Source organism: Scyliorhinus torazame, chromosome 16, assembly GCF_047496885.1.
Source record: "Scyliorhinus torazame isolate Kashiwa2021f chromosome 16, sScyTor2.1, whole genome shotgun sequence".
Lineage (NCBI taxonomy): Eukaryota > Metazoa > Chordata > Chondrichthyes > Carcharhiniformes > Scyliorhinidae > Scyliorhinus > Scyliorhinus torazame.
The window spans coordinates 108889642-109033820 of record NC_092722.1 but is presented as its reverse complement, the minus strand read 5'-3'; positions in this window follow the sequence as shown (position 1 = coordinate 109033820).

Genomic DNA, 144179 nt, shown 5'->3' with positions numbered 1-144179 from the left:
CTGTGATGATGCAGACTGTCTGTCTCTGGGTCTGTGAGGATGCAGACTGTCTGTCTCTGGGTCTGTGATGATGCAGACTGTCTGTCTCTGGGTCTGTGAGGATGCAGACTGTCTGTCTCTGGGTCTGTGAGGATGCAGACTGTCTGTCTCCTGGGTCTGTGATGATGCAGACTGTCTGTCTCTGGGTCTGTGAGGATGCAGACTGTCTGTCTCTGGGTCTGTGATGATGCAGACTGTCTGTCTCTGGGTCTGTGAGGATGCAGACTGTCTGTCTCCTGGGTCTGAGCGGATGCAAACTTTCTGTCTCTGGGTCTGTGAGGATGCAGACTGTCTGTGTCTGGGTGTGTGAGGATGCAGACTGTCTGTCTCCTGGGTCTGTGAGGATGCAGACTGTCTGTCTCTGGGTCTGTGAGGACACAGACTGTCTGTCTCTGGGTCTGTGAGGATGCAGACTGTCTGTCTCCTGGGTCTGTGAGGATACAGACTGTCTGTCTCTGGGTGTGGGAGGATGCAGACTGTCTGTCTCTGGGTCTATGAGGATGCAGACTGTCAGTCTCCTGGGTCTGTGAGGATGCAGACTGTCTGTCTCTGGGTCTGTGAGGATGCAGACTGTCTGTCTCTGGGTCTGTGAGGATGCAGACTGTCGGTCTCTGGGTCTGTGAGGACACAGACTGTCTGTCTCTGGGTCTGTGAGGATGCAGACTGTCTGTCTCCTGGGTCTGTGAGGATGCAGACTGTCTGTCTCCTGGGTCTGTGAGGATGCAGACTGTCTGTCTCTGGGTCTGTGAGGATGCAGACTGTCTGTCTCTGGGTCTGTGAGGATGCAGACTGTCTGTCTCCTGGGTCTGTGAGGATGCAGACTGTCTGTCTCTGGGTCTGTGAGGACACAGACTGTCTGTCTCTGGGTCTGTGAGGATGCAGACTGTCTGTCTCTGGGTCTGTGAGGATGCAGACTGTCTGTCTCTGGGTCTGTGAGGATGCAGACTGTCTGTCTCCTTGGCCTGTGAGGATGCAGACTGTCTGTCTCCTGGGTCTGTGAGGACACAGACTGCCTGTCTCCTGGGTCTGTGATGATGCAGACTGTCTGTCTCCTGGGTCTGTGAGGATGCAGACTGTCTGTCTCTGGGTCTGTGAGGATGCAGACTGTCTGTCTCCTGGGTCTGTGAGGATGCAGACTGTCTGTCTCCTGGGTCTGTGAGGATGCAGATTGTCTGTCTCCTGGGTCTGTGAGGATGCAGACTGTCTGTCTCCTGGGTCTGTGAGGACACAGACTGTCTGTCTCTGGGTCTGTGAGGATGCAGACTGTCTGTCTCCTGGGTCTGTGAGGACACAGACTGTCTGTCTCTGGGTCTGTGAGGACACAGACTGTCTGTGTCTGGGTCTGTGAGGATGCAGACTGTCTGTCTCTGGGTCTGTGAGGATACAGACTGTCTGTCTCTGGGTCTGTGAGGATGCAGACTGTCTGTCTCCTGGGTCTGTGAGGACACAGACTGTCTGTCTCTGGGTCTGTGAGGACACAGACTGTCTGTGTCTGGGTCTGTGAGGATGCAGACTGTCTGTCTCAAGGTCTGTGAGGACACAGACTGTCTGTGTCTGGGTGTGTGAGGATGCAGACTGTCTGTCTCTGGGTCTGTGAGGATGCAGACTGTCTGTCTCTGGGTCTGTGAGGACACAGACTGTCTGTGTTTCGGTCTGTCAGGATGCAGACTGTCTGTCTCTGGGTCTGTGAGGACACAGACTGTCTGTGTCTGGGTCTGTGAGGATGCAGACTGTCTGTCTCCTGGGTCTGTGAGGATGCAGACTGTCTGTCTCTGGGTCTGTGAGGATGCAGACTGTCTGTGTCTGGGTCTGTGAGGATGCAGACTGTCTGTCTCTGGGTCTGTGAGGATGCAGACTGTCTGCCTCCTGGGTCTGTGAGGATGCAGACTGTCTGTCTCTGGGTCTGTGAGGACACAGACTGTCTGCCTCTGGGTCTGTGAGGATGCAGACTGTCTGTCTCTGGGTCTGTGAGGACACAGACTGTCTGTCTCCCGGGTCTGTGAGGACACAGACTGTCTGTCTCTGGGTCTGTGAGGACACAGACTGTCTGTCTCCCGGGTCTGTGAGGATGCAGACTGTCTGTCTCTGGGTCTGTGAGGATGCAGACTGTCTGTCTCTGGGTCTGTGAGGATGCAGACTGTCTGTCTCTGGGTCTGTGAGGACACAGACTGTCTGTGTCTGGGTCTGTGAGGATGCAGACTGTCTGTCTCCTGGGTCTGTGAGGATGCAGAATGTCTGTCTCCTGGGTCTGTGAGGACGCAGACTGTCTGTCTCCTGGGTCTGTGAGGATGCAGACTGTCTGTCTCTGGGTCTGTGAGGATGCAGACTGTCTGTCTCCTGGGTCTGTGAGGACACAGACTGTCTGTCTCTGGGTCTGTGAGGATGCAGACTGTCTGTCTCCTGGGTCTGTGAGGACACAGACTGTCCGTCTCCTGGGTCTGTGAGGATGCAGACTGTCTGTCTCCTGGGTCTGTGAGGATGCAGACTGTCTGTCTCCTGGGTCTGTGAGGACACAGACTGTCTGTCTCTGGGTCTGTGAGGATGCAGACTGTCTGTCTCTGGGTCTGTGAGGATGCAGACTGTCTGTCTCCTGGGTCTGTGAGGATGCAGACTGTCTGTCTCCCGGGTCTGTGAGGATACAGACTGTCTGTCTCCTGGGTCTGTGAGGACACAGACTGTCCGTCTCCTGGGTCTGTGAGGATGCAGACTGTCTGTCTCCTGGGTCTGTGAGGATGCAGACTGTCTGTCTCCTGGGTCTGTGAGGACACAGACTGTCTGTCTCTGGGTCTGTGAGGATGCAGACTGTCTGTCTCTGGGTCTGTGAGGATGCAGACTGTCTGTCTCCTGGGTCTGTGAGGATGCAGACTGTCTGTCTCCTGGGTCTGTGAGGATGCAGACTGTCTGTCTCTGGGTCTGTGAGGATGCAGACTGTCTGTCTCCTGGGTCTGTGAGGGTGCAGACTGTCTGTCTTCCGGGTCTGTGAGGATGCAGACTGTCTGTCTCTGGGTCTGTGAGGATGCAGACTGTCTGTCTCCTGGGTCTGTGTGGATGCAGACTGTCCGTCTCCTGGGTCCGTGAGGATGCAGACTGTCCGTCTCCTGGGTCTGTGAGGATGCAGACTGTCTGTCTCCTGGGTCTGTGAGGATGCAGACTGTCTGTCTTCTGGGTCTGTGAGGATGCAGACTGTCTGTCTCCTGGGTCTGTGAGGACACAGACTGTCTGTCTCTGGGTCTGTGAGGTCGCAGACTGTCTGCCTCCTGGGTCTGTGAGGATGCAGACTGTCCGTCTCTGGGTCTGTGAGGATGCAGACTGTCTGTCTCCTGGGTCTGTGAGGATGCAGACTGTCTGTCTCTGGGTCTGTGAGGACGCAGACTGTCTGTCTCCTGGGTCTGTGAGGATGCAGCCTGTCTGTCTCTGGGTCTGTGAGGACGCAGACTGTCTGTCTCCTGGGTCTGTGAGGATGCAGACTGTCTGTCTCCTGGGTCTGTGAGGATGCAGACTGTCTGTCTCTGGGTCTGTGAGGATGCAGACTGTCTGTCTCTGGGTCTGTGAGGGCGCAGACTGTCTGTCTCCTGGGTCTGTGAGGACGCAGACTGTCTGTCTCCTGGGTCTGTGAGGACACAGACTGTCTGTCTCTTGGTCTGTGAGGATGCAGACTGTCTGTCTCCTGGGTCTGTGAGGACGCAGACTGTCTGTCTCCTGGGTCTGTGAGGATGCAGACTGTCTGTCTCCTGGGTCTGTGAGGACGCTGACTGTCTCTCTTCTGGGTCTGTGAGGACACAGACTCTCTGTCTCCTGGGTCTGTGAGGACACAGACTGTCTGTCTCTGGGTCTGTGAGGACGCAGACTGTCTGTCTCCGATGTCTGTGAGGACACAGACTGTCTGTCTCTGGGTCTGTGAGGGCGCAGACTGTCAGTCTCCGGGTCTGTGAGGACACAGACTGTCTGTCTCTGGGTCTGTGAGGATGCAGACTGTCAGTCTCTGGGTCTGTGAGGACACAGACTGTCTGTCTCTGGGTCTGTGAGGACTCAGACTGTCTGTCTCTGGGTCTGTGAGGACACAGGCTGTCTGTCTCTGGGTCTGTGAGGATGCAGACTGTCTGTCTCTGTGTCTGTGAGGATGCAGACTGTCTGTCTCTGGGTCTGTGAGGATGCAGACTGTCTGTCTCTGGGTCTGTGAGGACACAGACTGTCTGTCTCTGGGTCTGTGAGGACACAGACTGTCTGTCTCTGGGTCTGTGAGGACACAGACTGTCTGTCTCTGGGTCTGTGAGGACTCAGACTGTCTGTCTCCTGGGTCTGTGAGGATGCAGACTGTCTATCTCTGGGTCTGTGAGGACGCAGACTGTCTGCCTCTGGGTCTGTGAGGATGCAGACTGTCTGTCTCTGGGTCTGTGAGGACACAGACTGTCTGTCTCCCGGGTCTGTGAGGACACAGACTGTCTGTCTCTGGGTCTGTGAGGACACAGACTGTCTGTCTCCCGGGTCTGTGAGGATGCAGACTGTCTGTCTCTGGGTCTGTGAGGATGCAGACTGTCTGTCTCTGGGTCTGTGAGGATGCAGACTGTCTGTCTCTGGGTCTGTGAGGACGCAGACTGTCTGTCTCTGCGTCTGTGAGGACGCAGACTGTCTGTCTCCTGGGTCTGTGAGGACACAGACTGTCTGTCTCTGTGTCTGTGAGGATGCAGACTGTCTGTCTCCCGGGTCTGTGAGGATGCAGACTGTCTGTCTCTGGGTCTGTGAGGATGCAGACTGTCTGTCTCCTGGGTCTGTGATGATGCAGACTGTCTGTCTCTGGGTCTGTGAGGATGCAGACTGTCTGTCTCTGGGTCTGTGATGATGCAGACTGTCTGTCTCTGGGTCTGTGAGGATGCAGACTGTCTGTCTCTGGGTCTGTGAGGATGCAGACTGTCTGTCTCCTGGGTCTGTGATGATGCAGACTGTCTGTCTCTGGGTCTGTGAGGATGCAGACTGTCTGTCTCTGGGTCTGTGATGATGCAGACTGTCTGTCTCTGGGTCTGTGAGGATGCAGACTGTCTGTCTCCTGGGTCTGAGCGGATGCAAACTTTCTGTCTCTGGGTCTGTGAGGATGCAGACTGTCTGTGTCTGGGTGTGTGAGGATGCAGACTGTCTGTCTCCTGGGTCTGTGAGGATGCAGACTGTCTGTCTCTGGGTCTGTGAGGACACAGACTGTCTGTCTCTGGGTCTGTGAGGATGCAGACTGTCTGTCTCCTGGGTCTGTGAGGATACAGACTGTCTGTCTCTGGGTGTGGGAGGATGCAGACTGTCTGTCTCTGGGTCTATGAGGATGCAGACTGTCAGTCTCCTGGGTCTGTGAGGATGCAGACTGTCTGTCTCTGGGTCTGTGAGGATGCAGACTGTCTGTCTCTGGGTCTGTGAGGATGCAGACTGTCGGTCTCTGGGTCTGTGAGGACACAGACTGTCTGTCTCTGGGTCTGTGAGGATGCAGACTGTCTGTCTCCTGGGTCTGTGAGGATGCAGACTGTCTGTCTCCTGGGTCTGTGAGGATGCAGACTGTCTGTCTCTGGGTCTGTGAGGATGCAGACTGTCTGTCTCTGGGTCTGTGAGGATGCAGACTGTCTGTCTCCTGGGTCTGTGAGGATGCAGACTGTCTGTCTCTGGGTCTGTGAGGACACAGACTGTCTGTCTCTGGGTCTGTGAGGATGCAGACTGTCTGTCTCTGGGTCTGTGAGGATGCAGACTGTCTGTCTCTGGGTCTGTGAGGATGCAGACTGTCTGTCTCCTTGGCCTGTGAGGATGCAGACTGTCTGTCTCCTGGGTCTGTGAGGACACAGACTGCCTGTCTCCTGGGTCTGTGATGATGCAGACTGTCTGTCTCCTGGGTCTGTGAGGATGCAGACTGTCTGTCTCTGGGTCTGTGAGGATGCAGACTGTCTGTCTCCTGGGTCTGTGAGGATGCAGACTGTCTGTCTCCTGGGTCTGTGAGGATGCAGATTGTCTGTCTCCTGGGTCTGTGAGGATGCAGACTGTCTGTCTCCTGGGTCTGTGAGGACACAGACTGTCTGTCTCTGGGTCTGTGAGGATGCAGACTGTCTGTCTCCTGGGTCTGTGAGGACACAGACTGTCTGTCTCTGGGTCTGTGAGGACACAGACTGTCTGTGTCTGGGTCTGTGAGGATGCAGACTGTCTGTCTCTGGGTCTGTGAGGATACAGACTGTCTGTCTCTGGGTCTGTGAGGATGCAGACTGTCTGTCTCCTGGGTCTGTGAGGACACAGACTGTCTGTCTCTGGGTCTGTGAGGACACAGACTGTCTGTGTCTGGGTCTGTGAGGATGCAGACTGTCTGTCTCAAGGTCTGTGAGGACACAGACTGTCTGTGTCTGGGTGTGTGAGGATGCAGACTGTCTGTCTCTGGGTCTGTGAGGATGCAGACTGTCTGTCTCTGGGTCTGTGAGGACACAGACTGTCTGTGTTTCGGTCTGTCAGGATGCAGACTGTCTGTCTCTGGGTCTGTGAGGACACAGACTGTCTGTGTCTGGGTCTGTGAGGATGCAGACTGTCTGTCTCCTGGGTCTGTGAGGATGCAGACTGTCTGTCTCTGGGTCTGTGAGGATGCAGACTGTCTGTGTCTGGGTCTGTGAGGATGCAGACTGTCTGTCTCTGGGTCTGTGAGGATGCAGACTGTCTGTCTCTGGGTCTGTGAGGACACAGACTGTCTGTCTCTGCGTCTGTGAGGATGCAGACTGTCTGTCTCTGGGTCTGTGAGGATGCAGACCGTCTGTCTCTGGGTCTGTGAGGATACAGACTGTCTGTCTCCTGGGTCTGTGAGGACGCAGACTGTCTGTCTCTGGATCTGTGAGGACTCAGACTGTCCGTCTCTGGGTCTGTGAGGATGCAGACTGTCTGTCTTCTGGGTCTGTGAGGATGCAGACTGTCCGTCTCTGGGTCTGTGAGGATGCAGACTGTCTGTCTTCTGGGTCTGTGAGGACGCAGACTGTCCGTCTCTGGGTCTGTGAGGATGCAGACTGGCTGTCTCTGGGTCTGTGAGGATGCAGACTGTCTGTCTCCTGGGTCTGTGAGGACACAGACTGTCTGTCTCTGGGTCTGTGAGGACGCAGACTGTCCGTCTCTGGGTCTGTGAGGATGCAGACTGTCTGTCTCCTGGGTCTGTGAGGATGCAGACTGTCTGTCTCTGGGTCTGTGAGGACACAGACTGTCTGTCTCTGGGTCTGTGATGATGCAGACTGTCTGTCTCCTGGGTCTGTGAGGATGCAGACTGTCTGTCTCTGGGTCTGTGAGGATGCAGACTGTCTGTCTCCTGGGTCTGTGAGGACACAGACTGTCCGTCTCCTGGGTCTGTGAGGATGCAGACTGTCTGTCTCCTGGGTCTGTGAGGATGCAGACTGTCTGTCTCCTGGGTCTGTGAGGACACAGACTGTCTGTCTCTGGGTCTGTGAGGATGCAGACTGTCTGTCTCTGGGTCTGTGAGGATGCAGACTGTCTGTCTCCTGGGTCTGTGAGGATGCAGACTGTCTGTCTCCTGGGTCTGTGAGGATGCAGACTGTCTGTCTCTGGGTCTGTGAGGATGCAGACTGTCTGTCTCCTGGGTCTGTGAGGGTGCAGACTGTCTGTCTTCCGGGTCTGTGAGGATGCAGACTGTCTGTCTCTGGGTCTGTGAGGATGCAGACTGTCTGTCTCCTGGGTCTGTGTGGATGCAGACTGTCCGTCTCCTGGGTCCGTGAGGATGCAGACTGTCCGTCTCCTGGGTCTGTGAGGATGCAGACTGTCTGTCTCCTGGGTCTGTGAGGATGCAGACTGTCTGTCTTCTGGGTCTGTGAGGATGCAGACTGTCTGTCTCCTGGGTCTGTGAGGACACAGACTGTCTGTCTCTGGGTCTGTGAGGTCGCAGACTGTCTGCCTCCTGGGTCTGTGAGGATGCAGACTGTCCGTCTCTGGGTCTGTGAGGATGCAGACTGTCTGTCTCTGGGTCTGTGAGGAAGCAGACTGTCTGTCTCTGGGTCTGTGAGGATGCAGACTGTCTGTCTCCTGGGTCTGTGAGGATGCAGACTGTCTGTCTCCTGGGTCTGTGAGGATGCAGACTGTCTGTCTCTGGGTCTGTGAGGATGCAGACTGTCTGTCTCTGGGTCTGTGAGGGCGCAGACTGTCTGTCTCCTGGGTCTGTGAGGACGCAGACTGTCTGTCTCCTGGGTCTGTGAGGACACAGACTGTCTGTCTCTTGGTCTGTGAGGAAGCAGACTGTCTGTCTCCTGGGTCTGTGAGGACGCAGACTGTCTGTCTCCTGGGTCTGTGAGGATGCAGACTGTCTGTCTCCTGGGTCTGTGAGGACGCTGACTGTCTCTCTTCTGGGTCTGTGAGGACACAGACTCTCTGTCTCCTGGGTCTGTGAGGACACAGACTGTCTGTCTCTGGGTCTGTGAGGACGCAGACTGTCTGTCTCCGATGTCTGTGAGGACACAGACTGTCTGTCTCTGGGTCTGTGAGGGCGCAGACTGTCAGTCTCCGGGTCTGTGAGGACACAGACTGTCTGTCTCTGGGTCTGTGAGGATGCAGACTGTCAGTCTCTGGGTCTGTGAGGACACAGACTGTCTGTCTCTGGGTCTGTGAGGACTCAGACTGTCTGTCTCTGGGTCTGTGAGGACACAGGCTGTCTGTCTCTGGGTCTGTGAGGATGCAGACTGTCTGTCTCTGTGTCTGTGAGGATGCAGACTGTCTGTCTCTGGGTCTGTGAGGATGCAGACTGTCTGTCTCTGGGTCTGTGAGGACACAGACTGTCTGTCTCTGGGTCTGTGAGGACACAGACTGTCTGTCTCTGGGTCTGTGAGGACACAGACTGTCTGTCTCTGGGTCTGTGAGGACTCAGACTGTCTGTCTCCTGGGTCTGTGAGGATGCAGACTGTCTATCTCTGGGTCTGTGAGGACGCAGACTGTCTGCCTCTGGGTCTGTGAGGATGCAGACTGTCTGTCTCTGGGTCTGTGAGGACACAGACTGTCTGTCTCCCGGGTCTGTGAGGACACAGACTGTCTGTCTCTGGGTCTGTGAGGACACAGACTGTCTGTCTCCCGGGTCTGTGAGGATGCAGACTGTCTGTCTCTGGGTCTGTGAGGATGCAGACTGTCTGTCTCTGGGTCTGTGAGGATGCAGACTGTCTGTCTCTGGGTCTGTGAGGACGCAGACTGTCTGTCTCTGCGTCTGTGAGGACGCAGACTGTCTGTCTCCTGGGTCTGTGAGGACACAGACTGTCTGTCTCTGTGTCTGTGAGGATGCAGACTGTCTGTCTCCCGGGTCTGTGAGGATGCAGACTGTCTGTCTCTGGGTCTGTGAGGATGCAGACTGTCTGTCTCCTGGGTCTGTGATGATGCAGACTGTCTGTCTCTGGGTCTGTGAGGATGCAGACTGTCTGTCTCTGGGTCTGTGATGATGCAGACTGTCTGTCTCTGGGTCTGTGAGGATGCAGACTGTCTGTCTCTGGGTCTGTGAGGATGCAGACTGTCTGTCTCCTGGGTCTGTGATGATGCAGACTGTCTGTCTCTGGGTCTGTGAGGATGCAGACTGTCTGTCTCTGGGTCTGTGATGATGCAGACTGTCTGTCTCTGGGTCTGTGAGGATGCAGACTGTCTGTCTCCTGGGTCTGAGCGGATGCAAACTTTCTGTCTCTGGGTCTGTGAGGATGCAGACTGTCTGTGTCTGGGTGTGTGAGGATGCAGACTGTCTGTCTCCTGGGTCTGTGAGGATGCAGACTGTCTGTCTCTGGGTCTGTGAGGACACAGACTGTCTGTCTCTGGGTCTGTGAGGATGCAGACTGTCTGTCTCCTGGGTCTGTGAGGATACAGACTGTCTGTCTCTGGGTGTGGGAGGATGCAGACTGTCTGTCTCTGGGTCTATGAGGATGCAGACTGTCAGTCTCCTGGGTCTGTGAGGATGCAGACTGTCTGTCTCTGGGTCTGTGAGGATGCAGACTGTCTGTCTCTGGGTCTGTGAGGATGCAGACTGTCGGTCTCTGGGTCTGTGAGGACACAGACTGTCTGTCTCTGGGTCTGTGAGGATGCAGACTGTCTGTCTCCTGGGTCTGTGAGGATGCAGACTGTCTGTCTCCTGGGTCTGTGAGGATGCAGACTGTCTGTCTCTGGGTCTGTGAGGATGCAGACTGTCTGTCTCTGGGTCTGTGAGGATGCAGACTGTCTGTCTCCTGGGTCTGTGAGGATGCAGACTGTCTGTCTCTGGGTCTGTGAGGACACAGACTGTCTGTCTCTGGGTCTGTGAGGATGCAGACTGTCTGTCTCTGGGTCTGTGAGGATGCAGACTGTCTGTCTCTGGGTCTGTGAGGATGCAGACTGTCTGTCTCCTTGGCCTGTGAGGATGCAGACTGTCTGTCTCCTGGGTCTGTGAGGACACAGACTGCCTGTCTCCTGGGTCTGTGATGATGCAGACTGTCTGTCTCCTGGGTCTGTGAGGATGCAGACTGTCTGTCTCTGGGTCTGTGAGGATGCAGACTGTCTGTCTCCTGGGTCTGTGAGGATGCAGACTGTCTGTCTCCTGGGTCTGTGAGGATGCAGATTGTCTGTCTCCTGGGTCTGTGAGGATGCAGACTGTCTGTCTCCTGGGTCTGTGAGGACACAGACTGTCTGTCTCTGGGTCTGTGAGGATGCAGACTGTCTGTCTCCTGGGTCTGTGAGGACACAGACTGTCTGTCTCTGGGTCTGTGAGGACACAGACTGTCTGTGTCTGGGTCTGTGAGGATGCAGACTGTCTGTCTCTGGGTCTGTGAGGATACAGACTGTCTGTCTCTGGGTCTGTGAGGATGCAGACTGTCTGTCTCCTGGGTCTGTGAGGACACAGACTGTCTGTCTCTGGGTCTGTGAGGACACAGACTGTCTGTGTCTGGGTCTGTGAGGATGCAGACTGTCTGTCTCAAGGTCTGTGAGGACACAGACTGTCTGTGTCTGGGTGTGTGAGGATGCAGACTGTCTGTCTCTGGGTCTGTGAGGATGCAGACTGTCTGTCTCTGGGTCTGTGAGGACACAGACTGTCTGTGTTTCGGTCTGTCAGGATGCAGACTGTCTGTCTCTGGGTCTGTGAGGACACAGACTGTCTGTGTCTGGGTCTGTGAGGATGCAGACTGTCTGTCTCCTGGGTCTGTGAGGATGCAGACTGTCTGTCTCTGGGTCTGTGAGGATGCAGACTGTCTGTGTCTGGGTCTGTGAGGATGCAGACTGTCTGTCTCTGGGTCTGTGAGGATGCAGACTGTCAGTCTCTGGGTCTGTGAGGACACAGACTGTCTGTCTCTGCGTCTGTGAGGATGCAGACTGTCTGTCTCTGGGTCTGTGAGGATGCAGACCGTCTGTCTCTGGGTCTGTGAGGATACAGACTGTCTGTCTCCTGGGTCTGTGAGGACGCAGACTGTCTGTCTCTGGATCTGTGAGGACTCAGACTGTCCGTCTCTGGGTCTGTGAGGATGCAGACTGTCTGTCTTCTGGGTCTGTGAGGATGCAGACTGTCCGTCTCTGGGTCTGTGAGGATGCAGACTGTCTGTCTTCTGGGTCTGTGAGGACGCAGACTGTCCGTCTCTGGGTCTGTGAGGATGCAGACTGGCTGTCTCTGGGTCTGTGAGGATGCAGACTGTCTGTCTCCTGGGTCTGTGAGGACACAGACTGTCTGTCTCTGGGTCTGTGAGGACGCAGACTGTCCGTCTCTGGGTCTGTGAGGATGCAGACTGTCTGTCTCCTGGGTCTGTGAGGATGCAGACTGTCTGTCTCTGGGTCTGTGAGGACACAGACTGTCTGTCTCTGGGTCTGTGATGATGCAGACTGTCTGTCTCCTGGGTCTGTGAGGATGCAGACTGTCTGTCTCTGGGTCTGTGAGGATGCAGACTGTCTGTCTCCTGGGTCTGTGAGGATGCAGACTGTCTGTCTCCTGGGTCTGTGAGGATGCAGATTGTCTGTCTCCTGGGTCTGTGAGGATGCAGACTGTCTGTCTCCTGGGTCTGTGAGGACACAGACTGTCTGTCTCTGGGTCTGTGAGGATGCAGACTGTCTGTCTCCTGGGTCTGTGAGGACACAGACTGTCTGTCTCTGGGTCTGTGAGGACACAGACTGTCTGTGTCTGGGTCTGTGAGGATGCAGACTGTCTGTCTCTGGGTCTGTGAGGATACAGACTGTCTGTCTCTGGGTCTGTGAGGATGCAGACTGTCTGTCTCCTGGGTCTGTGAGGACACAGACTGTCTGTCTCTGGGTCTGTGAGGACACAGACTGTCTGTGTCTGGGTCTGTGAGGATGCAGACTGTCTGTCTCAAGGTCTGTGAGGACACAGACTGTCTGTGTCTGGGTGTGTGAGGATGCAGACTGTCTGTCTCTGGGTCTGTGAGGATGCAGACTGTCTGTCTCTGGGTCTGTGAGGACACAGACTGTCTGTGTTTCGGTCTGTCAGGATGCAGACTGTCTGTCTCTGGGTCTGTGAGGACACAGACTGTCTGTGTCTGGGTCTGTGAGGATGCAGACTGTCTGTCTCCTGGGTCTGTGAGGATGCAGACTGTCTGTCTCTGGGTCTGTGAGGATGCAGACTGTCTGTGTCTGGGTCTGTGAGGATGCAGACTGTCTGTCTCTGGGTCTGTGAGGATGCAGACTGTCTGTCTCTGGGTCTGTGAGGACACAGACTGTCTGTCTCTGCGTCTGTGAGGATGCAGACTGTCTGTCTCTGGGTCTGTGAGGATGCAGACTGTCTGTCTCTGGGTCTGTGAGGATGCAGACTGTCTGTCTCTGGGTCTGTGAGGATGCAGACCGTCTGTCTCTGGGTCTGTGAGGATACAGACTGTCTGTCTCCTGGGTCTGTGAGGACGCAGACTGTCTGTCTCTGGATCTGTGAGGACTCAGACTGTCCGTCTCTGGGTCTGTGAGGATGCAGACTGTCTGTCTTCTGGGTCTGTGAGGATGCAGACTGTCCGTCTCTGGGTCTGTGAGGATGCAGACTGTCTGTCTTCTGGGTCTGTGAGGACGCAGACTGTCCGTCTCTGGGTCTGTGAGGATGCAGACTGGCTGTCTCTGGGTCTGTGAGGATGCAGACTGTCTGTCTCCTGGGTCTGTGAGGACACAGACTGTCTGTCTCTGGGTCTGTGAGGACGCAGACTGTCCGTCTCTGGGTCTGTGAGGATGCAGACTGTCTGTCTCCTGGGTCTGTGAGGATGCAGACTGTCTGTCTCTGGGTCTGTGAGGACACAGACTGTCTGTCTCTGGGTCTGTGAGGATGCAGACTGTCTGTCTCTGGGTCTGTGAGGATGCAGACTGTCCGTCTCCTGGGTCTGTGAGGATGCAGACTGTCTGTCTCCTGGGTCTGTGAGGACGCAGACTGTCTGTCTCCTGGGTCTGTGAGGACGCAGACTGTCTGTCTTCTGGGTGTGTGAGGATGCAGACTGTCTGTCTCTGGGTCTGTGAGGATGCAGACTGTCTGTCTTCTGGGTCTGTGAGGATGCAGACTGTCTGTCTCCTGGGTCTGTGAGGATGCAGACTGTCTGTCTCCTGGGTCTGTGAGGACACAGACTGTCTGTCTCTGGGTCTGTGAGGATGCAGACTGTCTGTCTCTGGGTCTGTGAGGATGCAGACTGTCTGTCTCTGGGTCTGTGAGGATGCAGACTGTCTGTCTCTGGGTCTGTGAGAATGCAGACTGTCTGTCTCCTGGGTCTGTGAGGATGCAGACTGTCTGTCTCTGGGTCTGTGAGGATGCAGACTGTCTGTCTCCTGGGTCTGTGAGGATGCAGACTGTCTGTCTCTGGGTCTGTGAGGATGCAGACTGTCTGTCTCTGGGTCTGTGAGGACACAGACTGTCTGTCTCTGGGTCTGTGAGGATGCAGACTGTCTGTCTCCTGGGTCTGTGAGGATGCAGACTGTCTGTGTCTGGGTCTGTGAGGACACAGACTGTCTGTCTCTGGGTCTGTGAGGACACAGACTGTCTGTCTCTGGGTCTGTGAGGATGCAGACTGTCTGTCTCCTGGGTCTGTGAGGATGCAGACTGTCTGTCTCTGGGTCTGTGAGGATGCAGACTGTCTGTGTCTGGGTCTGTGAGGACACAGACTGTCTGTCTCTGGGTCTGTGAGGACTCAGACTGTCTGTCTCTGGGTCTGTGAGGACGCAGACTGTCTGTCTCTGGGTCTGTGAGGACGCAGACTGTCTGTCTCTGGGTCTGTGAGGATGCAGACTGTCTGTCTCTGGGTCTGTGAGGATGCAGACTGTCTGTCTTCTGGGTCTGTGAGGACGCAGACTGTCTGTCTCTGGGTCTGTGAGGATGCAGACTGTCTGTCTCTGGGTCTGTGAGGATGCAGACTGTCTGTCTCCTGGGTCTGTGAGGACACAGACTGTCTGTCTCCTGGGTCTGTGAGGATGCAGACTGTCTGTCTCTGGGTCTGTGAGGATGCAGACTGTCTGTCTCCTGGGTCTGTGAGGATGCAGACTGTCTGTCTCCGGGTCTGTGAGGACGCAGACTGTCTGTCTCTGGGTCTGTGAGGATGCAGACTGTCTGTCTCCGGTCTCCGTGAGGATGCAGACTGTCTGTCTCTGGGTCTGTGAGGATTCAGACTGTCTGTCTCTGGGTCTGTGAGGATGCAGACTGTCTGTCTCTGGGTCTGTGAGGATGCAGACTGTCTGTCTCTGGGTCTGTGAGGATGCAGACTGTCTGTCTCTGGGTCTGTGAGGATGCAGACTGTCTGTCTCTGGGTCTGTGAGGATGCAGACTGTCTGTCTGTGGGTCTGTGCGGATGCAGTCTGTCTGTCTCTGGGTCTGTGAGGATGCAGACTGTCTGTCTCCGGTGTCTGTGAGGATGCAGACTGTCTGTCTCTGTGTCTGTGAGGACACAGACTGTCTGTCTCTGGGTCTGTGAGGATGCAGACTGTCTGTCTTCTGGGTCTGTGAGGACGCAGACTGTCTGTCTCTGGGTCTGTGAGGATGCAGACTGTCTGTCTCCGGGTCTGTGAGGACGCAGACTGTCTGTCTCTGGGTCTGTGAGGATGCAGACTGTCTGTCTCTGGGTCTGTGAGGATGCAGACTGTCTGTCTCCAGGTCTGTGAGGACGCAGACTGTCTGTCTCCTGGGTCTGTGAGGATGCAGACTGTCTGTCTCTGGGTCTGTGAGGATGCAGACTGTCTGTCTCCGGGTCTGTGAGGATGCAGACTGTCTGTCTATGGGTCTGTGAGGACGCAGACTGTCTGTCTCCTGGGTCTGTGAGGATGCAGACTGTCTGTCTCCCGGGTCTGTGAGGATGGAGACTGTCTGTCTCCGGGTCTGTGAGGATGCAGACTGTCTGTCTCTGGGTCTGTGAGGACGCAGACTGTCTGTCTCCTGGGTCTGTGAGGATGCAGACTGTCTGTCTCCCGGGTCTGTGAGGATGGAGACTGTCTGTCTCTGGGTCTGTGAGGACACAGACTGTCTGTCTCTGGGTCTGTGAGGATGGAGACTGTCTGTCTCTGGGTCTGTGAGGACACAGACTGTCTGTCTCTGGGTCTGTGAGGATGCAGACTGTCTGTCTCTGGGTCTGTGAGGATGCAGACTGTCTGTCTCCGGGTCTGTGAGGATGCAGACTGTCTGTCTCCTGGGTCTGTGAGGATGCAGACTGTCTGTCTCCTGGGTCTGTGAGGACGCAGACTGTCTGTGTCTGGGTCTGTGAGGACACAGACTGTCTGTCTCTGGGTCTGTGAGGATGCAGACTGTCTGTCTCCTGGGTCTGTGAGGATGCAGACTGTTTGTCTCTGGGTCTGTGAGGATGCAGACTGTCTGTCTCCGGGTCTGTGAGGATGCAGACTGTCTGTCTCTGGGTCTGTGAGGATGCAGACTGTCTGTCTCTGGGTCTGTGAGGACACAGACTGTCTGTCTCCTGGGTCTGTGAGGACGCAGACTGTCTGTCTCTGGGTCTGTGAGGATGCAGACTGTCTGTCTCCTGGGTCTGTGAGGATGCAGAATGTCTGCCTCCTGGGTCTGTGAGGATGCAGACTGTCTGTCTCTGGGTCTGTGAGGATGCAGACTCTCTGTCTCCTGGGTCTGTGAGGACACAGACTGCCTGTCTCCTGGGTCTGTGAGGATGCAGACTGTCTGTCTCCCGGGTCTGTGAGGATGCAGACTGTCTGTCTCTGGGTCTGTGAGGACGCAGACTGTCTGTCTCTGGGTCTGTGAGGACGCAGACTGTCTGTCTCTGGGTCTGTGAGGACGCAGACTGTCTGTCTCTGGGTCTGTGAGGATGAAGACTGTCTGTCTCTGGGTCTGTGAGGATACAGACTGTCTGTCTCTGGGTCTGTGAGGACACAGACTGTCTGTCCCTGGGTCTGTGAGGACGCAGACTGTCTGTCTCTGGGTCTGTGAGGACGCAGACTGTCTGTCTCTGGGTCTGTGAGGATGCAGACTGTCTGCCTCTGGGTCTGTGAGGACACAGACTGTCTGCCTCTGGGTCTATGAGGACTCAGACTGTCTGTCTCTGGGTCTGTGAGGACTCAGACTGTCTGTCTCTGGGTCTGTGAGGACACAGACTGTCTGTCTCTGGGTCTGTGAGGACTCAGACTGTCTGTCTCTGGGTCTGTGAGGACTCAGACTGTCTGTCTCTGGGTCTATGAGGACTCAGACTGTCTGTCTCTGGGTCTGTGAGGACTCAGACTGTCTGTCTCTGGGTCTGTGAGGATGCAGACTGTCTGTCTCTGGGTCTGTGAGGACACAGACTGTCTGTCTCTGGGTATGTGAGGACGCAGACTGTCTGTCTCTGGGTCTGTGAGGACACAGACTGTCTGTCTCTGGGTCTGTGAGGATGCAGACTGTCTGTCTCTGGGTCTGTGAGGACGCAGACTGTCTGTCTCCTGGGTCTGTGAGGATGCAGACTGTCTGTCTCTGGGTCTGTGAGGATGCAGACTGTCTGTCTCCCGGGTCTGTGAGGATGCAGACTGTCTGTCTCTGGGTCTGTGAGGATGCAGACTGTCTGTCTCCTGGGTCTGTGAGGACACAGACTGTCTGTCTCTGGGTCTGTGAGGATGCAGACTGTCTGTCTCTGGGTCTGTGAGGACACAGACTGTCTGTCTCTGGGTCTGTGAGGATGCAGACTGTCTGTCTCCTGGGTCTGTGAGGATACAGACTGTCTGTCTCTGGGTGTGGGAGGATGCAGACTGTCTGTCTCTGGGTCTATGAGGATGCAGACTGTCAGTCTCCTGGGTCTGTGAGGATGCAGACTGTCTGTCTCTGGGTCTGTGAGGATGCAGACTGTCTGTCTCTGGGTCTGTGAGGATGCAGACTGTCGGTCTCTGGGTCTGTGAGGACACAGACTGTCTGTCTCTGGGTCTGTGAGGATGCAGACTGTCTGTCTCCTGGGTCTGTGAGGATGCAGACTGTCTGTCTCCTGGGTCTGTGAGGATGCAGACTGTCTGTCTCTGGGTCTGTGAGGATGCAGACTGTCTGTCTCTGGGTCTGTGAGGATGCAGACTGTCTGTCTCCTGGGTCTGTGAGGATGCAGACTGTCTGTCTCTGGGTTTGTGAGGACACAGACTGTCTGTCTCTGGGTCTGTGAGGATGCAGACTGTCTGTCTCTGGGTCTGTGAGGATGCAGACTGTCTGTCTCTGGGTCTGTGAGGATGCAGACTGTCTGTCTCCTTGGCCTGTGAGGATGCAGACTGTCTGTCTCCTGGGTCTGTGAGGACACAGACTGCCTGTCTCCTGGGTCTGTGATGATGCAGACTGTCTGTCTCCTGGGTCTGTGAGGATGCAGACTGTCTGTCTCTGGGTCTGTGAGGATGCAGACTGTCTGTCTCCTGGGTCTGTGAGGATGCAGACTGTCTGTCTCCTGGGTCTGTGAGGATGCAGACTGTCTGTCTCCTGGGTCTGTGAGGATGCAGACTGTCTGTCTCCTGGGTCTGTGAGGACACAGACTGTCTGTCTCTGGGTCTGTGAGGATGCAGACTGTCTGTCTCCTGGGTCTGTGAGGACACAGACTGTCTGTCTCTGGGTCTGTGAGGACACAGACTGTCTGTGTCTGGGTCTGTGAGGATGCAGACTGTCTGTCTCTGGGTCTGTGAGGATACAGACTGTCTGTCTCTGGGTCTGTGAGGATGCAGACTGTCTGTCTCCTGGGTCTGTGAGGACACAGACTGTCTGTCTCTGGGTCTGTGAGGACACAGACTGTCTGTGTCTGGGTCTGTGAGGATGCAGACTGTCTGTCTCAAGGTCTGTGAGGACACAGACTGTCTGTGTCTGGGTGTGTGAGGATGCAGACTGTCTGTCTCTGGGTCTGTGAGGATGCAGACTGTCTGTCTCTGGGTCTGTGAGGACACAGACTGTCTGTCTCTGGGTCTGTGAGGATGCAGACTGTCTGTGTCTCGGTCTGTCAGGATGCAGACTGTCTGTCTCTGGGTCTGTGAGGACACAGACTGTCTGTGTCTGGGTCTGTGAGGATGCAGACTGTCTGTCTCCTGGGTCTGTGAGGATGCAGACTGTCTGTCTCTGGGTCTGTGAGGATGCAGACTGTCTGTGTCTGGGTCTGTGAGGATGCAGACTGTCTGTCTCTGGGTCTGTGAGGATGCAGACTGTCTGTCTCTGGGTCTGTGAGGACACAGACTGTCTGTCTCTGCGTCTGTGAGGATGCAGACTGTCTGTCTCTGGGTCTGTGAGGATGCAGACCGTCTGTCTCTGGGTCTGTGAGGATACAGACTGTCTGTCTCCTGGGTCTGTGAGGACGCAGACTGTCTGTCTCTGGATCTGTGAGGACTCAGACTGTCCGTCTCTGGGTCTGTGAGGATGCAGACTGTCTGTCTTCTGGGTCTGTGAGGATGCAGACTGTCCGTCTCTGGGTCTGTGAGGATGCAGACTGTCTGTCTTCTGGGTCTGTGAGGACGCAGACTGTCCGTCTCTGGGTCTGTGAGGATGCAGACTGGCTGTCTCTGGGTCTGTGAGGATGCAGACTGTCTGTCTCCTGGGTCTGTGAGGACACAGACTGTCTGTCTCTGGGTCTGTGAGGACGCAGACTGTCCGTCTCTGGGTCTGTGAGGATGCAGACTGTCTGTCTCCTGGGTCTGTGAGGATGCAGACTGTCTGTCTCTGGGTCTGTGAGGACACAGACTGTCTGTCTCTGGGTCTGTGAGGATGCAGACTGTCTGTCTCTGGGTCTGTGAGGATGCAGACTGTCCGTCTCCTGGGTCTGTGAGGATGCAGACTGTCTGTCTCCTGGGTCTGTGAGGACGCAGACTGTCTGTCTCGTGGGTCTGTGAGGACGCAGACTGTCTGTCTTCTGGGTCTGTGAGGATGCAGACTGTCTGTCTCTGGGTCTGTGAGGATGCAGACTGTCTGTCTTCTGGGTCTGTGAGGATGCAGACTGTCTGTCTCCTGGGTCTGTGAGGATGCAGACTGTCTGTCTCCTGGGTCTGTGAGGACACAGACTGTCTGTCTCTGGGTCTGTGAGGATGCAGACTGTCTGTCTCTGGGTCTGTGAGGATGCAGACTGTCTGTCTCTGGGTCTGTGAGGATGCAGACTGTCTGTCTCTGGGTCTGTGAGAATGCAGACTGTCTGTCTCCTGGGTCTGTGAGGATGCAGACTGTCTGTCTCTGGGTCTGTGAGGATGCAGACTGTCTGTCTCCTGGGTCTGTGAGGATGCAGACTGTCTGTCTCTGGGTCTGTGAGGATGCAGACTGTCTGTCTCTGGGTCTGTGAGGACACAGACTGTCTGTCTCTGGGTCTGTGAGGATGCAGACTGTCTGTCTCCTGGGTCTGTGAGGATGCAGACTGTCTGTGTCTGGGTCTGTGAGGACACAGACTGTCTGTCTCTGGGTCTGTGAGGACACAGACTGTCTGTCTCTGGGTCTGTGAGGATGCAGACTGTCTGTCTCCTGGGTCTGTGAGGATGCAGACTGTCTGTCTCTGGGTCTGTGAGGATGCAGACTGTCTGTGTCTGGGTCTGTGAGGACACAGACTGTCTGTCTCTGGGTCTGTGAGGACTCAGACTGTCTGTCTCTGGGTCTGTGAGGACGCAGACTGTCTGTCTCTGGGTCTGTGAGGACGCAGACTGTCTGTCTCTGGGTCTGTGAGGATGCAGACTGTCTGTCTCTGGGTCTGTGAGGATGCAGACTGTCTGTCTTCTGGGTCTGTGAGGACGCAGACTGTCTGTCTCTGGGTCTGTGAGGATGCAGACTGTCTGTCTCTGGGTCTGTGAGGATGCAGACTGTCTGTCTCTGGGTCTGTGAGGACGCAGACTGTCTGTCTCTGGGTCTGTGAGGATGCAGACTGTCTGTCTCCGGTCTCCGTGAGGATGCAGACTGTCTGTCTCTGGGTCTGTGAGGATGCAGACTGTCTGTCTCTGGGTCTGTGAGGATGCAGACTGTCTGTCTCTGGGTCTGTGAGGATGCAGACTGTCTGTCTCTGGGTCTGTGAGGATGCAGACTGTCTGTCTCTGGGTCTGTGAGGATGCAGACTGTCTGTCTCTGGGTCTGTGAGGATGCAGACTGTCTGTCTGTGGGTCTGTGCGGATGCAGTCTGTCTGTCTCTGGGTCTGTGAGGATGCAGACTGTCTGTCTCCGGTGTCTGTGAGGATGCAGACTGTCTGTCTCTGTGTCTGTGAGGACACAGACTGTCTGTCTCTGGGTCTGTGAGGATGCAGACTGTCTGTCTTCTGGGTCTGTGAGGACGCAGACTGTCTGTCTCTGGGTCTGTGAGGATGCAGACTGTCTGTCTCCGGGTCTGTGAGGACGCAGACTGTCTGTCTCTGGGTCTGTGAGGATGCAGACTGTCTGTCTCTGGGTCTGTGAGGATGCAGACTGTCTGTCTCCAGGTCTGTGAGGACGCAGACTGTCTGTCTCCTGGGTCTGTGAGGATGCAGACTGTCTGTCTCTGGGTCTGTGAGGATGCAGACTGTCTGTCTCCGGGTCTGTGAGGATGCAGACTGTCTGTCTATGGGTCTGTGAGGACGCAGACTGTCTGTCTCCTGGGTCTGTGAGGATGCAGACTGTCTGTCTCCCGGGTCTGTGAGGATGGAGACTGTCTGTCTCCGGGTCTGTGAGGATGCAGACTGTCTGTCTCTGGGTCTGTGAGGATGCAGACTGTCTGTCTCCCGGGTCTGTGAGGATGGAGACTGTCTGTCTCTGGGTCTGTGAGGACACAGACTGTCTGTCTCTGGGTCTGTGAGGATGGAGACTGTCTGTCTCTGGGTCTGTGAGGACACAGACTGTCTGTCTCTGGGTCTGTGAGGATGCAGACTGTCTGTCTCTGGGTCTGTGAGGATGCAGACTGTCTGTCTCCGGGTCTGTGAGGATGCAGACTGTCTGTCTCCTGGGTCTGTGAGGATGCAGACTGTCTGTCTCCTGGGTCTGTGAGGACGCAGACTGTCTGTGTCTGGGTCTGTGAGGACACAGACTGTCTGTCTCTGGGTCTGTGAGGATGCAGACTGTCTGTCTCCTGGGTCTGTGAGGATGCAGACTGTTTGTCTCTGGGTCTGTGAGGATGCAGACTGTCTGTCTCCGGGTCTGTGAGGATGCAGACTGTCTGTCTCTGGGTCTGTGAGGATGCAGACTGTCTGTCTCTGGGTCTGTGAGGACACAGACTGTCTGTCTCCTGGGTCTGTGAGGACGCAGACTGTCTGTCTCTGGGTCTGTGAGGATGCAGACTGTCTGTCTCCTGGGTCTGTGAGGATGCAGAATGTCTGCCTCCTGGGTCTGTGAGGATGCAGACTGTCTGTCTCTGGGTCTGTGAGGATGCAGACTCTCTGTCTCCTGGTTCTGTGAGGACACAGACTGCCTGTCTCCTGGGTCTGTGAGGATGCAGACTGTCTGTCTCCCGGGTCTGTGAGGATGCAGACTGTCTGTCTCTGGGTCTGTGAGGACGCAGACTGTCTGTCTCTGGGTCTGTGAGGACGCAGACTGTCTGTCTCTGGGTCTGTGAGGACGCAGACTGTCTGTCTCTGGGTCTGTGAGGATGAAGACTGTCTGTCTCTGGGTCTGTGAGGATACAGACTGTCTGTCTCTGGGTCTGTGAGGACACAGACTGTCTGTCCCTGGGTCTGTGAGGACGCAGACTGTCTGTCTCTGGGTCTGTGAGGACGCAGACTGTCTGTCTCTGGGTCTGTGAGGATGCAGACTGTCTGCCTCTGGGTCTGTGAGGACACAGACTGTCTGCCTCTGGGTCTATGAGGACTCAGACTGTCTGTCTCTGGGTCTGTGAGGACTCAGACTGTCTGTCTCTGGGTCTGTGAGGACACAGACTGTCTGTCTCTGGGTCTGTGAGGACTCAGACTGTCTGTCTCTGGGTCTGTGAGGACTCAGACTGTCTGTCTCTGGGTCTATGAGGACTCAGACTGTCTGTCTCTGGGTCTGTGAGGACTCAGACTGTCTGTCTCTGGGTCTGTGAGGATGCAGACTGTCTGTCTCTGGGTCTGTGAGGACACAGACTGTCTGTCTCTGGGTCTGTGAGGACGCAGACTGTCTGTCTCTGGGTCTGTGAGGACACAGACTGTCTGTCTCTGGGTCTGTGAGGATGCAGACTGTCTGTCTCTGGGTCTGTGAGGACGCAGACTGTCTGTCTCCTGGGTCTGTGAGGATGCAGACTGTCTGTCTCTGGGTCTGTGAGGATGCAGACTGTCTGTCTCCCGGGTCTGTGAGGATGCAGACTGTCTGTCTCTGGGTCTGTGAGGATGCAGACTGTCTGTCTCCTGGGTCTGTGAGGACACAGACTGTCTGTCTCTGGGTCTGTGAGGATGCAGAATGTCTGTCTCCCGGGTCTGTGATGACGCAGACTGTCTGTCTCTGGGTCTGTGAGGATGCAGACTGTCTGTCTCTGGTTCTGTGAGGATGCAGACTGTCTGTCTCCTGGGTCTGTGAGGACGCAGACTGTCTGTCTCCTGGGTCTGTGAGGACGCAGACTGTCTGTCTCTGGGTCTGTGAGGACGCAGACTGTCTGTCTCAGGGTCTGTGAGGGTGCAGACTGTCTGTCTCTGGGTCTGTGAGGATGCAGACTGTCTGTCTCTGGGTCTGTGAGGATGCAGACTGTCTGTCTCTGGGTCTGTGAGGATGCAGACTGTCTGTCTCTGGGTCTGTGAGGATGCAGACTGTCTGTCTCTGGGTCTGTGAGGATGCAGACTGTCTGTCTCCTGGGTCTGTGAGGATGCAGACTGTCTGTCTCTGGGTCTGTGAGGACGCAGACTGTCTGTCTCCTGGGTCTGTGAGGATGCAGACTGTCTGTCTCTGGGTCTGTGAGGATACAGATTGTCTGTCTCTGGGTCTGTGAGGATGCAGACTGTCTGTCTCTGGGTCTGTGAGGATGCAAACTCAATCATTTAAAAAGAAACGTCAAGGTTTATTTGGATGTGAAGAAGCAGAACGTGTGGTCTGAAACAACAATTGCATTTTTGTGTCTTCTCATTAAATATTTGAGCTTAATGAGTTAAATTATGTTCTCTTACTTTCTATTTTGTTATATTGAGCACGTAGAATTTTGTGAGCCGCTTATAATAATATTTTGTGTAAGTTGAGAACAAGTTATTTGTGAAGATGAGTTTTTCCACAACGTACAATCACTAATAGAATCAAGCCTTAGAAAACCAGGCTAACTGAGGTGAAGCTAATCCTTGCCAAGCTGGCTTGTGGGCCAGAAGAGTGTTGGAGAAACTACAAACCTCAACAAGGAATGATTTCCACTGCAAAGAGAATGGAATTGAGGTCATAGCATAGAGTATCGAGCATACAGTGCAGAAGGAGGCCATTCGGCCCATCGAGTCTGCACCGACCCATTTAAGCCCTCACTTCCACTCTATCCCCGTAACCCAATAATCCCTCCGAACCTTTTTTTGGTCACTAAGGGCAATTTATCACGGCCAATCCACCCAACCTGCACGTCTTTGGACTGTGGGAGGAAACTGGAGCACTTGGAGGAAACCCACACAGACACGGGGAGAACGTGCAGACTCCGCACAGACAGTGACCCAGCGGGGAATTGAACCTGGGACCCTGGCGCTGTGAAGCCACAGTGCTGTCCACTGTGCTACCGTGCTGCCCACAATGGTTAGTTACACCCAAACAATCCAGGTTGATCTGCCAAATGTGCGGAGAGGTTGTGGTATTCTAACCTGTGAGCCAACGGCAGAAAGATTCCTGCTTTCCGCGATTTTAACTCCGGTTCAAGATTCCATTGCCTGGATCAGATTTTGCCAACAAAACTGGTCACTCCAATTAGTTGGATTGCTCCGAAGGTTGGATTTACTTTGAAACACACCGTGCCTAGGCACAGGGCCCTGACCATTATTTAATATATCGTTCATGGGACGTAGGCAACGCAGGCTGTGCCAGCATTTATTGCCCATCCTTAATTTCCCTTGAGGGAGCAGTTAAGAGTCAATCACATTGCTGTAGGTCTGGAGTCAGGTGTAGGCCCGACCAGGTACAGATGGCAGATTTCCTTCCCTAATGGACATTAGTGAACCAGATGGGTTTTTACAAAAATCGACAATGGTTTCATGGTCATCATTAGACTTTTAATTCCAAATTTTTATTGAATTGAAATTTCACCATCTGCAGTGGCGGGATTTGAACCTGGGTCCCCAGAGCATTACTCTGGGTCTCTGGTTTACTCGTCCAACTAGTCCTCCAGGCACTAATTGGCGCTTGATAACTCTGCATTTGCTGATGGGTTCAACATGAGCCTATGAGCAGGCAATGCAGAGTGACAACAGACTCTGATTGGTCGAGTCCCTTTAGAGCAGGAAAACAGACTGGTCTGAATGCTGAGGCGGGTGCGCGCGAGGAACGAGGGGTGATTAGGCGAGGCAGCACAGATGCAGAGGCAGAAGATCCTGTGCCTCACTTTTTGCGAGAAAAGGCGCAGCCAGCAGGTTATTGACCCAGGCCAGCCAGCAACAGTGAGGCGAGGCACCAAATCAAGCCGTACCAGCATGAGGAAATGACGAGTGAGTCAGACGGCTGCCTTGAAGACCCCAAGGCGAGTGAGGTTAGTGAGATTGTGAGAATGGGAGAATGGGAGTGGTGGGGGCGGAGACTGTGATGGGCTAAGGGGTAGGGGGTTGGAGAATGAGGGTGTGAGGGGACTGGGCGAGGAGGGTGTTGTGAGGGAGGGCTACCCTGGGTTGCAGAGGTGCAGGGAGGGAGAATGTGTGAGGGCTGTCTTGATATGCGGGGACACACATAATGATATACAGACAAGCAGCTAATGGACACAGAGAACAGGACATGGCCAATAATCAGGCAGGACACTCAGGGGTGGGATCTGACTTTAAAAGACACGAGGCACTCACACTCTGCCTCTTTCCACTGATGAACATCTGGAGAGTCAGCCAAGGGTGTCGAACTCACAGAGAACTGAGCTAACTGTGCTATCAGTTCAATAAATCTGATTGAACTAACTTCAAGGTCTGGAGTATCTTTCTGATCAAAGCTGCACCCAGCTGAGGCACTGCATCCGGGAGATGGCCTGCACACTCTCTGCCTCGAGGGAGGCACGTTTATCATTTTTAGCCAATTTGTATTGGGAATACCGATTTTTTACGTGCTCATGCACTGTACATGTTTCATTTGCTACTGGCAGGGTCATATGCTTGATTTTTAAGAGCTGCTCTCTCAGAGGATGAGAGTGAACTCCAAACACGATTGGGTCTCTGATCATGGAGTCAGCAATATCACCAAAGTTGCAGGACAGCGCCAGCAGGCGGAGGCTAGTTAAGAAGGCATTGAAAGATTCATCTTTACCTTGAAGATGTTGTTTGAATATGTAGCGCTCGAAGATTTCATTGGTGTCCACTTCACAGTGACTATCGAACTTGTCCAGGATGGTCTGAAACTTTGTCTTGTCCTGGCCTTCGTTGAAGTTAAACGAGTTGAAGAGTTTGATGGCTTGATCACCTGCTGTTGAGAGGAGAAGCGCGATCTTTCTTGCATCAGACACGCCCTCGAGGTCTGAGGCTTCGATGTACAGCAGAAGCTTTTGCTTGAATATCCGGCAGTTGGCATTGAGATTTCCGGAGGTCCTGAGCTGGTGAGGAGCCTGAATCTTCTCCATGGTGCCGGGATACATTTGCTGGTCGTCGCGGAAGGGACTGAGGTAAGCCACCTTAAATTAGTAGTCTCCTGGTATCATGTTGTGTTAGGTACACTGGTCTAACACTAGCTGCAACTGGATGCAGCTTAGATCAGAAAGATACTCCAGACCTTGAAGTTAGTTCAATCAGGTTTATTGAACGAATAGCACAGTTAGCACAGTTCTCTGTGAGTTCGACTCTCTGCTAACTTAAGTGTGGTTACTCTGTCTGACTGAACCTGACTACCTCTTAGCCACGTGGTGGAGATGTGAGATTGTAACAACACCCTTGACTGACTCTCTAGATGTTCATCAGTGGAAAGAGGCGGAGTGTGAGTGCCTCGTGTCTTTTATAGTCAGATCCCACCCCTGAGTGTCCTGCCTGCTTATTGGTCATGTCCTGTTCTCTGTGTCCATTAGCTGCTTGTCTGTATATCATTATGTGTGTGTCTGCATATCATGACACTTACCAAGCACCTGAAATTTCATAGAATTTACATAGAATTTACAGTGCAGAAGGAGGCCATTCGGCCCATCGAGTCTGCACCGGCTCTTGGAAAGAGCACCCTACCCAAGGTCAACACCTCCACCCTATCCCCATAACCCAGTAACCCCAACCAACACTAAGGGCAATTTTGGACACTAAGGGCAATTTATCATGGCCAATCCACCTAACTTGCACATCTTTGGACTGTGGGAGGAAACCGGAGCACCCGGAGGAAACCCACGCACACACGGGGAGGATGTGCAGACTCCGTACAGTGACCCAAGCCGGAATCGAACCTGGGACCCTGGAGCTGTGAAGCAATTGTGCTATCCACAAGGCTACCGTGCTGCCCCAAATACCCAGGCCGGAATGGATTCTGAGTTTAATTTATTCCTCCCTTCACACATCAGCAGTATGATGATGAATGCTGTATTTCACAATTATGTTAAACAGATTAGTGTGCTTTTATGTAAGACAGAGACCATTGTGACATACCTTTTGGAACAATGATATCTAAATGTGACATTTAAAAGGTTACCATAGGTATTAAAACAGATGCAACTTAAGTACAACCAATATCTTAAAATGGTTGTAAAATCAGTTATTTTTATATAATAATTAAGTCGGGCACCATTGAAAATTAGCACAATTGTTGTTTTAATCTTATACAGATACTTCAGAACTAAATCACAATCATAAGAAGGTCTGCATGAGTCATCTTAAGATCTTGAGAGTTGCAAACAGCTTCGAAAGGGTGAATGAATCATCAAGCAGCTGGCCTCACAATACATGAGCCTTGCTTGAAACAGATGAAAGTGTGCAGCAGGCTCATTCCCGACCCTGCTGTGAACCCCTTTTGTTTTCAGGTTCGGAAAGTGATGCTTGTTTTCAAGAACCCCGCTGATGTTAAATGCAAGGGTATCCCAAAACCTGGAAGGGTAACTTGGAACACTGGTTCTTAATGTGTATATTTTCAATTTTGTATCATTTAAGGAAAGATATGCAAACCAGTGAGGCACAGTCCAGTCTTTGTGATTGATTAACAAGGAATATTTATTAACTTAAAAAGAAATACACAAGAAAGACTAGAATACACTACAACAGTACACTTAACTACAATAATGGCTACATGCACACTGTATCTTTAATTTTAATAAACATTATTGTCACAAGTAGGCTTACATTAACACTGCAATGAAGTTATTGCGAAAAGCCTCTAGTCGCCACATTCCAGTGCCTGTTCGGGTACACAGAGGGAGAATTCAGAATGTCCAAATCACCTAACAAGCACATCTTTCGGGCCTTGTGGGAGGAAACCGGAGCACCCGGGGGAAACCCACGCAGGCACAGGGAAAAAGTGCAGATTCCGCACAGACAGTGACCAAAGCCGGGAATCGAACCTGGGATCCTGGCGCTGTGAAGCAGTAGTGCTAACCACTGTGCGACCGTGCCGCACATCTTGTGATGTTAACCCCTGTTCCCAGCTAAAAACATTCCTGAACTTTGAGAAACGTCTTTTTCCCCAAACAACATCCCATATTATATAACTCCATGAGCTAAATCCAGCAAATATTTATCACCCATAAGTTCTCTTCCAGTCTGGGAAAACCTTTCTTCAGCTTAGCATAGCATTTTTTCTCTTTGAGTTTTTAAACCAGCAACTTTTAGCACCAATATATTTTCGGGAGAGCCTGCTTTTGCCAGCTGGGTATGAGTTGCTCCTAATAATAATAACCTTTATTATTGTCACAAGTAGGGTTACATTAACACTGCAATGAAGTTACTGTGAAAATCCCCTAGTCGCCACATTCCGGCATCTATTCGTGTACACAGAGGGAGATTTCAGAATGTCCAATTCACCTAATAGCACGGCTTTCCGGACTTGTGGGAAGGAAACCGGAGCGCCGGGAGGAAACCCATGCAGTCACAGGGAGAACGTGTAGACTCCGCACAGACAGTGACCCAAGCGGGAATCGAACCTGGGACTCTGGTGCTGTGAAGCAACAGTGCTAACCACTGTGCTACCGTGCCGCCCTCTCCTACTGCATTCAGTTATCCTGCCATAAATACACTGTTTCCCTTTTTTGATGTTATCCCAGCTAGTTAACCCCATGGACCAAGCTTTTAGCATACAGATGCAAATTAGTTTTGTTTATCTCCACTTTGAACTCACCTTCTCTCCAGTTTTAAACGCCTATTTCTCTATATTATTGTTTATCCTCTAGTCACTTCGGTAAGCATTTGTTTTCTTGCTAATGCACTAATTTGCATAACAAAGAACACCTTCAAACAGATGCACCCTTATCATAAGAACATAAGAACTAGGAACAGGAGTAGGCCATCTGGCCCCTCGAGCCTGCTCCGCCATTCAATGAGATCATGGCTGATCTTTATGGACTCAGCTCCACTTTCCGGCCTGTACACCATATCCCCGAATCCCTTTATTCTTTAGAAAGGCATCTATCTTTTTCTTAAAAACGTTTAAAGAAGGAGCCTCAACTGCTTCACTGGGCAAGGAATTCCAGAGATTCACAACCGTTTGGGTGAAGAAGTTCCTCCTAAACTCGGTCCTAAATCTACTTCCCCTTATTTTGAGGCTATGCCCCCTAGTTCTGCTCCCCTTTTATCCAATTCTTTACTTTAGTTTACCGCAATATAATTTTTAATTTGATTCACTTAATTCTTGAATCTTCATTTTACTTCAGTATCTTGACCAAGTGCTTTAGCTTTACTAATTGCACGTCCAGATGAGAAGTCTAACCTGAGAGGGAAGTACTTTTGGCTTTGTAGTGAGGTTGAAACATGTGGTGAAAGCCAGAGGTTCAGGCCTGAATCGATGCTGGAGTGAAGTGGAATCGGACTCTTCCAAGGGAGTCCCACTCTGCTTCCATTTGGTGACGGGCTAGATCTCGTCTCCAGGTCCATAACTGTCGCGTACAGTGAAAAATGGAAGTACCTGGCACCACTACTGCTGGAGGAGAATGAATATGTTCTGAGATACACCAGCAACCTAACAACGTAAGCAGGCTCCATTCCACAGGCCCAGGACAGCTCCAAGGAACATGAAAAATAATGGAGCTGGAGTAGGCCTTCTGGCTCCATCATCCAATAAAAACATAGTTGATCTGACTGTGGCCTTAACTTCATTTTCCTGCTTGTCCACTCTCCTCTCTCCCCCCCCCCCCCCCCCCACCCCCCCCATAACCCTTGACTCCCTTGTAGATCAAAAAACTGTATAATACAGCTTTGAATATCTTCAATGACACAGCCTCCACTGTTCACTGGGGAAGAGAATGTCAAACACCAACATTTGGAAATTTCTGAGCATTACTTGCTTTTTCTGGAACGGCATCAGTGTGGCATCATCTCATTGTAAGGTGAAACACTACCTCCACTTGGGCACTGCTGAGAAAGAGACTTTTTTTGGTTCAAAGTTTTATGTCTTGCACTCATCAGGTCAATTTGCAAGAATACCAAATGTAAAGGGAACAATACTTTATACTGTATGCGAAGAGAGTGCTGCATGGTTGGCAAATGGACTCTGATTGGTAGAGGCGTTGCCATGGAGAATGCACCAATTGGTATGATTGACAATTAACTGCCAAACATTGTTTGAAATTTAAACCAGGCAGCTTGACTCTGATTGGTCAGAGAATCGCCCTGAAGAATGAACCAGTGAATGCCTGTCATTTATTTTGTTTAGCTAAAACAGGTGCAATTTGTGTGCACGTTCTTTCTGTCTGCAAAGAACAGGGTCCTGTCTGTTAATATACCTAGTTTCCAGTGCATCCAAATGCACCACATTGTGGGCCTGACTGACAATCTTAAATTTTTAGCAGCATAACTTTTAGCACGCTGAGAATTATTCAGCAAATGTTGTCCAGTCACGGAATCTCATCTAATGTTGGACACTGGGTTCTGAGTTTTGCAAGTACGGAGTGGTTGGGTACGGTCTGTACCTTGCCCGTAGCGGATAGCAGAAGGGGCATGCTGTCTGTTACAATTTGCCAGTCTTTGGAATGTACCGCCTGCAAAGCTAATATCACACTGGCACTGAAATTCAGACCCCACATTACTCATTTGTGTGATAGGCAAAACATATTTTTGGCTTAATAGCAGCATCCTGTTAGTGGTGAATTCCACTCGTGTTACTACTGCACTGTAGCAGCATGAAACAGCTAGCTTCTCCTGTTGCACATTTATTTCAGCTACTTTGCCCTTCCAGGGTAAGCTGAGGTAAACTGGGCACTTTTCAGGGCCAAAGGCGGTGATCCTAGGCTTGTTCATAAGTTTGCACGGTACCAGCATGAAATTATCTGATTAGGGTAACCATTATCCCGCAGGATATCCTTGATGCAACCTATATCCCGCAGGATATCCTTGATGCATCAAGCTTGCATGGTGAGCAAATGGCTATGCACAAGGTTGCTGATAAGTCCAATCTTTTTGTGTGTGGAACTGTATGAATCAGAATGTGTATATGGACAAGTGAGGTAGACTTGGGGTAGACCATTGTAGAGAATCCCCTGGCAGATTTCTCAACTGGTATGTCAAGGAAAGGGAGTTCATTTGACTGCTCCATTTCAAAAGTGAATTTGAGCGCAGGTTGGAGCCCATTAAGACAGGTAAGGAAATTATTACCTGCTACTGCGGATTTCAATACAGCAAACTTATCATCCACATATTGGAACTATGCATGGAACTATGCAAGGGAGTTAGTTGTCACACTATTGAAGACATGTTTCTCATGGAACCCATCAAAGATGTCTCTGAGAGCTGCGTCTAGAAGGGATCCATGGCAATGCCAGCTATGTGGACATACATGGTGTCGTTAAAACTGAACTAGAGTGCACACGTTGCTGAGTTCTTAAGTTCAATAAATACTGATTCACGCAATGGTGGTGTGTTTAGCTTTGAGCAAGGCTATCTGGTCATGTTGAGCAGCAAGTCCAATGTATACGAATTTGGACCCATCATTAAGTGTACTGTTCATTTTGTTAACATAGTCACACTTACTAAGGATGACTATTCTTGTCTATTTGTCAGGACTCAGATTTAAAAAAAATAATATTTTTTTATTCTCCCCTTTCATATTTTCTCCCAAATTTACACCCAACAATAAACAATAATCAGTAACGAATGTAATGTCAATCCCCATATCAATAACAACGATCCCATCCTCCCACCAAACCCCCAAACATTAGCCCGCATGTTAACATAAACAAATGACATAAAGGGACCAGGAATGACCCATAGTCACCATTAACACATACAGTCCCTCTCCCCCCAACCCTCCCAACCCCAACCCCCCCTAATGTTCGATGTGATCCAATTCTCGAAAGTGCGTAATGAATAACGCCCATGAATTGTAGAACTCCTCCATCCATCCCCTCAGTTTAAATTTGACCTTTTCAAGCGTTAAGAATTCCTGCAGGTCCCCCCGCCACGCCAGGGCACAGGGTGGAAAGGTTGATCTCCACCCTAACAGGATCCGTCTTCGGGCGATCAACGAGGCGAAGGCTACAACATCTGCCTCCGCACCCGTTTCCAACACCGGCTAGTCCGACAATCAGGACTTAGATTTAATGATGTGTACGTCCTGGTTGATCTTAAGGTCTCACAAAGCTGTAAGACATTTGTGTTGCATATGGAAACCAGACAAATCATTCGGAATCCCGCAATAGGCTTGCGCTGCTTCAGCGGGATGCACTTTCAATGGGCATGATTTAATGGCCATGTTGCACCCGAAAAGCAGCAGGGCCGATAAATTCCAGGGAGACACCACTCTCGGGATCTGCCCGGCTCGCAATGCCATGCGAGATCCAACGTGATGTGCAGATTCACGAGGTACCTGAGGCTATAGGGTCTACCCTCTTCGCCTTGGAGACGTCAGGTGAGTGCCGTTCAGCACTGGTCCCCACAAACATGGACCAGATGTAACGGCACTCGTGGCGGTCTCCCATGGGATCGGAGGTCCCTAGGTGCATACCCTTTGGGTAGGGTGGCACCCTGGCACTGCTGGTGCCAAGCTGGAATTCTTTGCACACGTGTGATAAGATCAAGGGTGCCCTGTGGATGTTGAGGGGGCAGCCGGAGACCCTACCATAGTGTGTTGGGGCTTGGGGCGAGCGGAGCTCTTCAGTGCACAAAACGGGGCTATCTGTGGCGTCGGCTGCGTGTGTCCTGTTGAGGACATTTATCAAACGCGAGTCACATTTTCTAGCCTTGTGTTTCTCGGCGCTGCAAGCGCCTGGAAACCCGCGGCTAAACGTGGGCTATGGCGCCCAAGGATTCAGCGTCTTCAGTGGATGGAGGTTTGTGACGGGATAGTTGGGTGTAGAGGAGTTCAAACTCAGTAAATACCTCTTCCCATTTGATATGGCTTGAAGGCACGCCAAAATTGAAACCATTTGTACACCTCGCTTTCTGAGAGTACATGATCAGAGAGATTTATCATGTGTTTAGTGATGTCGTTATTTGTGTTGTTAAGCCACTTCCACTTGTGTGTTTATGATGTGGACGTGCTTCAAATGGGTGCTGTTTATTGGGCGGTCATTACTGAAGCAACATAGCAGCAGTAACAAATCTAATCGTAAAATGAAAGAAATTTGCAAACTTCAGAGCATGGCATAGATTAGTAATCCTATTACCAATCTGTTCAATCTCTCCTCACACAAACACTCACTTGATCATTGTGTATCATTTTAGCATTAACAATACTTTTGGAAAAGAAAACTGGCACAACTTTGAGTTTAATACAATCGTGGAGAAATTCAATAGATAGCTTATCTTCTTCACTCATTGATGCACGATGAATTGCACAAAGACTAAAGTTGGGTACAACTGTGGCTTTATTACAGTCAGATGCGTGGCCTCCTGCTGTAGCTGGCGAAATGGCAGGGCACTGGAGGTCATACATATTTATACAGTTCTTAGTGGGCGGAGCCAGCCGGCAGGAGCTACCGGCGAATCTGTACTGCAGATCCTGCCTTACATCTCCTATTACAGTGGTTCATCACACTCATCAGTCAGTCAGACTATGTTGCTGATATCTTGAATTTGTTCCTTTTTTGTACCTTTGTTTCAGGTATACAAATAGGATCGTAGGAACAGGGTGTGGTAGTCTGTGTAGAGGTATTACGGTAGATATTGTATGTTTCCTATTGGTCAAGCTGTATGGTAGCTCTGCCCTGCAAGGCGGGGTATAAGAGCCCGTGCCACCCCAGCAGCCTTCTTTCTGTACCTGAGCTGCTGGGGGAAACATCTAGCTTATTAAAGCCTTCAGTTGGACTACAACCTCGCTTTAGTGGTCATTGATCGTGCATCAATTTAATAAGCTAGATTTTAAAGGATGGAGCTTCGAATCAAGCCGGAGTGTCTGCAACTCAGCCCCCATGCGGCGAACTCAGCGGCAACCTTCAAACACTGGCTGGCGTGTTTTAAAGGATATCTCGGAACAGCCGAAAACACACCCACCGGAGAACAGAAATTGCAAGTCCTGCACTCGAGGGTGAGCCCGGAAATTTACACCCTCATCGAGGACGCGGACGACTTCGCTGCAGCAATGGAGCTGCTAAAAGGACATTATATTCGCCCGGTAAACCAGGTCTATGCCCCACATCTGCTAACAACGAGGTGACCAATCCCTGGGGAATTGCTGGAAGAATTCTACCGTGCGCTCCTGGTGTTGGGGAGAGACTGCAGCTGCCCGCAAGTTTCGGCGAGCGACCACACAGAACTCTTGATCCGGGATGCTTTCGTGGCAGGTATGCTGTCCTCCCAAATCCGCCAGCGATTGCTGGAAAAAGACACCCTAGGCCTCAAGGAGGCACGGGCCCTTGCAGGCTCCCTGGATGTGGCCTCCAGAAACGCCCGCGCTTACGTTCCCGACCGCGCGGCAGTCCCCTGGGCAGCGTGGACCCCCTCCGCAGCCGACCCTGAGACATCCCCCATCCCCCCACAAGCTTGTGCTGCAAGGCGGCCTGGCAACCCCGGGGGGCCCCGCTGCTACTTTTGCAGGTAGGCCAAGCACCCCTGGCAGCGCTGCCTGGCCCGCGCATCCACCTGCAAGGGATGCGGTAAAAAGGGCCACTTCGTGGTGGTATGCCAGGCCCGTGCGGTTGCCCCGGTCTCCGGTGGCGAATGCGGACCGCCACCACAAACCTCTCCATGGTCCCCGTGCGGTCAGCGGGCGCCGCCATCTTTCTCCTCCAGGACCACGTGCGGCCCCCGGGTGCCGCCATCTTGTCCCGTGGACGTCACGTTCGATGGATGGGAGCTGCCATTTTGTGCATCCCCAGCCATGTGCGAACAATGGGAGCCGCCATCTTGGATGGACTCCCAGGACCCCAGCTCGGCTGACCACACACTGCCCGAAGAGAACACTCAACTGCTGCGATTAGCCTCGGTGACCCTGGACCAGTCCCGGCCTCGAACACTCTCAACTGCTACAACCACAGTACTAATCAACGGGCACGAGACGTCCTGCTTAATCGACTCTGGGAGCACGGAGAGCTTCATACACCCCGACACATTAAGGCGCTGTTCTCTCCTCGTCCAACCCGTTAATCAAAAAATCTACCTGGCCTCCTGTTCCCACTCAGTAAAGATAAAGGGGTTTTGTGTAGCAAACCTCACGGTCCAGGGAAGGGAGTTTAAAAATTACCAGCTCTACGTCCTTCCCCACCTCTGCGCGGCCACACTCCTCGGTTTAGACTTCCAGTGTAATCTCCAAAGTCTAACTTTCAAATTCGGCGGCCCTATACCTCCCCTTACTGTCTGTGGCCTCGCGACCCTCAAGGTCGATCCGCCTTCCCTGTTTGCGAACCTCACCCCGGATTGCAAACCCGTCGCCACCAGGAGCAGACGGTACAGCGCCCAGGACCGGATCTTTATTATGTTAGAGGTCCAAAGGCTACTGAGGGAAGGAGTCATTGAAGCGAGCAACAGTCCCTGGAGAGCTCAAGTAGTGGTGTTAAAGACCAGGGAGAAGCATAGGATGGTCATCGACTACAGTCAGACCATCAACAGGTTTACGCAGCTGGACGTGTACCCTCTCCCCCGCATATCCGACCTGGTAAACAGGATCGTGCATTACAAGGTCTTCTCCACTGTGGATCTTAAGTCTGCCTACCACCAGCTCCCCATCCGCACTAGTGACCGCAAATACACTGCCTTCGAGGCAGATGGGCGGCTCTATCAATTCTTAAGGGTTCGCTTCGGTGTCACCAACCGGGTCTCGGTCTTCCAGCGCGAGATGGACCGAATGGTTGACCGGTACGGTTTACGGGCAACATTCCCGTATCTCGATAATGTCACCATCTGCGGCCACGACCAGCAGGACCACGACACCAACCTCCGAAAATTCCTCCAGACCGCAAAGATCCTTAACCTTACGTATAACAAGGATAAATGCGTGTTTAGCACCGACCGCCTAGCCATCCTCGGCTACGTAGTGCGAAATGGAGTTCTAGGCCCCGACCCTGAATGCATGCGCCCCCTTATGGAGTTCCCCCTCCCTCAATGCTCCAAGGCCCTGAAGCGCTGCCTAGGGTTTTTCTCTCACTATGCCCAGTGGGTCCCCAACTATGCGGACAAGGCCCGTCCCCTGATCCAACCCACAGCTTTTCCCCTGTCGATAGAGGCCCGCCAGGCCTTCAGCCGTATCAAAGCAGACATTGCAAAGGCCACGATGCACGCCATCGACGAGTCCCTCCCCTTCCACTTCGAGAGCGACGCGTCTGACGTAGCTCTGGCGGCCACCCTCAACCAAGCGGGCAGACCCGTGGCCTTTTTCTCACGCACCCTCCAGGCTTCCGATATCCGCCACTCCTCAGTCGAAAAGGAGGCCCAGGCCATAGTAGAAGCTGTGCGACATTGGAGGCATTACCTGGCCGGCAGGAGATTCACTCTCCTCACTGACCAACGGTCGGTTGCTTTCATGTTCAATAATGCACAGTGGGGCAAGATAAAAACGATAAGATCTTGCGGTGGAGGATCGAATCTCCACCTACAACTACGATATCTTGTATCGTCCCGGGAAGCTAAACGAGCCTCCTGATGCCCTATCCCGCGGCACATGTGCCAACGCACAAGTGGAACGCCTCCGAGCCCTCCACGAGGACCTCTGCCACCCGAGGGTCACCCGCTTTTTCCATTTTATCAAGACCCGCAACCTGCCCTACTCCCATCGAGGTGGTCGGGACAGTCACCAGGGACTGCCAAATCTGCGTGGAGTGCAAACCGCACTTCTACCGGCCAGAGAAAGCACATTGGATAAAGGCTTCCCGTCCCTTTGAACGCCTCAGCATAGAATTCAAAGGCCCCTCCCCCCCCCCTCCACCGACCGCAACACGTACTTCCTGAACGTGATTGACGAGTACTCCCGGTTCCCATTCGGCATCCCCTGCCCCTACATGACCGCAACCACCGTCATCAAGGCCCTCCATAGCATCTTTGCACTGTTCGGGTTCCCCGCTTACATACATAGTGATAGGGGGTCCTCCTTTATGAGCGACGAACTGCGTCAATTCCTGCTCAGCAAGGGCATCGCCTCGAGCAGGACGACCAGTTACACCCCCTGGGGTAACGGACAGGTAGAGAGGGAGAACGGAACGGTCTGGAAGACTGTCCTACTGGCCCAGGAATCCCCCAGTCTCCCGCTGGCAGGAAGTCCTCCCGGATGCCCTCCACTCCATCCGGCCACTGCTTTGTACCACGACCAACCAAACACCTCACGAATGTTTCCTTGTCTTCCCCAGGAAGTCCTCCTCTGGGACCTCTCTCCCGACTTGGCTGGCAGCTCCCGGACCCATCCTGCTCCGAAAACACGTGCGGGCGCACAAGTCGGACCCGTTGGTCGAGAGGGTCCATCTTCTCCACGCTAACCCCAGTACGCCTACGTGGCGTACGCCAACGGCCGACAAGATACGGTCTCCCTACGAGACCTGGCGCCCGGCGGAGCCCCACACACACCCAAGCAACCAGTACCACCCTCCCTCCCACCAGTGCACCTTACAGGAGGATCGGTCCTTCCGCCGGCCCCATCTAGGCCCCCCCCACCCACCGACACACCCCGCAGACGCTCCCTCCCCAGGTCAACCGTTTTCCCCACCAGCGCCATCTAGGGGTGTCGAAGCTGCCACAGAGATCGAGGCCACGCTCCCGGAGCCACAGGCGCCCAAGCCTCCACCAGCGTCACCACCGAAGCTTCGACGATCACAGAGGACGGCCAGGGCCCCCGATCGACTGATTGTTTCATTTTAAAAGTATATGGTTAATTGTGACTTTGTAAATAGTTACAAAATGCTGCACGGAGGTATTATGGTACCTCCATAACTATACTTTCTACCACGTTACCATGTTGTAATATCAAGCCACCCCCCCCCCCCCCCCCGCCGGACTCTTTTTTAACAGGGGGTGAATGTGGTAGTCTGTGTAGAGGTATTACGGAACCTGGTAATGCTGGAACACCATTGGTAGATATTGTAAGTTTCCTATTGGTCAAGCTGTATGGTAGCTCCGCCTTGCAAGGCGGGGTATAAGAGCCCGTGCCACCCCAGCAGCCTCTTTCTGTACCTGAGCTGCTGGGGGAAACATCTAGCTTATTAAAGCCTTCAGTTGGACTACAACCTCGCTTTAGTGGTCATTGATCGTGCATCACAGGGGTAGGCCATTCAGCCCCTCGAGTCTGCTCCACCATTCACTGAGATCATGGCTGATCTGTGGCCTAACTTCATATATCTGCCTTTGGCTCATATGACTTCATGCCTTTGTTTAACAAAAATCTATCTATCTCAATTTAAAATTAATGACTGATCAAACATCAATTGTTATTTTGAGCTGGGCGAAGCAGAGGCGGGATGTGAAGTGGGAAGGTATTGGTATATGCATATATCAAGATCTCTCAGCGGAGTTGGCGAGAAGGCTGGTGGCCTTTGGACGGGTGAAGGCGGCATTGTACAGCAGTGGGGTCAGGTTCGGAGTGGTCTACCCAGCGAAGCTGAGAGTGACTCACAATTCGAAGGACTTTTATTTTGGGACAGCGGAGGAGGCGGAGGCATTTATGAAGTCTGAGGAACTGGGATGAGATGGGATTTGGGATTTGGACTTAGATGGTGTGGACTGGGAGCATTCTTCTTGATCATTTTTCTTTGATTTTTTTCAACGGGGTTTTTAAAAGTATGTTTTTGTTTCTTTTTATCGGTGTGTTTCATTTCTGTTTTGTGGATGCAGTCTCGCCACTCTGATTGTCTGGCTGGGGGGGTTGGAATTGGTTTTTGGTGGGAGTGTGGGATGGGGTTTGGACGGTTTCTGGACATGGGCGGGGCGGTTTGCTGAGGGTGTGGTTAGGACAGGGGGGCTCTGGCAGAGGTCACCACACTAGCAAACAAAGGTTGGCTAGTGAACGGGAGTATAGTGGACGGAGGGCTGCTGTCGTTGGAGTGTAGTCGGGCAGGCTTCGATGGACTTGGGAGGTGTGAATGGTGGGGGGAGGCAATTGACATTGGTTGAGGTGTTTGCAAGAGGAAGTGGATGGGGGGGGGGTTCTGGAAAGGGGGCTGGGGTAATGGTGATGGTGGATAGGAGGGGAGGTGGGGTTGGGTGGGTGAAAGGCCTCTGGTCAGAATGGTGATGTGGAATGTGAGGGGGTTTGGGTGACCGGTGAAGAAGGCGAGAGTTTTCTCACACTTGAAGAGTTTGAAAATTGATGTGGTGATGCTGCAAGAGACCCAACTGAGGGTGAATGACCTGATGAGACTTAGGAAGGGTTGGATGAGCCAAGTGTTTCATTCCAGGTTTGATTGTAGAGCCCGGGATGTGGCGATTTTGGTGGGCAAGAGGTTGAGGAACCAGATTGAGAAGGTGGTAGTGGAACAGTTGGTAGGTACGTGGTCGTAATGGATGTGCTGGCGGTGAGGTTGGTGGTGCTGGTTAGCGTTTATGTCCTCAATTGGGATGACGCAGGGTTTGGGAAGAAAGCGCTGGCTGCCATTCTGAACCTGGATACCCATGAGTTAATTTTTTTCGGGGGGGGTGCGATTGAACCACAGCTTTGGAACCGAGGGTGGACAGGTCCTAGCTGCGCTCGCTGACCCCGTCGGGGGGAGGGGGGGGGGAGTGCGGAGGTGAAGGCGAAGGCGTTGGCTGGGTTTATGAGGGAGATGGAGGTGGTTTGGCCCATGGAGATTTTTACACTTGAGGGACCGGGAGTATTTGTTATTTTCCCCGGTGCACAAGGTGTTCTCGGGGATTGACTTTTTGAGGTGGGGAAGGTGCTGTTGGCTTGTGTTAAGAGGGCAGATTATTCGGCAATTGTGATTTCCGATCATGCTCCCCATTGGATGGATGTGGTACTGGAGAAGGGGTTGGATCAGAAGCCAGGGTGGAGGCTGGATGTGGGGTTGTTGGCAGACCAGAGTTTCTGTGATAGGATGGGGATGTATGAGGAGTATGTGGGGTTCAATTGTACGGGGAAAGTCTCACTGACATAGAATTTTTTTTAATCATAGAATTTACAGTGCAGAAGGAGGCCATTCGGCCCATCGAATCTGCACCGGCTCTTGGAAAGAGCACCCTACCCAAGGTCAACACCTCCACCCTATCCCCATAACCCAGTAACCCCACCCAACACTAAGGGCATATTCGGACACTAAGGGCAATTTAACATGGCCAATCCACCTAACCTGCACATCTTTGGACTGTGGGAGGAAACCGGAGCACCCGGAGGAAACCCACGCATACACGGGGAGGATGTGCAGACTCCGCACAGACAGTGACCCAGTGAGGAATCGAACCTGGGACCCTGGAGCTGTGAAGCAATTGTGCTATCCACAATGCTACCGTGCTGCCCCTCTAATCTATTGGTCCATTTCGACCCCAAAAAGAAACTCATCATGTGAAACATGTGATGCTTCCCCCTTATGGGATTGGGTGCGGTACTCTCACACCGCTGGAAAGACAGACACAAAAATCCATCGCCTATGTATCTAGGACTCTTGGATACCGAGCAGAGGTATTCTCAAATCGAGAAGAAGAGCTTGGTGGTTGTGTTTGGTGTAAAGCAAATGTCACCAGTACGTCTACGGCAGATGTTTTGTGAAGGTGACGGACAACAAGCCCTGATTGGGACTTTTTAAGGAGGATAAGGCAATCGCTATTGTCTCTACCTGAATACAGCTTTGGGCCCTGTTACTTGCCGTTTATGAATACCTCAGAGAGCACCGCTCTGGAATGTGAATAGCTAATGCTGATGCCTTGAGTCGCCTCCCAGTGCCTACCAGCCCAGTTCCCTGTTAGAAGAGGTCACAGCGACCCTGAATTATTTTGTGACATTACCAGTGACCGCAAAGCAAATCAAGACCTGGACACAAAAGGACCCAACACTGTCAAAATTGAAACCACATGATCCTGAACAGCGGCGTCCGAGGCCAACCCTCCAACGACATGAAACCGTATCTGACCAAAATAATTACCTTAGTGTTGATGACGGTCTCATTCTTTGGGGGTCTCGGGTAGTCGTCTCCACCCTGGGTGGTGCCCAATTCTATGAAAATGCTCATCAGGAGCTGCATCTGGTGGCCTGGTCTCTACTCAGCCATCGCGGGCTTGTTAAAACAGTGGGAATCATGTCAGGAAAACCAGAAACTCCCTCCTTCAGCCTCCCTACACTCATGCGAGTGGCCAGGCAGGCCATGGTGGCGAGTGCACGTAAACTTTTCCAGGCCATTTCTGGGTTCTATGTTCCTGACCCTGGCGGGTGTACATTCCACATGGTTGGAGGTACACCACATGAGCTCCATAACGTCCTACACTATGATCGAGAAACTTCAACAGGGTTTTTTCATGCATGGCATACTGGAAGTCCTAGTTTCCAACAATGGCACAGCCTTCACGAGTGGGGAGTTCCAGGCCTTCATTAAATCAAATGGCATCAGACATGTAAGAACGGCACCATACTGAAACTGAAACTGAAAATCGCTTATTGTCACTAGTAGGCTTCAAATGAAGTTACTGTGAAAAGCCCCTAGTCGCCACATTCCAGCGCCTGTTCAGGGAGGCTGTTACAGGTATCGAACCGTGCTGCTGGCCTGCCTTGGTCTGCTTTCAAAGCCAGCGATTTAGCCCTGTGCTAAACAGCCCCTGGGCTGTTTATCGCCCATCATTAATGGACTTGTGGAATGGGCGGTGAAGACCCTCGAAATCAGCATGAAAAAGTAAATGGCAGCATCCATGGAGACCAAGTTGGCATGGTTTTTATATGATTATATAACCACTCCTCATCCCTGGTGGAATCATTAATGGGACGATGGCTTCACACGGGATTATGCCTACCATTCCCAAATCTCGTGGGGAGGGTTGAGTCCCAACAAGAGAATCAGAAAATAAATTATGATTCTGTGAGATCCGAAATAATAGTCAAGACTTAGTCTATGTGAGGCTGCTCCTGGATCCCTGGAATCATATTGGAGAAAATGGGTCCCGTATTCCACAAAGTGAAGTTTCAGGATAAGGATTTGACGAAACACACGGACCATCTGAGAAGTAGGGAGTTCATCCCTCACATTCAAGGAACACATGGAGGAACTACAGCAACTGTTCATTCCTGACTGGCACAAATGCAAAGAAATAGTATCCGATCCAAGGAAGAAGCATACAGATTGGCCAAGAAAAATAATAGGTCTGAGGATTGGGAGCAGTTTAGAATTCAGCAAAGAAGGACAAAGGGATTGATTAAGAAAGGGAAAGTACAGTGCGAAAGGAAGCTTGCAGGGAACATAAAGACTGACACTAAGAGATTCTACAGACACGTGAAGAGAAAGAGATTGGGAAAGAGAAATGTAGGCCCAATGCTGAGAGAAACAGGGGAATGCATAATAAGGGACAAAGAAATGGCTGAGCAATTAAATACATACTTTGGTTCTGTCTTCACAAATGAGGATACAAATCAGATCCCAGAAATGTTGGAGAATGAAAGGTTTAGTGAGAGGGATGAACTGAGGGAGATCAACATTAGTAGAGAAATGGTGCTAGGAAAACTGATGTCAATGAAGGCGGATAAATCCCCAGGGCCTGAGAATCTGCATCCCAGAGTGCTTAAGGAGGTGGCTCTGGAAATAGTGGATGCGTTGGTGGTCATCTTCCAGGATTTTACAGACTTTGGAACTGTCCCTGCAGATTGGAGGGTAGCTCACGTCACTCCGATATTCAAAAAGGGAGGTAGAGAGAAAGCAGGGAATTATAGACCAGTAAGCCTAACATCGGTGATGGGGAAAATGCTTGAATCCATTATCAAGGACTTTATAGCGGAACATTTAGAAAGCAGTGGCAGGATCAGTCAGAGTCAGCATGGATTTATGAAGGGAAAATCATGCTTGACAAATCTGTTGGAAATCTTTGAAGAGGTAACCAGAACAGACGGCAAGGGGGAGCCAGTCGATGTGGTATATTTGGACTTTCAGAAGGCATTTGACAAAGTCCCACATAAGAGATTATTGTGCAAAATTAAAGCGGATGGGATTGGGGGAAATGTATTGAGGTGGATAGAAAACTGGTTGGCAGAGAGGAAACAAAGAGTAAGTATTAATGAGTCCTTTTCAAATTGGCAGGCACTAACCAGTGGGGTACCACAGGGATCGGTGCTGGGACCCCAGCTATTCACAATATATATTAATGATTTGGATGAGGGAACAAAATGTAACATCTCAAAGTTTGAAGATGACACCAAATTAGGAGGGAGGGTGAATTGTGACGAGGATGCAGAGATCCTACAGCAAGATCTGGACAGGTTGGGCGAGTGGGCAAACCAATGGCAGATGCAGTATAATTTGGATAAGTGTGAGGTTATTCATTTTGGAAGCAAAAACAGGAAGGCAGATTACTACCTGAATGGTTGTGAATTGGGAGAGGGGAGTGTGCAGCGGGACCTGGGTATCCATTCACTGAAGGTAAGCATGCAGGTGCAGCAGGTGGTAAAGAAGGTTAATGGTATGTTGGCCTTCATTGCAAGAGGTTTCGAGTATAGAAGCAGGGATGTGTTGCTGCAATTGTACAGGGCCTTGGTGAGGCCACACTTGGAGTATTGTGTTCTTGATCTCGAGGGAGTGCAGCAAAGGTTTACCGGACTGATTCCAGGGATGGCGGGACTGTCATATGAGGAGAGATTGACTAGGTTGGGATTGTTCTCGCTGGAGTTCAGAAGAATGAGGGGGGATCTCATAGAGACTTATAAAATTCTAACAGGACTAGACAGGGTAGATGCAGGGAAGATGTTACCAATGATGGGTGTGTCCAGAACCAGGGGTCACAGCCTGAGGATTCGGGGTAAGCCATTTCGGACAGAGATAAGGAGACACTTCTTCACACAAAGAGTGGTGAGCCTGTGGAATTCATTACCACAGAAGTGGTTGATGCTAAAACTTTGAATATATTCAAGAGGCAGCTGGGTATAGCACTTGGGGAGAATGGGATCAAAGGCTATGGGAAGAAAGCAGGATTAGGCTATTGAGTTGGATGATCAGCCATGATCATGATGAATTGCGGAGCAGACTCAAAGGGCCAAAAGGCCTCCTCCTGCTTTGATATTCTATGTATCTATGTATGTATCCCCATACAAGCCTCACCACTGGCCACAGAGGTGGCACTGCCAATGCCAGGCTACTGCCTGTAGAGAACGGTGTGTCCAACCCCTGGATCACGAGGACTCAGATTCCGAGATGGGAGCTGAAGAATCCCGACTGTAGCAGACACCGAGGAGGAATTCGCATTGGTAACTCTTCGGGGCTCCCTTCGAAAGCGAAAATCTCCAATCCGATTCACACCTCCTGATCCCAGTTCACCCTCGACGGACACCAGGCGAAGAGGTGGAAGAGACCTCCTCGTCGGGGGACTACTGAGGGGGAAACAGACTTAACATAGAACATAGAACATAGTACATACAGTGCTGAATGTGGCCATTCGGCCCATCGAGTCTGCACCGACCCACTTAAGCCCTCACTTCCACCCTATCCCCATAACCCAGGATCCCCACCTAACCTTTTTTGGTCACTAAGGGCAATTTATCATGGTCAATCCACCGAACCTGCACATCTTTGGACTGTGGGAGGAAACTGGAGCACCCAGAGGAAACCCACACAGACACGGGGAGGATGTGCAGACTCTGCACAGACAGTGACCCAGCGGGGAATCGAACCTGGGACCCTGGCACTGTGAAGCCATAGTGCTATCCACTTGTGCTACCGTGCTGCCCCTTACGGGGGAAGGGATGTGATAGTGGCCACAAAAGACACAGGAGATCAGCAATAGATCTCCCCATGGGCTTTGTGGAATATGAGTTCCCCTTTTAAGCGGGCGGAGGCTCACCCATTCATCGAATCATAGAATCCCTACAGTGCAGAAGGAGGCTATTTGGCCCATCAAGTCTGCACCGACCCTTCGAATGAGCACTGTACCAATGTCCCACCCTGCCCTATCCTCATATCTCCATAACCTAACTTGCACATCCCTGGACACAAAGGGGAATTTCTGGCTCGGCCTAACCTGCACATCTTTGGAATGTGGGAGGAAACCGGTGCACCTGGAGGGAATCCACGCAGACAGGGGGAGAAGGTACAAACCCCATACAGTCAGTGACCCAAGGCCGGAATTGAACCCGGGTTTGTGGCTCTGTAAGGCAGTAGTGCTAACCACTGTGCTACCGTACCGCCCATCATGGGATATGCATGCCGGGAATTTAAAGCCAGCAGTCCAGACTCGGACCGGCTTCTCTGAGGGTCCCTAGGCTGGCCAGTATTGTACCATAATAAAGGGAGTTATTGTCAGAAAAACGGCCTTGGCAAAATTGTTACAGTTAGTTAATGTTGTGGGGAAACCCAATGGTCAACAATTGTAAATATAGGCTGTAGATCGAGGTTAGATTGTTGTAGGGAAACCACAAATTCATTTGCTATTGGTCATGAGTTACAAATATTTCAGAAAAGTTATTATTTGTATTTATGCAGGCACTCAGAATCTTGAGAAAGCTTCCCGAAAAACGGGTATAAAAATAGGGAACTGCATTGGAGACTTTTCACTTGCGAGGGGCAGCATTAGTCTCAGACTTTTTAACAGTGGGTCCTTGTTGGGATAGAGCTAGGAGTTAGTAGTTGTGCCAGTCGACAAGTAAAGTTTTGGGCTTGCGACAAGAATCTCAATGGTGACTTGAGGGTCGAGATTTGCTGTAAGTAGTCCAAGCTATCAGTGTTAGAATTCAGTATTCAGACTAAAGGCAGCTGCTTTAAGAAGAAAGTGAAATCTGTCTTCAGCATTCATCAGCAATTGTAGTCTAGGAGAGAGAGAGAGAGAGAAAGCGATTAAATGAAAGCATTCAGCAAGTGGCTGTGAAATAAATAAATTGGGAAATTTGAAGTCTAAAGTTGCAAAGGGATTTTTGTGTGTATATTAGTTGATGAAGGTAGAATCTTCAAAACTTCGAGACTCAAGAAGCGAGGTCAAAGGGATCAAGAAGAGAAGACCCCAGAAGTCCTGGAATCCATGGGAGATCCATGGTGGGATTTCCTGCCCTCCCATGCTGCGTGTTCTGCGGTGGAGGTGGCCCACCATTGGCTAACGGCCCAATCTTCTGGTCCCGCTGCTGTCAATGGGGATCCCAGTTGTTCACTCCCCTCCGCTACTGGGAAACCTGCGGGACTGGAAGATCGCATTGGTGGCAACAGCCAGAAGATTTTGCCCAGCATATCATACCATGCCTCGACTAATGGAGGGTTAACGAGTAACTTTTGCTATCCATTACATCTTGTTGGTTTACATTCTAGATAAGTGATTGCCTTTTTGCAAATATGGTTGTTCCCTGAAAATACTTACTCTGGGGTTTAGTACAGAGTTCAAATCCCTCCAATAACATTGCTGAAAATGTATTTCTATCCTATAATACTTTAAAATCTGTTTAGCTACTGTGAAGATTGAAAAGAAAATTCATGAACAATTCCTTCATTAAATATCTGTATAAGATACAGTAGCTGCATTTATCAGTATCACTTGGCAATGTAAAGATCCTTATCTATGGATGTAACAGAGATTAATGTTTCCTGAATTGATGCAGATGAGACCTTCAGAAAGCCATCTTATTGTGGCTCAGCAAAGGTCAGATACTTTGTGGCGTAACGATCATTCAATGTTCCATTCATACTTATTAACACACAGCTACTCCAGCACGAGTGAGATGGGCGACTGCCTCCGATTCCTTTTGACATTTTGACAAACAGTGCCTGCTGTAGGAGGCTAGTCAGTGGGAGTCAGAGACAGCAATGACTGGCACAATTTGCCTTCCCCTTACTGGAAGCAGGCAGATTTTCAATCGCCAATTCATTAATACAGCAGCCCACAGCTTTACTAATTTCCAATATGCCTAATTATTCAAATTTGCAGTTCCTTTAATGCCGATTACTCATCCATGATCCACCTAAACAGCAATAGAAAAGCAACATCTGTTTTCTGAGGGAGAGCTGGATTGAGATGTGCACTTATCAAAGGAAGCTCACTGTATGTCACAATAGAGATGCAAGGCCTGTGGAAACAATGCCTAGTTCCTCTGATTACTCATCCTTTGTAGGGTCAGTCATAAGCATATTCCTTGATATGGCTCATTGATGTGGTCAGACACCCCTATTTTATGGAGACGTACCGGCTAGCTATGGCGGTCTTGTGATTCAGTGGGTAACCTCCCTGTCAAGTCCCACCTCAGGGATTGATGGTCAAGGAAAGTGTGTTCATAATATGACCAAACGGGTTGATTATCAACATGAAAATCCTTCCAATTTACCTGTAGGTAATAACGGGCGAGAGTCTTGGGGCGGGATTCTCCACTCCCACGCCGAAGTGGCCGCGCCATCGTGAACGCCGTCGAGGTTCACGACGGCGCGGAATGGCCCCGGTCCCGACCGATTCAGGCCCTGACAATGGGCCAGTATCGGGGCCGCGTCATCTACCCGCGCCAGGCCTTGTCGCCCGCGTAAAAGCGGCGCCGCATAGATGACGCGGCCGGCGCCGCATAACGGACGTCATCTGCGCATGCGCGGGTTGGCCAGCACCAACCCGCGCATGCGTGGTTGCCGTCTTCTCTAAGTCCGCCCCGCAAGAAGATGGCGGACGGACCTTGCGGGGCGGCGGAAGGAAGGAGGTCGTCATTCAGAGAGGACGGCCCGACAATTGGTGGGCACCGATCGCGGGTCACCCCATATTCCAGGTGAAGCCCGGTGCAGGATCCCCCCACAGGCCGCCCCCCCAGCGTTCACGCACCGCCCACGACGGCAGCGACCAGGTGTGGACGGCGCCGGGGGGAACCCGCCGTTTTGGCCTGGCTGCTCGGCCCATCCGGGCCTCAGAATAGCGGGGGTGCCGGAGAATCGCCATTTTCGGCGTCTCCGGCCATTCTCCGGCCTGCGGCCCGCGAAACTCGACAGGGCCATTCCCGCCGCTTGGGAGAATCGCGGGAGGGAGTCGGACCGGCGTCCCCGGAAATTTTGGCGGCCCAGGCGATTCTCCCAACCGGCGTGGGAGTGGAGAATCGCACCCCAGGTCAGCCATGCCTCAGAAAGAGAATTGGAGCTATGACTATAACTCCAGGCTATAGCATACACGTAAAAGTTGCCACAGCAACTTGTACTCTCTGAGTAATCTGTAACACAGCACCACTGACTAGCTATCATTTTGTTCTTCAGAGTGAAAAACATTTCTAATTTCTTTGTTACCCATTCAAGGCATGTGGGCATAACTGGCAATGTTAAAATGTATTATTCATCTATGATGGCACCCCTTGAGAAGATGGCGATGTGCCTTCTCCTTGAACTGCAGCAGTTCATGTGATGTTTCTACAGTGCTGTTAGGTTAGATGTGTCAGAATTGTCACCCAGCAATGATGAAGGAATGACGTTATATAGAACAAAGAACAATTACAGCACAGGAACGGGCCCTTCGGCCCTCCAAGCCTGCGCCGATCCAGATCCTCTATCTAAAGCTGTCGCCTATTTTCTAAGGATCTGTATCCCTCGGCTCCATGAAACGATGGTGTGTGACTTGGAGGGGAACTTGGAGCTCGCAGTGTTCCCATGTGTCTGCTGCTCTTGTTCTTCTAGCTGGTGGAGTTCCTGATGATAGCATCTCACATGGATTTTGGTTCAATATATTACATAAAATCTGTGTGTGAAAAAGAAAGAAAGGAAGACTTAGAACATAGAACATAGAACGATACAGCGCAGTACAGGCCCTTCGGCCCACGATGTTGCACCGACATGGGAAGTCAAAAAACAAAAGCCATCTAACCTACACTATGCCATTATCATCCATGTGCTTATCCAATAAACTTTTAAATGTCCTCAATGTTGGCGAGTTCACTACTGTTGCAGGTAGGGCATTCCACGGCCTCACCACTCTTTGCGTAAAGAACCTACCTCTGACCTCTGTCCTATATCTATTACCCCTCAGTTTAAGGCTATGTCCCCTCGTGCTAGCCATTTCCATCGGCGGGAGAAGGCTCTCACAGTCCACCCTATCGAACCCCCTGATCATTTTGTATGCCTCTATTAAGTCTCCTCTTAACCTTCTTCTCTCTAACGAAAACAACCTCAAGTCCATCAGCCTTTTCTCATAAGATTTTCCCTCCATACCAGGCAACATCCTGGTAAATCTCCTCTGCACCCGCTCCAAAGCTTCCACGTCCTTCCTATAATGAGGTGACCAGAACTGTACGCAATACTCCAAATGCGGCCGTACCAGAGTTTTGTACAGCTGCAACATGACCTCATGACTCCGGAACTCAATCCCTCTACCAATAAAGGCCAACACTCCATAGGCCTTCTTCACAACCCTATCAACCTGGGTGGCAACTTTCAGGGATCTATGTACATGGACACCGAGATCCCTCTGCTCATCCACACTTCCAAGAACTTTACCATTAGCCAAATATTCCGCATTCCTGTTATTCCTTCCAAAGTGAATCACCTCACACTTCTCTACATTAAACTCCATTTGCCACCTCTCAGCCCAGCTCTGCAGCTTATCTATGTCCCTCTGTAACCTGCAACATCCTTCCGCACTGTCGACAACACCACCGACTTTAGTGTCGTCTGCAAATTTACTCACCCATCCTTCTGCGCCCTCCTCTAGGTCATTGATAAAAATGACAAACGACCCCAGAACAGATCCTTGTGGTACGCCACTTGTAACTGAACTCCATTCTGAACATTTCCCATCAACCACCACCCTCTGTCTTCTTTCAGCTAGCCAATTTCTGATCCACATTTCTAAATCACCCTCATTCCCCAGCCTCCGTATTTTCTGCAATAGTCTACCGTGGGGAACCTTATCAAACGCTTTACTGAAATCCATATATACCACATTAACTGCTCTACCCTGGTCTACCTGTTCAGTCACCTTCTCAAAGAACTCGATAAGGTTTGTGAGGCATGACCTACCCTTCACAAAGCCATGCTGACTATCCCTAATCAAATTATTCCTATCTAGATGATTATAAATCTTGTCTCTTATAAGCCCCTCCAAGACTTTACCCACTACAGACGTGAGGCTCACCGGTCTATAGTTGCCGGGGTTGTCTCTGCTCCCCTTTTTGAACAAAGGAACCACATTTGCTATCCTCCAGTCCTCTGGCACTATTCCTGTAGCCAATGATGACATAAAAATCAAAGCCAAAGGCTCAGCAATCTCTTCCCTGGCTTCCCAGAGAATCCTAGGATAAATCCCATCAGGCCCGGGGACTTATCTATTTTCAGCCTGTCCAGAATTGCCAACACCTCTTCCCTATGTACCTCAATGCCATCTATTCTAATAGCCTGGGTCTCAGCATTCTCCTCCACAACATTATCTTTTTCCTGAGTGAATACTGACGAAAAATATTCATTTAATACCTCGCCTATCTCTTTAGACTCCACACACAACTTCCCATCCCTGTCCTTGACTGGTCCTACTCTTACCCTCGTCATTCTTTTATTCCTGACATACCTATAGAAAGCTTTTGGGTTTTCCTTGATCCTACCTGCCAAATACTTCTCATGACCCCTCCTTGCTCGTCTTAGCTCTCTCTTTAGATCCTTCCTCGCTACCTTGTAACTATCAAGCGCCGCAACTGAAACTTCACACCTCATCTTCTTCCTCTTAACAAGAGATTCCACTTCTTTGGTAAACCACGGTTCCCTCGCTTGACGCCTTCCTCCCTGCCTGACCGGTACGTACTTATCAGGAACACGCAGTAGCTGTTCCTTGAACAAGCTCCACATATCCAGTGTGCCCAACACGTACAGCCTACTTCTCCAACCTACCCCCCCCCCCCCCAAGTCATGTCTAATGGCATCATAATTGCCCTTCCCCCAGCTATAACTCTTGCCCTGCGGGGTATACTTATCCCTTTCCATCACTAACGGAAACGTCACCGAATTGTGGTCACTGTCCCCAAAGTGCTCACCTACCTCCAAACCTAACACCTGGCCTGGTTCATTACCCAAAACTAAATCCAATGTGGCCTCGCCTCTTGTCAGGAAACCCTCCTGCACACATTGTACAAAAAACGACCCATCTAATATACTCGAACTATATCTTTTCCAGTCAATATTTGCAAAGTTAAAATCTCCCATAATAACTATCCTGTTACTTTCGCTCTTATCCAGAATCATCTTCGCCATCCTTTCCTCTACATCCCTAGAACTATTTGGAGGCCTATAGAAAACTCCCAACAGGGTGACCTCTCCTTTCCTGTTTCTAACCTCAGCCCACACAACCTCGGAAGAAGAGTCCCCATCTAGCATCCTCTCCGCCACCGTAATACTGTTCTTGACTAGCAGCGCCACACCTCCCCCTCTTTTGCCTCCTTCTCTGAGCTTACTAAAACACCTAAACCCCGGGACCTGCAACAACCATTCCTGTCCCTGCTCTATCCATGTCTCCGAAATGGCCACAACATCGAAGTCCCAGGTACCAACCCATGCTGCCAGTTCCCCTACCTTATTTCGTATACTCCTGGCATTGAAGTAGACACACTTCAAACCACCTACCTGAACACTGGCCCCCTCCTGCGAAGTCAAATCTGTGCTCCTGACCTCTATACTCTCAATCTCTCGTACCCTAAAACTACAATCCAGGTTCCCATGACCCTGCTGCATTAGTTTAAACCCCCCCAAAGAGCACTAACAAATCTCCCCCCCCAGGATATTTGTGCCCCTCAGGTTCAGATGTAGACCGTCCTGTCTGTAGAGGTCCCACCTTCCCCAGAAAGAGCTCCAGTTATCCAGAAATCTGAATCCCTCCCGCCTGCACCATCCCTGTAGCCACATGTTTAATTGCTCTCTCTCCCTATTCCTCATCTCATTATCACGTGGCACGGGCAACAACCCAGAGATAACAACTCTGTTTGTTCTAGTTCTGAGCTTCCATCCTAGCTCCCTGAAAGCCTGCCTGACATCCTTGTTCCCTTTCCTACCTATATATTTAATTTGATTTATTGTCACATGTACCGAGGTACAATGAAAAGTATTGTTCTGCATACAGTCCAGACAGATCGCTCCATACATGAAAAAACATAGGACATACATAAATACGCAATGTAAATACATAGGCACAGGCATCGGGTGAGCATACGGAATGTCGTAATACTCAGAAAAGAAGATGCGTGAAGAGATCAGTTTAGTCCACAAAAGGGTCATTCAGGAGTCTGGTAACAGTGGGGAAGAAGCTGTTTTTGAACCTGTTAGTGCATGTTCTCAGACTTTTGTATCTTCTGCCTGATGGAAGAAGCTGGAACATTGAATAACCTGGTTGGGAGGGGTCTTTGATTATGCTGCCTGCATTCCCCAGGCAGTGGGAGATGTATACAGAGTCAATGGATGGGAGGCTGTTTCATGTGGTGGACTGGGCAGTGTTCATGACTCTCTGTAGTTTCTTATGGTCTTGGGCCGAGCAGTTGCCATACCAGCCTGTGATGCAGCCAGATAGGATGCTTTCTCTGGTGCATCTGTAAATATTGGTAAAAGTCAATGTGGTCATGCCGTATTTCCTTAATTCCTGAGAAAGTCTAGGCATTGTTGTGCTTTCTTGTTTGTAGCGTCGCGTGGGTGGACGAGGGCAGATTGTTGGTGATGTGCACACCTAGGAATTTGAAACTGTCAACTATCTCCACCTCTGCACCATTGATGCAGATAGGGGTGGGTACGATACTTTGCTTCTTGAAGTCAATTACCAGCTCTTTAGTTTTGCTGATGTTGAGGGAGAGATTATTGTCGTTGCATCTGACTTATCGTTGTTCGAGATCCAACCCACTGCGGTCATGTCATCAGCAAGCTTGAAGATGGAGTTGGGGCCAAATTTCGTCACACAGTCACGTGTGTGTAGGGAGTAAAGTAGGGGGCTAAGTACACAGCCTTGCAGAGCCCCGGTATTGAGGACTATCATGGAGGAGGCGTTGTTGTTTATCCTTACTGATTGTGGTCTATGGATCAGGAAGTCGAGGATCCAGTTGCAGAGGGAGGAGCCAAGACCTAGATTATGTTGTTGAAGGCGGAGCTGAGTTCAATGAATAGGAGTCTGACGTAGGAGTCCTTGTCGAGATTCAGCAGGGATGAGTGTAGGACCAGGGAGATGGTGTCTGCTGTGGTCAAGTTGTGGCAGTATGTGAATTGTAGTGGACCAAGGCATTCTGGGAGTATGGAGTTTATATGTCTCATGACCAACCTCTTGAAGCACTTCATAATGATAGATGTCAAGGCAACCGGACGATAGCCGTTGGGGCATGTTGCCAGGTTCTTTTTTGGCACCGGTATTATGGTGGTCTTCTTGAACCAGGTGGGAACCTTGGAACAGAGTAGGGAGAGGTTGAAAATGTCCGCAAACACACCCGGCAGTTGGTCCGTGCAGGATCTGAATGCACGACCAGGGTCTCTGTCAGGACCCGGTGCTTTCCGAGGATTCAGTTTCAAGAAGAGGGATCTGTCTTTGGAAGCTGTGACAATAGGTATGGGTGTGTCCAAGGCTGCTGGGGATGTTGACAACAATTTGTTGGTTTCCTGCTCAAAACAAGCATTGAATTCATCGGGGAGGGGTGCGCTGCTGTTGGAGATTCTACGCGGCTTTGCTTTGTTGCCCGTTAAGTTGTTTACACCTTGTTAGTCTGTAACTCTAACTTAGTCTGGTATTGTCTCTTGCATTTGTACATTTATATGGAGACTTTCACAACATCCGGGCATCTCAAGGTGCATTAAGGTCAATGAAGTACTTTCTGAAGTGTTGTCTCTGTTGTAATTGTCGTTTTAGGTACACTGGTCTAACACTGGCTGCAACTGGGTGCAGCTTAGATCAGAAAGATCCTTCAGACCTTGAAGTTAGTTCAATCAGGTTTATTGAACTAATAGCACAGTTAGCACAGTTCTCTGTAAATTCGACTCTCTGCTAACTTAAGTGTGGTTACTCTGTCTGACTGAACCAGACAAGCTCTTAGCCACGTGGTGGAGGTGTGAGATTGTAACAACACCCTTGACTGACTCTCTAGATGTTTATCAGTGGAAAGAGGCGGAGTGTGAGTGCCTCGTGTCTTTTATAGTCAGATCCCACCCCTGAGTGTCCTGCCTGCTTATTGGTCATGTCCTGTTCTCTGTGTCCATTAGCTGCTTGTCTGTCTATCATTATGTGTGTGTCTGCATATCATGACAGTAATTTAGGAAACATGGCAGCTAATTTATGCATAGTAAGCTCCCACAAATAGAAAAATGATAATGACCACATAACCTGCCTGTGTGATGTTGATTGAGGGATAACTATTGGCCAGTGTTGTAATATGGGTTCTTTAGATGTCTCAAAGATGAGATCTTGAGATTTGTATGTTTAAACATGGACTGTTTATTGTTGACCTTAACTATTTAACGGGATTCTATGGTCTCTCATAGAAAGATAGAATCATAGAATTTACAGTGGAGAAGGAGGCCATTCGGCCCATCGAGTCTGCACCGGCCCTTGGAAAGAGCACCCCACTTAAGTCCACACCTCCACCCCATCCCCGTAACCCACCCCACCTAACCTTTTTAATGATCTAATCTTTTATTATTGTCACAAGTAAGCTTGTTGTCTCTGCAGTGAAGTTACTGTGAAAAATCCCTAGTTGCCACATTCCGGTACCTGTTCGCGGACACAGGGGGAGAATTCAGAATGTCCAATTCACCTTGGACACGAAGGGCAATTTATCATGGCCAATCCACCTAACCTGCACATCCTTGGACTGCGGGAGTAAACCGCAGCACCCGGAGGAAACCCACGCACACACGGGGAGAAAGTACAGACTCCGCACAGACAGTGACCCAAGCCGGGAATCGAAGCTGGGACCCTGGAATAGTGAAGCAACTGTGCTAACCTCTGTGCTACCGCACCACCCCATGTGTCGCCCCGTGCAACCACGTGTTTCTTGGCAATGGGAGGCGGCACATGGTTCACTGGCGGCAGGATTTTCTGCTCCCGCCGCTGTCAATAGGAGCCCATTGAAGCCACCCCACACTACCGGGAAACCCATCAGCGGGAGCAGAGAACCCTGCCACCAGTGAATGTTGGAGAACCCTGGCAATTGACTTGCATGGTGCTGCTACTCCATGCAGGTAGGCTTCCGGAGTGTTCTTTCCGAGTCTATTACCATGTGACTCTGTACATCATACCGTGGGCAGTGCAATTCTCCAGTCCCATGTTAACCCTTGCTCTGCCAAGCACCTTTATATTACAATGGCATGCAAGCACATAATAAAACAGCCAGGCTATCAGGGAGAACTCCCCTGCTCTTCTTTTGCACCCACCTGAGATGGTTCCTTGGGTTTCCGGGCAGCACGGTAGCACAGTGGTTAGCACTGTTGCTTCACAGCTCCAGGGTCCCAGGTTCGATTCCTGGCTTGGGTCACTGTCTGTGCAGAGTTTGCACTTTCTTCCCGTGTCTGCGTGGGTTTCCTCCGGGTGCTCCGGTTTGCTCCCACAGTCCAAAGACGCGCAGGTTAGGTGGATTGGCCATGATAAATTACCTTTAGTGACCAAAAAGGTTATGAGGGGTTATTGGGTTACGGGATAGTGTGGAAGTGAGGGCTTAAGTGGGTCGGTGCAGACTCGATCGGCCAAATGGCCTCCTTCTGCACTGTATGTATGTTCTACGTTTAACACTTCACCTGAAAGATGGCACCTCGGGCAGTGCAGAATTGCCTCAGTACTGCACTGGAGAGTCAGCTTAGATTTTTGTGCTCAACTCCTGGAGTGGAACATGAACCCAGAACCCTTGCAGCTCACGAAAGTGAATAGAAAAATTATTGCTGTTTTCAATCCTTCAAAACCTTCTGTACCCAATTTGTCCTGTGGATCTTATGTGGTTCTGATCTGTGTCAACATTGCATCCAACAATTTAGATTATTCCTCAACTAAACTTATATAAAAATAAACATATATCCTGCACTTGAATGTTTTATCATGAGTTTAAAAACTATCCTACAGGGCAGCACGGTGGCGCAGTGGGTTAGCCCTGTTGCCTCACAGCGCCGAGGTCCCAGGCTCGATCCCGGCTCTGGGTCACCGTCTGTGTGGTGTTTGCACATTCTCCCCGTGTTTGCCTGGGTTTTGCCCCCACAACCCAAAGATGTACCGGCTAGGTGGATTGGTCACGCTAAATTGCCCCTTAATTGGAAAAAATAAATTGGGTACTCTAAATTAAAAAAAAAAACCAATAAAGACTATCCCACTTGGAAGTCTCATTGAAGTGAGGGGTCCGTAAGACCGTAAGACATAGGAGCAGAATTAGGCCACTCGGCCCATCAAGTCTGCTCCGCCATTCAATCAGGCTGATATTTTCTCATCCCCATTCTACTGCCTTTTCCCCATAACCCCTGATCCCTTATTAATCATGAATTTGCATTAATTTAAAATTTCCCATTCATAACTGATGGAAATTGGTCGTTTTCCAGCATCAAATAGTGCCACATTGTGCTTTACCAAATTGACGTCAGGATTCTAATTACATAATTTTATGGGTGATTTAATAGACATCTTGAGGGTTATAAGAAAAAGGTTGAGAAACAGGTGCTATGCTGTTTTTCTTTAATTATTCACAGATGCGGTGTCCCTGGCGAACAGCATTTAAGAATAAACCACATTGCTGTGGATCTGGAGTCACATGTAGGCCAGACAAGGGTCCTTCAAAGTGAATCAGATGGGGTTTTAACAACAACTACAATGGTTTCATGGTTATCATGAGACTTCTAAATTCAAACTCCACCATCTGCCCTCGTGAGATTTGAACCCAGGCCCCCTGAGAATTACCCTGGGTCTCTGGATTACTAGTCTAGTGACAATATCGCTATGCCACTGCCTCCCACTGTTGAGAGATCTGCTTTCAGCTGCAATTTTGAAAATACTTTGAGTGTCCTGATTTAAGTGTGCTGAAAGGAGTGAGACCAAAGCTGCACATTTACCATTGAAATACTGATTAGGGGGAGTTGGCATGGAGTGGTGTGTACAGCCTCCAGGAATGTACTTCCACTGAAGGTGTGATGAATTCTGGCTGACAAGACAATGGCATGTTTTGGAATAGGGTAGGGATTGAGGGGGACAGTGCACAGGTTCTCAAATGCAACGCTAAACACCCAATGGAGCAGGGTGTTGTGTACATGTGGTGGTAAGTAAGGGGTGGAGGGGAGGGATTGGGGTGGGGTGAGAAGGAATCCTCAGAGGCAATTAACTTTGCGCATGTGGAAAGCGATCACCAAGGAGGTCACAGCCTCCAATTTAGTGATTTGACACAAGTAATTCCATCTCACTAAAACACTTCTTATTAACTATCCAAGCACCATCATCACAATTTTAACATACTGCTTCCACAATCTCCCTATACCCCAACCCATTGACATGCACTGTTGTATCATTCACAGGCACTGTTTTCGCCTCGAACACAAATGTGAGGTTGATACACAAGCACACAATGCCACACACAATGTCGTGGTATCGCGCCTTTCCACCCTCCTTACATGTCCACATCCTTTCCTGGTGCCTAATGCTCTCACCAGACACATCCTCCGGTAGTGGCCACATATGCTGTATCCAACCCTTCCAGCTTTATTGTTGGAAACTTACAGGACAAAGAAACACTTCACACTGCTGTAGTCAACCATTCCTAAAATATGGTTCAAATTCTTGATGTGCCATCAATGAACACACGACGAGTAGTGAACGAAACTGAGGCTTTAATAAGCTAAACAGAAAGCCTCCTGGCCTCTGATCCCGAACTGGGGCAGGGCCGGAGGTCAGCCACCTTTACACCGAGGGGAGGCGGAGCCATCAGCAGTGGTTTACCACAATACATGTAGTACAGTAACAGTTTACCACAATACATATAATATACTAACAGTGCTTTACCACATTCACCCCCTGTTAAAAAAAAGTCCAGCCGGGGTGAAGTGGACTTAAAGGTCAAGTCTGTCGGGGGCCTTGACATTCCGCCGTGATCGCCTCAGTCCTGGCTGTGGTTTGGGCACTGGTGTCGCGACCTGCGCGACTGTGAGCGTGTTGTCCTCTTCTTCACCCAGTAGTTGAGTCGGTGGAGGAGGGGGGGGCGGTGTGTGGCGGGGGTGGTGGTGATGGTCGCCGGTGGGCCTGCGGTGCCAAATCTTGAAGTAGCTTTATAGTGGTGGAGGGAGATGGTGTAGGATTGGGGGTGGCGTTGATGGTTGCTGGGGAACCTGAAGGTCCCAAATCCCGGAGGGAGACTGTGTCCTGCCGCCCGTCATGATGTGCCACGTAGGCATATTGCGGATTGGCATGGAGGAGCAGGACCTTCTCGACGAGGGGATCTGATTTATGGCTCCTCGCATGCTTCCGGAGGAGGACGGGCCCTGGGACTGTCAGCCAGGACAGGAGCGAGACCCCGGAGGTGGACTTCCTGGGGAAGGCAAACATACGTTCGTGAGGGGCCTCGTTGGTGGCAGTGCACAGGAGCGACCGGATGGAGTGGAGCGCATCGGAGAGGACCTCCTGCCAGCGGGAGACTGGGAGACTTCTAGACCATAGGGCCAGGAGTACGGCCTTCCAGACCGTCGCGTTCTCCCTCTCCGCCTGTCCGTTGCCCCGGGAGTTGTAGCTGGTTGTCCTGCTGGAGGCGATGCCCTTGCTAAGCAGAAACTGACGCAACTCGTCGCTCATGAAGGAGGAACCCCGGTCGCTGTGGATGTAGGTGGGGAACCCGAACAAGGTGAAGAGACTGTGCAGGGCCTTGATGACGGTGGTGAGGTCATGGCAGGGCATGGGATGGCAAAGGGGAATCTTGAGTACTCGTCAACGATGTTGAGGAAGTACACGTTACGGTCGGTGGAGGGGAGGGGCCCTTTGAAGTCGATGCTGAGGCGCTCAAAGGGGCGGGAGGCCTTTACCAGGTGCGCTCTGTCTGGCCGATAGAATTGCGGTTTGCACTCAGCGCAGACCTGGCAGTCCCTGGTCACGGTCCTGACCTCCTCGCTGGAGTAAGACAGGTTGCGGGCCTTGACAAAATGAAAAAAACGGGTGACCCCCGGGTGACAGAGGTCATTGTGGAGGGTTGGAAGTCGGTCTACCTGTGCACTGACACATGTACCGCGGGAGAGGGCATCTGGGGGCTCATTGAGCTTCCCAGGTCGGTACAAGATATCGTAATTGTAGGTGGAGAGCTCGATCCTCCACCTTAGAATCTTGTCGTTCTTGATCTTGCCCCGCTGTGTATTGTTAAACATGAAGGCAACCGACCGTTGGTCAGTGAGGAGAGTGGATCGCCTGCCGGCCAGGTAATGCCTCCAGTGTCTCACAGCTTCTACGATGGCTTGGGCTTCCTTTTCGACGGAGGAGTGTCGAATTTCGGAGCCCTGGAGGGTACGGGAGAAGAAAGCCACGGGCCTGCCCGCCTGGTTGAGGGTAGCAGCCAGAGCAAAGTCCAACACATCGCTCTCCACCTGGAACGGAATGGACTCGTCCACAGCGTGCATCGCGGCTTTGGCAATATCTGCCTTGATGCGGTTGAAGGCCAGACGGGCTTCAGCCGTCAGGGAAAAAATGGTGGATTTAATGAGTGGACAGGCCTTGCCCGCATAATTGGGGACTCACTGGGCAAAGTAAGAGAAGAACCCCAGGCATCTCATCAGGGCCTTGGGGCAGTGGGGGAGGGGGTGTTCCAGGAGGGGGCGCTTGCAGTCGGGGTCGGATCCTAGGACTCCATTTTCCACAATGTAGCCAAGGATGGCTAGGCGGGTTGTGCGGAAAACGCATTCCTCCTTATTGTATGTGAGGTTAAGGAGCTTAGCGGTGTGGAGGAAATGCCGGAGGTTTGCGTCATGGTCCTGCTGGTCATGGCCGCAGATGGTGACATTATCGAGGTACGGGAACATGGCCCGCAGCCCGTACTGGTCAACCATTCGGTCCATTTCTCGCAGGAAGACCGAGATCCCATTGGTGACACCGAAGGGAACCCTGAGGAAGTGGTAGAGGTGGCCATCTGCCTCGAAGGCAGTGTATTGGCAGTCCTCCGGGTGGATAGGGAGCTGGTGGTACGCGGACTTCAAATCAACTGTGGAGAAGACTCGATTCTGCGCAATCTGATTGACCATGTCAAATATGCGGGCAAGGGGGTATGCATCGAGCTGCAAGTACTGGTTGATGGTCTGACTGTAGTCGATGACCATCCGGTGCTTCTCCCCAGTCTTGACGACCAGGGGCTGGTACTAGCCTCAATGATCCCCTCTCGTAGGAGTCGCTGGACCTCTGACCTGATAAAGGCCCTGGGCGACATTCTCCCTCAACGACGCGATGTCCGCCGACTGGCGCCCAAATCGGCGCCAATCAGACGGGCATCGCGCCGCCCCAAAGGTGCGGAATGCTCCGCATCTTTGGCGGCCTAGCCCCTCAATGTTGGGGCTAGGCCGACGCCGGAGGGATTTCCGCCCCGCCAGCTGGCGGAAACGGCGTTCGTTACCCCGCCAGCTGGCGCGGAAATGCGGTGCATGCGTGGGAGCGCCAGAGGCCGCTGACAGTTTCCCGGCGCATGCGCAGTGGGGAGAGTCACTTCCGCCTACGCCATGGTGGAGGCCGTGGCGGAGGCGGAAGGGAAAGAGTGCCCCCACGGCACAGGCCCTCCCGCGGATCGGTGGGCCCCGATCGTGGGCCAGGCCACCGTGAGGGCACCCCCCGGGGTCAGATCGCCCCGCGCCCCCCCCAGGACCCCGAAGCCCGCCCACGACGCCTGCTCCTGCCGGTAAATACCAGGTTTAATTTTCCCCGGCGGGACAGGCAATTTCTGGGCGGGACTTCGGCCCATCCGGGCCGGAGAATTGAGCGGGGGGTCCCGCCAACCGGCATGGCCCGATTCCCGCCCCCGCCCAATCTCCGGTACCAGAGACTTCGGCAGGGGACCCCCCGAGGGGGGGTCGGAGAATGACGCCCCCTGTCCCGGGCACTGTATCGCCTGCTCCTACTGGCGATGGGCTTACAGTCCAGGGTGAGGTTAGCGAAGTGCGAGGTTGGGGCGACCTTAAGGGTCGCGAAGCTACAGGCGGTGAGGGGGGGGCAGGGGTCCATCGAACTTTAAGGTAAGGCTTTGGAGGTAGCACTGGAAGTCGAGCCCCAGTAATAGGGCAGCGCAGAGATGGGGGAGGATGTAGAGCTTAAAGTTAGTGTCCTCTACGCCTTGTACTGAAAGGGTCGTGTCACAGTACCCCCGGATTTCTACGGAATGTGATCCAGAAGCCAGGGAGATTTTCTGGGTCGCGGGTAAAATTGGGAGGGAGCAGCGCCTTACCGTATCTGGGTGTATAAAGCTGTCTGTGCTCCCGGAGTCGAAGAGGCAGGCCACCTTGTGCCCGTTGATCCGGACGGTTATCGTGGATTTCGTGAGGTGATGAGGTCGAGACTGGTCGAGTGTGATGGAGGCGAGCTTCGGAAGGTGATGGGTGGGCCGTCGGAGGTAGCGGTGGCCAGCGTATGACTGGGTGAGCAGGGGTCCCGGGAGGCTGCGGAGTGGTCCTAAGATGGCGGGTCCCATGGGTCGCGCCTGGTGGATGGCATCGAAGGTGGCGTCAAAGATGGCGGCCCCCATGGGTCGCGCGTGGTGGGCAAAATCAAAGGTGGCGGCGAAGATGGCGGCGCCCACGGGTCGCACACGGTGGGTGGCGCGGCAGCTGGGGGCGGCCCCGACAGGCAACAGGCAGTGCTGCTGGGCCTAGGAACTTTAGGGACAGGTCGGGCTTGGCACACTTTGGCGAAGTGGTCCTTCCTCCCACACCCGTTGCAAATCGCGTCCCGTGCAGGGCAGCATTGCCTGGGATGCTTACTCGAGCCGCAAAAGTAGCATTTCGGGCTTCCGGCGTTGGTGGGTTGCTGCGCGGTACAGGCTTGCGCTGCACTCGAGTCGGATGATGGTGGCCCCCACGAGGTCCACGAGGGTGCCGTGTGGTCGGATGTGTAGGCCTCCATGTTCTGGAAAGCCATTCCCAGCGAGTTTGAGAGCTGCACTGTCTCTGGGAGGCCCAGTGTACCCCCTTCTAGCAATCGCTGGCGGACGTAATTCGATTTAATGCCCGTGACATAAGTGTCCCTGATCAACAGCTCCGTGTGTTGGATAGCTGATACCGCCTGGCAATCACAGTTCTGGCCGAGTACCCGCAAGGCACGCAGGAATTCGGCTTGTGATTCTCTGGGGCGTTGTCGCCTCGTGGCAAGGAGGTGCCTGGCGTACACCTCATTTACTGACTTTACGTCCTGTCCCTTCAGCAGCATTATCGCCTCTGTATACGAGGGGGCGTCTTTGATAAGAAGGAAAACTTGCAGGCTCACCCATGTATTGAGTATTTGCTGCTTATGGAGGTCGGTGACGTCTTCGGTGGAGGATCCGAGATAAGCTTCGAAGCAGCGTAGCCAGTGCTCGAATGTTGCAGTGGCGTCGGCTGTTTGTTGGTCCAGCTCCAGGCGATCAGGCTTGAGTGATGAATTCATCTTAAAAGTTTAGCTCATTAAATTGATGTTCCATCAATTAACACAAGACGAGTAGTGAACAAAACTGAGGCTTTAATAAGCTAAACAGAAAGCCTTCTGGCCTCTGATCCCGAACTGAGGCAGGACCGGAGATCAACCACCTTTATACCGAGCCCGAGAGGAGGCAGAGCCATCAGGCAGTGGTTTACCACAATACATGTAGTACAGTAACAGTTTACCACAATACATATAATATACTAACAGTGGTTTACCACAATCCTTTACCAAGATAGAAGTGGAGAGCGTGGGGGGGGGGGGGGGGGGGGGGGGGGGGGGGTGGCTGACTAATCTAAGTGCTGAGGAGCATCCGAGGTGGCCAAGATGGCATTTAAAGCTGCAACATCGGTTCAACCTGCATTTAGTGCAAGAGCCATCTTGGAAAAGGAGTTGAAGCTTGTTCTCAGAGCAGTTGTCTGGGTGGATCAGTAAGAGACTGAATAGCAATTAAAGTGCCTGCTAACTGAAAGAGATGCTTGTCATTTTGGTGGGTCACACTTTATTTACTGAACCAGCTAAATAGGAGTAAACCAGCCAATGAGGATTTTGAGCTCAATGTAAAGGCCACATTAGTTTTCAATGTTCACTCACTGCTTGAGATTGGAGACACGATGTTTGAAACACAGCAGGAGATTTTCTGTGGCACTTTGTCAAAACCTCACCAACACTCTTATCAACATTTCCCCCAGAAATTCTCTTCGGACTTCTTCCAAAAGAGTGAGCATTGTGTTACTCTACTTAATGGAAACCTTATCCATAGAATCCCTACAATTCGGATGGAGGCCATTCGGCCCATCGAGTCTGCACCAACCCTCTGAAAGAGCACTCCCCCTAAGCCCAATCCCCTCAATCCCACCTAACCTGCACATCTTTGCACTGTGGGAGGAAACCGGAGCACCCGGAGGAAACCCACGCACACACGGGGAGGATGTGCAAACTCCACACAGACAGTCACCCAAGGCTGGAATGGAATCCGGATCCCTGGCGCTGTGAGGCAGCAGTGCTGACCATCCCCCATTAGCAGAGAAGATCAGAGATCATGAGGAATCGACAGGATTAACAGGTTCTGCATGGTGAAAGTCATAAACTGGTGAAATTTCTTCACGACAAAGATAGCCCTTCTTTCTCATTCTGGATATAGTTGAGCTCCTCAGCGGCTAAAGTCCTTGATGCATAGGCTTTCGTTTTGTCCTGTCCATTGTCATGCAGTGGGATAACACTGGCCCGATTCCATACGAAAAAGTATCAAAAGTGATCTAAGGGGGCTTTGAGGGGTTGTAATGGGTCAACAATCCCGATGATGACAGCAGCAGCTTAATAATAATAATAATAATAATACGCTGGCAAAGGCTTCTTATTTCTGTGCTCTCCAGATCCATTCCTGATGTTTCTTCCATAGCACGGCAGTGAGCGGGAGGTCGCCAGATTAGGGATAAATTTCCCCTAATAATTCACGAGTCCTAAGAACCACAATTCAGTTGCATTCTCTGGTGTGGGGGCTTGATTGATTGCTCACACATTCTCGTCTACTGGGTGCAAGCCGTCTTGGCCAACCCGGTACCCTAAGTATGTGACCTCTTTGGCGTAGAAAACGCACTTCCCTCTCTTAAGTGTCATGTGAGAGTGCCTTTAAGAAATGGGTGTTTATCAAATAGCTGCAGTGTTGTCAGTGTGTGGGTGGAGCTGGGCTCTGCTCTGCTTTTACTTTTGTTTTGAGCTGAAAAGCTGCTTTGTGGCACTGTTTAGTTTCACTTTGAGTTGGAGGGCTGCATGTGAACCAAGCAGAAGTGTGAATTGATCTTTCTCTTGTTGCCAATTTTCACCGGAGACGCCAATAATGTTGCCCTTTTTAATATTGAGTGATATTGCTTTTCAGAGTCACCAGGTATCAGATGATACCACCACAAGGTTCAACCGGATATTGATCAAAGATCCAACAACCAGTCAGTTAGTTCAAGTTCAATAATGGTTTATTTACACACAAGATTAACTCACACATGCAACATAAAAACACTACAAGCTAAATTACACCTAACACTACAACAACCTGTACTTAACTTTCAGGCACCCGGCTTTGGCAGAGGAACAAGGCCTTTGTTCGGATCTGGAGTGGCTGGGTCTGGAGAAGTAACTTTGGTTCTGCTGGGCTCATCCGCCTGGTTACGATCGTTGATCTTGAACTTGCTTCTGGTTGTGGTGCTGCAGTTGGCTTCAGGTATAGGCCGGGCCGAAGAGTGCGCTGTGCCAGGGCCAAAAGAGATCGAACACATGGCAGTGTCGCTCTTTATCCTTTGGGATTTCGCGCTCTTTTGGGCGCTCCTTAGCTTCGGACCCAATAATTCGGCAGGCTTCGATTACTGCCTTCGATTTTAGCCAATAAAGGGGCGGATGCCTTGATGGCTGGGCGTGTCCTGAGCGGTCATTGACCTTGGCTGTTTGAGCTTCCTGGGTGAAGGGAGTGGCGCCGATGTGTCTGGAATTGTATCTGCTAACTGAGTACCAGTCCTTTGTCCTGGGGAAATGGGCCATTAGAATGCAAATCGGTAGGGGTTTCGATACTGTCTGGTTCTCTGTAAGCAAATATACATTTAGGTTTCTGAGTTTGCTTGAATCAGCACGGTAGCATTGTGGATAGCACAATTGCGTCACAGCTCCAAGGTCCCAGGTTCGATTCCGGCTTGGGTCACTGTCTGTGCGGAGTCTGCACATCCTCCCCGTGTGTGCGTGGGTTTCCTCCGGGTGCTCCGGTTTCCTCCCACAGTCCAAAGATGTGCAGGTTAGGTGGATTGGCCATGATAAATTGCCCTCAGTGTCCAAAATTGCCCTTAGTGTTAGGTGGGGTTACTGGGTTATGGGGATAGGGTGGAGGTATTGACCTTGAGTAGGGTGCTCTTTCCAAGAGCTGGTGCAGACTCGATGGGCCGAATGGCCTCCTTCTGCACGGTAAATTCTATAACAATCTATGAATCCTGTATTGGCCATATTTCCCTTGAGTCTTTGCAAGTGTCCATGTTTCCTTTGTAAGTGGCCGTCCCAGATGGCTACACTCTCTACAAGCTAAACAATGTCGTCTGCTCATTGATCATTTCAAAGTAATGCCTGCAACTGTTTCTGTAGAGAATTTAAACCTGCAGTCTTTGTTAAAAAGTGTTTTGGGCTTATGGATGTTGTTAGGAAAGTTACTAAGGGTTACTAAATTATAGAATTTTGTATTTGGGAAAGTATCAGTTTTGTAGTTGATAAGATGTTTAGTGTGTGTTTATAAAGTGTTAACTGAATTCACAGAATAAACATAAGAAAAGGCAGAAAACCGGGGGAGGACTTCTTTCAAGCTGCTCAGGTGCTTCTTTTCGGCAGCTCCGGTGACCAGGATATCGCCCAAGTAGACCACCACTCACGGCGGTGCTTGGAGGATGGTCTTCATGCTTCTCTGGTAAATAGCGCAAGCCAATGTCATACCAAATGGCAGCCTTGTATATTTATATATTCATAGAGGCCTCCATGGGCATTAATGGTCACAAACGCTCTGGAACCCACAACAAACTCCAATTGGATGTATGTGTGACTCATTTTTGATTTTTTAAACGCATTTTATTCAAACTTGTATCAAAGTAGGTTACAGCAAATAAACACCCCGGGAAACATTCTTCCCAACAATCAACTGTACAGTTTGTACAGATTTTTCTCCTTTTTCACCCCCCCTCCCCATCACCCACCCCCCACCCCCCCTGCAACGAACAGCTCCTCAAACACGGTCACAATCATCCCCCACCTTTTCTCAAACGCCCCTGCTGAGCCCCTTAACTCATACTTTATCTTCACTCACCACAGGAAGTCGTACAGGTCACCCAACCATGTTGCTACCCTCGGATGCAGAATTCAGGGCACAGCTCCACTCGCTCCTCGCCCACAACCAGGAGGCTTTCGAGGGCAGGGGCACACTGCCCTACACTTACAGAATACGGCTCAAACTGGACACCACCCCGGTCATTCATGCACCGCATAAAGTCCCAGCACCACTCAAAGACCGCCTCAAGCAGCAGCCGCAGGATCTCCAGGACCAAGGAGTGCTATCCCGGGTCACGGAGCCCACGCCATGGGTCAGTTCCATGGTGTGCGTTAAAAAGCCCTCTGGCGAACTCAGGATCTGCATCGACCCGAAAGACCTGAACAACAACATCATGAGGGAACACTACCCCATACCCAAACGGGAAGAGATACCGAAATGGCCCGGGCTAAAATTTTTACAAAGCTTGATGCCTCAAAGGGTTTTTGGCAGATTCAACTGGATCAGTCCAGCAGGAAGCTGTGCACTTTCAACACTCCCTTTGGCAGGTTCTGCTATAACAGAATGCCGTTTGGCATCATCTCGGCATCCGAAGTATTTCATAGAATCATGGAACAGATGATGGAGGGCATCGAAGGGGTGCGCGTCTATGTTGACGACGTCATCATCTGGTCCACCACACCACAGGAGCACATCATTCGTCTCCAGCATGTCGTTGCTCGGATACGAGAACACGGCCTGCGCCTCAACCGAGCCAAGTGTTCTTATGGCCAAACTGAGGCCACATATCCCGGTAAGGAGTGCATCCCGATGCAGACAAAGTGAGCGCCATTACAGCCATGCCGCAGCCGGCAGACAAGAAGGCAGTGCTACGCGTTCTCGGGATGGTCAACTTCCTGGGGAAGTTCATTCCCAACCTTGCCTCCCACACAACGGCTCTTCGCCACCTGGTGAAGAAGACCACGGAGTTGCAGTGGCTGCCCGCACACCAGAAGGAATGGGAGGAGCTCAAGATTAAAGCTCACCACAGCCCCGGTATTGGCGTTCTTCGACACCTCTCGAGATACAAAGATCTCGACTGATGCCAGCCAGTCCGGCATTGGGGCGGTACTCCTGCAACGGGACGACACTGCATCATGGGCTCCGGTTGCCTATGCCACGTGGGCCATGACCCCCACAGAACAGCGCTATGCGCAGATCGAGAAGGAGTGCCTGGAGACTTCCGGGTGCGGCGATGACCAGCTAATTCGCACGTTTCGGCAGCTCCCGGTGGAACGGACTTTTGGGCTCTTAATAGGAGCCCCATCAGCAATTTTAACGGCAAATAACACTGTGCGGTAATCCAGAAGGGAATCCCCCCTGGACACGGATGGAAAAAAGAGAGGAAAGTAGCCGGATTGCGGTGGATCCTCAAGAGCAGCGGCCAGGAAGGCAGGCACAAAGCAAGATGACGTCGGAAGGAGGCAGTTTAATATGGGGCCCTGACCAACAAGAGTTCCTGCGGCGTTGCGTAGATGAACTCAAAAAGGAGATGAAGAAGAAGCTGTTGGCCCCGATATTACAAGCGATTGAGGGGCTAAAGGAGGAGCAAAAGACCCAGGAACAGGAGCTTCGGGTCGTGAAGGCAAAGGCTGCTGAGAATGAGGACGACATACAGGGCCTGGTGGTGAAAACGGAGATCCACGAGGCACAACACAAAAGATGTGTGGAAAGGCTGGAGGTGCTGGAGAACAATGCGAGGAGGAAGAACTTAAGGACTCTTGGTCTTCCCGAAGGTGCAGAAGGGGCGGACGTCGGGGCATATGTGAGCACGATGCTGCATTCGTTAATGGGATCGGAGGCCCCGACGGGTCCGCTGGAGGTGGAGGGAGCCTATCGGGTTATGGCGCGAAGACCGAGGGCTGGAGAAATTCCTCAAGCAATAGTTGTGAGATTTCTCCGATACAAGGACAGAGAGATGGTCCTCAGATGGGCCAAGAAAACTCGGAACAGTAGGTGGGAGAATGCCGTGATCCACGTGTATCAAGATTGGAGTGCGGAGGTGGCGAGAAGGAGGGCATGCTTTAATCGGGCCAAGGCGGTGTTGCATAAAAGGAAGGTCAAATTCGGAATGTTGCAACTGGCAAGACTGTGGGTCACACATCTAGGGAAACACCACTATTTCGAAACGGCAGACGAGGCATGGACATTTATTGTCAAGGAGAAGCTGGAGTGAGCGGGCCAGAAAAAGAACGTTTGGGACAAAAGTGGGGGGTGAATTTGTGGGATGAAGGGGGGAAAAGGGGGAAGAGAGGACTTCCCAGATTGTTAAGCCTGCGACCCTGTAACTTCTCTCTCTTCCCCATGTCGTGGGGGAGGGGGTGAGGGAGGATGAGTAGCTGTGGGCGCCGGCCATTGGGGGCGGGGCCAAAAGGGGAAGGCGGGCTTTGTTCCCGCGCTATGGTAATCATGGCGGGAACAGGGAAGTAGGAAGGAGGGGGCCTCGCACAGTGTGAGCCGAGGTCACGGGGGGAAGCCGAGGTCGGCCAGAGTTTGCTGACTTCTGGGAGCAACATGGGGGGTGCAATTACGCTAGCTTGGGATCTAGCGGGGGAGGGGGGTTAACTGGGTTGCTGCTGCTGGGGAGAAGGGGGAGCTGGTATGGGAGGGGGGGGTCGGGGCGGGGGGGGCGCTGCCTGGGGGGGATACAGCTACGTGGGAACCGGGTGAGGAGCTGGATTGAAAAAGGAAATGGCTAGTCGTCATGGGGGGGGGGGGGGGGGGGGGGGGGGGGGTGGGTGGGGGGGTAAAGAGCCCCCCAACCCGGTTGATCACGTGGAATGTGAGAGGGCTGAACGGGCCGATTAAGAGGGCACGGGTACTTGCACACCTAAAGAAACTTAAGGCAGATGTGGTTATGCTTCAGGAGACACATCTGAAGCTGATAGACCAGGTTAGACTTCGCAAAGGATGGGTGGGGCAGGTGTTTCATTCGGGGCTAGATGCAAAAAACAGGGGGGTGGCCATACTAGTGGGGAAGCGGGTAATGTTTGAGGCAAATACTATAGTGGCGGATAGTGGGGGCAGATACGTGATGGTGAGTGGCAAACTGCAAGGGGAGGCGGTGGTATTAGTGAACGTGTATGCCCCGAACTGGGATGATGCCAATTTTATGAGGCGTATGTTAGGACGGATCCCGGACCTAGAAGTGGGGAAGTTGGTAATGGGTGGAGACTTTAATACGGTGCTGGACCCAGGCTGGGCAGATCGAGGTCCAGGACCGGAAGGAGGCCGGCTGCAGCTAGGGTGCTTAAGGATTTTATGGTGCAGATGGGAAGAGTAGATCCCTGGAGATTTAGTAGACCTAGGAGTAAGGAGTTTTCGTTTTTCTCCTATGTACATAAAGTATTTTCACGAATAGATTTTTTTGTTTTGGGAAGGGCACTGATCCCAAAGGTGACGGGGACGGAGTACACGGCTATAGCCATCTCGGATCATGCTCCACACTGGGTGGACCTGGAGATAGGGGAAGAGCAACAACAGCTTCCACCCTGGAGAATGGACATGGGATTATTGGCAGATGAGGGTGTGTGTTTAAGGGTGAGGGGGTGTATTGAAAGGTACACGGAAATTAATGATAATGGGGAGGTACAGGTGGGAGTGGTCTGGGAGGCACTGAAGGCAGTGGTTAGAGGGGAGCTGATATCTATTAGGGCACATAAAGGAAAGCAGGAGGGTAGGGAAAGGGAGCGGTTGTTGAAAGAACTGCTGAGGGTGGACAGACAATACGCGGAGGCACCGGAGGAGGGACTATACAGGGAAAGGCAAAGGCTACATGTAGAATTTGACTTGTTGACTACGGGTAAGGCAGAGGCACAATGGAGGAAGGCACAGGGTGTACAGTACGAATATGGGGAGAAGGCGAGTAGGTTGTTGGCCCACCAACTGAGGAAAAGGGGAGCAGCGAGGGAGATAGGGGGGGTGAGAGATGAGGAGGGAGAGATGGAGCGGGGAGCGGAGAGAGTGAATGGAATGTTCAAGGCATTTTATGAAAGATTATATGAAGCGCAGCCCCCGGACTGGAAGGAGAGAATGATGTGCTTTCTGGATCAGCTGGAATTTCCTAAGGTGGAGGAACAGGAGAGAGTGGGGCTGGGAGCACAGATTGAGACGGAGGAAGTAGTGAAAGGGATTGGAAGCATGCAGGCGGGGAAGGCCCCGGGACCAGACGGATTCCCAGTTGAATTCTATAAGAAATATTTGGACTTGCTGGCCCCGCTACTGATGAGAACCTTTAATGAGGCGAGGGAAAGGGGGCAGCTGCCCCCGACTATGTCAGAGGCAACGATATCGCTCCTCCTAAAGAAAGAAAAAGACCCGCTGCAATGCGGGTCATACAGGCCCATTTCCCTCCTGAATGTGGATGCTAAGATTCTGGCCAAGGTAATGGCAATGAGGATAGAGGATTGTGTCCCGGGGGTGGTCCATGAGGACCAAACTGGGTTTGTGAAGGGGAGACAGCTAAATACAAATATACGGAAGCTGCTGGGGGTAATGATGATGCCCCCACCAGAGGGGGAAGCGGAGATAGTGGTGGCGATGGATGCCGAGAAAGCATTTGATAGAGTGGAGTGGGATTATTTGTGGGAGGTGTTGAGGAGATTTGGCTTTGGGGACGGGTATATCAGGTGGGTACAGTTGCTGTATAGGGCCCCGATGGCGAGCGTGGTCACGAATGGACGGGGGTCTGACTATTTTCGGCTCCATAGAGGGACGAGGCAGGGATGTCCTCTGTCCCCGTTATTGTTTGCATTGGCGATTGAACCCCTGGCCATGGCACTGAGGGGTTCCAGGAAGTGGAGGGGAGTACTTAGGGGGGGAGAAGAACACCGGGTATCTCTGTATGCGGATGATTTGTTGCTATATGTGGCGGACCCGACGGAGGGGATGCCAGAGATAATGCGGATACTTGGGGAGTTTGGGGATTTTTCAGGGTATCAACTGAACATGGGAAAAAGTGAGCTATTTGTGGTGCATCCGGGGGAGCAGAGCAGGTTAAAATGGTGGTCCTCCCGAGATTTCTTTTTGTGTTCCAGTGCCTCCCGGTGGTGATCACGAAGGCTTTTTTCAAAAGAATTGAGAAGAGCATTATGAGTTTTGTGTGGGCTGGGAAGACCCCGAGAGTGAGGCGGGGATTTTTGCAGTGTAGTAGGGACAGTAGGGATAGTAGACTGGCACTACCGAGCCTAAGTGAGTACTACTGGGCCGCCAATGTTTCAATGGTATGTAAGTGGATGGGAGAAGGGGAGGGAGCGGCATGGAAGAGATTGGAGAGGGCGTCCTGCAGGGGGACTAGCCTGCAAGCAATGGTGACGGCGCCGTATCCGTTCTCACCAAAGAAATACACCACAAGCCCGGTGGTGGTGGCTACATTGAAAATTTGGGGGCAGTGGAGACGGCATAGGGGAGGGACGGGAGCTTTGGTGCGGTCCCCGATAAGAAACAATCATAGGTTTGTTCCGGGGAGAATGGATGGGGGATTTGGAGCATGGCAAAGAGCTGGGGTAGTACAATTAAGATATCTATTTGTAGATGGGACGTTTGCTAGTCTGAGAGCGCTGATCGAAAAATATGGGTTGCCCCAAGGGAATGCATTCCGGTACATAAATTGAGGGCTTTTGTGAGGCAACAGGTGAGGGAATTCCCGCAGCTCCCGACGCAGGACGTGCAGGATAGAGTGATCTCAGAGACATGGGTGGGGGACGGTAAGGTGGCGGACATATACAGGGAGATGAGGGACGAGGGGGAGATCATGGTAGATGAGCTGAAAGGGAAATGGGAAGAAGAACTGGGGGAGGAGATTGAGGAGGGGCTGTGGGCTGATGCCCTACGTAGGGTAAACTCATCATCCTCGTGTGCCAGGCTAAGCCTGATACAATTTAAGGTGCTACACAGGGCGCATATGACTGGAACACGGCTTAGTAAATTTTTTGGGGTAGAGGATAGGTGTGCGAGATGCTCGAGAGGCCCAGCGAATCACACCCACATGTTCTGGTCATGCCCGGCACTACAGGGGTTCTGGGTGGTGGTGGCAAAGGTGCTTTCGAAGGTGGTGGGGGTCCGGGTCGAACCAAGCTGGGGGTTGGCTATATTTGGGGTTGCAGAAGAGCCGGGAGTGCAGGAGGCGAGAGAGGCTGACGTGTTGGCCTTTGCGTCCCTTGTAGCCCGGCGCAGGATATTGTTAATGTGGAAGGAAGCCAAACCCTCGGGGGTGGAGACCTGGATAAACGATATGGCAGGGTTCATAAAGTTAGAACGGATTAAGTTCGTGTTAAGGGGTTTGGCTCAGGGGTTCACCAGGCGGTGGCAACCGTTCGCCGACTACCTCACAGAAAGATAGAGGGAATGGAAAAGAAGTAGCTAACAGCAGCAACCCAGGGGGGAGGGGGGGAGGGGGGGGGGGAGGGAGGGGGGGGAGGGAGGGGGAGGGGGAGGGAGGGAGGGAGGGGGGGAGGTGGGAGGGGAGGGGGGAGGGGGGAGGGGGGGAATCGGACGGACTCTCAGGGATGTTATTGTATATGTATAGGTATTTGGTATATGTAATTGTATATTGGATTGTTGGATTGTATTTTTGGAGAGTATTTATTTTGGACAAGGCAGTTGCCATTTAGTTTTGTTTTTTGTTTTTGTTTATATATTACTTATTTATCTGTTTAAAACTGGCCACGGTTATTTATATTGTTTTATTGTTGTGTAAAAGAAACACTACGTATTGTTATGTTTGGCCAAAAAACTTGAATAAAATATATTTTAAAAAAAAAGAGAAGGAGTGCCTGGGTTTGTTAACCGGCATAGATAAATTCCACGACTACGTGTATGGTCTCCCTCAGTTCACCGTGGAAACCGACCATCGCCCCCTGGTCAGCATCATACAAAAGGACCTGAATGAGATGACCCCTCGCCTCCAGCGCATTCTGCTCAAGCTCCGGAGGTACGACTTCCAACTGGTCTACACCCCGGGAAAGGACCTCATCATCGCGGATGCCCTGACTAGAGCAGTGAGCACACCGACCGAATCGGAGGGGTTCGTATGTCAGGTCGAAACGCATGTGGCCTTCACATCGGCCAATCTGCCAGCGAATGATGCAAGTCTGGCCCGTATTCGCCTGGAGACTGCGGCTGACCCCCTTCTACAACGTGTGATGCGCCACATGACGGAAGGGTGGCTGAAAGGACAGTGCCCACAATTCTACAATGTCCAGGACGACTTGGCCGTCATTGACGGTGTCCTCCTCAAGCTGGACCGGATTGTGATCCCACACAGCATGCACAGGCTGGTCCTCGAACAATTACACGAAGGCCATCACGGGGTTGAGAACTGCAGGCGGAGGGCCCGAGAAGCTGTGTACTGGCCGGGCATCAGCGACGACATCGCCAACATGGTGCTCAACTGCCCCACCTGCCAAAGGTTTCAGCCGGCGCAACCCCCTGAGACGCTTCAGCCCCATGAGTTGGTCACGTCCCCCTGGGCGAAGGTGGGTGTGGACCTTTTTCATGCGCTCGGCAGGGACTACGTCATCATTATAGATTACTTTTTGAATTATCCAGAGGTCATACGCCTGCACAATTTGACATCGTCCGCTGTCCTCAGTGCATGCAAAGAGACCTTCGCTCGCCATGGCATTCCGCTTACTGTCATGTCGGACAATGGGCCCTGTTTTGCAAGCCAAGAATGGTCTTCTTTTGCTGCTTCGTATGGCTTCACGCACGTGATGTCCAGCCCTCTGCATCCCCAGTCAAATGGCAAGGTGGAAAAGGGCGTCCATATCGTAAAGCGGCTCCTCTGCAAGGCTGTTGATGCCGGATCGGATTTCTGCTTAGCCCTGCTGGCCTATTTCTCGGCCCACTATCCACTGGCCTCTCACCAGCCCAGCTGTTGATGGGTCACGCCCTCAGGACCACTGTGCCATCCATTCTTGTTCCTACACCCGACCATGCTCCAGTACTGCAAAGGATGCGACAGCAGCGTGCTCAGCAGAAGGTGGCACATGACACTCGGGCAACTGATCTTCCTGCCTTGGCGCCTGGAGACAAAATCCGCATCCACCTACCAGACGGTGGCTGGTCGGCAACTGCCGAAGTTCTCCGAAGCGTGGCTCCCCGCTCGTTCCTGGTTCGCATGCCTGATGGCTCCATTCGCTGGCGTAATCGCCGAGCTCTTCGCCTGCTTCCGCGCTCGCTACGTGATCATGCACCGGTGCCACGCCCTCCTGCTGTCCCTGATGTTGACTTCGTTGAGCTTCCTGCCACCATGCCTATTCCTCTGTCACCTGTGGCCAGGCCCATTCCTCAGCCGGTGGATCCTGACCCACCCTTGAGGTGGTCAACCCGAATTCGTCGCCTACCTACCAGGCTGGACTTTGAGCCTGTTTGAACATTGGACTCACTAAAGTGTCATGCCACAATGTTAATATGTTTCTCTTTTTGCCATTACAGGAGTTCGTTTTTGATGTTTGATGATTACACATGTTTTGTTTATGGTACAACCTCGTTGCTATGTTGCACCTGACACCTTCCTATGTATATAGTTTAGCCTCATGTACATGTTGTAGATATTGCACACACACATTCAGCTGCACTCAGTACACATCTATATTTATTACCACATAGGCACATATTCTTGTAAAAAAGGGGGGATGTCATGATATTCAGATAAACATCATGGTGCAAACACACATACACACTGATGGACAGATCAATGGACCAATCAACACACACGCAACATCACAGCCAATCACAAGCAAGAGCACACGCAGTATAAAACGGGGAACACCACAGTTCCCGCTCATTCCAGCAGGAGACAGCTCAGGGCACAGAGCTCACAGCAAGCCTCTCAGACATACACCATGTGCTGAGTGCCTCGCTAAGATAGTGTTAGGGCTGGGTCCACAAGTTAAAGGGTAAAGAACGAACCACAGTCATATGTTTACAGATGTTGTTATTGATAGTAATAAAACAGAGTTGTACCATCTTCAACCGTGTTGGTTTGTCTGTATAGCAGAACACCCAACACGACATCCTCCACTATCCTTGTTAAGACCACGAACACTCTTGCCCAGAATCTTCCCAATTTTTCACAACCCCAAAACATGTGCACGTGATTCGCTGCCCCCGCCCACACCTCTCACACTCATCTGCTACCCCGTGAAAGAACCCACTCATTCTCGCCTGAGTCATATGAACCCAGTGCACCACCTTAAACTGTATCAGGCTCATCCTTGCACAGGAGGAGATCCTGTTTACCCTTCGCAGTGCCTCACTCCATACTCCCCAATTGATCTCCATTCCCAACTCCGCTTCCCATTTCTCCTTGATCCTCACCACTCGCTCGCCTCACTGCTACCGCACCACTTATATATATCCCCAATTCTTCCCTCCCCCTCCACATCCGGAAGGAGCAGTCGCTCCAGCAGGGTGTATCCCGGCAATCTAGGGAACCCCTTCCATACCTTTCGTGCAAAGTCCCTAACCTGTAGATACCTGAACTCACTACCCCTCGGCAGCTCTACCCTCTCCCTTAGCTCCTCCAGACTGGCAAATCCTTCCTCCAAATACAAATCCCTCACCTTGACCAGCCTCACTTCCCTCCACCTCCTGTATATGCTATGTCTCCACCCTGGCTCAAACCCATGATTCTCACACAGCGGCGTTAGCACCGACATCCCTTCCACCCGAAAATGTCTCCTCAGCTGATTCCATATCTTCACCGGGGACTGCACCGCTGGGCTCCCTGAATACCTACTCGGAGCCATTGGCAATGCTGCCGTCACCATAGCCCTCAAACTAGACCCCTTACAAGATTCCTCCTCCATCCTAACCTACCCTACCCCTTCTCCTTCCCACCACCGCCGCACCTTGTCCACATTCGCCGCCCAATAATAATGAAGCAAGTTTGGCAACGCCAACCCTCCCTGCTGCCTCTGTAGCAGGGTCCTCCCCACCCTCAGCACCTTCCCCGCCCATACAAAGTCAGAGATGATTGTGCCCACTTTCTGAAAAAAGGCCTTTGGTATAAAGATCGGGAGTGCCTGAAAGATAAACAAGAACCTCGGCAGAATATTCATTTTCAACACTTGGACCCTCCCCGCCAACGTCAAGTGCAGTGTATCCCACCTCTTAAGATCCTCGCTGGCCTCCTCCACCAGCTACCTGAATCTCCAAATACCTAAACCTATCCCTCGTTACCGTAAATGGCATCCCCCCTAAATTTGCCCGCTGTGCCAGCTCATTCAGCGGGAATACCTCACTTTTCCCTGCATACAGCTTGTATCCCGAGAACCCTTCAACCTCCCCAGCAGGACCATAATCTTTCCCATACTCTCCAACGGATCCGAAACATACAGCAAGAGGTCATCGGCATAGAGCGACACCCGATGCTCCCTCTGTCCCCTCATTATCCACTGCCACTCTGCCGACCCGCTGAGAGTCATCGCCAATGGCTCTATGGCCAGCGCAAACAGCAGCGGCGACAGCGGGCACCCCTGCCTCGAACCCCTGTGTAAGTCAAAGCTTCGTGAGCTCATATCATTCGTCCTCACCCTCGCTCTTGGCGCCACATACAGCAACTGCACCCATGTCACAAATCTCGGCCCAAACCCAAACCTTCCCAAACCTTCGAACAAGTACCGCCATTCCACCCGATCAAATGCTTTCTCCGCGTCCATGGAAACCACCAACTCCGGTACCAGAGCTCTCGACGGATTCATCACCACATTCAACAGCCGTCTTATATTACTCGCGAGCTGCCTGTCCTTCACGAAGCCTGTTTGATCTTCTGCAACCACCCCCGGGACACAATCCTCCAACCTCCCCACCAACAACTTAGCCAATATTTTCACATCCGTGTTCAATGATGATATGGATCTATACGGCCCACATTCCACCGGATCCTTCCATTTTGGGGGGGATTAGTGTGATTACTGCCTGCTTCGTGGTCTCTGGCAACTCCCCCTTCTCCTGTGCTTCATTAAACACCCCCAACTGATGTGGTACCAGGTCCGCCGCAAATTCCTTATTAAATTCTGCCGGGTACCCATCCGGCCCAGGGGCCTTCCCCGACTTCATACCCCGATACTATCCAGCACCTCCCTCAGCCCCACGGGCTCCTCCAACGCCTGCCTATTTGCTTCCTTCACCTGGGGAAATTCCAGCTCGTCCAGAAACCACCCCATGTCCCCCTCCTCTCCTCCTGGGTCTGCCTCATAAAGTCCCTGGTAATACTCTCTAAATGCCTCATTTATCTTCCCTGGTTCTGACACCACATCCCCAGCCCCAGTCCGGATTTTCAATATTTCTCTGGACGCAGCCTGCCTCCGCAGCTGGTGTGCCAGCATGTGGCTCGCCTTCTCCCCATACTCGTATTGCCTTACCCCCTTGCCCTACGCAGTTGACCTACCGCCCTCCCCGTTGTCAGCCTGTCAAATTGCCCCAGCAACATTTTCCTCCTCGCCAATCCCTCCACGGTGGGCACCCTTGAATATTCCCTGTCCACCACCACTATCTCGCTCACTAGACGGTCATGTTCCGCCCTCCTTTCCTTATTCGCTGTGGTAGTATGCATTAGGGGTCATGTGGGACTGGAAGCCCTAATGTCATTGGCTGACAGATCCCGGGTCCTGGTTGGCCGTTGACCTCTAGCTCCGCCCTGAAGGCGGAGTATAAGTACCAGGAGTCCTCCCCCGCAGGCCAGTCTACTACTGAACTGCGGGGGAACAGACACGCTTAATAAAGCCTCATCGACTTTACTCTATTCGTCTCTCGGAGTCTTTGTGCGCTACAATTTATTAAGCGTGCCTAAAGGACTATGGAGCTCAGGATCATCCCGGAATGCCTGAGGATCAGCCCCCACGCAGTGAACGCAGCAGCGGCTTTCAAGCACTGGCAGACTTGTTTCGAGGCCTACCTCAGAACGGCCCCCGGCCGGGTCACAGAAGACCAAAAACTACAGGTCCTGCATTCGAGGTTAAGCACGGAGATTTTCTCTCTCATCGAAGACGCAGAGGATTTCCAGACGGCGTTCGCAGCACTAAAAAGTCTCTATGTCCGCCCAGTAAACCAGATCTACGCTCGCTATCAACTCGCAACGACACGGCAAAGTCCCGGAGAATCGATAGATGAATTCTACGCCGCGCTGCTAATTTTGGGACGGGCCTGCAGCTGCCCGTCGGTGAACGCAAATGAACACACGGACATGTTAATGCACGATGCTTTTGTGGCAGGTATGAACTCCTCCCAAATCCGCCAAAGACTTTTAGAAAAAGAGTCGCTAGGACTCTCAGAGGCACGGGCCCTAGCAGCCTCCCTGGACGTGGCCGCGTGAAACGCCCGCGCCTACGGCCCTGACCGCGCGGCAGCCCATTGGGCTCCGTACGCACCCGTCGCGACAAACCCCGCCCCCCCCCCCCCCCCCCGGACACCCCACAGGCTTGCGCGGTTCAAACGCCAAGTCGCACCGGGGGAGCCCGCTGCTATTTCTGCGGCCAGGCGAAACACCCCCGGCAACGCTGCCCGGCCCGCGCAGCAATCTGTAAGAGCTGCGGGAAAAAGGGCCATTTCGCGGCTGTGTGCCGGTCCCGGGAGGTCGCCGCTGTAGAACAAGGAGCCCTGCACGCCTTTTACGCTCCCCAACCCCCCCAGCGCCCCATGTACGACCCGCAGGCGCAACCGCTTTGCGTCCCGACCACCGCGCTCCCCGGAGAACAGGGAGTTCTGCGCGTCTCTAACGCTCCCCAACCATCCCCCCCGTGCCCCATGTATGACCCGCCGGCGCAACCGCTTTGGGTCCCGACCACCGCTGTCCCCAGAGAAGAGGGAGTCCTGCGCGCTCCTAACGCTCCCCAACCCCCCCAGCGCCCCATGTGCGACCCGCAGGCGCCGCCATTTTGGGTCCCGGCCACCACGAGGGGAGGAGGGGCGCCGCCATCTTGGACCACACCAGACCTCTGCGACGCATGGGGGTGGCCATTTTGTCCACCCCCGCCGCCATCTTGTGACCCCCCAGCCACGTGCGATGCATGGGGGCAGCCATCTTGTTCACCCCGACGCCAACTTGGACGGCAACAACGGACCCCAGTGTCGACGGCTCCATGGGGTTCGAGGAAGACGCTCAACCATTACCATCACGTCTAGCTTCAATGACGCTGGACCAAGCTCGACCCCGGACGCTCCAGACGACGACGACAACGGTGCTGATAAACGGGCACGAGACACCATGCCTGGTCGACTCCGGGAGCACGGAGAGCTTTATCCACCCCGACACGGTAAGACGCTGTTCTTTGACCATCCGTCCCGGCGCACAAAAGATTTCCCTAGCTGCAGGATCCCACTCCGCACAGATCAAAGGCTTCTGCATAGTTACCCTAACGGTGCAAGGGAGGGAGTTCAAAAACTACAGGCTCTACGTCCTTCCCCAACTCTGCGCCCCCACCTTACTGGGATTAGACTTCCAGTGTAACCTGCAGAGCCTAACCTTCAAATTCGGCGGCCCAATACCCCCACTCACTATCTGCGGCCTCGCAACCCTCAAGGTTCAACCCCCTTCCTTGTTTGCAAACCTCACCCCGGATTGCAAACCCGTCGCCACTAGGAGCAGACGGTACAGCGCCCAGGACCGGACCTTCATTCGGTCCGAAGTCCAGCGGCTACTGAAGGAAGGCATAATCCAGGCCAGCAATAGTCCCTGGAGAGCACAGGTGGTAGTAGTAAAGACAGGGGAGAAGCAAAGGATGGTCATAGACTATAGCCAGACCATCAACAGGTACACACAACTAGACGCGTACCCTCTCCCCCGCATATCCGACATGGTCAATCGGATTGCCCAATATAAGGTCTTCTCCACCGTGGACCTCAAGTCCGCCTACCATCAGATCTCCATCCGCCCAAGTGACCGCAAGTACACAGCCTTCGAGGCAGACGGGCGATTATACCATTTCCTAAGGGTCCCATTTGGCGTCACAAATGGGGTCTCGGTCTTCCAACGAGAGATGGACCGAATGGTTGACCAACACGGGTTGCGGGCCACGTTCCCGTATCTCGACAATGTAACCATCTGCGGCCACGATCAGCAGGACCACGACGCCAATCTCCAAAAATTCCTCCAGACCGCTAAAGCCTTGAACCTCACGTACAACGAGGACAAGTGCGTTTTTAGCACAAACCGGCTAGCCATCCTGGGCTACGTAGTGCGCAATGGGATAATAGGCCCCGACCCCGAACGCATGCGCCCCCTCATGGAATTTCCCCTCCCGCACTGCTCCAAAGCCCTGAAACGCTGCCTGGGGTTCTTTTCATACTACGCCCAGTGGGTCCCCCAGTATGCAGACAAGGCCCGCCCCCTAATTCAGACCACGACCTTCCCTCTGTCGACAGAGGCTTGCCAGGCCTACAGCCGCATCAAAGCGGATATCGCAAAGGCCACGATGCGCGCCATCGACGAGCCCCTCCCCTTCCAGGTCGAGAGCGACGCCTCCGACGTAGCTCTAGCGGCCACCCTTAACCAAGCGGGCAGACCCGTGGCCTTTTTCTCCCGAACCCTCCACGCTTCAGAAATCCGCCACTCCTCAGTGGAAAAGGAGGCCCAAGCCATAGTGGAAGCTGTGCGACATTGGAGGCATTACCTGGCCGGCAGGAGATTCACTCTCCTCACGGACCAACGGTCGGTAGCCTTCATGTTCGATAATGCACAGCGGGGCAAAATCAAGAACGACAAGATCTTAAGGTGGAGGATCGAGCTCTCCACCTTCAACTATGAGATCTTGTATCGTCCCGGAAAGCTGAACGAGCCGTCCGATGCCCTATCCCGCGGCACATGTGCCAGCACACAAATTAACCGCCTCCAAACCCTCCACGAGGACCTCTGCCACCCGGGGGTCACTCGGTTCTACCACTTTATTAAGTCCCGCAACCTCCCATACTCTTTGGAGGAGGTCCGTACAGTCACAAGGAACTGCCACATCTGCGCAGAGTGCAAACCGCATTTTTTCAGGCCAGATGGTGCGCACCTGATCAAGGCTTCCCGCCCCTTTGAACGCCTTAGTCTGGACTTCAAGGGACCCCTCCCCTCCACCGACCGCAACACGTACTTCCTTAATGTGGTGGACGAGTACTCCCGCTTCCCATTCGCCATCCCCTGTTCTGACATGACCGCGGCCACAGTCATTAAAGCCCTGAACACCATATTCACACTGTTCGGTTGCCCCGCGTACGTCCACAGCGACGGGGGGTCCTCCTTCATGAGTGACGAGCTGCGCCAGTTCCTGCTCGGCAACGGTATAGCCTCGAGCAGGACGACCAGCTACAACCCCCGGGGTAACGGGCAGGTAGAGAGGGAGAATGGCACGGTCTGGAAGACCGTCCTACTGGCCCTACGGTCCAGGGACCTCCCAGTTTCACGGTGGCAGGAGGTCCTCCCGGACGCCCTCCACTCCATCCGGTCGCTACTGTGTACTAGCACTAACCAAACGCCTCATGAGCGCCTCCTTGTCTTCCCCAGGAAGTCCTCCTCTGGAACGTCGCTGCCGACCTGGCTGGCGGCCCCAGGACCCATCTTGCTCCGAAAACATGTGCGGGCGCACAAGTCCGACCCGTTGGTCGAAAGGGTTCACCTCCTTCACGCGAACCCACAGTACGCTTACGTGGAGTACCCCGACGGCCGACAGGACACGGTCTCCCTGCGAGATCTGGCGCCCGCCGGCAACACACCAACCCCCCCGACACCAATCACACCCTCCCTGCCACCGGCGCACCCCGCGACCGCCCCCTTCCCAGGAGGATCGGTCCTCCTCCCAGGCCCGACCAGGAGTGAAGCCCAAGCTGAAACCGTAAGGCTCCCGGAGACGACAACACCGGAACAAGCACCACCACCACCGGGGCCGAGGAGATCGACACGGACGACCAGACCGCCCGACCGACTCGTGGCGTCGATCTAACACAATATGTGGACTTTTAACGAGAACATTTTGTCTTTTTCTCCTGACTGTAAATAGTTCGAAACAGAAAAACCTTGTACATACTGTAATGACATGTGAATGTTTTCCTCCCAGGACCAGCCTTGTAAACCCTTACCACCATGCGAAGCATCACCCCGCCGGGTTCATTTTTAACAAGGGGTGAATGTGGTAGTATGCATTAGGGGTCATGTGGGACTGGAAGCCCTAATGTCATTGGCTGACAGATCCCGGGTCCTGGTTGGCCGTTGACCTCTAGCTCCGCCCTGAAGGCGGAGTATAAGAACCAGGAGTCCTCCCCCGCAGGCCAGTCTACTACTGAACTGCGGGGGAACAGACACGCTTAATAAAGCCTCATCGACTTCACTCTATTCGTCTCTCGGAGTCTTTGTGCGCTACATTCGCACAAACCGTAAATGAGATAATTTCTCCCCGGACCACTGCCTTCAGTGCTTCCCAAAAATGCCCGCTGACACCTCCCCATTCTGATTGAACTCCACATTATCCCTAATCGCCAACCGCATCTTATCACAAAAACCTCCATCCGCCAACAATCCCGAGTCAAACCTCCACCCCGGCCCCTGCTCTCGTCCCGTACTGAACCGAATATCCAGCCAGTGGGGTGCATGGTCCGAGATAACTATCCCCGCATACTCTGCCCCCTCCACCTCAACCAAAATCTCCCGACTCACTACAAAGTAATCAATCCTCGAATACATCTTATAGACGTGTGAAAAGAAGGAATACTCTCTTCCCCCAGGGTTCTGAAAGCGCCATGGATCCACCATACCCATCCTCTCCATAAACCCCCCCAGCTCCCTTGCCATTCGTACCCTACCCATCGACCTGAGACTCGATCTATCCATCCTCGGTTCCAGGACACGGTTAAAATCTCCTCCCATGATCAACTGGAACGTGGCCAAATCCGGGATTGCTGCCAGCAACCCCTTCATAAAACCCACATCATCCCAATTTGGGGCATACAAATTTACCAACACTACCGGTGCCCCTTCCAATGCCCCACTCACAATCACATATCTCCCACCTGGACCCCTCACCCTCTTCGCACTCACAAATCCCATTTTTTTGCTCATTAAAATCGCCACACCCCTCGATTTCAATTCAAACCCCGAGTGAAAAACCTGCCCGACCCACCCCTTCCTTAACCTAACCTGGTCCTTCACACCGGGGTGTGTCTCCTGCAAAAAGACAACCCCCGCTTTCAAGCTCCTGAGGTGCGCGAACACCCGCGACCTTTTAACCGGCCCATTCAGTCCCTGGACGTTCCACGTTACCAACCTTACCGGAGGCTTGCGTCTCCAATCCCCTCTACCGTCCGTCATCTTCCCCACTTAACTTTAATTCCACCCTATACCTAGCCCATCCCAGATGGCCCCTTTCTTCGCCCTTGACCATGTCATCTCTCACCCCCTGCCGCGTCGCAGAAACCGCCCCCCCCCATATTTCCCTTTCCCCTTCTTCCTCCCCCCACTTCCCCTTTCCCCCCTCCCCCGGCCACCCCTCTTTGTTGTGCTATGCTTCTTCGTGTAGCATAAGCTGCTTCCTTGATGTATGCTCTGACAAAGGAAGGTTCAGACTTGGAGATAGGTTTAACACATTTATTGAACAGTTAACAATTCTCCTACTTGAGTTCGACTCTCCTGCTAATCTTACTATAGTAACTCAATCTAACTAACCAGTCTGCTCTAATCCATGCGGTGGGTGTGATGCTTCCTGATCTGCCCAATCCTTCTCTCTGAGTGTCGCCTGTGGAAAGAGAAAGAGCATGTGTGCCCTGTCCTTTTATATGGGTTGCCCCGTTGTGGTAGTGTCCCCTCTGGGTGTCTTGACTGCCCATTGGTCGTGTCCTATTCTAAGTGTTCATTAGATGTATGTCTGCATGCCATGATGTCTCTGGTGCTCCCTCTAGTGTTTACGTTGTAGTATATTTACATTAACCCCTCGTGTATTTACAGTGATGCATATCACAACAGCCTTCTCCCCCACCACCTCACTTCCGTTCACCAGCATAACCTGCTAGCGCGGATGCCCTTGCCCAAAGGCACATCTTAATGACCTCCCACTCCCCCCCGCCCCCCCACACTCCTCAGCTCAAAGAAGAAGGCCTCCTGTTGGCCTTACCCTCCCCCACCCAAACAAGGACTTCACCTGAACTCCAGGTATCCTTCTCCAAAAGCAAACAAACAGATGTTAAACACAAACAGTCCCCTAAAACAGGAGGGTGAATGGGAGCATCCATCCCCACATAAACTTTTCACACCTACAACTCCTTACAATCTCAACATTGAACAGAACCACCTCCGCCCCCCCCCCCACCCCCCACCCAAAAAAAGGTGAAAATCCCCCAATCCCTACACCCACTTCAAACATGCTCCCGACCATTACATAGTGCCAGCACCCTGGTTCCTAAGCATTGTCCACTCAGTTCTCCCCCAGTTTATGCTCCTTAATGAAGTCTTCGGCCACTTCTGGGGTCTCGAAATAATACTCCCGGCCTCCGAACATCACCCATAATTTCGCTGGGTAGAGCGCCCCAAACCTGATCTGCCGCCGGTACAGCACCGCCTCGGCCTTGTTGAAACCTGCCCACCATTTTGCCAACTCGGCTCCCATGTCCTGATAAATCCGAACGTTATTTCCCTCCCAGATGCAGCTACGCTTCTCCCTGGCCCACCGTAGAATTTTCTCTTTCTCCACAAATGTATGGAGTCTCACGATCACCTCCCGCGGCGGCTCCCCAGCTCTAGGCTGTTGCCTCAGAGACCTATGCGCTCGGTCCACTTCCTTATCCAGCACCCCTTCTGTCACCAGCCCCTCCAGCATATTCGAGGCGTACCTCGTGGCACTCACACCTTCCACTCCTTCAGGCAGGCCCACTATTCGCAGGTTCTGCCTTCGCGAGGCATTCTCCTGCTCCTCCACCTTTGCCCTCAACGTTTTACAAAGGTCTCCAGAGCCACCGCACGACCGCTGTGGTCCGAGGTCACTCCTTCAATCTCCCGAATCTGTGACCCCTGCACCTCCAAACACCTCTCCATCCGCTCCAAAGTACTCTTCAGGGGTGCCACAGCTTCTGCAATGGCCGTTGCATGATCCTCATGCATTTCTTTCCTCTGTTATTGAATTCCTCCTTGATAAAAGTGATCAGTTCCTGTATCTGGGGCCTTACAGCTTGCCCCTCCCCCGCCTGCATGCTGGAAGAGACTGTGAAGCACAAGACTGTTTCAACTTTCCAGCCAAACCTCGCACTGTTTTCTGCCGGGTCAAGCGATCACAAGACATACCATTCCAGGGGTAAACTACTAACTCTAACATTCACTACGCCTTTTCATCAAAATTCCCCCGGATCTGGGTAAAAAGAGTCCTTTTCTGTGACGTTGAACAGGAACAGCCCATGTGACCAGTCACTCCGTGGTCACAGGCGGAAGTCGGTACGTGTGACTCATATCGAGTTTAGAAAAAGAATATCCTCCAGCTAACTTTGCAAAGAGGTTCTCTATTCGTGGCATTGGGTATCTGTCCAACGAGAGGCGTTGTTCACTGTTAGTTTATAATCCCCGCACATGCGGACGGTTTTGTCTGGTTTCAGTAACTACAAAGGCTGCTCAATCCGCCTGAAAAACCTCCGGCAACTTCCCCAGGACTTTGTGTAATCCCAGAGTGCCCATCCTGAAAATCCACTGCCAGTCCAAACAGAGCCTCTGTCGCCAATCACAGCCCAGCAGACTTGGGCCAGGGCCCTGTACTATTATCAGGGCAACCTGACGGACTACTGTCCGTAGACAATTGGGGTCATTTTTGGACCTGCGAGGGCTGGTTGTTCCCCCGAGTTTGTGGCCAACCTCGCATCAGCGTCCCTTAATTTCAAATGCTGGATTCCTGTCCTGATCCTATCACAGAGAATGCGGCCCCCATGTCCAGCTCCATTTCTAGTGGATGACCATTCACCTGGACAGTGATTTCTATTTTTGAAAAGTATTTTTACAAACTTTTTTAGCATTTTAACTTTTTACAAAACAAAACAAAAACATTACACCCTCAAATACAATAAACCCTGCACCAACCCCCCCCCCCCCCTCCCCCCCCCCCCAACAGTTTGTTCTCATTGGGACAAATTTCACTTTCTCAAGATGTAAGAACTCCATTAGATCCTCCCGCCACACCGAGGCACAGGGTGGAGAAGATCACCTCCACCCCAACAGAACCCGCGATCAGCGAGGCGAAGGCTAAAACATCGTCCCCTGCTCCCGTCTGCATCTCCGGCAGGTCCAACACCCCGGAAATGGCCCCCAGGGCACCCGGCTCCAAATACACACGCAGGATTGCCAACATAGTGCTGTAAAGCAACCTCCAAAATTTCTTCAACTTCGGGCAGGACCAGAACATGTGCACATGATTAGACGGGCCCCTCCCACACCATTCACAAGTATCCTCTACCCCCTCAAACATTTGACTTTGTCAAATGCGCCCTGTGCACCACCTCCAACTGTATCAACCCCAGCCTCACGCATGAGGTTGAGGCATTCACCCTCCGCAGCACCACAGCGCCATCCCCAACTCCTCCTCCCATTTGACCTTAACCCCCTCCATAGAAACCTTATCCTCCTCCAAAATCCTCCCATAAATCACCAAGATGACCACACCCTCCAACCCCATTACCGACAGCACCTCCTCCAACACCGAGGAGGGAGGTACTTGCAGAAAGGGAGGTGCTTGCAGAAAGGTTGGAAAAACCTTTCCAGCAAAGTACCGCACTTGCATATACTAAAAACCCACCTGGACAGTGATTTTAATGGGGGTGACTTGTGATGTGGCGATGGAATTCAACTGCATGCACTCGTCCTCATCGCGCTGCTCTAGGTGGAGGGTCCTGGCTCTAGACGGGCGCCTCCCTCGACCAGGTGACTTTCTTGTTGGCTGAAACGGCGTTGCCAGTCCCTGCGCTTGTTTCGGCCACATGTGCTGTATCTCTGTGAATCCTCTTCCTGTGGTTCTATGGAGATGTCTCACTGGCTGCAGTCACCCTTTACCAACGGGCCTGGCCCCGACAGTGTTCGGGCAAGGGCAGGGTCCCAGAGGTCCCTCTCCTAGGGGGCGGTACTCGTCTGAATGGGGAGAAAAATACTCTATACACCTCCATCGCCGACATACCCTGGAACTGCTAAACTCCCTTCTCCATGCTCTTCCATGAGAGGGAGATCCCGATGGTCCATTTTAGGTCAAACGTTGGTTCGGCCAGCAATTTCCGTTGGGTCGCCAAGTTGATTACGTTGCCTACTACGTGGTCCCTTAGCATCTCGGGTAGGGACAGGGTTTTATCAGTTTGTATAATTGTGCCAGAAACCCAGCCACAGACTCTCTGGGGTTCTCTCGACCATTTGAAATCGGTATCTTTGGACAATAGCCGACGGTTTGGATTGGTAGTGATTAGTCACCAACGCCACCAATTCCTTAAACGTCTTGGAGTCTGAGGCCGCAGGATAAGTTAGGCTCTTTATGACGCTGAAAGTGGGGATCCCTCCAAGCTGTGCTTGACAGCTGTGGTCACATGAGTACAGCAAGACAGGTAAGACATTTAGTACATGATTGTATTTCAATCCCAAACATCTCCCTTTTAGTAATAAACAAAAGTCAAATTTGCATGCACTATCATGTGTAACTGTGGGTTACCCAAGTTACCCATTATACACCCACTGTTCTCATGCATTAACAAACTGTTCATTATTCTCGTCAGGTTATGCTCAAGCATTGCATACATAGTTGTCAAAACATTCAGGTCTCTTAATGGTACGTGTGCATGTAATTATTGGTTGTTCGTCTGGGTGATGTTCCCTCTCCGGTGAGGGTTGTTCATGTGGCACTTGTTATTGCCGTGGTAACTTTTATTGTTGTTTCAATTCCATTTTTGGGGACTTATGGACCTCTGGGAATGATGGTCGATCTGTACTCTGTGCAGCTGGTGAAATCGGCTGCAGAGAGTACGGAAACAAGCTTCATGAAATCTATTCTCACCTTGCTCAATGTTTGTGGCACTTCCAATTTTCATGTCACCTGCAAATTTCAAAACATGATACAGCCTCCTTTAACCAGATAATCCAGGCCCAGGCTCCCCCTAAAACTGCTGGAACTGATCAGGAAACTCACATGAATATATAAACATATCACAAAAAGCAATGGCCCTCATATTGACCTCTGGGAAACTTCACTGCATACCTACTTCCAATGAACAAGAGTTAAATAATAGTTAAAATCAATTAAAATCCAATTCAATGACCATCTCTAGTTGTTTACACTTTCTGCAGATGTGTTTGTCATTGATCGCCTTGGTGTCCAAAAACACCCCCATTCCACAGCTGCAACATAACGCCTGTCCTTTCATTGTAACTTATGTTATTTAGTTAATTTAATTATTCACTTCACTAACTTAATTCCTATGTACATATTCCTATGTAAAAGTATTTTTTCCCCTACACTGTTAGGAGAAATGAATAGATTTAGTAAAACCTGACTTGGAGTAAAATCACATGCTAGTCAAATGTTATATCCCAGTGAACTTTACACACCCTAAGGATCTGAGATCACAGAACCTGCCAGCAAGGTTGTTTACAGTTAAAACAGTGATGAGCAACCTAGGTTAGTGTGTGGGCCACGTAAGTGACCCTCCTTCAGTGGGCAACAAGATTGAAATCAGCCTTGTTCACAAACCGTGACCCCGTGAATAAAATTAAATCCATTTAATACAAACCAAATATTTAATGACGAGTTATAGAAAATACTTAATCATTTAAATGTTAATAGAACTGTCATCAACTTCAAATGGTAAAAACAAACGAAAAATTTACATTTTGGATGCAGAGGGAGTGCACGGCTCTCACAGTCAATGCTGCGTACAATCAGCACCCACCTCACTTCACTTGTCCTTGCTTTATGTGTAAATCACTTCAGTTATACCAGTAGGAAAAACACTATGTGGACAGAAATCAGTGGAATATTGCAACCCTGCGTGTGGGCAATGGTCAACAAAATGTCTTGTGGGCCGCACTCAGAACTCAGGTGGGCCACATGTGGTCCCCAGGTCTCAGGTTGCCCATCACTGCTATTAAAAGGACAGAAATTCAGTCAGATTTAGATAACGAATCCTGCTTTTGGGGGCAGGTTAACAATAAACCTTGTTCAACAAGATTGGAATTTAAAACATGTTCTGAGTACTGATTAAACAGTGCATTTGTGACTTATGGGAGAGTGCTGTATTAGAGTGATCTCCTTGTGAGTGCTGTGTTAGAGCTGAGAGCTGCTTTGGACGTTTCTTTGGAGTAGTGCTCTCTGGGTCAGAAGGTTGTGGGTCCATGTCCCACTCCAGAGTCTCGAACTCAGAGTCCAAGCTGATGTTCTCAGTGTAGCACTTAGGGAGATGCCAACACTCTGCAGAAGGCGCTACATAAATGCAATGCAAGTCTTCCGTCTTGAACCACTGCAGACCATGTGGTGCAGGTGCACACACAGAACTGCTGGATAGAGAGTTCATAAGAACATAAGACCTTTGAACAGCAATAGGCAATTCACCCTCTCGAGCCTGCTCCACCATTCAATATGATCATGGTTGATCTCATCTCGGCCTCAGCTCCTGCCCTTTCCCCATAATCCTTCAACCCATTACTAATTAAACATCTGTCTATCTCCTCCTTAAATTTACTCAAATTCCCGGCATCCACTCCATCTGGGGGAATGAATTCCACAGATTCACGACCCTTTGAGAGATTCACGACTCTGTTTTAAATCTGCAACCCCTTACCCTAAAACTATGTCCTCTCGTTCTAGAATGCACCATAAGAGGAAGCAGCCACTCTACGTCTACTTCGTCAATACCTTTTATCATCTTATATACCTCAGTTTGATCTCCTCTCATTCTTCTAAACTCAAGAGTATAGGCCTAAATTGCTCAATCTCTCTTCATAAGACAAATCTCATCTCTGGAATCAATCTAGTGAACCTCCTCTGAACTGCCTGTAATGTAACTACCTGCCTCCTCAAATAAGGGGATCTAAACTGTACACAGTACTCCAGGTACAGTCTCATCAATGCCTTGTACAGTTACAGCAACACTTCCCTACCTTTATGCTCTACTCCTTTAGCTATAAATGCCAAAATTCCATTTGCCTTTCTTATTACCTGCTGTACCTGTACACTAGTTTTCTGTGATTCATGCACAATGACACCCAGGTCCCTCTGCACCGAAACACCCTGAAGTTTCTCTCCACTTAGATAATAAGTTACCTTTTCATTTTCCTGATCAAAGTGGATAGCCTCACACATATCCACATTAAACTCCATCTGCCAAATTTTGGCCCACTCACCTAACCTATCTATGACCATTTGTAAGTTTCTTATTTCCTCATTTCAACTTACTATCTCACCTATTTTAGTGTCATCTGCAAATTTGGCTATAATACCTTTTATTCCTACATCCAAGTCATTAATATATGTTGTAAATAGTGGGGACAGAGGAACGAACCCTATCGCACCCCACGAGTTACACTTTACTAACCAGAATAAGATCCATTTATCCCGACTCTCTGCCTTCTGTCAGGCAGCGAGTCTTCTATCCAAGCTAATAAATTAACCATTGTTATCCATAATCCTATGTGATCTTAGAATTATAGAATCCCTGCAGTGCAGAAAAAGGCCATTCGGCCCATCGAGTCTGCAGCCACATAGGCCCAACCCCCCATCCTATCCCTGTAACCCATTAACATTACCTAACCTTTGAACACTAAGGGCAATTTAGCATGGCTACTGCACCTAACCTGCACATCTTTGGACTGTGGGAGGAAACCAGAGCACCCGGAGGAAACCCACACAGACACGGGGAGAACGTGCAATCTCCACACAGTCACCCAAGGTTGGAATTAAACCTGGGTCCCTAGCGCAGTGAAGCAGCAGTGCTAACCACTGTGCCACCATGCTGCCAGTCTTACCAGCTTATCAAGTGCCTTCTGAACATCCAGATATACTACATCTACAGGATGCCCATTATCCACTTGGCTTGTTACATCTTCAAAGAACTCTAGCAAATTAGTCAAACATAATTTACCCTTCATAAAACCATGCTGGCTGCGATGGATTGCGTTTTCACTTTCTAAATGTCCTGTTATTACTTCCTTAATAATGGATTCTAATCATTTCCCAATGACTGATGTTAAACTACCTTGCCGAAAGTTTCTTACTTTCTGCCTCCCTCCCTTTTTGAATAAGGGTTTTACATTAGCATTTTTCCACTCCGACTGGACCCTTTCCCGCATCCAGGGAAGTTTGGAATATTATAACCAATGGATCCACCATCTCCGCTACCACTTCCTTTAGGACCCTAGGATGTAGGCCATCAGGCCCTGGGGACTTGTCTGCCTTCAATCCCAATAATCTGTTTAGTGCTTTTTCTCAACTGATGATGATTGTTCTAAGTTCCTTCCTTTCTATTACCTCTGCATTACCTGTTACAATTGTCCTCCCCAGTGAAAACTGAGGGAAAATATTGATTTAACGCATTTGCCATTTCTGTGTGCCCCACTATCAACTCACTGGTTTCATCCGCCAAGGGATCAACATTCACTTTAGCTACTCTCTTCCCTTTTATATATTTATTGAAGTTTTTCCTATCCTTTTTATATTTTGTGCTAGTTTTCTTTTATAATTTACCTTAGCTCTTCTAATTACTTTTTAAGTAACTCTTTGTTGATTTTTAAAAGTTTTCTAATCTTCCAACCTTCCACTGGCTTTTGCAATATGGTATATCTTCGTTTTTGTCTTTATATTATATTTAACATCCTTGCTTAGACATGGGTGTTTTTCCTCCTCTTACAATCTTTCTTCCTCTCTGGAATATATTTTACTTGGGAGGAATTGAATATCTCTTTAAACAATGGCCCCTGCTCATCAATTGCCCTACATTTTAGTCTTCCTACCCAGTTCAATCAGGCCAAATCTATCCTCACAGCGAAGTAATTACCTTTGTTTAACTCCAGAATGCAAGTTTGGGACTCCAGTTTCTTGTCTTCAAACTGAATTTGAAATTCTATCATGCTATGATTACTCTTCCCTAGAGGATCCTTAACTATGAGGTCATTAATTAATCCCTCCTCATCGGATAATTTCAAATCCAGAATACCATGGTCCCTGGTTGGTTCCACAACATATTGCTCCAAGAAACAACCTCTAACACATTCAATGAAATCTCCCTCGAGGTTCCCCTTGCCAATTTGATTAATCCAGTCTATATCCATATTAAAATCACCCCATGATTATTGTCGAATCTTTCTAACAAGCCTCCAATATTTCCTGGCTCATAATGCGCCTCACTGTGCAACTACTGTTTGGGGATCTATAGATTGTTCCCACCTGGACTTCTTTCCTTTGTAATATCTTATTTCTACCCAGATTTATCCCACATCTTGATCTCCAGTGCCTTGTTTTTCAAACTCAACCCGCTGTCCAGAGGTGGCCCTCTCGGCTCCCGCCCTTTTTAAATCTCCGATCTGACTCTCAGCCCCCGCTATTTTTCAATCTCTACTCTGACTCTCAGCTCTCGCTTTTCTTAAATCTACAATTCCAGAATTATGATCAAGAGGCAATGAAGGAATGGCAATTTATCTCCAGACCAGGAACATAGAGGAGAACTTGCAGGTGGTGGTGTTCCTATGCATGTGCTGCCCTTGTCTCTCTAGGTGGTAGAGGTTAAGGATTTGGAAGGTGCTATCAGAGGAGGATTGCGAGTTGCTGCAGTGCGTAGTGTAACTGATAAGCATTGCTACCACTGTGCAGCAGTGGCTGAGGGAAGGAATGTTGGGTTAATTGATGCGGTTGAGCTTCTTGAGTATTTTTGGAACAGCACTGATCCAGGGTATTCCAGAACACTCTCAGCATGTGCCTTGTATCTGGTGGACAGGCTTTTGGGAATCACTCACCAAGCTTTAGACTGGCTCTAGAGTGGCAAATAGACAGCCCTCCTGATATCCGTCAGCTCCACCATTTACAACCAGAAGGTTTGAATAGCGCATCACCTGCCCACAAGACTATGCTTACTGACTTCACTGTTATATCTCAGTAGCTGGCCTTTTTGAGCATGTTCTGTGTCCCATAGCACTTGGACTGGTTCAAATACACAGTGGAAGAATTTGGTGATATGCTATTTTGTATTTACCTCCTCTGGCAACTGCATAAATAGCTGCATCCCTTTACATTTTTCAGCAACTCTCTGAGCTGCTGTTACATACGATTCTTTTCCTTCAGTAGACTGGTGATGGAGGTCTTGTGGAGCCTTGGGCAGCGTCCCTGCCTCTGAGCCAGGAGCTCCAGGTTCGAGTCTCAACCCAGGACTTGATGGCCACTCATCACACAGCCCAAAAGGTTGAGTATCGACCTACATACCCTTCCAATACACGTCAGTGGCATGTGGTAAGAGTGGGAGAGATTCCTGGTCAGCCAAGTGAAAGAAAATTGGAGCCTCTACCATCACTATCCTCAGCTCCAGACTGCAACATATAAAAATGCAGGTTGCCACTCAGACCCGGGCTCCATGAGTGAACACCACCTCTAGCCCTTTGTCAAGCTTTGAGTGGTAGATCCAATATATGCCAGGCATTCGTTAGGGATATCAAATGTGGGGCCAACTTCAGATTGATATGATAGAAATATTTCAAATTATTAAGGGATGTGGCAGAGAGGATAGAAGCTGATGGCTTCCACTCATTGAGTGGTCGTGACTGAGGGGCGGTAGGTGCAAAATTAAATGTGAGGAAATTTAAAAGAGAGGGCAGGTGAAACCGCCCTCACAGAAAGAGTTGTAAGGCTGTGGAACTACATTTCCAGGGTTAGGGACTGAAAGGGGAACTATGTCAATATTGAAAATTAAATTGGATGGACGGATGAAGGAAAAGGGGATGACGGGAACTGGAAATGGGGTGGGCAGGTGTGAGTCGGATTATTTGTTGGGGTGAAGGGTCAACATCGATTGGTTTTTAGTTTCCATTCAGAGGGGGGAATAAAGCAGAATTCCTGCAATAACTCCACAATGTTGTGTCAGATGTTCTTTTAGATGGTTTTGCAAATGCTGTGTCCGAGGCTTTAACAAGGTCAGGACATGTAAAGTATGCAAACAGCTGAGCAAACAGAGACTTCGACCAAGGGTGCGGGGAAATCTCTGAGAAAATTCACACTCAGAAATTTGATCAGAAGGTGCCAGTGCCACCCCCCCCCCCCCCCCCCCCCCCCCCAAAAATGCCTCGGATCTGCTTCACCTGACTTTCCCATCAGGGTAGTTGGCACCTACAGAACAGTGGTGCAAATTGATGCATTTCCTATATATGACCATAAGAAATAGGACAAGGAGTTGGCCATTCAGCGCTTCGAACCTGTTCTGCCTTTTAATAAGATCATGGCTGATCTAACACTCACTGAATCCGCTCTCCTGCCTTCTCTCCATTACCCTTAATTCCCCGACTTATTTAAAACCTATTGATTGAAAACGTTCAAGGAATCGGCCCCCAACGCTTCCTGGGTTAAAGAATTCCAAAGATTTACCACTCTTTGAGAGAAGAAATTCTTCCTCAAACCCATCTTAAATGAGCACCCCATTTATTCTGTTACTATGCCCTCTGATCCTACACTCTCCCATGAGTTCAGGAGGGGCAAAGACTGAGGAGAGGAGGTGGAAGAGGGGGAAGACCATAAACACCAGCACACACCAAGTGGGCTGAATGGCCTGTTCCTCTACTGTAAACTATATAATTACACGTAATTCATGACTGGTGTGTGTGTGTGTGAATAACTCTATAAGAACTAAATGGATTTCACTATCCGGTATTGCAATTTAATAAATCACTGTGTTATTGCATTTATCCAGGGCTGAACTCTATTATGTAATGCCTTTAATGTTAGTGTCTCTTTGTTGCCTTTCAATGTAGGGACTATGGCAATTCATTACATTTAAAGTCACGTAAACATCTCGCAATATTTATCACAATTACACCACAAAACTCTGAGCCAGATTCAGCTTGCTGAATGAAAAGGCACGTATAAAGCACTATTCTTCTCTGCGTCTCAAGCTTTGAGAGCCTTCCAAACACCATTGTACTATCTTTAACAAGTAGTCGCAGTCAGAGGATTTCCACCGACTCTCTGTGACTTGTGGATGACTTTGGATCCCCCCCCAACCCAAAGCTGAGGGCCGTGTTTTGCTGTGGACAATGCGTCAAACACCAGAGGGAAAGACTTCTGCGAAAAAGTGAATTACTGGCGAGGTGAAGTTAAGCTGCTGCATGACATCCATCTTGATCTTGTATCATGTCAACCAGAATGTGGGCCACTTTCACAGAGAGTGTTGAAATACGATGGAGACCCGACCGTTAAATTACCCATTGTACTGTGTCAGCGCTAAAGGCTGCTCTCAGAGTGTCAGCAAAGTGACGCTTGTACAGTACTTTTGTGTGCATGTGCACTTGGTGCCATTCATTCAAACAGATGCTGATTAATTCAAATATAAATTTCACCCTGGGCAAGATCATTGACATCACGGATCTCAAAATCTTTGGCATCAACAGAACAAAATGACTATTCATCCAGCCAAGTCAAAGTTAAGAATGAAATGGACTTCAGAAAACAGGCCACTCATGAAAAATGGCTGAAAATAATGAGCGATCGTTAATGCATTAAATTCTGAATTTAACCTTTAAAGTGCTTGCCTGATAAATCCTCATTGCTCAATCCAGTGGAGTTGTGTTCGCAGAGTAGGGTAGTTGGAATGGGGGTGATTCTGAATTGAGTGAATAATGTAGGTCGGGTGAGATCAAATAACTGCTCTCTCCCAATTTCTATTGGGTATTGCTGAAAAAAGACATTTTGTCAAAGCTTTTCATCTTGCACTCATCAGGACAATCGCAAGAACACCAATATCAGGGGAAACAACAACTTTATACTTTATGGGACAAGAGTGCTTTGCCATAGAGAATGCACCAGTTAATGGTGACTGACAGTTAACGCCCAGCAACAGCTAAACCAACTCTCACTACAGTTTTATACCAGGTGTAGATCCCAGGCTCAGGGACATTCAGGACAGTGCCTGTTCAATATGTACTCAATTCATTACTCAAGTATACCTGCACATCACTGCCATCCAGCATGACAGCACAAAGCCAATTCAGTCTGTGCTACATGGAACTGGCTTCAATCCTTCACAGGGCTGCTAGATTCTTCATCTGCAATTTTCTGGGACAAAATTGAGAATTTCAAACAGTCCTTAGTCTTTGTGGTAATTTTGATTTTATGCCAATTCATGAATATTGAAATAAAAATTGAAAGGTGTGACACAGGCTGTCGATTCAGTGTCACCCATTTTACATTAAGTTCCACTGATTCAGAATTTTTAAAAGGATTAACCTGAGAAGATATGAGAAAATGGAACAATCTCAGTTGGTTGTTTACAGTGTGTAAAATAATGCATTTTCATGTGTCAGTGGAGATTGTCAGTGGACAGTGTGGTTCCTCAGTCCATCCGCTATAGTTAAGGTCACATCAAGCATTACTGGACTCTTCTCACCAAAGCTGCCCACCAATCTTGGACCATCCTGGAGAGTGACGATCACCCCAAGCTTCTCCTCGGCACTGCCAACCATCTCCTTAAACACTGCCCCCTCTATTCTCACCTCCAACATCTGATGAGACTGTGACCATCTGTTAAATTGCCTCGGGGTTTTGACAAAAGATCATCAGCCTGAAACATTAACTCTGTTTCTCTTTCCACAGAGGCTGCCAGGCTTGCTGAGGGTTTCCAGCATTTTCTGTTTTTACTTCAGATTTCCAGCATCCGCAGTATTTTGCTTTTGTTTCGGCGGAAGGATGTTGCCTGAAGCAGTAACCGATAGTAATCTCAGGCTGTGGCACCCTGGAGTCCATCACAATCAGTGCAGAGACACGCCGGCAGTTCACGGATATAGCTGCTCGGTGTCAGCCTTGGTTCAATGTTCACCCTCTTACCCCTTGAGCCAGGAAATTGCAGGTTTGTTGACTCACACCAGCAACCGAAGACATAATTCAGTCCGACATTAGGGGCAGTATTGTGGGAGTGTTTTACTGTCCTCGTGCTTTCTTTTGAGGTGAGACATTTAACTGAGACCGTATGGATAGAATCCATTGAATTACTACAGTGCAGAAGAAGGCCATTTGGCCCATCGAGTCTGCACCAACCCTCTGAAAGAGCACCCTCCTTCGCCTTGGCCCTATCTAGGCCCAAATCCCTGCCCTTTCCCCGTAACCACATAAGCCCAACAAATCTGCACATCTTTGGACACTAAAGGACAATTGATCATGGCCAATTCACCAAACCCGCACATCTTTGGACTGTGGGAGGAAACCGGATCACCCGGACGAACTCACACAGACACAGGGAGAAATTGCAAACTTCACACAGACAGTCACCTGAGGCTGGAATTGAACCCGGGTCCCTGGCGCTGTGAGGCAGCAGTGTTAACCACGGTGCCACTGTGCCATCCATATACAAACTTCTATGACACTCCACGAAGAAAACAGGTGTCCTGCCAATACCTATACCAGCAACCAACATCGATAAAACCTTTTCATTCATCATGATCCTGTTTGTGGGATTTTGCTGTGTGCAAACCAGCTGTTGTGTATTCTACATTACAACAGTGAGTATACTTCAGAAATACTTCAGTGGCTGCAATGTCCTTTCGGATGTCATAAGGTCATGAAAGGTGTCCACTTTGACCGGGAGGATGCTGTCACTAATTGTCTTATTCCCAGAGCTCTGTGTGTTGAACCAGTGGGACACAGTAGACAGTAGAGTCTTGGGGAAGGATCAGACAGCCTTCCTGAGTTCCAGCACACGTTAGGTGTGTCAGAATTTAACATTCAAAATTGCCCTTTATTTTGTTTTGCACGTCGGTGGTTTCTAATGATCCTCCTCGTTACTTATCAGATATATACCATTTTTTAAAAAGCGATAGCTCTCAAATTTATTGCCATGCCTAAAACATTCGGAGCACTTTGAGCTGTACTTACTCACATTGATGTCGTATTCTGTGATCTGCTCTCTTGTCGAACATGCCTCCTCACCAGAAGCAGACTCTTAACCTCCATAGTTTGGGAGCTGGTTGGAATTGAGTCCAATCACCACGTCTGATCCAAGCCAAGATACAAGACAAGAAAATGATTGTTGGCTATCTCCTGCATAAGGGACGTGACTGTGACAAAAACAAGTCTTTAAGGTATTATTACTTTTGTGCTGTTTCTCCTGCTTTTCCGTCCGATTAAGAACCGTTCACTTCCACAAAAATCAGCCTTTAACTGGGAGCATGCAATGCAGCTCAACGAGCAGCTTTTAGACTCCGGTGCAGTGGGTAGCACTCTAATCTCTGAGTGAAAAAGGCAATGAGTTCATGTCCCACTTCAGATAGTTAAGCCACTCCACACCAGTAATGAGAGAGCTTTCCATGTGTGATGTCAAACCAAGGCTCCTTCTGCCCTCTGAGGGAGATGCAAAAGATCTCATGACACTATGCTGAAGTGGAGGGGGGTTCTCCTTGGTGTCCTGGTCAATATTTATTGGTAATCCAACAACAGTAAAAAAATACCTGGTCGTTATTGCATTGCTGTTTGTGGCATCTTGCTGTGCGCAAATTGGCAGCTCTTTCCTACATTTGATGTGCGCCAGTGAAAAATGCTTCATTGGCTACAAACAGCTCAGTGCACCAGTTACAGCAGAGGCATATGGGCCCTGACAACAGCTGGCCTTTCGCTGGCGGGGGGGGGGCATCGGCAGCACAGCCCTGCCCATGGGTTTTCCGGCAGTGTGGGGTGGTTTCAATGGGAATTCCCATCGAAAGCGCCAGGAACAGAGAATCCTGCCACCAGCGAATGGCACACCGCCAAGAAGCACGCGACTGGGGGACCGGAGAATCCAGCCCAACATACTGGTTGAGTACTTAAAACCTGTGCTCCAGAACTTGCCGCGATCCTAGCCAAGCTGTTCCGCCACACTGGTATCTACCCAGTCATGTGGGAAATTGCCCAGCTATATGCTGACCAGAAAGAGCAGGACAAATCCAACCCAGCCACTTATCAACCCCATCAATCTTCTCTTGATCATCAGTTAGATGAGGGAAGGTTTTATCGACAACACCATCAAGTGATAATTACTCGTCAGTAACTTGTTCATTGACGCTCCGTTTGAGTTCGCCAGGGCCACTCAGCATCTGACCATATTACGGCCTTGGTTAAGTCATGGACAAAAGAGCTGAATTACAGAGGTGAGGCAAGACATCATAGAAGCATTTTACTGAATGTGGCAACAAGGAGCCCTGGCAAAGTTGAACTCAATGCTGACCTATACTGATGTACGGTCTGGTAACACCTTAATTTTAAAATTCCTCCTATTCTGTCTCACTCCTCCCTAGCTCTGTAACATCCTCCAGCCCTAAAACTCTGCACTCCTCCAATTCTGGCTGCTTGCACATCACCAGGGGGTGGGGGGGCAGACCAGGAAAGTGGAGTTCAGGTCAGAACCAAGATCACCCATGATCTTATCGAATTGGGGAACAGGCTTGAGGACCGAATGGCCTACTCCTCTTCCTAAGTTCTCTGTACCTATGTTCCGATGTATTGTGAATCGGGGGGAAGTCTCCACTGGCTGGAGTCATACCTGGAACCAAAGAAGATTTTCCCCTGATCTTCAATGGTGCTTTCGTGATTATATGATCCCACTAACAACTGGGCCTAACAGTGACAGTGTGGACTCAAGTGACCTATAATTCAGGTCGGGAGGCAGGTGTGTTTGTAATCAGTGGCGACTAAAACAATACAGAGAAACTAATGCAAGGAGTTAGTACAAAGTAAGTTTGTTCAATTTAATTGCTTTTTAAGCTCTGACATAGAGGGGTCTTACTGGGTCTCAGTGAAGCCAAGTCCAAGATGAGCTTTTACCACTGCTTTGCTTAGTAACGAAAGCAACCGTGACAACATCTAAATCAGCCGCCATATACTCCAGCAATTGTTGTTTGACAAACAAAGTGTTGACAAAGCCTTAATGAACCCACTTGGGTCAACTGGGCAGTCAAAGCCAGTGAGAAGCAGATGGAAAAAAATAATTTTTTGCAGTGCCATTAAGTGTACCAAACATATTAATCGACTGTACTGAAAATAACTTTCTGTTTAGGTGTTTCTAAATTGAAGAAGGTGATGCATTTATGACCATTGTCCCGAAAGAAAGAGATGAGTGAAGTACTTTTCTAAAATGCATCCTTTTTAAAATTTGAAAATAAGATTTGGTTCACGATTTCAATTGAGCCCTAATAGCTTTATAAATTAATCCAATGAATGAGCTCCAATTTCCTTCCAACCAGTGTAATGAGTTGGGATTATAATGTTGTTCATTAGCGATGTTATCCTTTGTCATGTGGAATGGTTCAGTATGCTGTACATAGAATAGAAACTTCAGGGTAATCAATTACGGCTGAAAAAGAAGTCAACCCCATTCACCTTGTAGATGTGTGACCTGATGGGACCCTAAGTACCTCAGCATTTTCCACCACGCTGGAATAATTCAATACTAAGCCACCACGCTAACTACAACCTTTTACAAATTTGAAAGACCCGCAGGCCCTTCACCATCTGAATCAAATATTTACAGCACATCCAGGATAAGACACAATCTTGTATTTATATGGCGCCTTTTTCAACATCAGGACACTCCAGCGTGCTTTACAACCAATAAGGTGTAGTCACTGTTGTGATGTAAGAAACATGGCAGTTAACTTGAGCACAGCAAGCTCCCACAAGCACACTGTGATAATGAGCAGGTAATCTGTTCTTGTTTGTGATTTTGGTGGAGCTACTCAGCTTTTCTATGAAGGAGTGGGATTGGATCCTATACGTCCTATACAAGAGTGGATGGGGCCTCAGTTTAACACCTCATCTGAAAAATAGCACCTCTGGCAGTGTAGAACTTTAAAAAAATATATTTGTTTACTGGATGTGGGCATTGTTGGGTAGACCAATGTTCATTACTCATCCTTAATCACCCTTGAGAAGGTGGTGGTGAGCTGCCTTCTTGAACCGCTGCAGCGCATGAGGTGTAGGTACACCCACAGTGCAGTTCGGGAGGGAGTTCCAGGACTTTTACTCAGTAACAGTGAAGGAACGGCAATATATTTCAGGATGGTGCCAGGATGGTGAGCGTCTTGGAGTAGAATGTGCAGGTGATGGTGTTCCCATGTGTCTGCTGCCCTTGTCCTCCTGGGTGGTAGAGGCCATAGGTTTGGAAGGTGTTGTCAAATGAGTTGTGGTGAGTTGCTGCAGTGCATCTTGTAGATGGTAAATACTGCTGCTGCTGTGCATTAGTGCTGGAGGAAATGAATGTGGTGGTGGATGAGGTGCCATTTAAGTGGGCTGCTTTGTCCTGGATGGTGTTGAGCTCCTTGAGTGTTGTTGGAGCTGCACTCATCCAGGCAAGTGGGGGATATCCCATCACAATCCTGACTTGTGATTTGTAGATGTGGACAGGCTTTGGGGAGTCAAGGGGTGAGTTACTCCATACAGAATTACCATAACTGACCAGCTCTCGTAGCCACAGCATTTATATGGCTGATCCATTTCAATTTCTGGTCAATGGTAACCCCCACGATGTTGACAGTAGGGGATTCAGCGAAAATGATGCCATTGAATGTCAAGTGGAGATGGTTAGATTCTCTTTTGATGGAGCTGGTCATTTTCCTTTTCATTCTTTCATGGGGCAGAAGCGTCATTGGCACGGCCAGCATTTTCTATTGCCCATTCCGAGCACAGTGGTTAGCACTGTTGCTTCACAGCGCCAGGGTCCCGGGTTCGACTCCCGGCTTGGGTCACTGTCGGTGCGGAGTTCGCACGTTCTCCCCGTGTCTGCGTGGGTTTCCTCCGGGCGCTCCGTTTTCCTCCCACAAGTCCCGAAAGCCGTTTTTGTTAGGTGAATTGGACATTCTGAATTCTTGCTCCGTGTACCCGAACAGGCGCCGGAACGTGGTGACTAGGGGATTGTCATAGTGACTTCATTGCAGTGTTAATGTAAGCCTACTTGTGACAATAAAGATTATTATTATTATTGCCCTGGAACTCAGTGGCTTGATTGGCTATTTGGGAAGGCAGTTAATAGCTAACCACATTTCTTTGGATCAGGATTCACATGTAGGCCAGGCAAGGTAAGGACGGCAGATTTTCTTCCCTGAAGGACATTAGTGAGCCAGATGTTATTTTTTACAACAATCAATGACAGAAAGAGTAAAACAATCACATTTGCTGCTTTATCTCTGCACTTCAGTAAGAGTAGAATCTTTATATTCTGGATTTTATTATTTGAATTAAATTCCACCAGCTGCTGTGGCGGGATGCCCCATAGAGTATTAGCCTGAGCCCCAGGTTAACTAATCCAGTGACATTACCACTACACTGCCATGTCTTCCCTGACACTTTTATGGCACGATATCACTGTTCCTTATTGTCGCTGTGTCAAAATGCTAACAGCACTCTGGGTGCACCTACACCACATAGACTTGTTCAAGAAAGTGGCTCACCACCTCCTTCTCAACACCAATTTGGGAGGTGCAATAAACGCTGGTCTAGCCAGTAACCCCCATTCCATTGGGCACTACGCTAGGAAACTCCTGCAGTGATGTCCTGGAGCCGAGATGATTGACCTCCAACAACCACAACCATCTTCCTTTGTGTTAGGCATGACTCCAACCAGTAGGGAGTTTTCCCTCTCGTTCCCATTGACTTCAGTTTTGCTAGAGATCCTTGATGTCACACTCGGTCAAATGCTGCCTTGATATCGGGGCAGTCACCCTCACCTCACCTCTGGAGTTCAGCTTTTTTGCCCATATCTGGCCCAAGGTTGTAATGAGATCAGGAGCTGAGTGTTCCTGGCAGAACTGAAAACTGGGCGTCAGTGAGCAGGTTATTGCTAACTAAGTGCCGCTTGACAACACTGTCAACAACAGCTTCCATCATGTGCTGATGATCAAAAATAGTCTGATGGGGCGGTAATTGGCCGGGTTGGATTTGCCCTGCTTTCTGTGGACAGGATATCACTGGGCAATTTTCCACAATGCTGGCTAGGTGCCAGAGCTGAACTAGGACAGCTTGGCTCGGGGCCAAGTACTGGAACACAAGTACTATTGCCGGAATGCTGTCAGGACACCCAACCTTTTCAGGATCCAGTGCCTTCAGACATTTTTTGATGTCATGAGGAGTGAATCGAATTGACTGAAAACTTTCTTAGTACAATGCTAGAGTGTCAGCCTAGACTTTGTGCTCAAGTCTCTGGAATGGGACTTGAACCCATTGATGCAACCGTCAATTCACACGAGACGGAGAGTTGAAGTGAACAGTGGTTTTAATCAGTTAGAACTGTGCCTGTCTGCGACTGCTCTGTACTGAGTGTCGCCTACAGGCTGCAGCTCTATATACCTCCCCCGAGGGGGTGGAGCCACAGGCGGAGCCCACAAGGGCATCAACATGATACAATACAATGTAATGCAATTACAATGGTGAATGGTAGCAGTAATACATTCATCACATTCACCCACTGTTAACAATTGAACTCCAGTGGGGGTGAAGTGGGCTCACAGATCGAGTCTGTCCGGCGCCTTCATCGTTCGCTGCGATCACCTGAGCTCTGGGCATGGGTGTTGAACTCGTCGTTGCGGGCATGGGTGTTGGGCTCGTTGACTCCGAGAGCATCTCTTCTGGAGCTTCACCACTGTAGGTTAGCGATGGGGTGAGTGGGGGGTGTAGGCCATGTAGGGGCGGTGTTCGGTGTAGGGTGGGGGGGGGGGTAGGTGATGGTTGCAGGGGAAACGGCGGGTGCCAGATCCCGGAGGGAGACTGTATCTTGTCGGCCGTCGTGGTCCGCCAGTAGGCATACTGGGGGTTGGCGTGAAGGAGCTGGACCCTCTTGACCAGGGGGTCGGACTTAAGGCTCCTCACGTGCTTTCGGAGGAGGACAGGCCCCGGTGTTGTCAGCCAGGAGGGAAGCGAGACCTCGGAGGTGGATTTCCTGGCGGTCATGAGGGGTCTCGTTCGTGGCTGTGCAGAGGAGTGACCTAATGGAGTGGAGCGCGTCGGGGGGAACCTCCTGCCAGCGGGAAACTGGGAGACTCCTAGACCGTAGGGCCAGAAGGACGACCTTCCATACCGTTGCATCCTCCCTCTCCACCTGCCGTTTCCCCGGGGGTTGTAGCTGGTAGTCCTGCTCGAGGCAATGCCCTTACCGAGCAGGTACTGACGCAGCTCATCGCTCATAAACGAGGATCCCCGGTCACTGTGGACGTAAGTGGGGAAACCGAACAGGGTGAAGATGCTGTGCAGGGCCTTAATGACAGTGGCCGAGGTCATGTCGGGCATGGTATGGCAAAGGGGAAACGGGAATACTCGTCAACGACGTTAAGGAAATACGCGTTACGGTCAGTGGAGGGGAGGGGCCCTTTGAAATCGACGCTGAGGCGTTCAAAGGGGCGGGATGCCTTCACCAGATGGGCCTTGTCTGGATGATAGAACTGCGGCTTACACTCCGCGCAGATTTGGCAGTCCCTGGTCATGGCCCTGACCTCCTCGGTGGAGTAGGGCAGGTTGCGAGCCTTGATGAAGTGGAGAAGCCGGGTGACCCCCGGGTGACAGAGGTCATTGTGGATGGCCCGGAGTCGGTTATCTTGCGTGCTGGCGCACGTGCCGCGGGACAGGGCATCTGGGGGCTCCTTGAGCTTCCCGGGACGATACACAATATCTTAATTATAGGTGGAGAGTTCGATCCTCCACCTCAAGATTTTATCATTCTTGATCTTGCCCCACTGTGTATTATTGAACATAAAGGTTACCGATCGTTGGTCGGTGACGAGGGTAAACCTCCTACAGCCAGGTAGTGCCTCCAATGCCGCACAGCTTCCACAATGTCTTGAGCTTCTTTTTCGACTGAGGAGTGTCGAATCTCGGAGGCATTGAGGGTCCGGGGAAAAAAAGGCTACGGGCCTGCCTGCCTGGTTAAGGGTAGCGGCCAGGAGACATCTGACGCGTCGCTCTCCACCTGGAAGGGGATGCACCCGTCCACCGCGTACACCGCGGCTTTGGTAATATCTGCCTTGATGCAGCTGAACGCCAGGTGGTCCTCAGTTGTCAGGGGGAAGATGGTGGCTTTGATAAGTGGGCGGGCTTTGTCCGCATTGTTGGGGACCCACCGGGCATAATGTGAAAAGAACCTGAGGCATCTTCTCAGGGCCTTGGGCCAGTGGGGGAGGGGGAGTTGCAGGAGGGGGCGGATGCGGTCGGGGTCGGGCCCTAGGACTCCCTTTTCCACGACATAGCCGAGAATGGCCAGTCGGGTTGTGCGGAAAACGCATTTCTCCTTGATATAGGTGAGATTGAGGGCTTGGGCGGTTTGGAGAAACTTCTGAAGGTTGGTGTCGTGGTCCTGCTGATCATGGCCGCAGATGGTGATATTGTCCAAGTACGGAAATGTGGCCCGCAGCCCGTACTGGTCCACCATTCGGCCCATCGTTCTTTGGAAGATCGAGTCCCCGTTGGTAATGCCGAAGGGGTCCCGGAGGAAGTGGAAGAGGCGGCCGTCTGCCTCAAAGGCCGTGTAGTCGCGATCTTCTGGGCGGATTGGAAGCTGGTGGTCTGCGGACTTCAGATCTACCGTGAAGAACACCGGGTAGTGTGCAATCTGATTAACCATGTCCGCTATCCGGGGAGGGGGTACGCATCGAGGTGCGTGTACCGGTTTATAGTTTGGCTGTAATCTACAACCATCCAGTTCTTTTCCCCGGTCCTGACGACCACCACTTGGGCTCTCCAGGGGCTATTACTGGCCTCAATGACCCCCTCCCTCAAGAGCCGCTGGACCTCTGATTTGATAAAAGTCCTGTCCTGGGCACTGTACTGCCTGCTCCTGGTGGCGACGGGTTTACAGTTGGCGGTGAGATTTGCGAAGAGCGGGGGAGGGGCGACCTTAAGGGTCGCGAGGCTACATTTGGTGAGAGGGGGTAGGGGCCCGCCGAACTTCAGGGTCAGGCTCCTGTGGTTGCACTGGAAGTCCAGTCCCAACGGCAGAGGAGCGTAGAGGTCGGGGAGGACATAAAGTTTAAAATTGGCATACTCGGCGCCCTGTATCGCGAGGTTTGCGACACAGTGCCCCCGGATCTGCACTGAATGCGATCCGGAAGCAAGGGAGATTGTTTGGAATGTGGGGAAAATTTGGAGAGAACAGCGCCTTACCGTGTCTGGATGTGTGAAGCTCTCCGTGCTCCCAGAGTCAAACAGGCAAGGCGTTTCGTGCCCATTGACCCGGACGGTCATCATCGAGTTCCTGAGATGCTTGAGCCGTGACTGGTCGAGGGTGGCAGGGCCGAGCTGCGGGTAGCCGGCGTGGTCGGAGGTGGTGGGGCGGTCCCAAGATGGCGGCCCCAAGATGGCGGCCCCTGTCGGTCGCACGTGTCAGGCGGCGTTGATGATGGCGACCAAGATGGCGGCCCCCGTCGGTCGCACGTGTCAGGCGGCGTTGAAGATGGCGTCCAAGATGGCGGCCCCCGTCGGTCGCACGTGTCAGGCGGCGTTGGAGATGGTGGCCAAGATGGTGGCCCCCATGAGTCGCACGTGTCGGGTAGGGTTAAAGATGGCGGCCCCCACGGACATCATGAAGCTGATGATGCGTCCGAAGGGGGCGGTACCGGCAGGCATGCAGCCACACTGTGGGGTCTGCGGGCCTGTGAGTCTGAAAGTCGGGCCTGTGATTTAGGAGGTTTGGATCTGGCCAGGCAGACTTTGGCAAAGTGTCCGTTCTTGCCGCAGTCGCTACTGGTCACGTTCCGAGCCGGGCAACGATGCCTGAGGTGCTGGTTCTGACCGCAGAAATAGCAGCGCAGCCCCCCGGGTTGGGCGGGCAGCCGCGCGGCACAGGCCTGGGGCACCCTCTGGTCGGGTGTCCACGAGGGGACCGCGTGGTCGGAGGGGAAAGCATTGAGGCTCTGAAACGCTACTTCGAAGGAGGTGGATAGTTTTACAGTCTCTTCTAGGTCGAGGGCGCCCTTTTCGAGCAAGCGCTGTCTGACGTAGTTGGACCGGACTCCAGCCACATAGGTGTCCCGGATGGCGAGTTCCATCTGCTGCGAGGCTGTGACGCCCTTGTAGTTGGAGTTTCGAGCGATTACCTTCAGATCGCGTAGGTATTCCTCCCGCGATTCCCCAGGGCGTTGACGACGAGTGGTGAGGAGATGCCGCACGAACATTTCGTTCACCGGCCCCACGTACTGCCTTTCCAGGATCGCGACCGCTTCTGCGTACGTGGTCGCTTCCTCGATCTGCACGGAGATTCTGTGGCTCACCCGGGCGTGGAGGAGACTCAGTTTCTGTTCCTCGTGATGGTGGGTGAGGAGGAGGTGGTGAGGGAGGCCTCAAAACAGCGGAGCCAGTGTGAAAAAATTCCTTTGGCTTCAGCGGCCTGTGGATCGAGTTCCAGTCGATCAGGTTTGAGGGCTGCTTCCATAGCGATATTGTAGCTGATTAAATTGATGCGACCATCAATTCACACGAGACGGAGAGTTGAAGTGAACAGTGGTTTTAATCAGCTAGAACTGTGCCTGCCTGCGACTGCTCTGTACTGAGTGCCGCCTACAGGCTGCAGCTCTATATACCTCCCCTGAGGGGGTGGAGCCACAGGCGGAGCCCACAAGGGCATCACCATGATACAATACAATGTAATGCAATTACAATGGTGAATGGTAGCAGTAGTACATTCACCACACCCATAAACCTGTGACCCAGTGGCAAGAGTGCAGCCCATCAAGCCACACTCAGCGTAATATAAATGTAAACAGGATAGGTGTATAGTGTGTGATGTGCAAAATGGGGTGGGATGTGCAATGGTGTAAATAGGTGAGGTCAAAGTGGTTGGGGTGTTAACCAGAGGAATGTAAAATACACAGTGTGCAACAGGCAATGTTGTAAAACAGACAAAATGTAATGATACAAAATAAAGATTGGCCATGCTAAATTGCCCTTAGTGTCCAAAATTGCCCTTAGTGTCAGGTGGGCTACTGGGTTATGGGGATAGGGTGGAGGTGTTGGCTTGGGTAGGGTGTTGTTTCAAAGAGCCGGTGCAGACTCGATGGGCCGAATGGCCTCCTTCTGCACTGTAAATTCTATGAAAGATAACAAGCTTCCCTACATTAAGCCAGATTTTTTCCAACTGTTCCTTTCGCATTTCTAACCCCAATCAGCAAATATTCTCATTGAATTATCTTTATAAAACTGTGCTACAGCCTCTTTTAAAAGCCTTTCTCATAGGTTCTGTCTCAACCTTTCTCCGATATCTCCCTGTTGACAGTCAAAAATGGGATCAAAGACTTCTCCTTACAATGCAGGTTGAGCGTCGACGGTGGGGAAGGCGGTGTGTCAGCTTGGTAGGGTGAAGGGGGCTCAGTACGAGTATGGTGAGAAAGCCAATCGTTTGCTGGCACATCAGCTGAGGACTCAAGCGGCACAGGAAATTGTGTAGGTAGGGGGGGCTGGGGGGGGTGGGGGGGGGGGGGGGGAGGGGGGGGGGGGTGGGGGGGGCGGAGCTGGAGCCGAAAAAGATTACCGAGGTCTTTCAAGACTTTTACAGGGGATTGCAGTGTTCTGAGTCTTGGACGGAGGCGGAAGATATAGGGGGTTTCTTGGATGGGTTAGTGGGGGAGGACAGGTGGCAGGCGTTGGAGGAGTCAGGGCTGGACCGCATCCCGGCTGAATTTTAGAAGCTGTTCTTGGGGGAATTTGGCCTCACCTCCTGAGTATGTTCAATAAGGCTCTGGAGAGGGGGGGGACTGCCAGATACGTTGGTGCAGGCCTCTATCTCTTTGATTCCAAAGAAAGACAAGGACCCACTGGAATGTGGTTCATACAGACCCATTTTGTTATTAAATACGAATGTAAAAATATTGGCCAGGCGATTGGAGCCGGAGATAATGGCAGAAGACCAGACAGGATTTGTGAAGGGGCGGCAGCTGTCCTATAACATTGGAAGGCTATTGAAGGTGGTTGTGACCCCGTCGGACAGGAGGTACCAGAGATGATAGTAGCGATGGATGCGGACAAGGCCTTTAACTGTGTTGAGTGGCAATATTTGTTTGAGGTTCTGAGGAGATTTGGGTTTGGGCTTGTGGTATGGGTACCATTGCTATATGCATCCCCCAAGGCGAGTGTCCGAACTAATGGGGTGGAGTCAAGATTTTTAAAGCTACATAGGGGAACGAAGCAGGGTGCCCGCTGTCACCGTTATTGTTTGCACTGGCGATAGTACCACTGACGATTGTGCTACTGGCCTCGGAAGAGTGACAGGGAATTGTTCGGGGGGTGGAGCAGGGGGCGCAGGGTGTTGTTATATGCAGACAACATATTGCTATATGTAGCGGATCCATTGGATAGTATGGGAAGGATTATGGTGCTGCTGGGGAAATTTGGGGCCTTCTCCGGATACAAATTGAATGTAGGAAAGAGTAAGGTCTTCCACTGAATGAGTTGGGAAGGAACACAAACCTAGGGGCCCTGCTGTTCAAGATTGCGAAGATTCGTTTGAGATATTTGGGGATCCAGATCACGCATGACTGGGCAGCGATGCACAGGTGGAGGGGGTTAAGGGGGATCTAAAGAGGTGGGATGCCCTGCCGCTGTCACTGACAGGGAGGGTACAGGTTATAAAGATGAATGTACTGCCCGGGTTCTTGTTATTTTCCAATCGTTCCCAGTTATTCTTCCCAAAGCCTTTTTTAGGAGGGTCGATGGGTTAATCTCTGAGTTTGTGTGGGCAAGTAAGATGCCACGGGTCAGTAGAGCGTTGCTACAGAGGAAACGGCAGGAAGGGGAGCTGGCGCTACCCAATCTGCTGCAGTATTATTGAGCAGCCAATGGTGAGGCAATTGTGGCCGGGGAAGTAGGGACGGAGTGGATGTGGGTGCAGGAGGACCCCTGTAAGGGGTTGAATCTGAGAGCCATGTTAACGGCCACGCTCCCGTTTGCCCTGGGGAAATATTCTAATCGCCCGGTGATGGTCTTTTCGGCCAAGATTTGCAACCAGCTGAAGAAGCACTTTGTGCTGGCAGGGGCATTGGTGCTGGCCTCGTTGGTGTGGGAACCATAGGATGGATGGGATGTGTGAGAGGTGGCGGGGTGAAGGAGTATATGGACCGGAAAAGCTCCTGATTCCAGATATATTGGGAGAGGGGAGGATTGGAGATGTCTATGGATGGTTGGGAAAGAAAGAGACAGCATTGGTGAATAGTATTAACGGCAAATGGGAGGAGGAGCTGGGGATCGAGCTAGGATGGGGGATATGGAGTGAGGTGCTGCCTGGGTCAACGCGACCACCTCGTGCGCGAGGGTGAGTCTCATTCAATTGAAGGTGGTGCACAGGGTGTCAATGAGAAAGGGCCCAGATGAGTGGATTTTTCTCGGGGGTGGAAGATTGCTGTGAGAAATGTGGGATGGGGCAGGCGAACCACGCCCAAATGTTCTGGGGATGTGAGAAATTGGAGAGGGTTGGCTGGGAGGGTGGGGGGGAGGGGGCTGGTATTTAAGGTCTTGTCGGAGATAATGGGGTTTGGGGTAACGCTGTGCCCCGTCGCCGATATTTGGTGTGCCGGAAATTCCGGAGCTGCAGGGGGGAAGGGGGCTTCTCCTTGATTGACCGGTGGACGATACTGCTGTATTGGCGGCCGGCAGCACTGCCAGGGGTGGCTGCATGGATGGGGGGTATACAGGAATTTTGGACTTGGAGAAGATTAAGTTTATCCTAAGCGGGCCGGAGGACGCAAGATGGTATCCGTTCTTCTCCATGTTTAAGGAATTGTTTATCGCTGTGGTGTGTGTGGGGGAGGGAGGATATAAAAGGGGGAAAAATAGTGCAAACTATATTAATGGCATGTGCAGATGTTCTCAGTAACTATGATTGGTTTGAGTTTGGAATAAAATATATTTAAAAATGGAGGTTGAGCCTGGGTAACAAATTACTTTGTTGCAGTCTATGAGGAAAGGACATTTATTTTCACTGACTAATATTTTATCGCCTCAACCTTTTTTATATCTTGTCTGAATATACTACTAAAAGTAACTCTTTCCCAAACCCTTTCTGTGGATAAAGAAATACCAAAACCCCCAAAAGGTGATAATGGTTGCTTTCACTTAGTGAAAGGAAAGTTTGGATGGATGTGATTTCAGCCTCGATAAGTTCGTAGCTCATTTCCTATCATCAATCAACGATCTATGGTATGTGCAATTTGACATCAGTACTCCAAAAAAAAACACCCTCACTATTGTCGGCATCTGCAACATGAGCTTGCTACAGATTCAAAATAGCAGCGAAAAAATTAAATAAAGATCAAAATCTCGCTCCAATTAGGAATCTCTAAATTAAAGGACAGGAATTCCTACAAAACAGAGCCTGGCACAAGTTAGCCGTGATCTTATCAATGAATTAAAAAGCTTCTATCTGCGGATCTTTGTTTAAGTATGGACAAAATCATATCCGATGTTGGATGTGCACTGTCATAAAGAGCGATTCTACTGCTGGTAATAAATCAGGCAGTTAGCTAATTACTCACGTCTTCATCCCCCCCTCCCCCCCCCCCCCCCATCCCCCAGGATAATGATATCCTTCCTAAAATCAACAATTTAACTAAAGCCTGCAGTAAAGCCAGCCCCCCCCTATCCCTGCTACGCTGCAAGAACCCCCTCCTCACTCTCGGGGTCTTCCCGGCCCACACAAAACTCATGACACTTTTCTCAATTTTCTTGAAAAAAGCCTTTGTGACCATCACTGGAAGGCACTGAAACACAAAAAGGAATCTCGGGAGGACTACCATTTTGACCGCCTGCACCCTACCCACCAGTGACAGGGGCACCATGTCCCATCTCTTAAAATCCTCCTCCATCTGTTCCACCAATCTTGTTAAATTAAGCCTATGTAAAGTTCCCCAACTCCTGGCTATCTGAATCCCTAAGTACCTGAAATCTCTTATTACCTTCCTCAGCGGTAAATCATCTATTCCCCTGCTCTGCTCCCCCGGATGCACCACAAACAACTCACTCTTCCCCATATTCAATTTGTATCCCGAAAATTCCCCAAACTCCCTGAGTGCTGTTCCACCATTTGACAAAATCATTCTACCTTAACTCTCTGCCCTATCCCCATATCCCTTGATTCCCTCAGTATCCAAAAATCTATTCACCTCTTTCTTAAATATACCAATGACTAAGAATTCACAGCTCTCTGAGGTAGAGAATCCCAAAGATGTGGAACCCTTTGAGTGATGAAGTCCTAAATTGTCAATCCCTTAGTCTAAGACTGTGACCCCTCATTTTTGGCTCATCAGCCAGGTGAAACATTCTCCCAGCATCTATCCTGTTAAACCCTTTAAGTATTTTATATGCCTTAATGAGATCACCACTTATTCTTTGAAACTCGAGGAGATATTGGCCTAATCTTCGTAATCTCCCCTCATAAATCAATCCACTCATTTCAGGGAATCAGTTTAGTAAACCTTTGTGGCATTTGCTCGAAGGCACCTCCTTCAGTGAGGAGACTAAATCTGTACACAGTACTCCAGCATGGTCTCACCAAGGCCTTGTAGAATTATAGCAGTACTTCTATACTCTTTTCAATCCTGTGGAATTATATTAATATTTCTTTATTCTTTCCAATCCCCTTGACAGTCATTCTATTTTTTAATTCCCCTCGGCCACATTTCCAGCCTCGGGAAAAGCCGGCAGATGAAAGGAGGTGAGAACTCTGGAATCATAGGATGGATACAGCACAGAAGGAGGTCACATGGTCAGACCAGTTAGTGCTGGCTCTTTACAAGAGAAATTTAGCTCTCCCGCTCTTTCCCTGTAGCTGGTCGATTTTTTTCTCCTCAGTGATTGTCCAATTCCCTTTGAAAGCCAAAATTGAATTTGCCTCCACCGCGTTCTCAGGCTGTGCATTGTGGATCCTAACCTCTCACTGGGTGAAAATATTTTTCCTCATGTTGCCTATGCTGACTTTGCCATTCACCTTAAAGCAGGGTCCTCTAGTTCTCAACCCTTCGGCCAATAAGAATAATTTCTCTCGATTCATGATTTTGAACACTGCTAGCAAATCTCCTCTATTAGTGCAGAAAGAGGATGAACGATCCATGTTCCGCCTGGGTAAGTCAAACTTCTTCTCAGTCTCTACTCATGCTCTCACAAGGTCCTCAGGCATTTGCAGGGTTACAGCCTACAGGGGCCTCACACACTACCAGGACAAGGGGCATCACCACTGATTTCCTCACACACATTTTACATCTCCATCTATTGTCACATCCTGCACAAGCCATGTCTTCAGCCCTTCCATAGGACCACTCAGCACACGCAACGGGTAAACATGCTTGTCCTGCCCAGTCTGTCCATTATGCAGGACAAGATCACCTATAACAACAGGGAGAGTTTCCAGACCGAGGGGGCATGCTGGAACTCAGGCACTCACTCCCTTTGAAGAGCAGGTAGCGGAGCTGGTTGGCGAGAAAGGCATGATTGATGTCTCCCAACAAGCCAGTGAGGCTCTAGCCCCTAGTCTTCATCTACCCTCTGAAATTGTGAGCTTAATATTGGTGACTACCCCACCATTCATGGCACCTTCTGATGTGTTGGGTTGGGAGTAGCGGCTGGTCGCGTTTTCATGCAGGACACAGGCTTCGATTGCGGGGGGCTAAGGTGAGGCCTTTTATTTTTAAATGCTGCCCGAGGTGACCCCAAAAACGATCTGGTCCCGAATCATGGAATCGGAGGTGGTGTCGTAACCGCAGGACTGCGCGAGGATACGGAGATGCGTAAGGAAGGATTGAAAGGGCTCATGCTTACCCTGCAGGCGCTGCTGGAAGAGATACCTCTTGCACCTCTCGTTGACCTCGATGTTGAAGTGTTGGTCGAGTTTGAGAAGGACCGTCTTGCACTTGGTCTTGTCCTCACCTTCCGCGAACACCAGGGAGTCGTAGACATGGATGGCGTGTTGACCTGCCGTAGAGAGGAGGATGGCGATCTTTCTGGTGTCCGAAGCGCTCTCCTTTTCGTTGGCTTCCAGGAAGAGCTGGAAGCGCTGTTTGAACAGCTTCCAATTAACGCCGAGGTTTCCAGCGACTTGTAGCGGCTGCGGCGTGCTGACGGTGTCCATGGCGCAGGATGGCAGATTCCGGAGGATTAGTAGGTAGGTCCCATAGTTACTTCTGGTACTATGATGTGTTGGGTACTCTGCGACACAGACGAACCAATACGGTTGCGAATGATACAACTCAGTTTTATTACTATCATTTATTTACAGTGGTAAACTGGTCACTGAGGTTTGATCATAACCCTAGAATCTGTGGACCTATTCCTAATACTATCTTGTGGTGGCACTCAGCACATGGTGGATGTCTGAGTGGCTTGCTGTGAGCTCTGTGCCCCGAGCTGTCTCCTGCTGGAATCCTCAGGAAATGTCGTGTTCCCTGTTTTGTACTGTGTATGCTCTTGCCTGTGATTGGCTGTGGTGTTGTGTGTGTGTTGATTGGTCCGTTGATCTGTCCATCAGTATGTATGTATGTTTGTGCTATGATGTTTACCTAAATATCGTGACATCTTCCAGGGAATCTCACACAGGGATCTGCATAATCTGCTTCCTGTGGTTACAGATCAACTGTTTATTGAGGCAGTGGAAACCTTTCTTGTTGGTGAATCGCAGTGGCTGCTGCCAGGCAGATTCCAAAGCCAAATATGTGCAGTCGATGGCACCCTGCATCTGTGGGAATTCGGAGATTGCTGCAAGTCCCTCTGCTCTGGCAGCCTGGCTGACTATCTGGGGAGAACTGGACATAATTGTGTGCCTTACTGAATAGGGCATCTGTAACCTCTCGGATACCTTTATGAGCGGAAAATTGTGATATTCCGTAGAGACCCCCAGTGGAGCCCTGCAATGAACCACCCACAAAAATGTTGTGTATGGTGATTACCTCTTGAGCCACTGGCAATGGATGACTTCCCAGTCTGTGCAGTGTCAGATCCTCCTGAAGAATGTGGCAAATGTGATCCACCACATCCCTTGACACTGTCTTTCGCTCATCTGTAGGCATTAGAAGTATCTTCGGTCCACTCTGGGTCGTGCCAAACGCTTCTGTGGAATGGGTCTGTCAGCCTCAGCTTCTGGGTGTTGATGGGGCGCTGCTGGCCCATGATGCTCTTCCCTTTACCCGGCCTGACAGTGATGGGCCTTCCCCTGCTCCTTAGTTGCCTGGTTGCCATGGAAAAGACAGTGTTGGCTGCTGCCTCCATTCGGCACTTCTCGTCACTGCGAGACGTCCAACAGAGACATGATTGAACATATCCCTGCAGCGATCATCTTCCATCGCCAAGTTTAGGGAGTCATTGTGGAGCCCTCATTACAGGCATAGCCTTCAGGCCCCTCACCTGCAATTTCTTTTCTTAGGTTATTTTCCAACTGTGCCATTCCACCAGTTGTCAAAATGGTGCTGCTCTGATACTACAATGACACAGCTTCCAACATCCCCTCCCCGTCACCATCCATATTCCTCCTATTGTCCTGGAAGAGAATCATGTGCGCACCTGCAAATACCTAAAACCATTCCCTGCTGGCAATTTAAATTTATTCTCCAAAGCTTTCAAGCTGGGTAAGCTCCCGTCTATAAATAGATCTCCCATCCTTCTAATTCCTGCCCTCTGCCAACTCCGGAACCCGCCATCTAGCCAACCCGGTACAAACCTGTGGTTGTTATAAATCGGGGTCCAAATCGATGCTCCCTCCACGCTCTTATATCTCCTCCACTGCCCCCAGATCCTCAGAGCCGCCACTACCAACGGACTTGTGGAGTATCGGGCCGGCGAGAACGGCAGAGGTGCCGTTACCAATGCTCCCAAACTGGTGTCTTTACATGACGCCGCCTCCATCCGCTCCCATGCCGACCTCGCCTCCACTACCCACTTCCTGATCATGACTATATTAACCGCCCAGTAGTAATTGCGGAAGTTCGGCAGCGCCAACCCACCCTCCCCCCGACTGTGCATCAGCAACACTTTTTTCACTCGTGGGGTTTTACTCACCCACACAAAGCCCGAAATAATCTTATTCACCCGCTTGAAAAAGCCTTAGGGATGAAGATGGGGAGGCACTGAAATCACTGGGGAGAACTGTCATTTTTACGGTCTGTACCCTCCCCACCAGTGATAGCGGGAGCATGTCCCATCTCTTAAAGTCCCCTTCCATTTGTTCTACCAACCGGGATAGGCTTAACTTGTGTTGTACCTCCCATTTCATGGGCCACCTGGATTCTCAGATATCGAAAGCTCTTCCCTACCATTCTAAGCCATTCTAAGCGGCAGCTCTCAAAGTCTCTTCTCCTGCCCTCTTACCTGGATCACAAACATCTCGCTTTTCCCCATGTTCAATTTATACCCCGAAAAATTGTCAAATTCCCCAAGATTCGCACTTCCCCCTCCCCCTCCAACGGGTCCGAAATGTACAAGAGCAGGTCATCTGCGTAGAGCTAGACCCGGTGCTCCACCCCCCCCCCCCCCCCCCCGAACCAGCCCTTTCCAGTTCCTAGAGGTTCTTAACGCCATGGCCAATGGCTCTATGGTCAGAGCAAACAGTAACGGGGAGACGGGGCACCCTTGCCTCGTCCCTCGGTGTAGTTCAAAATACCCTGAACTCAGCCGGATCGTACGCACAGTCGCTACTGGTGCCTGACAGAGTAACCGCACCCAGTCAATGAAGCCCTCACCAAACCCAAACCTTCCCAGCGCCTCTCACTGGTAATTCCACTCCACCCGATCAAAAGCCTTCTCCGCATCCATCGCTACCACCACCTCCGCCTCCTCTCCTTCTGAGGGCATCATAACAACATTTAGAAGCCTTCGAACATTGGCCTTGAGTGGCCTGCCCTTAACAAATCCCGTCTGGTCTTCCCCTATCACTCCCGGGACACAGTCCTCTATCCTTGTGGCCAGTCTCTTAGCCAGCAGTTTGGCATCCACATTCAGTAGAGAAATCGGCCTGTATGACCCACATTGCTCCGGATCCGTCTCCTGTTTCAAGATCAATGAAATCGATGCCTGCGACATTGTTGGGGGAGGACTCCCTTTTCTCTTGCTTCGTTAAATGTCCTCATCAGCAGTGGGCTCAATATCTCTGAAAACCTCTTATAGAATTCCACCGGGTAGCCGTCAGGGCCTTGCCCGACTGCATGCCCTCCAGCCCCTAGATTATTTCCTCAAACTCAATTGGGGCTCCCAGCCCCTCCACCAGGTCCTCCTCCACCCTCGGGAACCTCAACGGATCCAGAAATTGCCTCATCCCCTCCACCCCAGCCGGGGGTTCCGACTCATATAATTTACTATAAAAGCCCTTAAACACCTCGTTCACCCCCGCTGGCCTTCTCGAACAGGCACCGGAATGTGGCGACTAGGGGCTTTTCACAGTAACTTCATTTGGAACCTACTTGTGATAATAAGCGATTTTCATTCATTTCATTCATTCATTTTCATTTCATTTTCATTCATTTTTTTTCATATTACCGTCTCTACTCTTTACTTTACCTATCTCCCTGGCCGCCTCTCTTTTCCTGAACTGTGCGCCAACATTCTGTTTGCCTTTTCCCCGTACTCACAGATCGCCCCCCTTACCTTCCTCAACTGTTCCACTGCTTTCCCTGTTGTCAACAGGCCAAACTTGACCTGTAGCCTCTGCCGCTCCCTCAGTAGCCCCGCATCCGGGGCCTCCGAGTATCTCCTGTCCACCTGGAGTATCTCCTCCACTACTCTATCCCTCTCAGGCCATTTCACCTTTTCTCTGTGGGCCCGTATCGAGATTAATTCCCCTCTGACCACTGCCTTCAGAGCTTCCCAAACCGTCGCTGCGGAGACCTCCCCCGTATCATTTGTTTCCAGGTAGTTCTGGATGGACTTGTTAACCCACCCACAGACCGCCTCGTCTGCTAGCAAACCCACATCCAGTCTCCACAGCGGGCATTGCCCTCTCTCCACATTAACCCGTAGATCCATCCAGTGTGGGGCATGATCCGACACTGCGATTGCCGAGTACTCAGTATCCACCACCTCCGGTATTAGCGCCCTGCTCAGGACAAAAATGTCGATGCGAGAGTATACCTTGTGGACATGTGAAAAAAAGGAAAACTCCTTCGCCCTTGGCCATGCAAACCTCCATGGGTCTACTTCCCCCCATCTGTTCCATAAACCCATTCAATTCCTTTGCTGCATCCGGCCTCCTCCCTGTCCGGGATTTTGACCGGTCCAATGACTGTGTTAAAGTCTCGTTCCATGATCAGGTTATGTGACTCTAAGTCTGGGATCTTACCTAACACCCGCCTCATAAATTCCATGTCGTCCCAATTCGGAGCATATATGTTCACAAGTACCACTCGCACCTCCTCGAGCTTCCCACTCATCATTACGTACCTACCCCCCCTTGTCTGACACGATTCTCCCTGCCTCAAATGCCACTCGTTCAAGATCGCTACTCCCCTGGTCTTTGAGTCCAGTCCTGAGTGCAACACCTGGCTAACCCACCCCTTCCTCAATCTCGTCTGGTCTGTAACCTTTAGGTGTGTCTCGTGTAGCATTGCTACGTCCGCCTTCAGTTCCCTCAATGAGCGAACATGCGAGCCCTCTTGACCGGCCCATTCAGTCCTCTCGCGTTCCATGTTATCAGCCTGGACGGGGAGCTTCCAACCGCCCCCCTGCCGACTAGCCATCACCCTTTTTAGGCCAGCCTCGAGTTCGCGCCCTCCACTTCCTCAAGTCCCCACTCAGGCTGTCGCCGTTCCCGACCTCCCATTTGTCCCCGAGTAACAGTTCCTCCCCTGTCAGCAAAGCAGCTCCCCCCTCTCTCCCCCCCTAGCAACAACACTAAAAACCCAACCCCCCAAGTCAAGCTCCAGCTTAACACCTGTGCACACCCCACTGCGCTTCCGAGAGTCAGCTGACCCATGCTGACCCGATAGCTCCCACCCCGGCACCAAGCAGTCTGTCTCCCTATTATACTCTCCTCTCCCCCCCCACCCCCACATGAATAAACATTTTAAAAGCATCCCATTCCCCAGTAAACAACAGAAAAAAAACAGTGAAGAAACAATCACTTCAGAAAAGTAGTCACCCAAAAAGCAGAACTAAATTCAAAGCCCCCCCCCGCCCCCAACAAGGTCCCTGCGAGACAGATCAACCTTTAAACATCCACACAGCCCATTATTTCACATAGAGCTACTTAAATTTTTACAATCCAGCACTGCAAATCGTTGCCACAGTACTTCTCCAAGGCTGAAGTGTCTTTTAATTCGCCTCCAGCTTCATTTCTTTAATAAAGGTCCATACTTCGTCTGGTGTTTCAAAGTAGAAGTCCCGTTCCTCATGTGTGACCCACAGACGGGCTGGGTACAGCATCCCAAACTTCACCCGCTTCTTAAAGAGGGTAGTTTTTGCCCGATTAAACCCAGCTCGCCTCTTGGCCAAATCCGCTCCCAGGTCCTGATAAATGTGCAACTCACAGTTCTCCCACTTGCTGCTCCGTTCTTTCTTGGCCCACCACAAAACGTGTTCCTTGTCCATGAAACGGTGAAAACGTACCACCATGGCCCTCGGCGGTTCGTGTGCTCTGGGCTTTCTTGCGAGGGCTCTGTGCGCTCTGTCCAATTCCAGGGGCCGAGGGAACGCCCCAGCCCCCATCAACTTCTCCAACATGTCCGTCACATAGGCCCTCGCATCCGATCCCTCCCTGCCTTCAGGGAGGCCAACGACTCTGAGATTCTGCTTCCTGGACCTATTCTCCAGGTCCTCCAGCTTCTCCTGCATTCTTTTCTGGCAGTCGTTCATCATCCCCACCTTGCTTTCCAGCACGGTTATATACTCCTCGTGCTCAGACAACTTTTGTTCGACCTCCTGGATCGCTCTCCCGTGGGGGACCTAATTCTGAACCACTTGATCAATCGAAGCCTTAATCGGGTCCAGTGTGTCCTTCTTCAGCTTGGCGAAGCAATCCTCGAAAAACTTCACCAGCGGCTCCGTCGACCACTGTGCCATCTCCCCGCGGCCCTTGCTCTCCGCCATGCTTTCCTGCTTTACCAGCAACTCCCTTATAGGACTTTGTCGTCTCACACGTCCACTTCAGGTCCAATTCTCCATACACTGGAGGGGGATTTCTCCTTACTGTCTCACTCTTCACTGCTTTATCCCATAAAATCCGAAAGAAAACGGGGGGGAAAAGGTCCAAAAGTCCGTTACAGGCGGGAGCTATCAAATGTGCGACCTACCCCTCCATGGCCGCCACCGGAAGTGCCACCTGAACTATTTTCTGTTGATGTCCCGATACCCCATGTAGACATGACCCCTCCCCATCTTGAGGCCCAAGAATCCCCCCATGAGACCATCGAGTGCCCCCCACTGTATTACCTGTTCCCCGTCTACAGGCTGCAGATGCGTCCCGTGACTGTGACTGCGGCCCAGCATCAAACTACCAAACCCCCAGGATCCAAACATATCGGGGAGTGACCACGCCCTGTGCACCATGCTGTGCGCGAGTGACACAGGGTGGCAGGCCCTCCCCATTCGTGGGCTGGGACACAGACATGAGTGGCAAGGACAGCCGTGTAAAATAGTGTGCAATGACCCAGGACTAGCCCCGACTAATTGCACCCCCGAGTCCTGTGGCTCTGTCCACCCCTTCCTCAGTCACCATCCACCTTATACAAGCCTTGTCTTCTGGCCTCTTCCCTTGCCTCTGACTTATTCCACCCCTCCCCCAGTCAAGTCTTTGCCTTCCAATGCCCGCTCACCCCCTCTCCCTTCTTGCTAGTCATGCCTGAGCGTCTTGGCATGGAGTAGGAGCAGCCAGGAATTCAGCACAGTGAAAGATAGGCAAGCTCGATGCACACAAACCCAGAGGCCGTGAGCGAAGTGCAGTTTGCCAGATGCATGTCTGTTACATCTGGTTGTGATTCGCACCAGTTTAATCAGCTTCCGGCATGGCCACTGGATTTGGAGTGGGTGCATGATTCCAGAGAGCTGAGTTGTCTTGATATCCAAATACAGCTCCAGACATGGTGCGGTGGGCTACCCAACCCATCATGAAAACTGCAAACCATTTTCATCCCGGTGGGAAGCAGACTTTTGGCCACACTCCAAGTATTCCTGTTCTGGCCACCACAATGCCCTCTGCTGGCGGGACTGGGAAATCCCACCCAATATTCCAGGTGAGGTTGACCCAGTGTTTGGTGAAGGTCCATCTTAACTTCCTTACTTTTGTACTTTAGGCCTTTATTTGTAAAGCCCAGGATTCTATTTGTCTTTTTAACTACTTTCTCAACACCCTGGGGGTTCCCATTGACCAGAAACTGAACTGGGAAACTATATAAATAGCTGTGGCTACAAAGCAGGTCAGAGGTTGGAATTCTGCAGTGATTAACTCACCTCCTGACTTCCCAGAACCTGATCATCATCTGCAAGGCACAAGTCAGGAGTGTGATGGAGTTCTCTCCACTTGCCTGAATGAGCGCAGCTCCAACAACACTCATGAAGCTTGACACCATCCAGGACAGAGCAGCCGGCCAATGTTCACTTGCTTCACCACTGACACGCAGTGACGACTGTGTGTACCGTATACAAGGTGCATTGCAGCAACTCACCAAGGCTCCTTAGAAAGCACCTCCCTCCTGTGACCGCCAACATCTAGAAAGACAAGGGCAGCAGTTACCTGTGTACACCACCACCTGGCAGTTTCCCTCCAATCCACTCACCATCCTGACTTGGAAATAGATCGCTGGTCCTTCACTGGGTCAAAATCCTGGAACTCCTTCGCGAACTGCACTGTGGGTGTACCTACATCACATGGACTGCAGCGGATCAAGAAAGCAACTCACCACCACCTTCTCAAGGGCAATTAGGGATGGGCAATGACTATTCACCTAGCCGGCAATGCCCACATCCCACGATCAAATTAATAAGGATTTGTGTACATATACCCCCAGGTCTCTCATTTCCACCCCCTCCTTTCAAATTGAACCCTTTATTTATATTGCCTCTCCTTGTTCTTCCTATCAAAATCTATGTGTAAACTTCTATGTGTAAAATTCCAACTACCACATGTCCTCCCAGCCTGTATATGCCCTCTTGACTTCTAATACTATTCTCCTCACAGTCCACAATACTTCCAGAATGGCTGATCCCATGGGCTTAACGAATGTGCATGTTGTGCAAGATTTCCCTCCAGGCATAATAAATGACCTATTAATCCCGATCCTTCCAGTCTCCCAACTCCACCCCCCAACCTCCAATCATTCAGCTCCCCTCCCCATCATCGGACCGCCCATGAAAACCATCTACTCCCCCCTGACCGGTATTCCCGTTAAATTTCCTTTGTTGGATGCGGCCTGTTGTTTGCGCTCCGTGATCCCTTTAAGATTGCTGCAGAGGAGGAACGTTTTGGCCAATCACCACCGGACCCACCCATCTGAGATCAGACCGCCCCACCCCCCGCACCACTGCCGACACACCCACCTTGCCTCACCCTCCACAAGACCTAGCTGCACTCTTCAGCTGCTGAGAACTAGGCCTCTGTACTCGACAACCAGGGGCCCAGGGTGTGGGAAACCAACAGAATAGAATTTAAAGGAGTCCTGCAGTTAAAAAACACAACGTAATTGTGTTTCCGACCTCAAAACAGACTCCACCCCCACAGGGCATGCCTCCATGCTAAAATCCAGACAATTATTCAACACATTCGAGTCGATATGATGAGTCTGTTTTACAAACTGGTATTAATATTGTCATGTAGCACAATTGTAGACAATAGAAACTGCAAGCCATGAGTGCCATGTGTCACAGCAAAGCTTTCTGCCTGAAAACTGTGATCTATCCTAATTCCAGTGATAACCGGTTTAAACAGCAGCTCTGATCTCTCACAGTGAGGAGTTTTGGTTCCATGTGTTGGCTGGTCAGAACGCCTACTTAATTAGAAGTTAAATGACAGGAATTATTTAAAGCGCAACACATTGATTAAAAATAGATTTCTATTTCTAAAACAAACATTTTGATTAATTTGTGAGATGTGAATGCTACTGGCAAGGCCACCACTTGCTACTGGTCTGGACTTTCTCTGGGCAGACAGTGGTGAGCCCACCTTCTTGAACGGCTACAGTCTGTGTGGCCAAGGCACTGTCACAGTGATGTTGGAGAGATGAAAAAAGCTCACCCCAGCGGTCTTGATGTACAGACATTTGTATCAAAATACATTGTAAAAGTTCACCAGAACAGCGTACACATTGGCTAACGGGGTCTTTGAACCTATTCTGACCTAGCAGAGCTGACTGCTCAATTAATACTAGTGACTATCTGGAGGGCGGATTCTCCGTCCCGCCAGACCCGCTTTCTGCCCCTTCTGGCCAAGGGATCCTTTGCCCCAGCAGCCGGCCAATGGGGTTTCCCATTGTGGCGACCCACATGCCGTCGGGAAACCGCGGGTGTGAATGGGCTGCCGGCGAAGCGGAGGATCCCACCACAGAGAACCCTGCCCGTAGTGTTCCCCCAATCTTTTAATTGGCTTGCGAGTATCCAGGTAGAATGAGGCCATTCAGTCCCTTGTACATGTGCCGACTTGTTGAAAACTATCAAATCAGAGTCCCATAGCTCTGCAATTTATCAATTCTCCTTTTCAAAGTGTAATAGCCTGCACGGGGCCGATGGAATGGGAATGATTATCTCCTCCATGTTCCTATGCAATGTCCGAGCTCCCCCGCTAGGGGCGAGGGAATGTCTATTAACCTCTGTGTGGTGAACCACTGTACACCTGTATTAGAGGATGTAGGGTAGGACCTGTACTACGGGTTCGCCGGTAGCCCCTGCCGGTTGGCCCTGCCCAGTAGGAGGAGTATAAATATGCGTGCCCTCCATTTAGCTGCCATTTCGCCAGCTGCAGCAGGAGGCCACGCATCTGACTGCAATAAAGCCACAGTTGTACCCAACCTTAGTCTTTGTGCAATTGACAGTGCATCAATTTATTGCAGTCAGATTTTCTACAGGATGGACATCCGTATCAAACCAGATCGCCTGCAGCTGGATCCGCAATCGACCGCCGCCAGAAAATACTTTAATCACTGGCTAGCTTGCTTCGAGGCCTACACTAACTCAGTGACCACCGATGGAGGCTCAGAAGATACAGGTCCTGTATTCCTGGTCCAGGTTGAGCTCAAGTGTGTTCCCGCTGATCCAGGGCGCCCCGTTTTACGCGGAAGCCATGTCGCTCCTCACGAGAACTACCCGCAGAAAATGAAGACACTCTTCGCCAGGCACGTACTCGCCACTCGCTCTCAACTCCCTGGTGAGTCCATTGAAGACTTCTGGCGGGCCCTAATCCCACTCGTCCAGGACTGTGACTGTCAGGCCGTTACGGCCACCGAACATTCTAATCTCCTCATGCGCGATGCTTTCGTAATGGGGATTGAATCGGACCTCATCCGACAACAAAATGCTGGAAGGGGCCACACTCGACCTAGCGAAGACAAAAAAATTTGCGCGCTCCATGACCGTCGCCTCCCGTAATGTTCAGGCCGACCCCTCCAGCCCCGCAGCCCACCCCCTCTATCCCTCCTGGACCCCGCAAGGCTTGTGGCAAAAAGGGCCACTTCGCCGCAGTGTGCCAGGCACGCGCAGTCGCCGCTATCGCCCCCTCCCCCCTGCCAAATGCACAATGGGCGCCGCTCTCTTCACCCCCATGGACCACGTGCGGCCAGTGGGCACCGCCATCTTCACCTTCCGGGGCCACACGCGGCCACTGGGTGCCACCATCTTCTCCCCCTCAGTCCATGTGCGGACCATGGGCGCCGCCATCTTGTTCCCTGCAGGACCTCCAGCCGCCGCCATCTTGCCTTCCCCACGGGGCTTGGGCGCCAACGACCATCCACGACCTGGGCCCCCAACGCTCTTCGTCTGAAACCAGTGACGATCACCCGCATCTCGCCTCGGTGACGCTGGACCAGTCTTGTCCACACAACCTGGCCACCGCTTCGACAACGGTGAAAATTAAACGGCCACGTGACCTCTTGCCTGCTGGACTCCGGGAGCACCGAAAGCTTCATACACCCGGATACGGTAAGGAGCTGCTCCCTCGCGGTCCACCCCGCCAATCAACGGATGTCACTGGCCTCCGGGTCCCACTCTGTCCCGATCCGAGGGTTCTGCACAGTCACTCTCACGGTCCAGGGCGTAGAGTTCAGCGGCTTTCGCCTCTATGTCCTTCCTAACCTCTGCGCTGCACTATTGCTAGGATTTTTAGTGCAATCTCCAGAGCCTCACCCTCAAATTCGGCGGGCCCCTTTCACCCCTCACTGTGTGCGGCCTCACAACCCTAAAGGTTGACCCCCCCTCCCTCTTTGCCAATCTTACTTCAGATTGCAAGCCCGTCGCCACCAGGAGCAGACGGTACAGCACCCAGGACAAGACCTTCATCAGGGCCGAGGTCCAGCGGCTGCTTCGGGAGGGCATCATCGAAGCCAGCAACAGGCCCTGGAGAGCCCAAGTGGTAGTCGTTAAAACTGGGGAGAAACACCGAATGGTCATGGACCACAGCCAGACCATCAATCGGTACACGCAGCTCGACGTGTACCCCTTCCCACGCATATCTGATATGATCAATCAGATTGCGCAGTACCGGGTCTTCTCACCGATTGACCTAAAATCCGCCTCCCACCAGCTCCCCATCCGTAAATCCGACCGCCCATACACTGCCTTCGAGGCGGACGGTCGTCTCTACCATTTTCTTAGGGTTCCCTTTGGTGTCACTAATGGGGTCTCGGTCTTCCAAAGGGAGATAGACCGAATCGTCGACCGGAACGGTTTGCGGGCCACGTTCCCATACCTAGACAATGTCACCATCTGCGGCCATGATCAGCAGGACCACGATGCCAACCTCGCTAAATTTCTCCGCACCACCACTCTCCTCAATCTTACTTATAACAAAGAGAAGTGTGCGTTCAGCACAACCCGCTTAGCCATCCTCGGCTATGTGGTCCTGAATGGAATTCTAGGGCCCGATCCCGACCACATGCGCCCCCTCATGGAGCTTCCCCTCCCCCACTGCCCCAAGGCCCTCAAACGCTGCCTGGAGTTCGTTTTGTTGGTCCCAAACTATGCGGATAATGCCCGCCCACTCATACAGTCCACCCAATTACTCCTCACGGCCGAGGCACAACAGGCCTTCGCCCGTATCAGAGCTGATATATCCAAGGCAGGGATGCACGCAGTAGACAAGACACTGCCCTTTCAAGTAAAAAGCGACGCATCAGATGTCGCCCTTGCCGCCACCCTCAATCAGGCAGACAGACCCGTGGCATTCTTTTCCCGCACCCTTCATGCCTCAGAAATTCGGCACTCATCCGTCGAAAAAGAGGCACAGGCTATCGTTGAAGCTGTGCGGCATTGGAGGCATTACCTGGCCGGCAGGAGATTCACTCTCCTCACTGACCAACGGTCGGTAGCCTTCATGTTCAATAACGCACAGCGGGGCAAGATCAAAAATGATAAAATCTTGCGGTGGAGAATCGAGCTCTCCACCTATAATTACAAGATTTTGTATCGCCCCGGCAAACTCAACGAGCCCCCAGATCCCCTCTCCCGAGCTACATGTGCCAGCGCACAAGTAGACCAACTCTGGGCCTTCCACGACAGCCTTTGACACCCGGAGGTCACACGACTGTACCATCTCATCAAGGCTCGCAACCTGCCCTACTCCATCGAGGAGGTACGGACAGTCACCAGGGACTGCCAGGTCTGTACGGATTGCAAGCCGCACTTCGACCGGCCAGACCGTGCGCGCCTGGTGAACGCCTCCCGCCCCTTTGAAAGCCTCAGCGTAGATTTCAAAGGCCCCCTCCCCTCCACTGACCGTAACACGTATTTTCTCAGTGTGGTCGATGAGTACTCCAGATTCCCCTTCGCCATCCCATGCCCCGACATGACGTCTGTCACCGTCATCAAGTCCCTCAACACAATCTTCACTCTGTTCGGTTTCCCCGCCTACATCCACAGTGACAGGGGATCCTCATTCATGAGTGATGAGCTGCGTCAGTCCCTGCTCAGCAGGAGTATCGCCTCCAGCAGGACGACCAGCTATAACCTCCGGGGAAACGGGTAGGTAGAAAAGGAGAACGGGACGGTTTGGAGGGCCGTCCAGCTCGCCCTACGGTCCAGTAGCCTTCCAGCCTCTCGCTGGCAGGAGGTCCTCCCTGATGCACTGCACTCCATCCGGTCACTACTGTGCACTGCTCCGAATAACACACCCCATGAACGTCTTTTTACCTTCCCCAGGAAGTCCACATCCGGAGTGTCGCTCCCAACTTGGCTCGCAACTCCAGGACCGGTCCTGCTCCGTAGGCACGTCCGACTCCACAAGGCGGACCCGTTGGTGGATAGGGTACTCTTGCTCCACGCCAACCCCCTGTATGCCTATGTTGTGTACCCCGACGGCTGCCAAGATACGGTTTCCCTCAGGAACCCGGCACCGTCAGGTTCCTCCCCCGCCCCGGCGCCATCCTCCCCTTCCCCGCCGTTCCATCATTGTCCAAACCAGACCCATCCCTCCTTCCCCTGCCCACGCAAGAGGACGACAAAGATTTCGGCACGCTCCTGGAGTCATCTAACAGCAGGCCAGCACCGCCAGCACCGCCGTCGCCGCCACCGTTGCGCCGCTCCCAGCGGAATGTCAAGGCTCCAGACAGATTGAACCTTTAACTGGACCTTCAAAATGGACAATTTTTTTCCGCTCTCTTCATGTTGTTTCTACGACACTGTAAATAATGTTCAACACAGTATATAGTTCCACACCACCCCCGCCGGACTCATTTTTAACAGGAGGTCAATGTGGTGAACCTCTGTACACCTGTAATAGGAGATGTAAGGTAGGACCTGTACTACAGGTTCGCCAGTAGCCCCTGCCGGCTGCCTCCGCCCAGTAGGAGGAGTATAAATATGGGTGTCCTCCATTTAGCTGCCATTTCGCCCGCTGATGCAGGAGGCCACGCATCTGACTGCAATAAAGCCACAGGTGTACCCAACCTTAGTCTTTCTGCAATTGATCGTGCATCACTCTGCATATAAGGTCCACCAGTGAGGCCACAGGACAGGAACCTAGTCGGGATCTATCAGGCAGTGTAAATATTGTGTGTAAATAAAACTATGTTTCTTTATTTTACTCAGTGTGGACTCTCTGGGTGGGATTCTCTGGTCCTGAGGTTATGTGTTGACGCCATCCCGTTTTACGACGGCATCAACAAGCCCCCAGGAGCAGCGATTCTGAGCCTTACAGGAGGCCAGCACGGCACTGCAGCGACCCACGCCGCTCCAGCTGCCGATTCTGGCCTCAAATGATGGCCGCGGGTCTGCGCATGCGCGCTGCGCCCGGCCCGCATGCGCGGTGGCGTCCTTCTCCGCACCACCCCCCGATGCAACATTGCGTCGGGTTACAGGGCCCGGCGTGGAGCAAAAGAGGCCCCCAGCCCGAGAGGCTGGCCCACCGATCGGTAGGCCCCGATCGCGGGCCAGGCCACAGCGAAGGCCCCGCCGGGGTCGGACCAGAGAATCGGCAGACCGGCGTCGGGTCGGCGTTGCACGATTTGCGCCTGGCCTGGCGATTCTCCGACCCGGCGTGGGCTGAGAGAATCCCTCCCACAATGTCCTTATTAAAGTAAGTTCCTATTGAATCTGCTTCCACTGCCCTTGCAGTATGACGTCTTAGAACACCAGGTTAAAGTCAAACAGGTTTGTTTGGAATCACTAACTTTCAGAGCGCAGCTCCTTCATCAGGTGAGACTTTAACCTGGTATTGTAAGACTTTTTACTGTGTCCACCCCAGTCCAACGCTGGCATCTCCACATCATGACTGCCCTTTCAGGCAGCGCGCTGCAGATCACAACAGTTCGCTGGGTAAAAAAAGTCCCCCTCACCTCCTCTCCTGATTTTCTTGTAATTTATGTTAAATCTGTCTCCTCTGGTGACTGACCCTCCTTCCAGTCGAAACAGTTTCTCACTATCTATTCTGTCGGAACCCCTCATTGTTTGAAACACCTCTATTCACTTCCCTTTAACCTCCTCTGCTCTAAAGAGTGCACACACACAGAGTACAAACTTTAGACACAGGCTTCTTTATAAAGAGGGGCCTGTTTAAATGCTTAAAAACTCTGCCATTGATAAGAATCACTGCCCGACCACTGCCTGACTCCTGACTTTTTGCTGGCTTTCTGTTTAATGCAAATTTGTGTAAATCACTGACTGTATCCACTTCCTTCTCTCAGTGAGTGCCAGGCCTTCTGTATCAGCTCAGAGGTTAAGCATCATTATGCAGGTACCTCACACTAGATTGACCTCTAAGTTCCGGCCTAAATTCTATTATTTAGGTCACTTATTCTGTGACAAGCGCAAATTGTTGGTTAAAATAGTGAGTGGCTGAGAAATGTCCATAGAACTTTATTATTTATTTAATTATTCCACCCCCCCCCCCCCCCCCCCCCCCCCCCGCTGTGTCTCCCCAGCACACATGCTAAAACGTACTGATTCATAAGGTGGAATTTTAACTTGCCAATGTATTGGGCGTGGTGGAGCCGTCCACTGCATGGGGAACTCAAAACTTTCAGCAGTGTATTTGTGACATTTTAACCCTCACTGCATAAGCACCTGACTTCCCACTTTCCTGATCAGCTAACATGAGTGGCGTTTTAGCAACCTGCATCTGTCTATGTCCACTGAAGTATTTAAAGGGACTCTGGTAAAATGTAAGTTGGAGGATTGTCCAGATGTTATGTTGCTAACTTTTGGTTGGTTCTTAATTTGGCTCTATTTAATCACGTTTGCTCAAGAGTCGCCAGGTATCTTTCGACACCGCCACAAGGTTCAGAACCGAATACTGATCAATGACTCGATACACCAGTTAGTAAGTTCAAAAGCAAAGCTCATTTATTTACACACAGTCAAATCTACTCATGCATAAACGCTACAAACTAAACTACCACTATTACTAAGGCCTATACTTAGCTTCGGGCGCCCACTCAGTCAGAGGAACAATGGCAGTTGCTCGGTTCTGAGGCTGCTGGGTTGAGCTGTTTACAGGGTAGCAACTAGGAGCGTCTATCTCGTAGCGTGCGTTGACTTGGAACTCACTTGGTCTGCTGTAGCTGCTAGGCAGGTTCTCCTCGCTGAGAGCCAAAGCCAAAGGAGGATGTTCTCCCTTGGGTGATACCTTTTATACTCAAAAGGGCTTCGCGCTCTTTTGGGCGGGCCTTGAACTTGGCCTCAACTAATTGGGTCTTTCCCAATCATCGGTATTGATTTTCCTCCAATAGAGGGGTGGTTCCCTGATTGGTGGCCGTGTCCTGGTGACTGTCAGTCTGCTTTGTCTTAGCTTCTTCTGGCGCCGGGGAGTCTGCCTTAACATTGTGTATCAAAATGTTTCCCTTTTGTCCCCGGAGATGGCTCATTAGTATGTAAATCATTTGGTAGTTTCTGTCCTGTCTGAGCGTTTAAGGTTCTAATCAACAGACAGAGCTTGCACCTGCTTGTTTCTTAGCATTGTCCAATTTTCCCTGCAGTCTTTGCAAGTGGCCATTTTTGTAATCGGGACGTGGGCATCCCAGATGGCTACACACCCTCCTTGTGATCCTCAACACGAAGCATGAAGGATCACATTACCATGGCGTCTTCATCCTCTGATCCCCGGGGCACCCATGCTTAGGCTCTACACTGTCCTATCCTATGCAACATAATTTTACCTAAACCATTTTAAATACATTCATTATCAAAAAATTCTACGGGGCGCTATGACATTAATACATGCATTACAGAAAAATAAAAAACTGGAACCTCTAACTATTCTCAATAAACTATCCTCATTTAAACAATCGAAAAATACAAACAATCCAAAAATAATCTATACATCTTAAAATGTACAAAATAGCAGCACACAAATTTCTCTGGCCTGGCAGTCAGACACAGAGGTTTACATGTCTTTATTCCATAGAATACATTAAACAAAATGGATGCTCTTTAATCCGTCCCAATGGGTTCGGGGGTCTGGTGAAATCCGAAAATTGGGGACCTAAATCTGTATACCGGGGTGCGAGAGCGATATGCTCTGTTTCGCCATTTCCTGACTCTAAACGTTCGCACAACACTGCAAAGTATCGCCAGCGCCAAGAGTGCTTTGACTTTCTGGAGTGCTTTCTGGAGTTCTGTGAACACAAGCATAATTTCTGTTATTATCTTGCTTAAGATCTTGTATGTCTGTCTGTCTGTCCTTTATTGCCAATTTCCCTTTATAATTGGTCACCATCTGTGACTTCCTCATTTAAAAAAAACCCAAATATTTGGACAAGACTTCTAAGAAAATACTGACATAGTGCGAGCCGTCTCGCAGCCTGTGTGATTTACCATCCCAGTGTTTGAGGATGTAAATAGCATAGGGAAGCAAACTAAGGGTTGCCAAAACCAAACAAAAGAATTTTGAACGTAACGAGCCAAAATGGGGTGCGTATGGGCCGCAGCAGGTAAGAAATGGGTGGAATCCCCGGGTAGGACGGTGATCAATGCCGTATGTGGTCTACCCGAGCGTAGCTGACCAAAGGGGGGGTCCTCAGGCAGGGCGGGGACCAATGCCGTTTCTCCACTGCCTGAGCAACCGGCAAGAACGGGTAAGAATGTGTTCGTCGTGGGGGGCTGCCTCTCGAATTAGGAGAGCAACTATGAGTCGTGTTCTGTCGACAAACTAGTTCCTCTGAACTATTGTCTGGGACAAACTTGTTCCATTAACAAGTTTCTAGGGACAAACTAGTTCCTCTAACAGCCATTGGCCGTCAAAGGGGGTGGTGACGTGGGGCCATGAAAAAACTTTCCAAGTTTACACACAACACTTAACGATAACACAAACGAACAAACATTCAACAAGCATGGTGCAGGTTCCATCAGAAAGGACACCGTATCTCTCCATCAGTTCCTTTTTTCTCCATCATCTGGACACCTCACTGCTCAATAGCGAAGCGAACAGGGTCGCAAAGGGATTTGGTTGGTGGGAGTCAGACTCTAAGTCATCATCTTCTCCCGGCTGCAAAACTCTTGTCTGTAGTAACCGTGCTAAAGCTGCTTGGGGCGAATTGGGGTCCATCTCATCATTCCGGATGAGCCTGAACGAATTGTCTCGGTGCCAGAATCGTGTGTCGAGGTTGGAGCTACTAGGTTTCAATCCGTAATCGTCGGGCAGTGGGTCTGGGTCAGGGGCTTTGATATAAGTAATTTTAAATGGGTCGGTAGAATCATGCTCAGATTCACTGGGAGTGGGGCCTGGTGCAGGGGTATAGTCGTAACGTGGTGTGCTGTGGCTATCGTCATCGTGATCGCTATCACTGTCGCTGTCGCTGCTGGTTGAAGGAAGGGAGGGGCGGAGTCGTGCCTCTGGGGGTGGAGTTGAAGATGTGTCTGAGAACAGGCAGGAGTGGTCGGGGGAGGGTAGGAATACGTCATCTGTGGGCGGGGCGTGATCGTCTGCTGCTGCGAGCAGGATGTGGCGTGTATGGTTATTCTGTGAGCCATAAGCCTTGAGCTGGTTTAAATGAAACCACGCAGACTTACCATTGGGATAGGTTATTTTGTATACTGAGGGGATGACTTTGTCCGAAATGGAGTAAGGTCCGAAAAATTGGTGGGGGTCGGATGTGGGAAGGAACGGTGTAATTTTTCCACACGCGTCCCGTAATTGGGCCACGGTTGACGGGGTTGTGTAAAGGAAATCTGCTTCTCCTTCTCCTGCAGCCCTGCGGTGTGTGGTTACAGGATTCATGGGGGGGTGTTCTGCCTGATCGGCTGGGGGTTGGGGCACTTTCCTTTTCTAGGGTTTTTCCTGCGTACATGAACCATGTACGTATCTATGGGCAGTCTCGTTCAATTCCTGCCAATCGGTGCAGTTTTCTTGATCTAATTGGGGTCCGAATGTACTCTGAAATCCATTTTGCATGGACAGCAGAGATTGCAGTTCTGCAATTTGCTTCCGGCACTTTGCATGGTCTACTGAGCTCTGCCTTTGTTCTGTTGTGGAAGTATGGAGTGCTCGTAGGGCTGCTTTTAAATCATTGCACTGTTTCTGCAATTTCTCAACTTGCTGTTCTGTTTCTTGTCTTACCAAGACCGCACGTTGCGTGTCCTGGTAGGCCTTATCGTATTGTGTCTGAAAACTGTTCAAATGCGCAAGACAAGACTGATGTGCCCACTTGGCATCATCCACCTCTCTGTCCCTTGCTGCTAACTGCTTTTGAAAATCTCAATTCTCCTTCTCTACCTCACTCATGTCTACCTCACTGGTTCTGCCTCTCTCCTCTATCTCTCTATGGAGCGTCTTAACGACCTCCTCTGTGCCTCACAATTGTGCCAAACAGGACACGATTGCCATCGGCTTGCAAGCTTTTCCCAAGCTCTTCTTGTGGATCTCTGACAGGTTCTCCCACCAAGTATGTCCTATACTCCCGGGTCCTGTTTCCTCATTATCACAGAATTCACTCCAAAGGGGCCATCCTTTTCCTTTGAGATATTTCCTGATCTCTTCTTCCCAAACGGGACACTGTCCTACTCTACTGGTCGCTGCGACCTCGAATTCCTGGGGGTTCATAAGGCGTTTCATTGCCTTCATTGCCATTCTCTCTATCTAGGATCTCTACTGAATTTGGAACGGGGGTGATAAAGTGGTGATGTAAACACGGGTACGGCTTACGCTAATTTCCGACCTACTAAACTCCCGACAGTTTTTTGCAACAAAATCTCTCAGGTTTACCTTATATCCCTGTTAGTACGCATGCATTAACACACTTCCGAATCTCAGAGGCTTGATCAGTACTGTTTTGACGCTTGTGGTTTTTCTTTCTGTTCTCAATTGGATTCTCAATTCAAATTTTGGGTTCTCTCAGAGTGGTTAGGCCACTTCTAACTCGAGTCCCAGCAGAGTCGCCAGTAAATGTTGCTAACTTTTGGTTGGTTCTTAATTTGGCTCTATTTAATCACGTTTGTTCAAGAGTCGCCAGGTATCTTTCGACACCGCCACAAGGTTCAGAACCGAATACTGATCAATGACTCGATACACAGGTTAGTAAGTTCAAAAGCAATGCTCATTTATTTACACACAGTCAAATCTACTCATGCATAAACTGTACAAACTACCACTATTACTAAGGCCTATACTTAGCTTCGGGTGCCCACTCAGTCAGAGGAACAATGGCCGTTGCTCGGTTCTGAGGCGGTGGGTTGAGCTGTTTACAGGGTAGCAACTAGGAGCGTTTATCTCGTAGCGTGCGTTGACCTGGAACTCACTTGGTCTGTTGTAGCTGCTCGGCTGGTCTCTCTCTTCACTGAGAGCCAAAGCCAAAGGAGGATGTTCTCCCTTGGGTGATACCTTTTATACTCAAAAGGGCTTCGCGCTCTTTTGGGCGGGCCTTGAACTTGGCCTCAACTAATTGGGTCTTTCCCAATCATCGGTATTGATTTTCCTCCAATAGAGGGGTGGTTCCCTGATTGCTGGCCGTGTCCTGGTGACTGTCAATCTGCTTTGTCATAGCTTCTTCTGGCGCCGGGGAGTCTGTCCTAACATTGTGTATCTAAATGTTTCCCTTTTGTCCCCGGAGATGGCTCATTAGTATGTCAATCGTTTGGTAGTTTCTGTCCTGTCTGAGCGTTTAAGGTTGTAATCAACAGATAGAGCTTGCACCTGCTTGTTTCTTAGCATTGTCCAATTTTTCCTGCAGTCTTGCAAGTGTCCATTTTTGTAATCAGGACGTGGCCATACAGCAGTGCAGCCAATGACAGTATTCAAGCCTGCAGCAGCCAGCAGTCTATGCAGCATATTCTCAAACAGGCCAGCACCACAGATTGCCCACTAATGGAATCAAGACCGAAGGAGGACTACCGCCAGCGTAATCTGCACTACAGACTGGATGCCTTAGTTACAGCCCATGATTTGCTGCACCACAGCCTGGCCAGACTGCATATTCCTATCAGATGCAAGGTTCTAGTTTCACACCATCACCCCAGGTATTTATGCGAGCAGCAATTCTGTTTCCAATTCGACAAGTTTCAACGGTTCTCAGCAGGATCACCCTTCCAGCACAGCATGTGGCCAGAACCAGTATGTACTGTCTTATCCAACTTCAACATATGGCACACCCATGACCTCGAATGATACTGTTGATGGTACCTCTTCGACATCAACACCTTATCAGCTACAAGATGCCATCCGACAGCACCATCACAAACATCGAAAAAAGAAAGGGACTCCAAATCAGACAGCGAAGTGATTTGACCACTTCTTGGTTCCTGTGGCACAGGGATGTTGATGGCGTTCATAACCAAGAGAGACATTTGACCATGATGATTGATGTTTTTGGACTCCCACGAATGATTTGGACTTATTGTTTAATCACTGTTCCCATGACTTGTATATACTTTACCTTATCTACCTGTTCTTTGTTCAATTTTCTCAAAGTGTGCAGAAAATATGTAACATATAAAAAAGGGGGGATGTGGTGATGTGCATCAATATAAATGCATGTAGGTTAGCTAGACACTAGAGGGAGCACCAGAAACATCACACACACACACTCAACCAATAGACCAGTTAGATAGACGCGACCAATGGACATTCACGATGCACACGGAGGTGACACGACCACAGGGGGGCATTACACCAACCCATATACATAGGGCACCACACACATGATCTGCCTCTTTCAGTGGAGACAGTCAGTGAGTAGAGACACAGGGTTGATTCAATATTACACCCACCACGTGGATTGCAGCAGCTGGGTCAGTCTGGGTAGCTACAGTAGGATTAGCAGTAGTGTTGAACCTGAGTAATAGAAGTGTAAATAGTTTAATAAACGTGTGAAGTTATCTCCACGTCTGAACCTTCCTTTGTCAAGTGCACCACAAGGAAGCCGCTTATGTTACACCTACAACATAACAAATCAGCATCAACTCCCCGGTGAGTCTGTGGAGGATTTCTGGCGTGGCCTGCTCGCCCTGGCGAGAGACTGTGATTGCCAGGCCATTTCGGCCGTTGAACATTCTGACCTGCTACTTAGAGACGTGTTCGTTACGGGCATAGGGTCGGCCTACATCCGCCAGCGCCTCTTAGAAGGGGCTACCCTCGACCTCGCGGCGACCAAGAAACTAGTGCTCTCGCTCACAGTCGCCTCACGCAATGTACAGGTGTATACCCCCGACCGCACAGCCCACCTCTCCTGGGCATCGTGGACCCCGCCAGCGAACACCCCACCCTGGACCCCATCAGCGACCTCCCCCAGCCAACACCAGGCCTGCACCGCGTGGCAGCCAGCCAACCCCGGGGGACACAAGTGCTACTTCTGCGGACAGACAAAACACCCCCGGCAGCGCTGCCCGGCACAGAGCGTGCACTGCAAGGCCTGCAGCAAGAAAGGATAGTTCGCTGCTGTGTGCCAGGCCCGCTCAATCGCCGCTATCGTCCCTGCACCCCCCACGTGTGACCCGCCTCACAACACATGCGGCCCGTGGGCGCTGCCATCTTCCCCGCCTCAGGACCCTACTCGTCGGCCACCTCATCGGGCCGCTCATTGCCTGCAACCGCCGCCGACCAGCCGCGTCGCGCCTCCATCACGATCGACCAATCCCGACCGCACAACCTCGCGATCGTGTCGACGACAGTGAAAGTCGACGGGCACAATATATCCTGCCTTCTGGACTCCGGGAGCACTGAGAGCTTTATCCAGCCCAATATAGTAAGGTGCTGCTCCCTCACAGTACACCCCATTAACCAGAGAATCTCCCTGGCCTCCGGATCCCAGTCCGTAGCGATCCAGGGGTACTGCACCACCGCACTCACCATCCAGGACGTAGAGTTCAGCGGCTTCCGGCTCTATGTCCTCCCCGACCTCTGCGCTGCCTTGCTACTCGGCCTGGACTTCCAGTGCAACCCCCAGAGCCTAACCCTGAAATTTGGCGGGCCCCTACAACCCCTTACTGTCTGCGGTCTCACGACCATTAAGGTCGATCTGCCTTCTCTGTTTGCAAACCTCACCCCGGATTGCAAACCCCTCGCCACCAGGAGCAGACGATACAGCACCCAGGACAGGACCTTCATCAGGTCTGAGGTCCAGCGGCTGCTACGGGAAGGTATTATCGAGGCCAGCAACAGCCCCTGGAGAGCCCAAGTGGTAGTGGTGAAAACTGGGGAGAAAAACAGGATGGTCGTTGACTACAGTCAGACCATCAATCGGTACACGCAGCTCGACGCGTACCCCCTCCCACACATATCTGATATGGTCAATCAGATTGCACAGTACCGGGTCTTCTCGACAGTGGACCTGAAATCTGCCTACCACCAGCTCCCCATTCGCAAAGCGGACCGCCCGTATACCGCGTTTGACGCGGACGGCCGCCTTTACCACTTCCTTCGGGTTCCCTTCGGCGTCACTAACGGGTTCTCGGTCTTCCAACGGGAGATGGACCGAATGGTTGACCGGTGCGGACTGCCGGCCACCTTCCCGTACTTGGACAACGTCACCATCTGCGGCCACGACCAGCAGGACCACGACGCTAACCTTTCCAAATTCCTCCACACCGCTAAACTCCTCAACCTAACCTACAACAAGGAGAAGTGTGTGTTCAGCACGAACCGATTAGCCATCCTCAGCTATGGGGTCCAGAACGGATTGCTAGGGCCCGACCCCGATCGCATGTGCCCCCTCATGGATCTCCCCTTCCCCACTGCCCCAAGGCCCTCAAACGATGACTGGGCTTCTTCTCGTACTACACCCAGTGGGTCCCTAAGTATGTGGACAAGGCCCGCCCACTCATCCACTCCACCATTTTCCCCCTGACAGCCGAGGCTCACCAGGCCTTCAACTGTATCAATGCCGACATCGCCAAGGTCGCGATGCACGCGGTCGACGAGACGCTCCCCTTCCAAGTCAAGAGCGATGCATCAGATGTCTCTCTAGCCGCCACCCTCAACCAGGCAGGCAGGCCGCACCCTCCATGCCTCAGAAATTCGTCAACCCTCCGTCGAAAAGGAGGCCCAAGCTATCTTTGAAGCTGTGCGGCATTGGAGGCATTACCTGGCCGGCAGGAGATTCGCTCTCCTCACTGACCAACGGTCGGTTGCCTTCATGTTTAACAACACACAGCGGGGTAAGATCAAAAATGATAAGATCTTGAGGTGGAGGATCGAGCTCTCCACCTACAATTACGAGATTTTGTATCGCCGCGGTAAGCTCAACGAGCCCCCCGATGCCCTATCCCGAGGTACATGTGCCAGCGCACAAGTGGACCGGCTCCGGACCCTGCACGATGATCTCTGTCACCCAGGGGTCACCTGCTTTTATACTTCATAAAGGCCCGCAATCTGCCCTACTCCATCGAGGAAGTCAGGTCTGTCACCAGAGACTGCCAGGTCTACGCAGAGTGTAAACCGCACTTCTACTGGCCAGACCGTGCGCACCTGGTGAAGGCCTCCCGCCCCTTTGAACGCCCCAGCGTGGACTTCAAAGGGCCCCTCCCCTCCACCGACCGAAACACATAATTTCTTAATGTGGTCGGCGAATATTCCAGATTCCCCTTCACCGTCCCATGCGCCAATATGACGTCTGTCACCCTCATCAAAGCCCTCAACACCATCTTCGCTCTGTTCGGTTTCTCCGCATACGTCCACAGCGACCGGGGATCCTCATTTATGAACGATGAGCTGCGCCTGTACCTGCTCAACAGGGGCATTGCCTCGAGCAGGACGACCAGCTACAACCCCGGGGAATCGGGCAGGTGGAGCGGGAGAATGGGACGGTCTGGAAGGCCGTCCAGCTGGCCCTACGGTCCAGAAATCTCCCGGCCTCCCGCTGGCAGGAGGTCCTCCCCGACGCACTTCACTCCATTCGGTCGCTCCTGTGCACGGTGACTAACGAAACCCCCCATGAACGTCTCCTTGCCTTCCCCAGGAAGCCCACCTCCGGCGTTTCGCTCCCAACGTGGCTGGCAGCTCCAGGACCCGTCCTCCTCCGCAAGCACGTGCGGCTACACAAGGCGGACCCATTGGTTGAGAGGTTACAGCCACTCCACACGAACCCATAGTACGCCTACGTAGCGTATCCCAATGGCCGCCAAGACACAGTCTCCCTCAGGGACCTGGCACCAGCTCCGGTGCCACCCTCCCTCCCCCCAGCGCACCCCACCAAAGCCCCCGCTCCAGGACGATCCGTCCTCCCCTTTGTTGCACCCGGGGATGAAGATGAGGTCGACACGCTCCCGGAGTCACCGATGACCGAACCAACGCCGAAATCACCACCAGAACTGCAGCGCTCGCAATGACAGATCAAGGCGCCCGATCGTCTGAATTTGTAAACTTTTCCTTAAAATGTTAAACACCTGAATGTAAATAGTTTTCCACCACCCCCGCTGGATTCCTTTTTAACAGGGGGTGAATGTGGTAGTCACCACTGTTGTATTGTATATACCGCATATGAGGGGTGTACTACAGGTACGGGGGTAGATCCCTGCCTGCTGGCTCCACCCAGTAGGCGGAGTATAAATGTGCGGGCTCTCCGAGCTGCAGCCATTTCGGCAGCAGCTGCGGGAGGCTCCACATCTCTGTGTAATAAAGCCTCGATTACACTCTAGTCTTGTCTCGGTGTAATTGATAGTGCATCACCGGCCTCAGCCACAGCGCCTGTTTCCCAACTGGTAAAACAACAAGTGAAACTCGCTGCTGGTAATTCCTCCCGGCGGACACGGAGCATCGCGGAGTCCCCGGAGAATAACAGATCAGGCCCTCTACTGATGTGCGGATGACATTGACTATATGTGCAGAGCAGGATTCATTGACGCTGCTGTTGAGGCACCAGAACATGGCATTCTGGCGCCCGCGCTCACCACAATTCTGGCGTCTCAACCGATTCTCCGCCCAACCGCGTTTTGCGATTCCGCCGTTGGCTGACGGAGAATCCCGCCCTACAACTTTCACTGCAGGTGGTAAACAGGAGACCCTCAATTGGTCATGCATTGCACACCTTATCTGAGTTTTCCTTTCAATTAGTGGCATTTTTCCCCTCTCTAATCCCAAATATTAAAAACATTCCTTCTATTTCTCTTAGTATGCTTTTGTTTAACAAAAGAATGTTGCATGAGTTCACAGACCAGACATAAAGATTGTAGTTTACAAAAGCCGGCAATATCCTAGACTGTGTCTGGGATAAAAGAAAGATCAAAGACTGAAGGGCTGTTTGGTGTCTTGGCCAAATTGTATCCCTTAACCAACATCCCTAAAACAGATCATCTGGCCACTGCCTGTGGGGTGAAATGTGAGGACAGTCCACCGACCTTTATGAAAATGGCAACAATGTAAAAGGACCTTTATTAATGAGAAGATAGTTGGGATATTGTTGTCAGCTGTTGCTCAGTAGGTATCACACTCGCCTCTTAGTCAGAAAGTTGTGGGATCAAGCCCCACTCCGGAGACGAGCAGAAAATAGGCTGAGGGAGTGCTGCACTGTCGGAGGAGCTGTCTTTAGGATTAGAACAAAGAACAAAAAAAAGTACAGCACAGGAACAGGCCCTTCGGCCCTCCAAGCCTGCACCGACCATGCTGCCCGTCTAAACTAAAATCTTCTACACTTCCGGGGTCCGTTTCCCTCTATTCCCGTCCTATTCATGTATTTGTCAAGATGCCCCTTAAATGTCACTATCGTCCCTGCTTCCACCACCTCCTCCGGCAACGAGTTTCAGGCACCCACTACCCTCTGTGTAAAAAACTTGCCTCATACATCTCCTCTAAACCTTGCCCCCTAGTAATTGACCCCTCTACCCTGGGAAAAAGTCTCTGACTATCCACTCTGTCTATGCCCCTCATAATTTTGTCGACCTCTATCAGGTCGCCCCTCAACCTCCATCGTTCCAGTGAGAACAAACCAAGTTTATTCAACCTCTCCTCATAGCTAATGCCCTCCATACCAGGCAACATCCAGGTAAATCTCTTCTGCACTCTCTCTAAAGCCTCTATCTACATCCTTCTGGTAGTGTGGCGACCAGAATTGAACAATATACTCCAAGTGTGACCCAACTAAGGTTCTATACAGCTGCAACATGACTTGCCAATTTTATACTCAATACCCCGGCCAATTAAGGCAAGCATGCCATATGCCTTCTTAACTACCGTTAAACTGAGGCCCCTGATTGCCGTCTCAGGTGGATGTTAAAGATCCCATGGCACTATTCAAATAATACTGAGGGACTTTGCTATTCCTTTAAGATCAGCTGCAGTTTGTGGGAGCTTACTGTGCACCAATTGCCTGCCATGTATCTAAATTACAACAGCAACCACACATCAGGGGTAGTTAATTAGCTGTAAAGTACTTTACAATATGGAATAGTGAAAGGAGAGCCCTTTTCTTCAGAGGTATATATTTAGATGTTACAATGTCCCCAGAGTACTGTACTTTCCTGGTGGGCGATTTCACTGACACTGTTCTTTCTGGCTCGATAGAATGTGCATTTATATAGCACCCTAATCACAACCTCAGGACATCCCAAAGCACTTTGCATCCAATCATAAGAACATAGATAATAGGAGCAGACGAGGCCATTTGGCCCATCGAGCCTGCTCTATTGTTCAAACAGATCATGGCTTATCATTTACCCCTTTGCCATTTTTCCCCACTATCCCCATAACACTTTGTCATTGGTAATCAATTACTTTTCAACTGTAGTCACCCATGTAAAGTAGGTTAGTACAGCAGCTAATTCACACACCAACAAGAAATCAGTAAAATGGTCCGCAAAGCTGTTTTTGCGGTCTCGCTGAGAGAGAAATGTTGAAACGTGGGTCTGGACTCTCCGTTTCTGAGACTAAGTGCTGACGCCGTTGTGAAAAGTGTGGACTTTCACAAAATGGCACAACAGCTGCAACGGTTCACCAACTCTAAAGGGGCTAGCATCGTCATCACGTGAACCGTTCGAAGCAGAACATAGAACAGAGAACATTACAGCGCAGTACAGGCCCTTCGGCCTTCAATGTTGCGCCGACCTGTGAAACCACTCTAAAGCCCATCTACACTATTCCCTTATCGTCCATATGTCTATCCAATGACCATTTGAATGCCCTTAGTGTTGGCGAGTCCACTACTGTTGCAGGCAGGGCATTCCATGCCCTTACTACTCTCTGAGTAAAGAACCTACCTCTGACATCTGTCTTACATCTATATCCCCTCAATTTAAAGCTATGTCTCCTCGTGCTAGACATCACGATCCGAGGAAGAAGGCTCTCACTGTCCACCCTATCCAATCCTCTGATCACCTTGTATGCCTCAATTAAGCCACTTCTTACCCTTCTTCTCTCTAACGAAAACAGCCTCAGGTCCCTCAGCCTTTCCTCATAAGATCTTCCCTCCATACTAGGCAACATTCTGGTAAATCTCCTCTGTACCCTTTCCAATGCTTCCACATCCTTCCTATAATGCGGCGACCAGAATTGCACGCAATACTCCAAGTGCGGCCGCACCAGAGTTTTGTACAGCTGCAACATGACATCATGGCTCCGAAACTCAATCCCTCTACCAATAAAAGCGAATACACCGTACGCCTTCTTAACAACCCTCTCAACCTGGGTGGCAACTTTCAGGGATCTATGTACATGGACACCGAGATCTCTCTGCTCATCCACACTGCCAAGAATCTTACCATTTGCCCAGTCCTCTGTCTTCCTGTTATTCCTTCCAGAATGAATCACCTCACACTTTTCTGCATTAAGCTCCATTTGCCACCTCTCAGCCCAGCGCTGCAGCTTATCTATGTCCCTCTGTAACTTGTAACATCCTTCCGCACTGTCCACAACTCCACCGACTTTAGTGTCATCTGCAAATTTACTCACCCATCCTTTTACACCCTCCTCCAGGTCATTTATAAAAATGACAAACAGCAGTGACCCCAAAACAGATCCTTGTGGTACACCACTTGTAACTGGATTCCAGTTTGAACATTTCCCATCAACCACCACCCTTTGTCTTCTTCCAGCTAGCCAATTTCTGATCCAAACTGCTAAATCACCCTGAATCCCATGCCTCCGTATTTTCTGCAGTAGCCTACCGTGGGGAATCTTATCAAATGTAAATTCTATGATAATCTATGAAACGGTTTACTAAAATCCATATATGCCACATCAACTGCTTTACCCTAATCCACCTGTTTGGTCACCTTCTCAAAGAACTCAATAAGGTTTGTGAGGCACGACCTACCCTTCACAAAACCGTGGTGACTATCTCTAATCAAATTGTTCCTTTCCAGATGATTATACATCCTATCTCTTATAAACCTTTCCAAGATTTTGCCCACAACAGAAGCAAGGCTCACTGGTCTATAGTTACCGGGGTTGTCTCTACTCCTCTTCTTGAACAAGGGGACAACATTTGCTATCCTCCAGTCTTCTGGCACTATTCCTGTAGACAAAGATGACTTAAAGATCAAAGCCAAAGGCTCAGCAATCTCCTCCCTAGCTTCCCAGAGAATCCTAGGATAAATCCCATCCGGCCAGGGTACCTATCTATTTTCACCCTTTCCAGAATTGTTAACACCTCCTCCTTATGAACCTCAAGCCCTTCTAGTCTAGTAGCCTGAATCTCAGTATT